Raw genomic sequence first — 130,523 nt, 5'->3', positions numbered from 1 at the left:
TTCCTCGTTAAACGGCAGATGGGAAGAGCGAACAAATGTTACTTGCTCCTCGGAGTCACAGAACGTTCCAGTGACTCATGCTTTGATAATATAGTTCAATGCTCTGCACCAACTGTCTGCAGGGGGATAGAGTGGACTCCACACATGCACACGCATGAATGCACAAACTAAGCACATGCAAACACACGCTGTAGAGACCTACATGGAACTATATGATGCTCCGTCATGTCTTCTTTATTTGACTGCATTGCCCTGCAGGCTCAACCGTCTGGAGCAGAAGTCTCTGTCGATGGTGGACACAAATTCACCGGGATATCTATCATCTGAAAAATGGGAAACATGTCTGAGCAAACTAATGTTTTCATAGGACACATGACCTGAACATCAGTACATACAGTCCATACCAAACACCATAAAATAAGATCAGATTAAAAAGAGAACAAAAAGCTTTTGGTGAGTTTTTAACATTTGTTTTATGCAGAGATTATTTCCCATTACAAATGCAGATGAGCACTTTCTATAAAATTAAAAACCCTAAAATAGATATTGTGTTTAAGGTCCAGAGAAGTATTTTGGTTACTTTATGGCTCAGGGGCAAAAGTATAGAGTAATTTAAGAATAACACGTTACCGTTAACTGTGGCGGTGCTGTCGGACATGCTCTTGGTTTTATTCGTAAAAGGTAAAGTCAGTGCAAGAGCTGACTGGAGCCGCTGTGCAGAGTTGAGAGTAAAGCCTCACTGAATCCATTCATAACGTTAGAATTGGTCTATAATTATATAGATCCAGGGTTCCACTAGTCAATATAGTTGCATCTTTAATATTAACTTTCCGTTTCATAGATTGGTTTGTTTCCCCATCAGAATGAAAAAGTGTGCTTCCTTGGCTACGTTGAATTTCCTTACCATACAATATGGAAAGGTGTGTTCAGACCAAACGCATATTTACATGTTTCATGCAACGAAACGACATAAAGTCAACGGTAAGATGCAAATTTGCAGCGGGCCAGAGAAATTTAAATGGATGATGTGACAGATTTTCATTCTGCATCACGAAAGCTGAACAGTGTTTAGATTTCCCGACTTCCTCGAATGCATCAGAAATAATGGATCAGACCTCCGTTCTTCTCATTTTAAAGTAGTTTTCTTCTCCTCTTGAGGACAGACCTGACAAAGCTTCATGTTGACTTGTTACTCTCTGTATGTGGGTGTAGAACAGTCGTCTCTGAGGCGCCTTCAGCTTGTGCAAAACACTGCCGCACGTCTGCTAACCGGGAGGAAAAAGTATGACAGTTTTATCCCTTCTCTGGCTCCCTGTCCGTTTCAGGATTGATTTTAAAATTTTGTTGATCGTTTTTAAGGTTTTAAAGGGAACGGCTCCTTCTTATCTTGCCGATCTCCTGCATTACTACACACCAGTTAGAGCACTTCAGAGGTCAACCAACCACTTGCTCCTTGAGGTCTCAAAAATAGAGGGGATTGTGTCTTTGCAGTTGCTGCTCCTAAGCTGTGGAACAGCCTTCCTGTCCACATAAAAACTGCCCAGTCAATCAAATCAATCAATCAATCAATCAAATTTTATTTGTATAGCACCAAATCATAACCAGAGTTATCTCGAGACACAAAAAGAGCAGGTCTAGACCCGGTCTCTGTCCCGGTTCAAGACCCATCTTTTCTCCATGGCCATCAACTCTAGTTGAGCTTGACCCTTCCTATTTTATCGAATACCGTCCAGCAATTCTTTCATATTTATTTAGTTTTTCGGTTTTATCACTGCTCTTAATTGTTTTATTCTTCTGTTTTATTCATTGTATTATATTGTCTATGTGTATCCTCTTTGTTGTACAGCACTTTGGTCAACATGAGTTGTTTTTAAAACTGCTCTATAAATAAACTTGACTTGACTTCACTACTAATCTGCATCATAATCAGGGTTGCCAGGTCTGTGTGACAAAAGCAGCCCAATGTCCAATCAAAACCAGCCAAAAACCAGCCCAATACTAGAACTCAAATTGTTCCCCTGTCAAACCACATACACTGCTTTTAAAGTCTAACAGCATTGCTATCATTGCCAAATGCATTATAAAATACACAGATTAATTAAACTCAGACGGTCATAGAGGTGGGTGAGAGGAGGATGCTATCAAAATTGGCATCCATCATGCACAACTCCTGTTACCCCCGGTGATCTTGGTTATACAGTACAATATCTCCAGCCACACGTCCTATCCAGTCTTTGATTCCGTTTTCACTTTACCAGTCCGTTGTGTGTAGTGCTGAATGATCTGGAGTCCGTTTGGTAGGATTTGGGTTTAAATAAATGATTTCAACTAAAATAATACTAAAAGTTAAGGATTTCTATTTATAGACAGCCTATTATTCATGTAATTTGCATGCAAAACAGGTCTACCCAACCAGCAGACAAAAATTTCAACCTGCGGCAACACTTAAAAAGTAGCCCAATTCATCGGGAAAAAACCGCGGACCTGGCAACCCTGATCATAATGTTGTTATATCAGCAAACTTAAGAGCCGTTAATTAAAGTCAATCACAAGAAAACCTGTTTCTTTTTCGGGTTCATCCCGCTGATGTAAGCCAGAGTGCAGCGTCTGTGTGACTCACTGTTTACAGTGAAACTGAGACTCACTCGCTCGTCAGCTGAAATGGAGCGCTGGTAGCTGGTTGTAATCAGAAATCTCCTCTGGCGGATTTAATGAACAAAAAAATTATTTTGCCAACATATCCGGAAGGGCAAATTTTGTTTTTCAACCCACCCAAATGATCTTGCAGTAAATATCTTCTTTGCTTTTGGTCTGAACCCAGCTTTAAGCAGCCTTTTCATGTCCACCAACCCATGTAAAGTGTCCCTGAACGATCACTCCCCCGTAACATACTGACACATTCATGGAAGAGGCCGACGCCTACAGGCTCGTATGGAGTGTTTGTACATTGATGTCAGCCTTAATGCTCGTCCTGCTCTGTGTTCACAGTGAGGGAGACCCAGCTGTCTGTTCTGCTGATAGCATCTCCGCGGCTTCGGCCTCATGGGAAGGCAGATCTCGGGTCGGCATGTGTAGACGCGCAGGACAGGACCTTACATAATAGGTCTCATTATGATACATGATGTTCTGCAGTAGACTCAGCACTCTGGCTGCTATTTATAGCACAGAGGGCGAGATGTAGGGTAGAATTGATGTGCTTTGGACTGCTGTCACAGTCAGAGGGGGGGTCATGGTGACAGAGATGCCAGCTGGGTAGCAGGGTGCTTTGATTCGGTCTCACAAGTTGTAATTTTGCTTTGCACAGTGATGTTTTTATTCTGCATTCAGTTGGTGGTTCCCGTTTGTAGTCTGAATAGTATCGTGCATTAGCATTTTACAGGGCACGCACTAAAGCAAAAGAGGCAGAAGCATCGGCTCTAATGCAATCTCAGAACACAACAGCTATCATCTGACAAGAACTGAGCCTTTAATTAATCTCCATATACAGACATCTGTATTTGAGTGCAGCTTATGATCTGTTCTCTCAATTCCAAGTGTACTTTGCATCTAAAGTTGCTGTTTGGACTGTGAACAACAATGAACGCACAGAGAAGCAAGTCTTGGCCAGGAAATCCCTGATCGCTTACCTGACTACACTCTCAGCAGAAAACTCAGGCTGTAATATAAACTGTTTAAGAAGTGCTGAAGTCATCAGTGCAGGAGTATCAGCACAGACTGTATAAAAAGATGGACGACATGACAGCTCCCTGAAAGTGAAGCCAAACCCTCTCTGTCGCCCCCTGCTGACTGGCTGCAGTATAGGTCATAAAGCCCGCCTCCTCCATGTTAACAGATGGGACATGAGTCAAACTATAAAATCAACGTCAAATACATTTTTCTCAGACATGCTTTCTGTCATTATAGTTAGTTCTTATCGTGCTGATTTATGTCCAAGTGTTCATTTCTCTGACAAGTTAATTTTTAATTAGTTATTTGATGCTGTAAAAACGATGATTGACAGCTCTGTTGACAAATCCAGCTCCTGCAGCCGATCTGTTCCCGAGTAGCAAAGCAGAGGAGAAACGGCGAGAGGAGACGCAACTAAAACAATCACTACAGTCACTGAAGTTGCCACATGTATGAACGTTAGCCTCAGACCGACACAAAGAAGCTGTTCTGCTATAAAATATGCAGACGTGCGAGATCCTTGCTGTTCTTTCGGTAAGTAAAGTGTGTGTTTTGGCGCCGATCTCGACGCAGCTCTGGCTCCAAATGACGTCACCATCGCAAGATGGCGGCGCCTATCACGGGGGCTATTTTGGCTTCAATTTAGTACAATGAGAGCAGATGGAGATGTGTATTAACTGGTGTTAAAACCACAGTGTAATTATCACACTATAATTAATAATCGGATGCCGATCCAGAGATGTTGAAGTCAGCCCACTCAGTGATTTCCTGTATCTGAGATGAAGAAAAGAAAATACAAGCTTGCTTGGTTTGCTTGCTTTTGTATAATTGACATTGACATGACATTTGAGCAGGCAGCAAAGAAAGAACATGCGAGTCTGAGTATCGTATGCCTCACGCAGCATCAATCTCTTGTTTTGCAGTGAGTTGACCGTTTTGTAAGAGTCTGCGTCTTTATTCTTTATTCTGCTGACATACAGGAAAAGAAAAGTGCAGGGCTTCACAGCTATCCAGACATTTCACTTTATTTATGAGTGATTCGCTTTGAATTCTCATTGATTGTGATGCAGTCAGTTGCCAGGGAGGCTGCTCTCACCAGCCCGCAGCGCGTCTGACCCACATGCATAATGACCTCGAGAGCTCTGATGATGATGCCCGTCTGATGCTCTCAGCGGTGACAGGCACGTCTGACGTGAGTCCTCTGTGTGTCATCTGCATGTAAAACACAGCACAACAATACAACAGAGAGGTTTCAATGGACGGTATGTCAAGGGGCAGATGTAGTACCTTCTCTTAATGAGAAACGTCACCACAACAAAACCCTCAGGAATTAGTCATCAGTCACTATTTCAAATCACATTAAAAGAGTAATATTCCCATGTGTGACGGTTATGTCTTCTGACCAAAATATATAAATGTAATGCGTTGGGGAACAAATTAGTGTGCAACAGTTGCACAGCATGATTTACCTATTAAATAACATACTAGAAAATGATGGGATTGTTTTATTATTTTAACAGATACATTTATTACACAGCAACAACATTTTAGTTGAACTTTTATTTGATGATAATTTACTAATTATTTTAGGTGTACATGTTATTGTCATTTGTTAATTGATGTAGTGTGTACCTGCTTGATATGAGGTAATTGAAATGCGTGATTAAAATTTGAAGGCTTTCTATGAGACAATATTAAAAATGTTGGACAGGCACACGTTAGCGTACTCACTTAATATAGTGTTAAATATAAATCCAAATAAACAATATTATTGCACACGGAGAGAAAACAATATTAGTACTTTGGTGCAAAACAATGAACAGAGAATAAAGAATAAAAATTATATAATACAAAATATGCAACAGGTTAAACAGAAGAGCTGCAGCTTACAGAGCATTTTAGCGTCTTTTAGCTCATTGTTTTGGTTTTTATAGAGTGCAACATTAATGTTTTTGTTTACTGTCATTGCTCCAATCAGCTCTGTTAAAGAAAACCGTACTCTATCAGGCTGCCACCAAACAGCACACATACACAGTTAGAGACAAGCAGAGACGTGGACTTGAGACTTGCTGACTTGGACTCGAGTCGGCTGGAGTCACTGTTCAAAAAATAAATGACTTGACTCGACTTGGACTGAATGTTAGCTGTTAAATATAAAATGATATAATTCAAAGTTTCTGTCTAACTATCAAGTATGTACGCAGCGCAAATTGGGAGTCATGATTAGACGACTCAAAAAGCTCCTCGTATGTGATTGTCATGACTGGCTGTCCGTCAAACTCTTCGCTATGGCAACACGCAACATCAAAGCCCCCAAAGAGAAGCCTCATCAGTCGTACTCGTTACTACTCAATACTGTCTCCCATCGTCATGCATCTGTGCCAAGATAATACAGATACAATTCATTGTCATACTTTTTGAACAGGTTATATAAATTGGACAATAATATAATTATTAGACGGGCTGCTAACACCTTGTCTTTTCTGTTTATAAAGACTGGATACTACAGGTAAGAGTGCTGGATCTTGGGTGGAAAAAAAGTGACTTGACTTGCCTAACCTGTGCCTTGACTTGACATGCCTCGCTTAAGACTTGGACCAATTGACTTGAGACTTACTTGGGACCTGAGCAAAGATGACTAGGTCACAACACTAGCGACAAGCAGGCGAACAAAGTGGAGCATTTAGCTGTAGATTTCCCTCAGGAGTTATTTGAGACCATCCCCAGAGCTGAGAGGAGAGTCAATATTGGACTTACGTTCATCAGGTGGCAGAAATGAGTCTTCATAGTAATACTAATGCTGCTCTGTGACTGCTGGATGCGTAATGAAGCATTTGTTTACTACCACATTCACCAGTACAGCTTGATTGGTCAGTGATGAGTTTACAGCTTGCTGCCAAAACAATATGTTGACAAGAATTCCCACATCTATTTGAATAAAATTGAAATATTGGGTAATTAAGATAATAGATGCTGGCTCTGTTAGTTTCAGATACCCTGTTGTTAACCACTGACAGTCACATGAGAAGGCCATGTCGATACTTCAGCTGCCTCTGCCTCTCTAACACAAATGTAAACGACCACATGACCGACACAAACAGCCTGGAGGCAGCGCTAAAACACAAGCGGTATTGGCACACTGGTCAGTCACCTCCCACACACGCCCATATCTGGGTCATTGTTCGATGAACGATCTTTCATGAAACTCAATACAGGCTGACGGGTTTCATTAAATGGTTGTTCATGTAGGCGGGAGGCTGTGTAAAAGGTGTGGGCAATATAAAGGTTATCTAAAGGTGGGCTGGTGAATGAATTGAATCTGTTCCAGGAAGCAGCATGCGAAAAGCTAAGGCTTCCTTACAATTTTGTCTGAGAGGCAGAACAGCGGGGCCGAAGCTGTTATTGAGTAACCTTTATGTCTCCTATGGGTTATTATATGAACATATGCTCTGCAAAGCAAACGGTTATAGAGCGCAGCAGCTCCGCTAATGCAGCTGAAGGTTAAATGTCTGGCCCCTGATTCTCTAGACGGTAGTTGTTGCAGAGTGGAGAATATTATTCACTTATTTTCATGATTTTCCTCACTAGAAAATGAAAACAATGCTCCCAAAACACCCACAACTGAACTAAATCATTTGCCTCCTTAAAAACTGCAGCATTGGTCTAAGTTCAAACAGCTTAAAATGACTATTGTTTGTGTTTAGCAGCAAAGCAAGTAGCATGACATTTATACACTACGGTGAGTCTTAGGCCGTAGATATACTTGTTTTTTAAGCTTGCGTTCGCACAACTGGCTGCGTCATGAACGTAGTTATTCACATACTTGTCTATGCATTATGTGTGTTACTGGAGGATACCTCTAGAGGGCGCACCAGAGAGCTCAGACCGAATGCAACTACCCAATGTGGGGGATGTAAACAACACACATGGCGACACTTGAGGAGGTTACTATGATGTTAATTCTGAGATGAGTGACAGCTTTTCTGTGTGCGGTTGACAGAACACAGTCGGCACCACCCCCACTCCGTTTCTCCAACATATTCCTCTGTGCACGGACGTATGACACATCGTACAGATGTGGATAATTGTGGACTTGATCTATTAGCTTGTCTGTAAAACTTTCTGCCATTGTTGTCCCTGCTGCTGCGTTGACCCTGTCACATGCCCTCTGCCTCTACACTGTCCCTACCGTTCATGTGCATACTGCAGTTTGCATAGACGTAGCGTTGATTTTTGAGGATGTGCACAGCCAACGCTCCAATCTTATGCAGGGCAGCCATTATGCGCTCTCGAGCGCGTAGTTAAAAGCAAGTATATCTCCGGCCTTAGGTCTGGGTTATGCTTCAGATGTGTTGAGGCAACACTTCCTACATTTGGTTCGTCAGATGAACAATCCCTTGGAGTTTGAGGTTGATTGATAGCAGTACAAAGTGACTTTGGCACCTAGATTTGAGGTTTGGCTCCTTCCAGAGTAGCTCATGTTTACAAAAAAGAATATCATTAATTAAATAACTTAACTAAAACCAAAATGCATAGCAGGGGGAAAAAAGGTCTTTCAGACATTCGAACTTTGGAGTTCCACAGGGCTCAGTACTCGGCCCATTACTATTCATGTAATTCATCTTCTCTTCTGGTCATTTTATGCAACTGTACCATAAGTTTCCACTTATATGCTGATGACAGCGAATTATTTAGACCTTTCAAACATTCTCTTTTATATTTCGGTCCTTACTGAACTCCCTTTTTGACATTTAAGTGCTAGGGGATGGAAAGTCTTGCATAGCCAGAACTATCTTTGTGCTTCGTTTTAATCATGTGGGAGCGCTGGAGAAAGGTCTGACTGAGAATATTCTTCATTTAAGGAACAAAAATTGCTGATTTGTGAGTGGTTTCAAGAAATACAAGCTTTTTAGGTGATGCTACACTACGGCTGCAGCTACGATTCTCTTCTGAAAATAGTGTCAGGAGGGAACTTATTTTGGTGTATTTGCACATTTGGAGGCGGGCCCTTTATGCCTGCAAAATAATATTTGCATATTTTCACACCCAAAATGATTATCATGTTAAATTGCTACAAACAGATATTGTACAACAAATGATGTGAACATTTTGCTAGTAGGTTCGTTATAAATATCGTACTTAATCTTAAAGTACTTGGGGTGTTATGTTTATTTATTGTGTCTTAAGGTGGTTTTAAATGAGTTTTTTAATAAATATTCATTGTTTCTATTGATTTGTTTACAGCTTTATTGATTCATTGATGTAATGTGAGCAGAAACTGAGGTTGCATCTTCGCTGACAAATCAAATGTGCTCGTTAATCTTTTCATCGTCCCTTATGTCTTTTACTTGCACTTTTTCAGCCTGTATGATCATCCTGTGCTGGGCAGAAAGATTTCTTACATCTGATGTGGAGATGCTGCTGTGGCTCTCACCCCTGACTTCATTACTATTGATTGCTTCCACTGAGGCAACACAAGACTCTGAGCTCATTTCCACATGTGCTCTCCTCATGCATCTCTCTGGATAACGGCCGAAATGTCTGAAATGTCGATGACACCGTTTTGAATTTCAATGATGGTTTGACGAATTTAGCCTCCAGCATCTTCACCTTCATTTATACACACAGTTATACTAAAGAAAAGGTTATTTAGTCTTTTTGGATCCTTTCAAGACTGTGAATTATTAAGGAAATAATAAATATGAAGGGGAGATTTTGATTTTCTCTTTCTGCCCAGCAATCACTCATCGCCTTTTCTACTGTGAAGTCAGTGAAAGACTCCTCAGAGGGGAATGCTCATTTTAAAATGCCCACAATGTTTTATTATACCTCCTCTCCCACAGTGTCCCGAGGACTTGCAGCCCTATTGGAAACTCACACATCTCATGATTGATGCCTAGTGCCATTTTGGGGCAGTGCATGGCCGTAAAGCAAGTCTGACTCAGTGTGGAGATGGAGTCCTGTTACAGACCTGCAACTAGCTTTTACCTTTTTATCTACTCTATTAAGAGCAACTGTAACTATGATCTGTTGGAGCTGTTGTATGGTATCCTTGCCCTCTGTTTATTTGCCATACCTGCAGTCTTTTCTCAACTAAAACAATACCTTTGATGCCCTACACAGATATTGCACCGTAGAAACTGTAGAAATGCAAACCTAGATGCAAGAATATCGTTTCTGATATTCAGCATAATCCAGAATTTTGCAGTCATTCAATATCAAGCTTCTTCTCTGGTGACACGATTGCTTCCCCTAAACTGTTGCTCAGTTTTTTTCACCTTGCTGCAGATTGTATCGGCCTGCTTGAATGTCTTTTACATGGTAACATTACTTAAATGTATTTCTCTCTTTATTAAGTATTTTTCAGGAAGTGTTATGCCTTTATGATAAAGCAACAGGTGATGATCGATGAGTAAGGGCAGGGGAGATGACTGCAGCAGAAGACCTTGGATGAAAATGTGGCGGCGTTTTGGACCCAGCCAGGGCCAGTGCGTTGCAACCAGGTGAGCTACTGCAAATGTACAGTATACTAATTTACATGTTAGTAAAGGGAAGGTATACAGAGATAGTGAGTCTTTTTTTTATCTGCTGCAATTGAAGAGCAAATCATCCTCATTCCAACTCAGTCACTGCTCCTCATGCTGTAGATACTTTGGAAACTCCGCAGTGATCAATTAATCGAGATTCGGATGCTTATGATCGTCATATTTTGTGTCACTGAAACATGTTACAAAACAGTGTTTTTTGTGCATCGAGGGAATTTAAGAAGAAAGTATCTTACACCCCATGGGCATAAAATGCACAACTCCTAATTCAGACGCTGCGATAAAGTAGATTAAATAGTAGAGAGGGAGAGATTTTAGACACAGCAAAGGTTTCTTATTCCCATGTTGGAAAGTTTCCTTTATGTGAGGTCAGAATCAGCTTTGTTGGCCAGGTATGTACACATACAAGGAATTTGACACCGCTTTAACTTTGCTCTGTATGTACACTGAAACATTAAATATAAAAAAATTAACTAATATGTTCAAGCCTGCAATAATCAAATATTAAACTAGTATCTTCGAGTCTGTGTTCCTAGAGAGTCAAAGAGAAATTGGTCTCAAAATAAACCTCCACCTCCATTCCCTGTCCTCCTGCATCATCCTCATCCTCTCTCTCTATTTGTCCCAATTTCGTTCCTTTATCCTCTGTGTCTTCATCGTCCTCTTTCTCCCGCCCTCTCTCAGCCCCGTGGGGAAGATGTCCCACAGGTTGCTGCACTGCACAGTGACCCGAGCAGACAAGAGGGAGGAGGAGGAAGGTGGGGAGTAGTAAAGAGAGAGAGAGGGATGAGAAAGAGAATACATGGAGTGCAAAAGACCTCAGGGCTTTTTTTTAAGGGGAGGGAGGGTGAGGAGAGGAGGAGAGGGATGTGACGTGAGCGAGCGGGAGTATGGAAACTGATCATTGCAGGCAGAGCAGCGCTGGGTAATTCTCTCTCTCTCGCTCTCTCTCTCTCTCTCTCTCTCTCTCTGCTCTGACCAGACTCCACTGGAGAAAAACAAACCTCCACATACTCACACACTGACATGCGGTGGAGAGAGCTGCTGCTGCTGCTCCTTCGTCGACACACACTCTCACACTCCGGCTAATTACAAACACACTCTCTCGCCTTGCAGCTGACAGAAGGAGACCCGGAGGATTGACACACACACACACACACACACACACACGGCAGGAATGTGACTGAGGATCTCTCATCTGGAAACATCTGCCTGGAGGACTCCTCCCTCGTCTTCTGTTGGACTCCAGCTCTGCAGCAGGTGAGCGGCATGTTGATATCACATCTCATTCATGGTGCTGTGTGTCGCAGTGACCACTACATGCTGCACCCGTGTCCGTGTCATTCATGGCAACAGCTGTGTCTTCAGCTCTAATCTTCCTCTTCTGAACCCCCTCCCTGCACCGCTGGAGGACGGCGAAGGAGATCTGATAACATTTTGTGTAAATGGATTTTTATTTTATAGATGAAAGGATGCCCGAGTTTTTTGTGAGGCTGCACTGCAGAGAGAGAGAGAGAGAGAGGATGATAGCAGAGCAGAGCACAGCAGGAACACACTGCACACATCAGTCCTATATAAGAGATGCTATCACTGTGTTGGAATTCACTGGAGATTTGTCACAAATCAGATTTTCCATCAGCTCCTTTTCTTGCCGTCTGTGTGAAACATTAAATAAAACACTGCAGAGCGTTATTTAGTTCCAGCTCCAGCGGCAGATCAAAGTTTGTGCGAGGGTGGCTGATTCCCACGCACGCAGCGTGTGAGCACAGCAGCACCGGTGGCTGCACATTGTGTCGACTGCCTCCGTCCCCTTTTTCGTGAAGTCTATACAAAAATAATGATTCTGTCTTAATAATTTATGCAGCTTTTGTTTATGTAAGGGTCTTTTCATGTGGCACATGTACTCACGCATGGATGCACACTTACATGCACGCAGAGAGAAACCTTTGTGCCTCACGAAAAAGCACAGAGATGAATATTGTTGTCAGGCACATCTATCCTCCACATGAATGAGCAGGCCACTTGTTGATCCAGGGTTTAGTGCACAGTAATTGGAGCAAATGCTTCCCTGGTGGTGTATCACACTGACACACGTGTACACTAACACACACACACACACACAGATGCCTGACTGACACATACACAAACATCCAATTACATGCAGCCTTCTTATGTACAAACACGATTGAAAGCAAGGTTGTGTAACTCTCAAAGGCAGAGTCGTGAGGTTGTATAAACCAGCGCAGCTCTGATGTGTATTTGAGTTTAACTGCCATCATGCACCAAACTCACGATGAATTTGATGATGTTAATTGTCATAAAACAAGTTAATTGAATTATTAGAACACACATTAATGACTGGCTTTACTGTTGCTATATATTCAGCCTCAGATAAATGCAGAAACACAAACAGCATCTAATTAACCTCCAATGAAACAATACAAATTAGACTCGGTTAAAAAATAATAATTAAGGTCCAGCCAGTGTTGTCATCATAGCAACCAGTCGGGATAATGCGAGGTCGTTTGGAAAGCAGCACCAGCGCATCTTTAAGGCCCAAAATAATTTAGACCCTTTCACATCTCTTTCACTTGTTGCAAACATCACATAATACACTATACACAAATATCCCTTTACATTTGAAAAATCAGGAAGATACAGCTCTGGAAAAAAATAGGTTTGTGTAAAATGAACTTTTGTTTTCTTGTAAACAACATTTCTCCGACTTCCAAATCAAATTTTCTCATTGAGGTCTTTTATTTGCAGAAAATGACGACTGATTAAGAAAACAAAAATAAGTTTTTCAGAGCTCAAATAATGCAAAGAAAACACATTCATGTTGAAAAAACAGAATACTAGTGTCTTAACTCAGGAATAACCTGGTTTTTAATCACAGCGTTCATGCATCTCTGCATGCTCTCCTCCAGTCTGTCACAGTGCTGCTGGGTGACGTTCGGCCGCTCTTGGAGCAGCTCGTCTTTGTTCGATGGCTCTTGACCGTCCATCTCCCTCTTGATCACATTCAGGAGGTTTTCAGTGGTTCACATCCGGATTGGGCTGACCGTGACATGAAGAGAGAGATGCTGATTTAGAGTTGTAATCTCGAAGATCTCAGTGTCGTTCTCTTTGGCGGCACCTTTGGCGATAAACGGTAATTGCGGGAGCACACTTCCCAGATATCCAGACAGTGCTGCATGTGTGACGTCCACGGTTGGCTCCGGTTGTAACTCTTGATTTTCCTGGTTGACGGTCGCTTTCCTTTTCAGACTGTTTGCTTCATCTGAGCGTCGAGTTTGTTTCTTTTTCTTTGGATTTTCACTTCTTGTTGAAGTTGTATCTGTAGTCATCCATCTTTTCTTTGTTTGTTCAGCCATAGTAGATTACTGTTTACTCGCAACACTTGCAGAGAGCGGAAAAACTGCCGCTTAGCTCCGCCTACCCTCTCTGGCAGACCAACCACTGCTGGCTGATGGAAAACGCGTCACTAACTTGGCGCCGCTTGTGAAGTCTGTAATACTGCAAATGCAAAGGCTTTCATCAGTGGGCCATAGGCTCAGTCACCATTGTGTTACCTCTTTCGGTGATAGATAGTGACTTTTAAAATGAATATTAATCAATAAATACATCAGAGAGAAGTTATACAATCAACTGTTTCCCTTGGTACACACAAACACTTTCTTTAATGTGATTTTAGGTCCTCTGTTTGCTTCTGTCTGTAACAATGTCTCGAGTGACGTGCGGTGAGGTTCATGGCTGGTGAGGCACTGACTCCATCAGAATCAGATTTACAAATATATGAACCCAACAACAGAGTAGATTATTCACCATTTGACAGCAAGGGCTGGCTCAATTCGTGGCAGCGGCAGCGAGTAGTGGCACTTCCTGCCTTCCACTCCAGTTGCCGGTGTCTGAGGCAGCTGCCACTGACCTGCCACTGACCTGCCACTTACTCTGCAGCTGCGGAGTAGCATAAACATTTCTGGGCTCACCAGCGCCCCCTACGTTGAGGCAAGAAAACTGCCTGCCTCACCCAGTGCCTCTTCACTGCCGTTGTAAGATCGCTGAGCACACTAAACAGGTTACACACATATATTATATACATCAGCTAAACTATGGAAAGCCAGGGGGGCATATATTAAAAGTGTTTGAAAGTGTTTTATTGGCGACATACAGAGAGACAGTAACACGCTCTCATTGCATGGCAGAGCACAGTTTGTGAGGGATTGCGCAATCCAAGGTGAGGCTCAGCTTGCTGCTGCCTCACTGTGCGTCTCTTCCCCGTATTTGAACGGAAATGTGAAAATTCAGCGATTTTTAATAAAAAACGATCCAAATTGTTTAAGTTAAATGGAAAATCAGTTTATAGTTCAAACCATTTGATAAATATAACCATTTAATTTATCTGTTTATATATATATATTTTATTTATGATGACAGGTGAGGCTCTGCCTCCCCTGCCTCTCCTGACCGCACGTCACTGAATGTCTCAGTTAATTTCAAATAAGAGTAGAATCTGTAATCTGTCTCCGTCCTGCACCACATGACGAACATGAATGTCAGTGCCTGAAATGTCAAGTCCCTGCAACGACACTGGAAACCATCCAGGAACATTTTGTCTGTTGGCGATGAGATGACATCTGCACAGAGGCAGGAAAACATAGTGTCTTGTGGGAAAAATATGCCATTGTGATCTGTTTGTATGGATATATCTACTTTATTTATGACCTTAAACAACACAGAAACAACCAGCCAATTACTCACAAGCATCCACAGCCCTGTGTCCATTCATCCTCATGCCTGGTGTGTCTAACCTGCTTTGTCAGAGATGTGTGCAGCCGTTAATGGGACAGGTGATCTGATGTGTTTTGCAGTGTGAGACGCCCGGCCGTGTGTTGCTGAAGGGGAATGCTCGGCGGACGCGGAGGCGAGGTCTGAACACGATGAGCAGCCAGGACAAATGGGTCACACTGACCCCGGCTGAATTCGCCCTGCTGCAGGAGTACACCCAGTGTGAGTAAAGAAGCACTCTCTGTGTCTGTGATGAGGAGATTATTTGATTTCCGAAGGTGTCTCTTTGTACGTGTGATGATCCTGCACTTCAAGAACAGTAATTTTCCAGGTAACATACAGTACGACACTTGCAGGCAACCATTGAAGCATCTAAGTCAACAAGAGCTGTGAACATTATTGAACTTTTAATATAACTTTTAAATCTTCAGTCTCTGAACAAAACAGAACAAATAAGAAAGGTGTGATTAGTAAGTGGCCTCCTCTAATCTGCTACTCGGGAGCTGAACGCTGCAGGAGCCGGATCTGTCAACAGAGCTGTCAATCATGACGTTACACCCCCTTTTTATAGCATCAATTAACTATCCATCCATCCATTATCTATACTGCTTATCCTGTTCAGGATCGCGGGGGGGGCAGGAGCTGATCCCAGCTGTCACTGGGCGAGAGGCGGGGGTTGCACCCCGGACCGATCGCCAGTCAATCACAGGGCTGACACATAGAGACGTGTCACGCTCACATTCACACCTACGGGCAATTTTAGAGTCACTAATGAACCTAACGAGCATGTCTTTGGACTGTGGGAGGAAGCCGGAGTACCTGGAGAGAACCCACGCATGCACGGGGAGAACATGCAAACTCCACACAGAAAGGCCCACTACGTCTGAACCAGCATTCAAACCAGGAACTGTCTAGCTGTGAGGCAACAGCGCTAAAATAAAATAACACGTGGACATAAATCAGCATGATAAGAACTAACTATGATGACAGAAACCATGTTTGAGAACGTCTATTTTGATTACATAGTTTGACTCATGTCCCATCTGTTAACATGGAGGAGGCGGGCTTTATGAGCTTTACAGCAGCCAGTCAGCAGGGGGCGATAGAGAGGGTTTGGCTTCACTTATAGGGAGCTGAAATCTTTTTATAAAATATATATGGTTGATTATGTTTGCATCTTTGCTAACCCGTCAGCTTATACTGGTTAGCTACGGTTTTAAAGCTGCACTAATCGTTCCATTTAATGACTCAAATAACACGGCTTTATGTGAAAGTGGGCGACAAACCCACAGAGAATTTCAGCAAATTATTTTAGTTTCACAGCCTGTTTACTGAAAGTTTTCACTCTCATGCTCTCAGCAAAAGCAGGAAGCTGTTTTTAATTAAAACGTTTTAATAAATGTTAACATCTAGCTTGCAATTATAGTGGAGCATTTCACTTCTAAAGAGACGGATACTCTTGTTCGTTGGCGGAGTTGGAGTTTAATGCTAGTGTAACCAGAGTGTACCAGCAGATATGTGGCACTTGTCTACAGCTTCATTCAAAAGTGGCCAAGGCCTGTCAGCTACACGTAATCCTCTTGAAATTGAATTAGAAATATATATATATATAGGGTATGCGTATTGTGGCAGGACATCTTTTGCCACTACAGTAAGTACAGCACAAAGGAAAAATCAATCCTTATACAACTGGCAGTCCAGGTGTATATTTATTATAACACCTGACAGTGAGGCATCCAGCCCTGTGTAGTATTCTCTAATCCCCCCTCGACCATCTTTTGTCATTGATCGCTTTGTTTTAGCTCAAATTTAATTAGACATCAAACTATTCTTACCTTATCTCTGACGTGTTCACATTCAAGTGCAGTGTGGTCCCATAGTACCCCTGCTGTCACAGCTAAATTAGTTACGATCTTCTGTCAGCAGGACTTCTTGTTCGTGATCTTCCCACACAAACATGCACTTGTGGCTCAGCGATAGAGTCGATCGTCCCTCAATCGGAAGGTTGGGGGTTCGATCCCTGACTGCTACAGTCACATGTCGAAGTGTCCTTGGGCCAGACGCTGAACCCCGAACCCACAAATTGTTCCTGAGGGCATAGCCATCGGTTACGAATGTGCAAAGATACTGATTGGACAGTTCAGTCATATCTAAACATACTGTAACAAAGCATTTGAATGTTTGAATAATTAGTCTCATATCAAACAAGGAAAAAAATAAATAAATAAAACAAGCTCATTTTTTGACAGATAAAAAGGGTGTAGGCTGAAGCCTGAGCTTATTGTGCCTAATTACTTAAATGAAACAAGACAAAGGAAAAAAGCACACAAAGATAGATTATAATAAAGAAGCACACCATCTTTATCAAAAGTATTTTAACGCAGACATAAAACAAAAACAGAACATTATCGTCGGCCAGTTCCCAGTTTTGGTCAAAAGAATTATAATAACGAAACAATATGATCTAATAGTTTATATCTTTCAAATATATATACCTACATTCTTTTAAGTAATTGTTGCACCAAATTGAGCCCTTTAATTGTCACACATCTGTTTTTCACAGTTGTCCTTGATTGATTGCCATCAGTGTGTGAATGTGAGTGTGAAAGGGTGAATGTGACATGTAGTGTAAAAGTGCTTTGAGTGGTCGGGAGACCAGAGAAGCGCTATGTAAGTACAGTCCATTTACCATTTTCCATTTACCTGCCCATGAACAGGTGGCATTCACCAAGATGAAAAAAACTTTTTAAGGATAAATTAAGGTTTGTGCGGTAAAAGGGGTTTGCCGAATGTAGTTGAAGCACTTGTGGTAGTCAAGAAGTTTAGATTACGAAACTGTTCTTGTATGTATGTATGAGTCAGGGACGCAAAGTGTTCATTATGAAAGAACGTTCATTTTAATTGACTTTTCACCAGCAGATTTATTTTTTCATTTGCAGGATAAAACAGTTTTTCAGGATCAGACATAAAGCTCTTTAAAAAGGCTTCTGTATGAGAGTTTGTGTCGTCCTTGTGCCATTCAGAACAAGTGTTTTGTGACTGTACAGCATTTGTTATTTACCTCGAGTTAGACTTGGTGCAGTTAGCACTGATAGATTCATGACATGATTAGCACAACGAAGACTGCAGGCAGCTGTGAAACTGCTAGCCTCATAGCATCAAAGGTTTTAACACCTCTAACGTAGTCATTCAAGTAAATAAATCATAAGTCTATAAGTGGTTTGATGAGTATTAAGATCACGCATTAATGACTGATTAGCAACAGCCGGGTACAAAGTTCACAAGCTAGCATTGAGGCTGTTAGCTTTAAACATTTGGAGGCTAGCCTGTTTGCTAACGCGCTACAGCAGCAAATAACACAAGTAGTTGATGGAAGGTGCATAATTATTTTTTTATTGTAGATGAATGTTAGCTATCTTCTGCTAAGCTAACATTTAGGCTAAAGTTCACAAGCTAGCATTGAGGCTGTTAGCTTTAAATATTTGGAGGCTAGCCTGTTTGCTACATGCTACAACAGCAAATAAGACAAGTAGTTTGTGGAAGATCTGTTTTTCCTACTATTGTTGAAGGTTAGCTGTCTTGTGCTAAGCTAACATTTAGGCTAAAGTTCACAAGCTAGCATTGAGGCTGTTAGCTTTAAACATTTGGAGGCTAGGCTGTTTGCCAAGGCGCTACAACAACAAATAAAACAAGTAGTTGATGGAAGGTGTTGTTTCCTACTTTTGTTGAAGGTTAGCTGTCTTCTGCTAAGCTAACATTTAGGTTAAACAAATCGTGCTACAAAGTAGCTATGTCCCAAAACGGTGAAGTATCCTTCTCTTCATTTCTGTGTGTCTGTTTTGTCGCTTCCCTCTACTACCAAAAGTGTTGAGAGCTTTGACTTCAGGCAAATTTTCTCTTCATCATCTTGTGTTTTTACTAAAATAGTCATCTGAGTCACATTTCTTCTTTCATACCTTCAGTAATCCTCCTCACACATGAGGACACATTCTCTCTGCTAGCATCAAACCGCCAAGCTAACAATAACATGAGCGTTCCTGCTTCTGCTATAAACTGCACTTTGATTCAACCCTCTGTGGTTAATCTCAAACGTCCTGCATGTTTAATGATAAATACTCTGACATTGTTATCGCCGCCTGCATGTTCATGTTGCTGATGTAGGAATCTGGAGCTGCTGGAGCGTTTAATCTGTTTGGAGCCGTTTTAGCTCTGAATGATTCATCCTCAGCCCAACAAACGGCTCCCCTGCTCAGCACACTGAGCTCTGGATGCCTGCAGTTTATGTTACGCTCCGAGATGTTGACACGTTTCATCATTTGAAATGGTACCAGGGATGGAAAATGTGATGCTACCTGGCAGGCTAACTGCGGGATGTTGTGCACCACCCACATAAAGTTTAAGACAGATATGAAAAGGAGGCTGTTAGGTGCTCACCTTTTTTTTTATCAAGATATATTTTAAGAGCTCATTTAGTTTCCAACATGACATCTTTGCAGCATTTAAACCGCTGCCTCCTTAATGTGCTATTCAGAGCACCAAGTATGAATCTTAATAATTAATGCCTTTCACAGAGGATCTTTGTACCACTGTTTCACTCGCTAATGGCATATCTCCCTTTAATTGGTGCGTGCCTGGTTACAACATTGTTTCTGACTCGGAGGAACTCCCCTGCTCTCTCTCTCTCGTGTTCTGTATTAATAATTTTCTTTATTCGCATTTGAACGGAACAAAGAAAGACACTCAGCTACACTCCGCTTATTTGTATAGCTCCTTTCATTTAAAGTGCTTGACATGGGGAAAAAACAACAGATATGATTATTTAAAATCAATAAACACAATAAAGGGTCTGACATAAATAAATAAAAATCAGTGAAATAAAGTTAAATAAGACAAAATATATATATATAGTATATTTTAATTACAATGATAAAAGCTTTAAAATGACTCGTCTAGAAAGAGAAAGAGGAAATGAACTTGCAGTTCATAAAGGCCTTCTAGAAAACAAGTTTAACGCTAATTCTATTTGAAAAGATAATAATAAAAATAGAAACCTCCCAATCCCACCTCATCCTTATATTTTGTTACATGTGTTACAAGGACTGTCCTTATGAGGCCGAGGACAACGTGTTTGACAGCAGGTAAGGACAGCGGACGAGCCGCGGAGGAGCAGCCCCGCCTGCTCCCCAAACAAAGTATCCAGAGCCGTATAGACAGAGAGTCGCGTCAGTGGAGGTCCAATATGCTCCATGATCCGCCATTGACATCTACATCACCCAGTACTGATCTTCATAGGTCTGCAATGTTGTATAAACATCACCAAACAACATGTGAGTCAGCGTTGATCTCACAGACTGTTTGTACAATGAGATAGTAATCGCCTTCTCTTATCAGTGGTTTTATACAAGCTTAGCAGCCAAAATAACAACTTAAATGTAAAACATAATGTGTCGGTTCGTCTTTGGACATGGATAGTGCAGTGCGAAATTACTATTCCAATTTTCTCTAGTTTCACACATTTATTTGACCTGGAAATTGACCAGAAGCTTTGCTTTATTGTAGCGTTTGTAGCTCACTGTGGATGTAACGTGTTAAACACAGAAAAGCCTCAAAACATCACAGCTTGCATTCCACCTTTTTTAAAAATCTGCAGCGAAATCAGGCACTTTAGGCCGCAGCAATCACAGATATAGCCTGCGAAATCCTCGAGGGAATACATAACGCACACATCAACAACAACAACAACGAGAAAGACACACACAATCTCAAAGATCACAGGACAGAAAAACCTAATTTCACAGGATTGTGTTCGATCAGCAGAGCTGGAATATAATTTTTTATTCAATCATGTTAAAGAAACTTCTTTTGTAAACTCACAAACCCTCCTTCACTTAAACACTTTTATAATTAAATGTTTTATTATTTGAACATGTAAAGATGAAAGGCATCGAAAGGAACAAATTAACTACCATTGAAATAATAAGGGTCTGTTTTCTTTCTGGTATTTTCTTTCCTGTTTTCTTTTTTTGTGGGACAGAAATGTCGATTATATTTGCATAAACTAAATGAGTGCTTTGATGGTGAAGTTTTAGTTCGTGAAAAAGAAAAGTTGGTTGTCCTTGATAGAGAGGGACGGTATGACTGAGTTGTATATGATATTTTGTTTTATATCTAACATATTTAACTCAAGAGGAAGAGATGTAAACATACTGCAGCTGAGCTTGTTTGTTTGATGTGTGAGTTAAATGTGATGTTTGAAACATTTATGGTCTTTACCCGACATTGTAGAGGATCTTCTCTGGAGTGCAGCGTGATGTTAATTCATTGAGCCTTTTGTGTGAAGGAGTGAGGTCAGGTTTCAGATAGACTCTCCTGCTCTGTCTTACAGATGTTACACTTAAGAGCCAGAAAGGTTCTGCTTCTTGTATTGCAAATATTTTCTCGCAGGTGGCTGAGAAGGCGTACATTGAATTAAAGAAGAAAACGTTCAGCGACGCGAGGATTAACAATTAAGCTTGAAATGAAAATTGCGTGGGATGAAAAAAAAGCCGAGCAGCAAAGGAGGACTGAGGAGTGTGTGTGTGTGTGCATGTGTGCGTGCAGGCGTGTGTGCACGCTAGACGGATTTGGATAATCATGTTTCAACGAGCTCCGGGCGTCTCTTTGTGCAGCTGCAGGTTATAAAATACCTCCTTCTCTGAGCTGCAACAATAGGCATCACCTACAGTATCTCTCCCTTCCTTCTCATTAAAGAGCCGTGCACACTTTCATAACATTTTAATAGCTGTGTGGCCCATCAGGCCCTTATGATCGGCCTCACAACAATAAGAGCTCCTCTTTATGTAATGTAGTTGCTTTTGTGCGGAGTGGAGCTGCTTCACTGCGGGAAAATTCTTAAACTTTTCAAGGTGAAGCATTGAACATGGAATTAGTGTAGTCCTCTGATTACCGCAGCAGCACAATGCTTCAATCATCAGCCTGAGAGAGGACAAACATTTGAATTCACTGGTGCCTGCTGAATGTGACAGGCAATCAGCAGAGACGTAATCACGCTGCTCTGTAATGGTTTGTGTAGACGGCGTGCTAATAAAGATGGTCAGTAATGAAGACATGAATTCCAATGTGAGGCTTTTATTTCTGCTCACTGTCGGTAAAATGCATCCTGGGAAAATCAAAGAAATAAAGCCATGTGTGATGGAGGCGTTGGGATGATACAACCAACAAATAAGCTGTTAAGAGGTGCTCAAATGCAAATTAATGGTACTCATATTTTACAGCATCTAGAGAATGGAAACACAAAGTAGGTGTTTACTTATTTACAGAACGAGAGACGTGCTATCTCTGTTTTAATGTTGTCAAACTGTTCCACGTTCTGGGCGCTGGCTCGAGCCTCAATCATCATATTTAATATAATATACTATGTAATATATTGCCCATTGACGCCTTCACTCCCAGCCCTTTTCTGCTCCGCTCACATTCACCATCACTCTACCGCTCTCTCTCTCTTAATTGCTCGAGAACTCGCTCGCTGCACGCTTCCCTACACAAGTATCAACAAGAGGAGAGAAGAGATGCGTTCAAGGTCCAGGTGGAAAACTCAAACTCGATCTTTTAATAGAGGTGCGGGTAAGAAGTTGGCCCGTATTATTGTACATCCTAGGGGAGAATCCTCCAGACCCCCCACAGTGTCTTCAAAACCCACTATATTGTAATAACTTCAGTCTTTACGAAGATATCAAATCAAGGGGCGCTGGTTTAGCTCAGTTGGTCGAGCAGGTGCCCCACATTCAGAGGCTACAGTCCTCGACACACTGGCTGCAGTTATGACTCCCATTCTTTGACCATTTGCTGCATGTCGTCTCCCACTTTCTGCTCCCCAGATGTCCTGTCTCTCTTCACACATTTCTTGTCTCTATCAAATAAAGGCAAAAGCCAAAAAAAAATTCTTAAAAAAAGAAGATATCAAATCTAATAATCAGGTCTCTTCCGGATAACTGTGTTTAAAAATGGCAGAAAAACTGATATACCATTTGCGGTTTGTGGTGCCAAATCCTAAACTCGCATAGTGGAACCAATATGGCCAGAGGCCTTGGTTAAAGCTACCATTTCAATGCTTCAGACGAGGCCAAGTGCATCCACATGTAAGGCTAGAAGATGCATAATCATGCAGAGAAATGTACAACCTTACCTGACCTTCATCACCATCATGCAAACGTGGATGAACACGTTTTACTTGTGAAAAAGTCAGAGTTTAGGCACCAAAATGATGGTTTTATTTAAGAAAAAGGTTGAGGTTTTGGTTTGAAATGGTTCTTCAGTGAAACCATAAAGAAAGGACGTAAAGTCAAGTAAAGTTCAGGATGTAGCTAAAGATTTTCTGTCACAACAAGGACGCATTACAAGCTGCATCAATGCTACTGAGTAGTAGACAACTCCTGTCTCCTAAATGAGTGTGTTTCCTTTCATTTCAACTTTTGGTTTCAGGCTGCACGGTGGTGCAGTGGTTAGCGCTGTCACCTCACAGCTAGAAGGTTCCTGGTTCAAATCCAAGTTCGGGCTGAGTGGGCCTTTCTGTGTGGAGCATGCATGTTCTCACTGTGCATGCGTGGGTTCCCTCTGGCTTCCAAAGACATGCTCGTTAGTTTAATTGATGACTCTGAAATGTAGGTGTTAGTGTGAGCGTGAAAGGTTGTCTGTCTCTGAGTGTCAGCCCTGTGATTGACTGGGGATTAGTCCAGGGTGTACCCCGCCTCTCGCACAATGACAGCTGGGCTCCAGCCCCCCGCTACCCTGAACAGGGTAAGTGCTAAAGATGATGGATGGATGATTTCATGTATAAATGTCCTTTGGTATTATGTTTTGTTTGGTTGGAGGGAGACCTCAGCACTGAAGGTTCTGCACCAACAGAGAGACGAAATACCGGTTACCACATCTTGCAAGAGTGTGACGGAAACAGGTCTCAGAGAAAGCAAATGTTCTCCTCATTTGTCCGTCTGAAGCAGCTACTTGAGAGCTAGGATGTTTGGAAGATATGTGAATTGTGAGAAATAGGTCCAATATTTATGGGAATTTGTTTGAAGGAAAAGACTCAGGACGTGCTGCTAGTCCCCTAAATGTCCAGAGGAGCAATGAAATCCATTTGACATGTCCCACATGGATGAGAGACATGTATCTGTGTATGGAAGGAGTGTGCTGTCCCCTTTCGGGTCTGTCTCCTTTCACTTTTGGTCTCACACAGGACACAAACCCCTGCAATAAAGTCCTGTGTTTATTTGACCCATCAATCCACCCGAACCGCCTCCTCTCATGGACTTTCTCCCTCCTTATACTACATCACCTGACTTCCTCCTACGCTTTATCCCATCATGATCACTTACACCGCTCGGCTTGGCTGCCCTTATTCCAATTTGGGTCGATTCTACTCGCCAATAACTGCTAATGGCCTTCTCAACCCACTTGGAGGTAGATGCCGTGGGTCTGACGTCGTAATATCTTTGCTCCTGATGGAAAATGATTACAGCCATTAAATTAATCGGCTGTTTTTTTTATCTGACAACATGCGGCAATGTTTGTTTTTCATTTTCACAAAGTCTTCAAAAGAACAATAAAGTATTTTCTTTTGGTAGCCACAAGGCTTAAACCCGAACACACCTGCTGATTACCAATCAGTGACCTGCTGTGAAGTTTCATGAACTGCGGTTTTACCTCAGGGTACATGTTGACATAAAGGCAGGTTCAAGTTTAAGCCCTATGCTTGTAGTCTGGTGCTGAACAGCTTTAGAAGGGAAGGAGCCGAAGTGTTAACGCAGCCTGCACAGAGCTCGGAGGAGAGGTCCTGATCTGTAACACTAACTTTAACAAACCATCCTAATGTAATTGAAGATGAGCAGGGACCAGCTTCTTCTCGCAGATGAACCGGGCCCTCCAGTGTGAGAAATTGTTACATCTAATTAACTTCAGTAACATTAGAACCTGCTATCTGTGGTGCAGCTAATTGAGTTAGCGGCACGGCTCATGAAGTCTCCGCAGGATTCAGTAATCACCTCAGCAAATGTGTGATTGAGTTACTTTAGTCCGTAACTGAAGGCTTAAATCAGCTCTTATTTCTTAAAACAAATAAAGTGTGGTCATGTTACTGCGGGCCATTTCAAGACAAATCAAAATGTCTGCTACATTTGTGTTTCACAGCAATCTTCTGGTTTCAGGAAAATGCACAATAGAGAGTTGTTTTGTTTTTGAGCCAGGATTACATTAGCATTATCCCCAGTTTTCAGTCGTTGGCTAGCTAGGCTAACCATGTTCTGTCTTCAGCTCTGTATTTAATGCACAGAAGTTAGATTGATGTCAAATGTCTCACCTCACTCTTAGAAAGGAGGCGAATACGCAAGTACTTCAAAAATACTGAACAATTCCTTTTCTTATGATTTCATTGTCCACACGTTTGCCACAAGATGCTTGTAAGCTAACCTGTGCTGCTAACTGTTGTGTCTTAGTTTACCGGCACTTATTGAAGTGTTACTGAGATGATCTAATCTTCAAACCTCTGAAAGCAAGTTGATATCACTTAAAGTTTGCAAGAATATTTACAGCTCTGGTTCAAAGGTACGCTACTGTTCACAGCCCTGACTTGCACATGGAGGTTCATCGCCCTGCAAACATAACAATCCTGTATCCACGCAACATCTGACCAAGTCAGGGTGTATGACTAGACATGCTGAAAAGTCCAGAAAATTCATATCCATTCATAAGACTGTGGCTTGGTCCAGAACGGTCTTCTTGCCTTGTTATTTTTATCGTTAAAAGAAGCCACATTTGAAGAACACACTTTAATCACAAATCCCGTCCTCACCGTGTTTCCTCAGACTCCACCAAGAAGCTGAAGGATGTGCTGCAGGAGTTCCATGGAGACGGCGTGTTGGCTAAATACAATCCCGAGGAGGTATGTATTGTTTATGCTGTGTTATATAACAGACACTTTATAGTCTAGTAAATTCAGCCATGTGAAGAGCCACTATTGAGCATAATGATAACAATAATAATAATTTCTCTGATCTTCTCTGCAAAACCATAAATTCATGTCATAAATAAGTTGGATGTTAGGCAGAGCTACAGACCGCGTTAAAAGAACTCCTCCACATACTTTTTACACAGTTTGGACTGTTAGTAAGTTAGACTGTATCTCTGTGTTAAAAAAGTCAAGGTTGGATCTGTGTGTAGTGCTGACAGGTGTCCTTTACAGGGTTTCAGTAGTCATTATTTTGTCATAGTTTTTCAGAATAAAAGCCCAGAAAAGGGACTTTAAAGGGTTTCAATAGTTATTATTTTTAATTATTTTTCAAAATAAAAGCCCTGAAAAAGGACATACAGTGTTTCAATAGTTATTTTTTTCATTATTTTTCAAAATAAAACCCCAGAAGAATGTCTTTACAGGGTTTCAATAGTCATTATTTTTCACAATAAAAGCCCAGAAAAAGGACTTTACAGGGTTTCAATAGTCATTATTGTTTCATTATTTTTCAAATTAAAAGCCCTAAAAAAGGACTTCACAGGTTTCAAAAGTTATTTTTTTTAATTATTTTTCAAAATAAAACCCCAGAAGAATGACTTTACAGGGTTTCAATAGTTATTATTTTTCATTATATTTCAAAATAAAAGCCCAGAAAAAAGACTTTAAAGGGTTTCAATAGTCTTTTTTTTTCACAATAAAAGCCCAGAAAAAAGACTTTACAGGGTTTCAATAGTCATTATTTGTTTTCATTATTTTTCACAATAAAAGTCCAGAAAAAAGTGGAGTTCATTTTACCTCAAATTCCCATCAAAGACTCAAGTTATGATTCCCCAGATGTTGTGACAATTAATCCTGTACAAACATGTCTTTCTGGTCGTGTTTTACAGGCACATGTATGAAAAGAACATTTTGCACACTTTGAATGTAATAACCTCGTTAAACATCCGTGACCATGTTGGGTTTCTTTCTTTCTGCAATGCTGCCGGTTTAGAAGCAGGAAATCCTCAGCCAGGTAACTGTTACCTCCTCCTCTCTCTCTCTCTCTCTCTCTCTCTTTCATTTATTGATGGTGTGTGTTTTACTGAGCGTTCACATAAGGTCTCCCTGACAAACTCTAATCTATAAAGCCGTTTTAAAGCAAAGAAATTGAAAAAACTAACTTACAGGGATTTCTAGAGCAAACATGTACAGGTAACGATTTCTCGCTTACGTCTTGAGCTGTATTTGTCAGCACAATTTAGCAAAATCAACTCTCAGATTCAGCCACAAGGACGGACTAAGCTCCAAGACTGAGAGATAGAAAATAGATTCATCGCCTACAGCACAAACAGCACTTTGTGCATCTTCATGACTGCAGAAAGCTGAAATGTGAACTCTGCAACATTTTCAAGATAGTCACAGATTTTCTGCCAAAAGCGAATCACACCAACACGCTCTTCTCATCGTAAAAATCTGTTTTCCCTTGAGGCCTATAAGGCATCGACTGCACCTCACCATGACGAACAACATGCTCTTTTTCTGTCGTCGTTTTTAGGAGATCGACTTTGAGGGCTTCAAGGTCTTCATGCAGACGTTCCTGGAAAGCGAACTCCCCGAGGAGTTCTGTCAACACCTCTTCATGTCGTTTAGCAACAAGGGACCCAAACCCAGCCCGTCATCTTCTGACAAACCCAGAGTGTCTGGTGAGTTCGGAGAGGAAATCTTTACCCTGACAACCTTCAGATTTAAACACAACATGCTGCCTGTTTTGTAGTGACTGAAACCGATGCAGCTTTTGTGCAGACAATTTGACACCGATCCCCTCACAACATTTTTCCAGTGACTTGATCTGAAACTTTGAGAGCTTAACTTTCTTTTCCGAGTAAAATCATCATCATTTACGTTTAAGGCTTCAGGTAATAACGTACTGTACTTCCTGCCAAGTCCAGCCCGGTGGCACAAAAAGTAAATTGTAGTGGAGAAGCTGCCAATTGTCTTGGCAAGGCTTTTGTTTGTTTAGAACATTTACACTAATTTCTCATTCTGCTGTTGTAATGAGGTACAGATATTAAAATGGCAGACCAAACACTTCAGACCTCTGTTGTTTCTGACAGTTTCCCCCCGCAGTGAAACTTGGCTTCATATCTCAGGTGAATAATGTTGATGTTGTTGTTGATGAACAAGATAAGTGATGTTTATGTTCACAAACAGTCTGATTCTTTTGAACGGCTCTTTGGTGCTTTGGAGTAAAACTGTGGCCTTTAACAGACCTGGTATTCTCATGTGTTCTGGGTGATCCGTTGACAAGCTCAGCGGATCACACCCGGCATTAACTAAGCCCCTTGAATGCGTCTTCAGTGAGCACTTGTGATCGGATCTCACTTTCCTGCTCTGTATGTAAATGGAGCCTCATTCACCATATAAGACTTTAAAAAACATTGTATAATACAAAACACTGTGCTGCAGACTCGCAGCACAGAGAGGAGGGGGAAACACACAGAGATCTGTGTCCTCACTGCGCTACATTAATAAACTCTGATAAACTGCAGGTGGATTACTTGATTTGTTTTTTTTTCTTATTACTTTGTATGCCTTTGTTTGAAGAGAGGACAGTGGATAGAGCCGGATACAGGGGAAGAGAGAGTGGGGGGATGACATGCGGCAAAGGGCCGAGGGCAGGAGTTGAACCCGGGGCCGCCGCACTGAGGACCGTAGCCTCCGCACATGGTCACCGATTTAAAAATGTCCATGTGTCTGCACAGATTATTAACTTTATTGTCCTTTGACATAACAAATCAAGCCAGAGCTTCCTTTTCTGTGCGATGCCATCGTTTACAGTCTGACGAGCAACTTAAGGAGCGAGAATTGAGTGGGAGTTGAGGAGACGAGGTCAACAATTGGATCGTTATCTGCGTGCATATGCAGACGTCTGTTTATAGAGATTTATTCATCCATCCATCTATTATCTTACGCTTACGCAGCAGACTAAGTTGACCCAGGCGTCCCTCTCTCCAGCAAAGTTTTCCAGCTCCTCCTGGGAGATTCTGAAGTTTTCCCAGGCCAGACGGATTATATAATCCCTCCGGTGAACTCTGGGTCTACGCCGGGGTCTCCCCCTCGTTTAACGTGCCCAGAAAACCTCCACAGGGAGGCGCCAGGAGGCATCCTAATCAGATGCCCGAACCACCTCAACTGGCTCATTTCGATGCGAGTAGCGGCTCTACTCCGAGCTCCCTCCGGATGTCTGAGCTCCTTGCCCTCTCTCTAAGGCTGAGCCCAGACACCCTGCAGAGGAAACTCATATCGGCTGCTTGTATCGTTCGGGCACGACCCAAAGCTCATGACCACAGGTGAGGGTTGGAAAGGAGAATGACTGGTAAATTGAAAGCTTTGCCTTCAGGCTCAGCTCCCTCTTCACGACAACGGTCCGGTACAAAGCCTGCATTACTGCTGATGCGTACCAATCCGTTTGGCTGTAGGGATGAATAAAAGATATCAGATGCCAGTGGACGATGATACTCGATGAACCAGAACAATTCAGACACCAAAAATCTTGTCCAATGCCCAAAGATTCTGCATAGATAATTCTTTTGATAACAGCATTCAAACTTCCCACCCTCAGAGGAAAATGGCCGGCATGTGGAAATGAGGAAGTTGGCAAAACCTTGATTAGACCCATGAAAACTAAGGGGTGTACGGATATGTTAGCTAACCAGAGAAAGGATTCAATATGACGAGTGTAAAGGACTTTAAATAATGTACTTAAAGATGTAACCTTGAAGATTTCAGTTCTCTTTGGTGACACCTATGGTGATAAACGGTAACTGCGGGAGAACACTTCCTACATAACCAGACGTCCACGGTTGGCTCCGGTTGTAACTGTTGATTTTCCTGGCTGACGGTCGCTTTCCTTTTCAGACTGTTTGCTTCATCTGAGCGTCGAGTTTGTTTCTTTTTTTTTGGATTTTCACTTCTTGTTGAAGTTGTATCTGTAGTCATCCATCTTTTCTTTGTTTGTTCAGCCATAGTAGATTACTGTTTACTCACAACTCTTGCAGAGACCAGAAAAGCAGCCGCTTAGCTCCGCCTACCCTCTCTGGCAGACCAACCACTGCTGGCTGATGGAAAACGCGTCACTAACTGGGCGCTGCTTGTGATTTTATCCACTAAAGTAACCACAGACATCCAGTCTGTAATACTGCAAATGCAAAGGCTTTCATCAGTGGGCCACAGGCTCAGTCACCATTGTGTTACCTCATTCAGCGGTAGAAAGAGACTTAACAGATATTTATTTAAATGAAAATCTTCGAGATGATCACTTTAAACTTCACGGTGCTGTATCAAAATGATCAGGTAGAAACACTGTTGAAACTGATAGACATTACGTCTTACAAGAATATAGAGCAAGTCGTCGATAAGGTTAAAACTGGAGTATTTGTTTCTCTGCGTTTTTAAGAGCCAGACACAGATCGATGCGACTGTATGACTCATGTCAGGCATCCTGACCCAGCAGGTTGTCGGGCTAACATTAGAGGCCGAGTGGAGGATGTTTTGACCTTTCCTCTGCGTCTCCCCGCAGGGCTGAAGCTGATCAAAAGCACCTCGACCCCTCTGAAGACCCCGGCGCTGCCCAGACCTCTGGATACGGTGCAGCTGAAGGACATCGTGTGCTACCTCTCGCTGCTGGAGGGCGGGCGTCCCGAGGACAAGCTCGAGTGTGAGTGTCTCCAAATATCCCTTTTTGTTTCTCTGTACAAAAAGCATCTGAGGTAGAGAGGTGGACAAGAATCACAGGGACCCGAGAATACACGAATACAAAGGCAGCCACCTGAGCCACGAGGAGGCATGTCATCAGATGAGTTAAACCTCGATGTGTGTAAAGGCAGTTTGTCAGGTTAAGGAAGGTCAGAATGAAGCCAGGTGATAAAAACAAAGGCTTAGAGGGGAAACGCTAACACCATTAATCTGTTCCCTGCTGCTTTGTGGAAAAATGCAACATGGAGCCACACTAAGTACCCGATCTTTCAGGTTTTAAACAGCCACTGTGGCCTTCAGCTGTCAAGTTAATCAATTGTAATCTAATCTAAGAGCTGCTTCTTCCCCTCTTCCTGTTTTAAGAGAAAGCCTAAAGACTGAAGCCCCATTTAGACTGGATTTATTTCTCTAGGCTGGACTCGGACTGTAAGATCTTTGGGCCCATTTAAACTCGATTTACTGCTCACAGCAATCGGGGAATGAATCTGGTTTGGGTCCATAGGTCGGCATCGATTGGTCGAGGATTTTACAGATCCAGTCTTTAACATCCCCAACGGCTAACAGACTCTTTGGAGTCGTCCTGATTATATCAGACATGTTTGAGATTTAGGATTACACTCTGGTTGATTATTGTCAGTACTTTTTCTGAGCAAGGCCACCGAAGCCAATCAGAGGCAGCAGGAGAGAAGGAGGAGAAGCTGCTAACAGTGTTTCCAAGTGACGCTAAACATGCACGCCCTCAGGCTGACATTTGCTAGCATCGGACTGCTGACAGAAAACAAACGATTACAATCTCATCTCGAGTTCTCGCTGAAGAAAAGACAGCCAGTGTTGAACACGTCTCAGTATGATTGTCTCATGATCAGCGCTCAGCTTTGTCCTTGCTCCCTGCAGAGCATCACTACTGCAGGTTGTCTGTGTCGGTGTCTGTGTGATGCAACCTGATGTTTAAATCTGTAAGGATGTTAAAACTCCTGTCGTCTGAACCCTGCCTGTGGGAGTTTTTACCTGTGCTGATCAGTGGTTTACATACGCTTTAGAGTGCCAATATTTGCAATATGTTTGCCAGTCACTTGCTGGTCCCATCCAGAGACGTTTTATGTTGGAAGAGCTGCTCGCCTTTTCTGTTTTAATCCGTGTGAAATGTGACTTTTGAGATTGGAGAAGAAAAGAAAAATGATATGATATAATATGAATGATATGAATGAAACTACTCATGTGAAAACAGAAAACAACTATTATGTCCAAAAGACTGTAACAGTTAATTGTATCTCCCAAAGCATGCAACAGAAACACCTCTGTATCACAGAGAGAGATGTTTGGAGCATGAATCGGCTCCAGGTCCGGCACGATTAATGAAGGGACACAAAACCAATCTTTTAAAGAGTCACTGCACACTTAAACATGTTTTTTTTTTGAGCTGTAATCTAAATTAAATTGCTTTACTGTGATGCACGTGTGGTCGACGCATGCGCACTTGCGTTGCCTCGGCTCCGAAAGCTCTGGCTTCAGGCATTAGTGGGGCTGGAACCACCGACTCGAACTGATATGGCTTGCGACCACCACGGTCCTCCACCACACTAAAGTGCTCTTCAAGGGAATCTGGAGGGGAGAAGTCTTCCACCTCAAAAGAGCCCTCTGTGGCACATAATAATAATAATAATAATAATAACTTTATATAGCACCTTTAAAAACAAGAGTGTACAAAGTGCTTTGACAACGAAGCAAAGCAAAGCAGGAAACAAGCAAATCACGAAACCAGCAGATCACAAGAACAAGCAAAGCACAGAACCCGACAGCAGGAGAACCCACACAACATGGCCATGCACGAGACCGAGGGGACAAAGCAGGAAGAAGAAGAAACAGTTAATAGAAATAAAATAACTAAATAAGATAAAAGAGAGGAAGAAGCAGAAAGAGAGATAAAATATATAAAAAACCAGCAAGGGCTATAAAACAATAAAAGACTAAAAATAAAGGCAATACAAGCAATGTAAGAGAAAAAAGCAATAACAGGGCTAAAAACAATTTAAGCACTAAAGGAGATTAAAAGCAATAAAACAATTAAAGGACATAAAAGAACTAAAAGCAATAAAAAGATGAAAAAGAAATAATAAAGTGAAATAAAATTTTGTAAAGAAAGATAAAAGCCAAAAAGAAGACGACATCACATTAAAGCAAGTCTATGAAAGTCTGTAAAAGTGAGTTTTAGGAAGAGATTTTGTGTCTTGTGACTCTGTGTCGCTCTCCACTTGTGTCTCTGGCCAGAGCAGGGGACGTCACTGAGCTGCCGGACACACCCACCCCCCTCTCAGCTCTCCTCTCAGCCCCCCTCTCAGCTCTCCTCTCAGCCCCCTCTCAGCCCCCTCCTACCCCCTCTCAGCCCCCTCTCAGCCCCTTGCCCACTTTGAGCATTTTTCAAAGCTGTGCAGTGGGTGGAGTCATGGTCAGACCTGCGGGTGCAGTCACACTTTAATAATTGTTATTGTCTTGTTGTTCACTTTACTTCTTCATGATGATTGCAGAATGTAGCCCCCCAGGTATTACTCAACCAGAGCGATCATTGCTATCACGCTTCCCTCGTGCTCTGAGAAATCCTGCCTGTGAGGTTAACGTGACATCAGGACATCGATCTGAACGAGCGCAGAACCTTGATAAAACAAACTCATCAGCTTTGGAATAAAGTGTCTTTTTAGTATTTATTTGCCATCCAAAATGTGCTCGGTATCTTTTCTTCTTGTGTGCAACATTGAGTCTTCTTGATGGAGGTTTCTCTTCTATGTTTATTGAAAACACACTCAAACTGTCTCAGGTTATTACTTCCAATTGTGAAACAATACCCTGAAACAAGCTATTTCAGCTTACAGCCGAACTTATCATCCCTCATGTTTTCTGGTTTTTCTACCTCGTGAGTTGGATCTTGTATTTTTAAAGGATTACGATGTTAAATTTAGTCTAACAGCTGTTCGAATCTTCTCTTTCTGATATGATCCCTGCAGAAGCTTGTGTGCCGCGTGGAGCCTCGTGTTCGCAGTGTCTTGACACGTCTTCCCACATCTCTTAATTGCATTTATCACATCATTTATTCACAAGGTTACACAGCTTAATTGGACATCAGACTTTTTTTTTTCTGTGTTGCTGTAATTCTCCTCCGTCTGCTGAATTATTGAGCGGAGCAGCTCTCATTAAACGGAGGGATGACTAAATAATTCAGCTAATGCTGCCTGCGTGTGAGCACATCATGGATTTCACTATAGATGTCTTATTGAGCAGTCTGTCTCCCTGCGTTCACACGGTTGTTATTTTGAGGTGGACGGGTCCCTCTGCTGGTCGCTTTAAGAACTGCTCCGGTTTCTGAAGCATGTTAGAGTCGATCAGGATCATCTCAGAGAAGCTAAGTCTACCAATCCAGTACAGACTCCTGTAGTACATTTTTTTTTATTTTAATCAAGTTATTTTTGTTAAAGAGATAAGGGTTTGGGTTCTTTGGGTTTTTTTGCTTGTTAGTTTCTTTTGTTTCAGGTATTTTAAACGAGTTGAAACAGCACAGAACAAGGCCGAATCTAACCAAGACAATTATTCAAACGTGGTTTTGTTTTTAAACATTTCTATTTTATACTACTAACTATTTAATATCAAGTTAAAATTACATTTCAAGATTTTAAAAAACATTGGAAACCTTGGGGATGTGAAAAAATTATGTATTTTAACATAGAAAATACTGATGAGCACAAAAACAGAGGAAAACTTCAAGGTAATAATCCTGAAGATTTCCACTCACAGTTGCTGTATTACAAACTGGATGTTGGTGCGACATTCCCAGGATAAAAGAAAAGTGCGCTAAGTGATGCACAAATTATTTTTCTGTCCCTGAAAGGAATTCATTCAACATTTACTACAAGCGAACAAACAAAGAACAGATTGATAAGTACAGACTGACACTCCTGCAACAAGTGCACACCCAAAGAAAAGGCGACAAAGACTGTTAAACTGTTAAAAACATAATTTAGAAAGTCACCTGCATTTACAGGCAGCCCCAAAGTGTTGCCAAAGAGAACAACACCTCATCTTTGAGAGTATTTCTTAAAAATCTGTAGGAATTAATCATCTTAAAACGATATTTTACTATCAAGTGATTTTCTTTAAGTTTCGCACATTTGTATCTGAAGCTTGTTTACATCTTAAATTAATGCAAACAGAAACATCAGCCCTAAAAGAGAGTCTAAGACCAGACTGAATATCTAAGCTTGTCTATTGATGACGACAGTACTGCCTAGTATTGGACCGTCTCACCAGCATCTGACACGACTCTGTCACAAGCTTTAATTGCAACGGCTAGAGAGCCGACACTTCACAATTAGGAAACTACTTCTTTTGATGGAACTACTTTGGGACTTATCCAGATTTGTAACATTTTATTTCACTTCAATTCAACACAACTTTATTTATACTGTGGTCTGTTTTTATTGAATATTACTTGTAAGGGAAATTCATTTTGTTTTTTTTAAGTTTAAGAGTTATTTTCTCTCCCTAGGCACCCTCACAGAAACTTTTCTCTGTCTGACACATACGCAGACGTTTACACTAACTCTCATCATCTTTTGCACTTTATTACCTTTATGGGGCCTCTGACTTTGGGTCACCACAATCACCTCCTTCTATCACCTTTAGCCTCCACCCAACACCAGCATCACCTCCCCGTCTCTTTACTCGGAAGCATCGCACCCACTCAGGAAGCTGGCAATTACCTCCTCGTTAGTGGGCTGACGAGCTGCCATGTGACGTCCTTATGATGTCGGCACACACACTCTGCTGCACCTCCACCGTGATCACATGAAGGGCGGATGGTTGGAGCACCTTTAAGTGTGGCTATTGTTAAAGAAATGATGTGCAGCCTGGTCACGTTTTGGTTGTTGTTATGATTCGGCTTTATTCAGACTTTTTGCATCACTGTGATGTAAGAGGAAGAGCCAATCACAGACTGCGGTTACTGGGATTGGGGTTTTGCTTTGTGTTTCCATGCAGTGGAGTACACACTGACATTAACACAGAGGGTGGAGGGAGGGGTGAGTTAGTGCTGCTGCCAACAACTGCTTTTAATGTCACTTCAAAGCTCGGGGAGGGTGGAGAGCTCAGGGTGTTAATGCTGCAGCTTGACATTTTGTTTTTGTCTCCACAGTTATGTTTCGGCTCTATGACACGGATGGAAACGGCTCGCTGGACAGCTCGGTAAATACTTCTCCTCTTTAAAGAGTATCCTCCACTCCAATTCATTGTTTCAAAGTGCAACACTGAACCAGATAGCACGCCCAAATATGGTAACATGTTTCAAATCAATATTAAGTCTTTTGTAGATTAAATAATCATGTTTATTAAGCATATACATTTATCTGTATTGGCTCCTTCTGGACAGCTTAAAAATGCTGCTTCATAATAGTAAATCAATACATATCCATACGTGTCCATCCCTTTGTATAAAACTGAATGGGTGAAGTCTGGCGTTGGTTTGTTTATGAATGAAAGAGCAGCTGTGATCGTGTGTGTATGTATAGAACGTGTGTAGGAGGGAGTCAGGAGGGAGGATGAATTACAGGGTTAAGAGGGAGCGGGCAAGGGTGGAGCGGGCGGAGGGGAGTTCAGTAATATATTCCATTATTAGTATCACAGTATTGGCTGGGCGAGAGAGGAGGAGAGCAATGAACAAAGGAGAGATGTTAATTGTACTTCAGATTATAATAAAATAATAATCAAACTTTATTTATATGGCACGTTTCATACAGGGATAGGAGTTCAAACCTCTCTACAATCAGGTGACGAAACAGGAGAATTAAAACAAGGGCACATAGTGCGTGATTAAAACCAAGTAATCAAGTGAAAGACTAAAAAGAGCCCCACATAGTAAGAAAAATATATACTAGTTACATTAAAAATGGACAAAATGGACACGTTGCGTTACGTTACATATTGATGCTATACAATGATACAACACGATACAATACTGTAGGACATGATACAATATGATACAAAACAATACCACATGAAGCAAAACAACACAATGCAATACGAAACCACACAATATTATATAATACAATAAGATACGATATGATAGGACAGGTAGGACAATAAGACACGATACGATACAACGCGATATGGTAGAACACAATACGATTCGACACAACGTGATACGATAAATACGGTAGGACATGATACAATATGATACAAAAAAATACAATACCACACGATACGATACAATACCACAAGAAGCAAAACAACATGATGCGATACAAAACCACACAATATGATACTACATGATACGATACGACACAACATGATACGATACAATGCGAAACAATACAATACTTCCCAACAGTCGCTCTAAAGACCTTTTTCACCTCGACACCTCCTTTTTAAAAAAAAGGTGGAAGTTTCCCCTGTTGATGGAAGCAAGTGAGAGTGATACCAATTTTTTAATCTGGAGCAGTTGTCCAGGCATGTAACTAAAGGCCGATTAGTATCTTACCTGTATTTTCTAAAATACTTGAAGAAGTTGTTTTGCCCAAAGTTACCCATCTAGGGACGGACATTGCAAATTAGCCAAGGCTATAAATGCTGTAGTGTGTGGCATCGGTTTACTTGCTTCATACTTGTCCCTATACAAATAAACATTAAAATAAAATAAATAAATACCACAAGATACAATACGACACGATATTATACCATAGGATAGGATACAACGCAATACTGTAGGACACGATACGTCACAACATGAAACAACACGATACGAAACCATGCGATACCACACGATACGATACGATAGCACAATTTACAATACAGTATGATACGATACATGTTTATTGTCCCTGTGGGGAAACTTGTCTTCAATTCATACACATTTAGATACCTCCACAGAATTATAAATAGATAATAAAAACCAACAACTAAAGATGTCAGAACAAAGAAATGCATAAAAATATAAACGTAACTAAGTAAAAATGTATGTAAATAGGGCTTTCTGCAAACATAAATCATTATTTGCATTACATGAACATTATACAACATATAGAAAGTAAAGACACAGACGATAAGGTGGCTAAACTGACAACTAAGTACAATCACATTCTGCAGACCAGGTGAACAGGATGTTTAACTGAAATATGTAAAAGACTATAATAAAAAATAATAATAAAAGAAGGTGAAAATGACTTCAAACAATGTTGAATAAACTGTTGTTAAAAATGCTCACGATGCTTGAATCTCTTACGGCCTCAGGAAGGAAGTTTGTTGTGCAAAGTTCAAAAAGGCTGAGCTGCTGATTTTCCTGTTAATGTGACAGTTTGTATTCTCAAAGCCGTCTGCAGAGGAGTAAACAGGCCCTGAAGGACAATAAAACGACCGAGAATTAGTAATGTAGGCCGGTCCCAAATCCTTTACAGCCTTGTAAACAAGTAAAAGAACTCTAAAATCAATCCTGAAAGACACTGGGAGCATATTAAAGCAGTCCACAGTGCATCATAGTGATTCAGTATCACACGCTACATAATAATGTCACCCCCTTCAGTCCCAAAAAAAGCAACCATTGTAATTAAAGCCTCAGCCTCGGAGCTCTTCCCACGCTGCCTTTGTTTTTCTCTGTGCCGGGAGAATGACACTCCAAACCGGCTATTACTCGCTGTTTATCAGTCTATTCACGCCGCAGACATCCAGTGACATCGGCTTGTAAGGCTGCAATACACAGAAAGGTAAACACAGTATTTTTGTGCCTGTAATGACCGTCTGTGGTTTCACTGCAGGAGCTGGAGCACATTATCTCCCAGATGATGCATGTAGCAGAGTACCTGGAATGGGACGTGACTGAGCTGAAACCAGTAAGAAACACATTACAACCAGTTAGCAGAGACCAGTAACAACATGTATTTAAATTTAATATACTGAGAAGCAAACCTTTGGCTTGACAACACACACTAATTCTGTTTTAATACAAGACTGACATTTTTGCATCTTTGTTTCCAATAAAATCAGACCTGAAAACAACAAAGAAAACGTATTATTTATACACGATAACATGTCTTCTTCTTCTTCTACTCCTGCTTCTTCTTCTTCTTCTGCTGCAGCTGCTTCTTTTTCTTCTGCTGCTGCTTTTGCTTACTCTGCTTCTTCTTCTACTGCTGCTGCTGCTTTCTCTTCTTCTTCTTCTGCTGCTGCTTGTGCTACTTCCTCTTTTTCTACTGCTGCTTCTTCTTCTACTTTAGCTTCTTCTGCTTCTTCTGCTGCTGCTACTTCTTCTTCTACTTTAGCTTCCTCTGCTTCTTCTTCTGCTGCTGCTACTTCTTCTGCTGCTGCTACTTCTTCTTCTACTTTAGCTTCTTCTGCTTCTTCTTCTGCTGCTGCTCTTTCTTCTTCTACTTTTGCTTCTTCTGCTTCTTCTTCTGCTGCTGCTATTTCTTCTTCTACTTTAGCTTCTTCTGCTGCTGCTACTTCTTCTTCTACTTTAGCTTCTTCTGCTTCTATTTCTGCTGCTGCTACTTCTTCTTCTACTTTAGCTTCTTCGGCTGCTGCTACTTCTTCTACTTTAGCTTCTCCTGCTTCTTCTTCTGCTGCTGCTACTTCTTCTTCTACTTTAGCTTCTTCGGCTGCTGCTACTTCTTCTACTTTAGCTTCTCCTGCTTCTTCTTCTGCTGCTGCTACTTCTTCTTCTCCTTCTTCTTCTTCTTCTGCTTCTTCTTTTTCTTCTCCATCCCTTTTGACTCCTGTGTTTGTTCACCCCGTAGATCCTGCAGGACATGATGCGGGAGATCGACTACGATCACGACGGCACCGTGTCCCTGGAGGAGTGGATCCAGGGAGGCATGACCACCATCCCGCTGCTGGTCCTGCTGGGCCTGGAGACGGTGAGCCCTCACAGAGACCGACTTACATTAGCTAGTGAAACTGGTTGATTGATCGAACCTGATATGCTTCCACTTTTGTCATGACTTTAGTCAGCATAAAACATTTTTCTGCTTCCAGCTTCTGAAGTGTAAGATTGGGTTCTTTTATTGTCTTTCATGACAGTAAATCAGAGTCTTTGGGTTTTTAACACTTAGTACATGAGACACTTTGGGGAAGTGTGATGAACAGTTTTCACAATTTTCACATTTTTTTAAGAAACAGCAGATAAATCCATCATGATAATAATAATATCGTAAGCTGTCCAAAACACAATGTGCAGCTTAGCCTGATGGGAAATGTTGTTTTGCAGGATATTTGGCCAAATATTGGTTATTTGACTATTTCATTATTAATCCTTTTTATGCCATTAATTAAAAAAAAAAAGAAACTCTTGAGGGCACCGTCACCATCAGTCTCAGTTCATCATTTCTCCACTAGATGGAGCCGTTTGACCAGCTTCAGAAGAAATACAAACCAAACGATAGCTTTTGTGAATGAGTGTTTCCCTGTTTTTACTGCATTGTGAAAGTAAAACTACAGACATAAATAAAAATGCATGTTTAAAAAGAGAAGCTACAAACCTCCCTGACTTAAAATCATAGAAATGACGAGCTGAAGGTTCTTCAAACAAAGTATGAAATGTTTCACTGCATCAGTAGCCTTTCAATCAGTCGATCCTTTGTTATGTTTCTCTCTCTGCAGAATGTAAAAGATGACGGGCAGCATGTGTGGAGATTGAAGCACTTCAACAAGCCGGCCTACTGCAACCTGTGTCTCAACATGCTGATCGGCCTGGGGAAGCAGGGGCTCTGCTGCTCATGTGAGTGACTCACTGACCGTTCAGGGTTGGGCGCATGATTTGTTCACAGGGATAACTGTAGTGTCTTATCAATAAATATTGGGTTCTTATTTTTCACCAAGAGGACCAAATAAAAAGATGTTATTAGTCTTGGATTTAGCCGAGAGTGTCAGTGTTCTGTGATGGTCTGAACGCTGATTTAAAGGTCTTAAAAAACATTTATTCTATGTTACTTTTTTTACTCTGCAAGCATCAAACCTGCTTGTGTTCCAGCTTTAGTGGAAATGTTCCTTTTTCCTTCGTGCACACGGCTCCAAACCCTCACAGAGGCAGTTTTTCTCACACAATATGAGCAACAGTCACGTTCAGTAAACTCTGTCACACACACATTACTCTGTCCCTGGTGTGTAGATCTTATAACTGTATGGAAAGATGTACGTTTTTACATTTTATAAATTTCTTTTTTTTCTCCAGTCTGCAAGTACACCGTCCATGAGCGCTGCGTGGCTCGCGCTCCGCCGTCGTGCATCAAAACCTATGTCAAGTCCAAGAAAAACACGGAGGTGCGTCCAATTGGAGTGTTTACCAGTCAGCACGCTTGGATCAGCGATGCTGCACGGAGCTTAGGGCGAGCGCTCCTCTTCTTCTAGTGGAATTAAAACAACTCAATCTGCTGCTAAGCATTGCTAATCACCAGTATATGTCTGTTTTAAAGGCACAGACAGAACCATTTCTTTTGTATCTCTCTGTCTTTCTTGTCTTCTTTCCTCCCTGCTTGCTTTAATTGTTGTGTCACTTGTGTTGTTGTAAATAAATGTTGTTTTTCCTCTTCTCACTTCTTCCCCTCTCTCCGTATGCCATCTCTCCCTCTCTCTGCAGGTAATGCATCATTTCTGGGTGGAGGGGAACTGTCCCACCAAGTGTGACAAGTGTCACAAAACCGTTAAGTGTTACCAGGGCCTGACTGGGCTCCACTGTGTGTGGTGTCAAATCACGGTAAGACACCACCCGAGGAGCAGCAGCCACCTCCTCGTTAGAGTCCCACTGCGTTTTGTACTTTGGGTTTTGTCTTAGCACCTCTGAAACCTTCCACCAATTTACACCCAGAAAACACTTATTTGTGGATGTGAGTTAACAGAAGATAAAACAAAAGAAAAGGACACATGTTAAGTGAATACATCCTAAAGAATATACCTGAACATGTGACTTAAACATGCTCTATTACCGGCACAAGTTTGACATAAATAACAGCTGCCACTTTACCTCCAGCTCCATAACAAGTGTGCCTCGCACGTGAAACCTGAGTGTGACTGCGGCCCCCTGAAGGATCACATCCTGCCGCCGAACTCGATCTGCCCCATCATTCTGGTAAGACCCCGCCGGTCAGAGAGCCTGACCTTGATTGACTCTGTTTTCTGAGGATGCAATCATCAGTCTGTGTGCTCCCACCGAGCTCTGAGACGGCGAAGATTTATTTGTTTGGTGGTTATTTTCGAAATGGTTCAAGTCTATTTCAGAGGAAAACACAGGGCCGAAAATTGCTCATTAAGTATCTCTCAATCATTATCCACTTTGTGTAATCATTCTGACATCTGTAATAAAAGTTTCCTGGTATTGCATGGAGTCATTTTGTTTTTTACAACAGACATGGGCCGATAAAAAACCCTGTTACAAGCAGGGCCAAATAGAGTGTACAGATAGTGAGGTCCTACGTCCTGACCCTCAGCACAGGATGTAGGAAGTCTGGCATGTTTGAAGGTTATTCTGAATTGTTATATTTTATGTACTTTGTTAAAGCAAGTCACATATATTTATATGCAGATTTTATTTAAACAGAGCTGTTCTTTTACCTTCTTATAAACTAAACTATAAAATAAGTGTGTCTGAGCTTGGTCTCTATTTTCCTTATAATTTGCACCAGTTTTAAATAACAATCCTGTGAAGTTAAGCAATGTTTTTTGATGGCTTAAATTCTGTTTCCAAGAGTTACACTGCCTGGAATAAAACATTTTTAAAGATATTTTATTTATTTATTTATTCATTACATTTTGTTGCGCTGTATGCATACAAATATGAAAAGGTTGTCACCTCTTGGCTGTTAATGGTAGCTGCACCTGGGGTGAAACAACGAATACAATACATGCAACAGTATAAACAATAAGACAAGTGCAAGCACTAAAAAAAACCCTGAATAATACTGTTAACATTCGTGGGGAGATTTTAAAACAATTCAAATGAGCACAAGATGTCTTTTGTTGTGTTTGTTTTTCATGCTCTTGGTGCAAAACAAATTCCACTCGGGGCAGTAAAGGCAGAAATATCTGTTGTAAAATAACCACAGCGTCCTTTAAATTCGTCTAAAAAATAATTTAGTTACAATCATCAAATTTTAGAGCTTAGTTTACAAATCCTCTCACGTCCTGTTTGACCTTTGACCTCCAGGAAAGGCAGACGACGCTGAGGAAAGACTCCCGGTCCAGCCAGACGAGCCGGGGGAAGATGCAGAGAGCGAACTCGGTCACAGTGGACGGACAGGGACTGCAGGTGAGTCTACCTCGCTTTAGGTTTCTCCTGTAGAGGCTGACACAGAATGCAACACTGATGTTACAGAGCAGCCAAACTAGAACTTTTACTCTGCTACCTTTACCTGAAGATACTTCACATAATAACATTTATGAAACAAAATCTAATTCATAACAAATACATGTATTTATATTTCCTGTTAAGATAAGATTTGACTTTATTGATCCCATGTGCGAAATTAAAAAGCTACCAAGCATTTTAGCAACAGCTATAGTAAACTAATGTTTGCACAATAAAACATTAATGATTATTGCACAATAATATAATATAAATAAGTTTGAAAAAGTAGTTTGTACTTTTACTTTTGGTACTTTTAATGCCATTACTTTTGTATTTTAAGGTTAAGATTTTAAAGAAGATTTAACACAACGTGGTATTGCTGCTTCTCCTTAAGTCAGGGGTCTCCGACAGGTAGCTCGCCAAGTCCGACGTCAATAAATGCACCTTGAAAGCCTCTTCCCACTTCAGTTCAATCAAATACACAGTCCCACCCCCTCCAAAACAAATTAATAGGATAGGCTGATCAGCTGTCGATAAAAAACAGTGACGCTCCTGGCAAGGTTGTCAACGTCTGAACCTAACCAATCACAGCAATGCTGCAGCAACCGCCATTGACAGGTCGGGTCAGTTATGCTGTACGCTAGCTGACCTAAAGTGAGGAGTTCGGTGCTGTTAGCCTGTTTAGACAGATTTATGAAGGTCATTGAAGGCGGCCGTGCCAAGAAAAGGCAGAAAACATACTGTTTCCACGGAGAGTCGGAAAGCGAGTTTTTATTCACGAGTGAAGGACGAGTGTGTGTGCCTCTCACCAACGTGTCAGTCGACAAAGAATCAACATGAGGCGCCACCAGCAGTTACAGCGATGTGATGCTAGTAGCTCTTAGCCACTCTTAGCTCTCACATGAAAAAAGGTTGCCTCTTCAAGTATCCGTTTGTCCAATCTGAGGAGTCTTGGTGCAGAAAGAGGGGTTAAAAACATAAAGCTGAGCCGGACTGGAGTTTGTTGGAGGCCTTGTGTCTGCATTCTGCACCAGCAGCCAAAGATATCATTTTAGGAGCGTGTCCGTGCATCAGACCTTTTTTTTAAATTTGTGAATATCCTGTTTTTAAATGAGCCTCTGCAGTTAGTTCTGGGACACATGATGGGGCTCTGCAGGCCCTGCTGGTAATCACACAGTTCAGCCGGGTCCTCTCTAATATCTGTCAGCCGATGGAAACCTGCCGCTGTCTGTGGCGACTGCTCGTCTGCGCGAGGCTGCGAGAGAAATATGATGAATCATATCCCAGGCACATCCATCTCTGCCTCTCGCCGGCTAACCAGCATAATAATCAAGATTATTATTTATAATTACAGGAAGTAATGGATCACTCCGGACTGGACAGGGAGCTCGTTAATTCACCCTTGGCCTGCTGGGATAGCAGACAGGGGGAGTTAAGCGCTTCATCTGTGTCAGGGAGAGCACGGGGCGAGTAGCTGCACCGAGAGGGCCGCTGGATTAGAGCCTGTTTACGTGGAGCTTTGTGAGCTGTGCAGGCTCTGTGTGTCCACAGTTTGAATACTGTTCAGAGAAACCGGACATTTCTTTTTTTCCAATATCACACGAAACAAATAATTATAAGGACTGAACTGTAAGTCATGGTTGAGAGCATTGATGGGCTAAGTGATTTAACATTTGTTTTACCGGGCTAAGTATCAGTGGCTGTCTGCTGACCAAAACTAAAATAATTTGCCACCACAACAAAAAAAACGTATAATCTGCCACATTTTGAGTAATAAATGGAGCATTAACAGAATATTTTTTATTTTCTTATTGTGAAACATTTAGCTCGCAATGTTTTTATTGTCAACAAATCCCATTAAAAGACTAAAAACAGATTGTTAAAAGTGGCGCTGGTTTAGCTCGGCGATTAAATCTCCCTCTCCCGGCCGCAGACTCCCACCCTCGGCCCCCTGCCTCTTGTCATCCCCACTCTCTCCTCCCCTGTTTCTGACACTATCCTCTGTCCTCTCTCTCTGAATAAAGTCATAAAAAAGTAGTAATTAAAAAAATACGGATTGTAAATAAGAAGTGGATGTAGCCTCTAGGTTTGAAAAGTAGAGCCAGGCCACAAGTGTTCTTTCTAATGGCCAGCAGGGGGCGACTCCACTGGTTGCATAAAGAGGACGATATTGAATCAGCTGATATTGACCTGACGGATTTATTGTCTCAGTTTGCATGAGGATTATTTTCCAAAACGTGGTCTCATTTAGCATAAAAAGTACTGAAGATGTCAACAGTGTGCTGAAAAACACCTTGCTGCTAAATGCTAACTGCTAACTGCTGGCTCAGAACACAAACAAATGGTTGATGTAACCATGGCTACGTCAACTTCTATTTTACTATGAAACGACCGTGCGCTGTCCTTTTGATTCAGACGTATCTTGTTCTCTGTGGCACAAAAACACAGATGTCATTGTTGTCGACAAGAGCGCGGCCGTAGCGGCTTATGCTGAAGCTCACACACACTTTCCTGCTGCTGTAGTTTTCAAACGTGTGTGTGTGTGTTTTAATCCACCAATGAACTTGTCCTAAAAGCTACAGTTAGAAAATTACTCAGCCGCATTAAAAGTTAGTATTTGTGGCCTGTTGTTACAGATCGTAGGATGCGTGGGCTCACATATGAACATATGGACTAACTCGGTGTTGATTTTGGTCTTTATGAGATTTATAAACTGCTAGAAAAATAAACAGCCCTGACCTTTAAATATACTCCATCAGCTTCAAAGGTTCAACCTAAAGGGAACATTTACGTGATTTATTTTCCTTAATTTAGCCTTAAAATACCCTTTATGTGACTTTATCACTGCTCTCCTTTATAATTAGATATTATAATTAACACAAGATTAAATCTGGGCTCAGGTAAAGAATAGGTGAGCCCCTACTCTTTGCTTTAGCCAGGCACCACTTGTGCGTCTCTGCCACAAAACTGTCAAATGAAAACTATGAAATGCATCAGATGACTGGCATGGCTGTGAAGTGCTGTACACACTCGATAAAGCGTCTGAGGGATAGGGCTTGAAAGTGAATTCCTGTGAAGCATCCTGCAGTCTCCAAACACCGACGGTTTGTTTTGACATCTCCCATTCAGATCACAACAATAGAGGGCACTCATCCTCTGCTGGTGTTTGTCAATCCGAAGAGCGGGGGGAAGCAGGGCGAGAGGTAAGTACACAATCTGTCTCAACATGCTACAAGAGGCCTCTGAAGCCCCCGATCCGCCGCTCCTCAGCCCGCAGAGGGGCAGAGAGCGGCGCGGCCTCTGGCTGCAAAGTGCTGCAGGCTTACTTAGTCAAATAAAAACACAATAACATTAACCTAAAGCACTGTCAGATCACACACACACAGCCCTCACACACTCCCCTCTCCTCACTGTCACGGCCCGGGCTCGTCCCCCTTCTTTAACCCAGGGCTAATTGGGTTATTACTGAAACATATTCATTCGCTCCTTATTACGCCGGCCCTCATCTGTTTAAATTATGAGATCAAAATATGACTTCAGCTAGTTGATATAATGAAATTGAAATTAAAATGAATTAGTCTTTCTAATGGTTTCTCCTCAGGGGGACTTTGGGGCATGTCCCACCCCGCTGCCCAGTCCACTGCAGCGTCACGCTCTGATTGGACGCTGGGCTGCGTCATCACTAACTCCACTTCTTTAAAGGCCTAATCTGTGATATTTTCTTTGTTTTCTGATGCAGTGTTTCTACACATTTCACTCCTGTAGGATCTACAGAAAGTTCCAGTATCTTCTGAACCCGAGACAAGTGTACAACCTGGCCAAGAACGGACCCATGCCGGGGTATGTACCGTCCTGTGGTCAAATAGGGAAACATTAAATAGTAGGATGGGTTTCTGCGGGCTGTCATCATTCCTCCTGTTCATACTGGGTTTAAAGGGGAGTTCTGGTATTTTCAAACCTGGGCCCTATTCTTTCAAATCACTTCAGCTGGCAGCCTTTAGAGGAGCTGTTGCAATGTAATCCCTCAAAAATCCCCCAAAATTAAATTGTCTGAAAGAAATAATGAAAAGATCGTTGCAGGAATAAACATTTGATGCTTTTTTTTAATGTTGCCCTCTTCAAAGCCGCCAGACTCCACTGACAAAAACAGTAATTCTGCTGTAGCAGAACACAGGACTCACTGGTCTACCGCTGCCTCGGATAGTTAGTTATTTAGTTTCTGTAATCCAAAACTTTTGTGCCAATGAACCATTTAGACCCCAAACATGTAGAAAAAAGGGGCCCACTATGAGGAATCAGCAGTCGAACAAATCAGTAAATATCTCACAAAGTTAGTTTTTTAGTGTAAAATTATCTTGTGTTTCTATAACTTCACATCAGCTCAGCAGAGGTGGCAAAAGAACACACAGTGTATTCTTAAGTAGGATACTACTACTACTACTACAGATACTTGTGTAAAAAAAGAAGTACTGATTCAACTCCTTTACTCAAGTCAAAGTAAGAAAGTAAAAAGTTTTTCTCTGAACGACATTCTACCGACCACTTCTGTGCACAACTAACTAAACCTCACAATAATAATAATAATGATAAAAATAATTCAAAGACGATTAAACTTAAACATTCTAGCTTAAAATAAAATAAAACTATACACTGCCAATTATGAACATTAACTTTGTTCTAGAGTTGTAACAACACCAGAAATGTGAACTTCAGACAAACACGACACCTCTTTTGATAACTGGGATACACACGAGGATAGTTTTCTTCGTTTGTTATCACTGGACACTTTCTGGTTTTGCCGCAAGCCAAATTTCAGACAGGACTATAAAGACTGAACCGAACTGAGGTCCCAAATGAGCACCTGGATAATTCTTTACAGCTTTGAAATCAGTCTTGATGTTAACTAAAACTAAAGTAGCGAGCCTGTTTTGAAGAGTCGAAAGTAAAGATCTTTGTGTTCAAATGTAGGGAGTTAAAGTAAAAGGTTGTCAGAAAAAATAAATACTCAAGTAAAGTACAGATAGCTGAAAAATCTACTGAAGTATTTGTACTTCGTTATTCAGTGAGCTAACACAAAGAGGAAGGTATCTCTTAACGCTCACTATGACCAGGACAAAGTTTAAACATGTAAGTTAAAAAGACTTAAAAAATGTGAATCTGTCCGTTAAGTTTGTCCGAAACATTTTTGTTTCCTGTTTGAGTTATAAAAAAAAAAATTAACAGATATAAATAAATTTCTGCTTCTTTACAAATAGCTTAGAAAAGTGCCTGTAGAGAACAAAACGGATATAAAAAGGCACATGTTTCTGAATGCAGCACTTAATTTGTCTTACAGATATTATTATATATATATTATAATAATATAAATATAATTAATCTGTATTATTGCATTTTCTATGTTTTTTTAAAACAAATGTGAGAGTAAGAAAATGCACTGCAAAAAAGAACATTTCTACATAGATGCAACATTTTAATGTGATTATCTTAATGCAGAAAATTGTCCTTCTTACATTAAGTTGCATTTTAAACCATTTCAGACACATTTAAAACCTTCATTATGATGTTAACTGTTGTGAGCATCAAAAAGAAAGAGAAACAAAGACAGAGAAATAAATCCTCCAGGGTTGGTTAATGATCTTGTGTTGACAAACAGGCTGTTGCTGCTCACGTATAATAACCTGCATCACATGCAGGAGAGGCCCGTAGCATTAGAGCCTTCACTCACTTCCCTCTCAAATGAGGTGAGTCCTCACATAACCAATCCTGCAGACGCCAGCATCATGCTGTAGCCTCAGATGAACACCGGCTTCATATGCATAAGCCTGTATGTGAAGGGAGAGCCGGGACACAGATAGAGAGGGGTGAAACTGTCGCCATACCACATGTGATCACGCATACAGACGAGGAGCTCACTGTAGGAGCGGCCAGCGTCTGGTTTCTTACGGTTCACTGCTGTGATTAAGAAAATGAATGGATCATTTACATGCACGAGGCGTTGAAACATACAGGAATCGCCGCCGTGCTGCCTCCATGTTTGGCTTTGATTAGATCTGAAAACAGAATCTTTGTGGCTTATAAAAAATAAATACACAGCGGCACACGCAGGGTACAAAAACCTCCACGAGGCTTCGGCTGTCACAGATTGTGCCGACGCAGCTCCAAGTTTTCAGAGCTGACCTCGCGTCCACTGTTTTGTTTTTCTTCCTATTTGCGTCCCCGCACGTGGCCTCAAACATCACCTGCGTCTGTCTGGAGCTTCTCCCCAGAGCTGACAACTTTCCAGATGACCTCCCCTCTCCGTAAACCTTGTTAGTATTTTGTCAAGTGCACACGCGGCCGCGCACATTAGCGAGCTGACCGGTCACCGTCGGACACTGCAGGCCGAGGCAGCCGCACGCACTGCTGTCAATTAGCTGCCTCTCTAATGCAATTACAGCAAATTAAGTGTTTGTTTCTTGGTATTTAAACATCCCCAAAGTTGCCTTTCATGTTGGCGGCCGTCTGTTTTGCGTCTAATAGGGTTTGCGGTCCCAGTTGGAGAGTAATTGAGCGAATCATTTACCCGCCATACGAGGCTGGGAGGCTGGCTCATTCAGTTAGAGCGCTGTTATTGTGAAGGAACGGAAGAAGTTGGACTGAACATTGCCTGTCATGATCCAATTAGCTCTCCAACAGGCCGGCTAGCTCTGCTGATGAATAATTGTCAGTGCGACATGTGTTATTTTGTGGGATTAGAGCGGGTTTGCAGTGAAGCAGTGAGTTGTGGTGATGGGGCTCAAAAATCTGCTCATGATCTGCACACAGACTGTTCTGTGAACACGCAACACTAGGAGAACTGTTACGTCTTAATCAACCTTCTTCTCTATGTGCACCTGAAAAAAATAAGTTTTCTAATCGTCTTTTAGAGAAGAAAGAAAAGAAAGAGCTTACTCTGTCAAAAAATAAAATACCCATGGCATGACTCAAGTATAATCCCTGGAAAAGGAGGCAGTAACACTGCAGAGGGAGGGTAATGTGAAGTAATATGAAAGTCGAGATGAAATGAAAAATGTCATTTTAATCCTTTTAGATCTCATCCCTGGTAATATTGTGCATCTATTTGACAATATAGGCCAAAAAAATACAGAAAATCAATTTCTTCGTATTCTTATATCAAAATCTGATCATTTTTTCTTCCAGTAAAATTAAATTTCATGCGTGCTTACGTAAGTTAGCACCAAACAATTTCAACCAATCAATCTGCCACATTTAGCCGCAGAGCACCAAGAACGCTCGGTCAGTTAGCTAGCTACTGCGCTGTGGAGAACGTCGGTCTACGCCCACTTCTCAACGATCAAATCAAATCTCTCTAATGATATGTCCCGCCTGCACGTCCTGTTTCACTCGGAAATACGTCACGATACGGAAGATAGATACTCTCGAAATGCCGTTTCAGCTTGACTTTTTTATCACTTCAACGGAAAACAAAATAATGAGCTACAGGTTGAATGAAAATAGAATCTATTGATCTAATTTTATAAAATTAGTTCTAATCTTAACCTTTTAAATAACTCACACACGATATATATGTCTGTTTTATGTTTAAATGCAAAGTACCTTAAAGCTGCACGTACACTTTTGCCCAATCCACAGCTGTAGAATCGTCTGCATATTGTGAGTTAATTTCAACATCATTGAAAACAATTGAACATGAAAATATTCATTATTTGCTGGGTGACAACTTGTAAATAAGCCCAAAACATTTATAAGAAGATAACTTATCTTTGATGTGCCCAGTTTGTCAAACACACGTGCTTTGTCACGGCTCTTTGAAATCTCATACAGATTTTAGAAAAGAGAAGAAAATTCATCAGCCGACTTCAGAGCAAAAGTAGCGAGTAACGAGAACATTCATAGAAATGTAGTGGAGTCAAAAGTACCATATTTGTCATTGAAATGTAGTAAAGTAAAAGTCACAAGTTTCCCCAAAAATATAATCAATCAAATTTACTTAAGTATTGATTATAGTAACATTTAAAGTAAAAAAATAACACTGTTTTATGGCGGTAATGTGCAGAGCGAACTGTGTTTGTTTGCAGGCTGAACTTCTTCAGAGACGTTCCTGATTTCCGAGTCCTGGCCTGCGGAGGAGACGGCACTGTGGGCTGGATCCTGGACTTCATAGGTGCAGAATAAATTCATACGTTTCATCATATTGAAATCATTCAGAACTTTCACATTTTGTCCCTTTGCTGTTTCCATAGAATCGATTATTATGCGATTATTGTGCTTTGGTATATCCGCTCGTACTGCTCTGTTTCTGAACTTCAACATTTCATTTCTTTTTTTGGCGAAAATTGATTTTTTTTTTATTGGTTTTCAAAACCATCACTCTTGTTTTTCAGCCTGAAATAGTGAAGTTGTCTTTATGGTTTGTATGTAAACACTTTAATTACATCCCAGTCTGTATTCAGGGCTCGTGAAATGGGATGATTACACGAGTTTGAAAACAACATCCAAGTCATCATTTGAGAAAATAAAAAATCACCTGTCGTAAAGACGTGTTTGTCGTGCTGGCTCTCAAAAATTGCCTCAATTTTTTATCAATCAAAACAAAGAGAGGTAATAACAGTCAGGTAAAATGTGTCTCTCCAAATAGACTGTACAACTCGACGTCCATATTGACTTGAAGCGTCACAAATATGGCTGCAGAATGGGTTTGATGTTTTCTCTGCGGTGAGTTTTGTCCTCTTGTTTGGCCCTGTTTCACGTCGTGTTGTGATTTTTGTCCTGCTGCTCCAGATAAAGCCAACCTGGACAGGAACCCCCCCGTGTGTATACTTCCTCTGGGCACGGGCAACGACCTGGCAAGATGTCTGCGATGGGGAGGAGGTACTGACAGGAAGCAGATACATGGCAGTGAAATGCATCGCCTCAATTCACCTTAAGACACACATTAAGATATGACTGTACTCCAGCCCAGCTTTACTATCACGTGTATTATTAACAAGGTTATAAGGAAGGTCAGGAAGTAAAAGTAAACCACGGAAATAAGGCTGATTTTTAATATTGTCATTAACGATAAATGTCAATATTTGAATTATTATCATAAAATAGTAAAAATGCCCATCTCACGTTCCCAGAGTCCAAGGTGACATTTCAGTTGTCTTGTTTGTTTTAAGTAAACACAAAGAAATTCAATTTTAAATCAAATAAAACTGAGAAAACCAGCAATTAAAGATTTTATTCAAAATTTGACGTCAATAATCAACCATCGAAGTAGTTGGCATTTAAATATTGGTGAACGGTAATTGACTGACTGACTGACTTAAGTCATTCTCTTGGTGGACACCATAGACTGTATAAAAAGATGGACGACATGACAGCTCCCTGAAAGTGAAGCCAAACCCTCTCTATCGCCCCCTGCTGACTGGCTGCAGTATAGCTCATAAAGCCCGCCTCCTCCATGTTAACAGATGAGACATGAGTCAAACTATAAAATCAAAATACACGTCAAATACATTTTTCTCAAACATGGTTTCTGTCATTATAGTTAGTTCTTATCGTGCTGATTTACATCCAAGTGTTCATTTTTCTGACAAGTTAATTTTTAATTAGTTATTTGATGCTGTAAAAAGAGGGTGTGACCTCATGATTGACAGCTCTGTTGACAAATCAGCTCCTGCAGCGTTCTGTTCCCGAGTAGCAGAGTAGAGGAGGAACGGCGAGAGGAGACGTAACTAAAACAATCACTACAGTCATTGAACTTTCCATATCTGTGAACGTCTCCTTCAGACCGACTCAAGTAGCTGTTCCGCTGTTCAACACGCAGACGTGTTGGATCTTTGTCGTTGTGTGTGTTCTGGCTCCAAATTACGTCACCATCGCAAGATGTAAGCGCCCGTCACAGGGGGTATTTTGGCTTCAATTATGGACAATGACAGTAAATGGAGACGTGTCGTGTTTTTTATATTCACATTTGTATGCAACCATTTTCAGAAGCCATTTTTATTTCACCTCCCCCTTTTTTTCTTCCATTTTTTCATCTTTTATGAACACACCTGGAAAACTCTCCTGTAAAACAAACATTTTACATATTTTTTATGATTTTAGCGTGTTTTTAAGACACAGGACAAAATCTTTGATGGATCAAAAAAGTACATGAGAACTTCCTCTTAACACAAAGTAAATGACACTAAAAAAACAATATAATCCCTTTTCAGCAGCTGTGGTTTGGTAAGAGGCACCATATACACTCCAACAGGGTTAACCTACTGATACTGATATTTACCAGCAAGCCCACGTCAGCCCGACCACTTATTTTACCGTAAAGCACTTAAAAGCCTGGCCTGTTCTGTATCCATTATAACACAAGTGTTATGTTGTGTCTTCTTGAGGCTATGAGGGCGAGAGCCTCCTGAAGATCATGCGGGACATCGAAAACAGCTCGGAGGTGCTGCTGGATCGCTGGAAGATCGACGTCACACCCACCGACAAGGACGAGCGAGGGGACCCGGTGCCTTACAGCATCGTGAACAACTACTTCTCCATCGGGGTGGTGAGTCCGACTTCTGTCTGTATTCATGGGACAAACGGTGGGTCAATTACAAAAGAGTGTAAACTGTTAATAATTAGAGTTTTGGAGAAGTGTGATCCTTACATCTGTCAACCTGACAACATATACTCAGGTTTGCTGATGACATTTTGATGTAAAAATAACAGCCAGATTTCTTTGAATATATAAAGAATGCCATAAACTCTTTATGGACCCGAAGAAAAAGTCTTTGAGTGCATGAACATGGTTGCGGTTTAGTGTAGCTGTGAAGCGATTTATAGAAAATGTCATGTTGCCTTTGTAAAACCAATCAGACCATCTCTCTTTACGAGTGTCAGACACCCAAATAGAAACTCTTAAACTGTTAAATATCGATTTAAAACAAAAACCAGTGCACTGTAGCTTACTCCAGTTATAAGCTATGATTATACAGTTTGCAGTTATATGAATAACTTCTTTTAATTAGCAACTTTCTTGCGCAGATGCAGCCTAAAGGGATTTACAAAACAGGGATCAGAAACAATGTGAGGACAATAATGAAAACAAACAATACCAATTTTTAAAAAAAATTGTAATTGTTATAATAATATAATAAATTATAAACAACAACGGGGTGCTGGTTTAGCTCAGCAGTTTAATCGTGTGTCTTATATACAGAGTCTGCAGTCCTCAATGCAGCAGCCCCGGGTTCGACTCCCACCCTCGGCCCTTTGCTGCATGTCATCCCCCATTATTTTTGCCCCTGTTTCCGGCACTATCCACTGTCCTCTCACTAAAGGCATATAAGGCCCAAAAATGTATTTTAAAAAATTATGGATAACTGAAAAAACGATGAAGTTAATACCAAAAATAAAAATGTTAATTAAACAAGCTCAAATTAAAATGTAAGTCCAACAGCCCTGGACATAAATACAGGCAGTAGTCACTATTATCTATTAACAATATTATAACTCTTTTTTTGCTGCACAGAACCATCTGTGTTATTATGATTCACTTGTTTAAATAGTATTTAATTTTTTGAAGAAGAACGTATTTTCTCTGCCAATGCTCAGATAAAGAGAACAATAAGAAGATAAGGGACAAGATATAATAAGTGTAAACTTTATCCTGCTCCTTTTCAAACATGTACTGTTTCCTTTATGTTGAATATGATCGTCCATATTGTTGTTTAATATGCAAATTAATCTCTGAATATTAATCTTCTCCCCCCGTTGGTGCTGCACCTCTGTTTGCAAATCCAATTGGTATTTTTGGCTGACCGCCGGGGTCAGCCCTACACATGGTCTATACGGCTCTGGATACTTTGTTCGGGGAGTAGGCGGGGCTGCTCCTCCGCTGTTCCTCCGCTGTCCTCACCTACGTCCGCAGCACGCACCTGCTTTTAAACACGTTGTCACGGCCTCATAAGGACAGTCCTTGTAACACATTCCCTCAAAAGCGCACATTGACCTGCTGCGGTCAGCCACATACTAGGTTTTGACCTCGTCTTGTTGATATGTGTTTGGAGTCGCACTTGATTATAGATTTTATCCCAAAGTACCTTTAAACTGTTGTAGAATTTTTTTTTGTCAGATTTACAAAGATAGCCAGATAAGAACCACGATAAGCGCTCTGAACCATGAACACAGCACATTTAGAAGCAATTCTTGCCTGTAACAGCATTGTTTCAGTAATGGCACACTTGTGAACCGCTGCTGGAAGGAACATTTGGCACATTTTCAAACCTTCTACAACAGAGTTAAGTTGCAAACGTCTCAGTTGCAAAAAAGCAGATGTGCCAGTAAACAGCTTAAACCTCACACACACTGAAACAGAACAAAGACACAAACTGCAGACAGACTGAAATTAAGTTCCCCTAGTCGGTAATTCTAAAAAACAGTACATTTTACCTGCAGTAACAGCATAATCAGTCAATTTATTTGTTTTGATCACATTGTGGTTAGGCCTTTATTGAGCTGTGATCAGGCCTGAACCATCTCTGATTGATAAACAGGCCTTGTTGTGTATCTGCGCGGTGTTACGCAGCCATCAGCACCCCCCTCTGTCCATCTCCACCATAATGACACTGATTTCACGTAGCTCATGTTAGCCATTACTGATAAATGTCAGGGGGAAATATGGTAATTGACATTTGCAGGTGGTAGAGGAGGGAGGCTCTGGATGTTGTGAGGTTCGTACAGACTGTGGCAGGGACCTAAGTGATGCATGGCCTCACAAATGTTAGTTGAATAACACCTCCAGCCTGGGCCCCTAATGACCATGTTAGAGGATATTAGAGGACAGGTCTTGTTAACATTGTGATAGAGGAGAACAATGGCTGTCATCTGCAGGGCTGAACATATGGTGATGTGTTCCAGGGGAAGTGGTTACAGTGTTAAATAGATCTCTGAACATACATCCTAATGTTAAAGTGCATTCATTTCCCAGATGAATGTCAAACTTTGGTTCAAACTTTATTTTCAGTGTGGGCCAGAACTTATTTTGGACAGCATATTATAGTCAATCTTATTTAGTATAGATAAAAAATAAAAAATGAATGTGTGCCAAAATTAGTCGTAAAAAAGGCTGTTTAGAGAAAAGGAGTTAGAGCTCAGAAAACTCAAGATTCAGCTCAAAATATTAAGAAAGATTAAATTTCCAAAAAGGAGACTTTGTAGATCCGTTATATGGGGTGTAATGGATTATAATGCCTTGAATTTTTAAGCACTTTTCATTTCATAACTCTTGACTGTTTTTATACATCCCTTGCTTTCTTTCTGCTAAAGCTTAAATTCACAAGATTCACACGGCAGCCACTTTGCTGTTACGCCGAGGTTGAGCAGATTAATACTGTGATAATGTTGTACTGCTGCATTACAGGTTTGCAAATTGTATAAACTTACTAATTACTTCTCTATTGATTAGCAACTAGAAAACATAGATAGTTAAAATCCAGAGCCATCAAGCTGCATTTCACAATACAACAACAACAGAGAGGTCCAGACAGCTAACGTTAGCATTCAACCAATTCCTAGCTAACATTACCGTAATCTAGCTAACAGCACTGTTAGCTTGCTAAAATGACTGTTAGCTTGCTAAAATGACTGTTATCTAGCTGACAATACTATTAGCTTGCTAGCTAAAACTGTTGGCTAGCTAAAATTTTTGTCGGCTAAGTAGCCTGATATTGCACTTAGCATGGAATTTACACTTTTCCCATCCCTGTGACACTATCAAACGGTAGGCCTACCGTTAGCTAGGTGCTCATTGAATGCTAACAAAAGCTGCTGTCTTAACGGTAGCTAATAGGTTATAAATAATATGTAGTTTACAAGTGAAATATGGCCTGATATCCACTGATATTTCTCTATCACTCTAGTAAGTGATAAATATGAAGTATTTTGTGTGATTCCCTATGTTTATGATTTGCAAACTTGGAGCACGTATGGCAGCATTTAGCTTCCCATCCAATGTGTAGCCAAAGAGAAAAATGGCAGACTTCTAAGTATGGGGAATACCCTAAAAGAAACAGTAAGTTATTGTGCTTTAAGGGGACAGGTTGATACTTTGTTGTCAAACTCTGTGAGAACACAAAATGAAACATCTTTGGCATGGCTGGCTCATAAAGTCATTATAACAGCAATTGTCTTTGCTCTGTTAGCGGGATTAGCACCCAGCAGGCGTGATGATGACAAATGAAGTTGTTTGTGGGGGATTAAGAGGACTTTGAGCTCTCTATGGATTGGAGTGTGATATAATATTTTGTGACACATTTTGCATCAGATTTTTTGCTTTCCATCGACTAAAAAAAAAAGAATTACAATAAAGATTATGAGACAAGTCGAGCTAATAATTACCTCAGAGATTATGCAGATGAAGAGCAGATTGTTTCTGTAATGACACTGTCGAAATCAAAAGATCAGCAGTAGCAGACACCACGGACACAGAGCATTACCGCTAACTGCATAGAGAAGTTATAGTCCTTTATATTTGTATCTTTCAGATTTTTTTGTATCTTTCAGGCTTTAAAGAACTTCAACAACGAACTGAACTGTTAAACTTCATTTCAATTCAAGAACCCAGGTGAATCTTCCAAAAAAAGATTATTTTTTTTGGCAAATTCCTCCCACCTAACCTTCTGCCACAGCCCTGTAGGATTGAGAATTAATGTTGCCATCCCTTTGGGAGGATGTGGAAGTGACGTGAAGTGTAATGATCTCAATCAGGGCCAGGGGTGAGAGACAGAACTAATCACTGAGCGCGCTCCGCTACCATAATGCAGTCAGTCGCCCTAATGACCCTGGCGCTCCTGTCAAAGCCATTATTCTCCCCCGTAGTGAAAGGCACATCAAACCGCTGGGGCCCACTCATAATTGGACTAAACTTTGAGCTATGAGAGGACATTACACATGTCCTGTATTAATTTGGGTGCCAGAGTTTTACATTGGTAATTATTTGAGGGCAGCTAGGGGGAGAGAGAGAGTGACGACGTCCCGCTGCAACGAGGGGGTCGAAGCTGGAAGATGAGAACGTGTCCAACATGTGATGATGCTGCAACTCTTTTTTAAGGTTTTATGGTTATATTGTCACACACACAATAAGGCTCCAGTCAAGACTGAAGTTTAAATTTAGTTTTGAACATTTATAATTTAGGTATTTTCTCAATCGTATCACTTTCCTTTCCAGAACATGAAGTTGGCTCAGATGTCGGGGAAATGTAAAGTGTAAATATTTCCTGAGCAACAACTTTTCGTCCAGTTTAGAGTTCAATGTTGACTCTTAAAACAGCACTTGAGTACATTATCGCATAATTGTCCAATGCAGGTGGATTATTCTCAAGAATAAAATTAAAGATGTCATTTTACTGCTATTTTTTTAGTACCAAATTAACATAATAGTGGACCGTAATTGACCCAAAGCAGCAACCTCTCATACTGCAATTTGAAATTCTTCAGACCGGCCTGATTGGAAAAGTTTGGTTCTTTATTGAGAAGTACCTATCAGGGAACAGTCCTTGGGCTGTGTTATAACCTTGAAGTTGAGGGCTCTGGAGCTACTCAGAAAACAAAGAAAATAATTTCAGAGTCATGGTGGGTCAACAACAGTCTTGAAAATGTTATATATAAGCTGTGTCCCGATCCACGGGCTGCAGCCTTCGAAGGAGGCGGTCCACAGAGGATGCTCCATTCACAGCCTGCACAGCCGACCGTTCAAGCCGAACTGAAATGAGACGGTCTGGTCTACTCTTGCGTCACCAAACGCTGCTCCTGTCGCCTAGCAACAGGTAGCTAGCGGGCTAACTAGCTAGCATAACAAACGTAATTTATTTCAAGGGCCCTTTCGTTTTCTTAAACATGTGTAACGCTAGCTATTCGATTGAGTTGATCTTAAAGCAAATTCCTCGGCCATTTAAAAGTCCACCATTTCATTTGAATTAGCGCACAATGCATCTCGGGATATGATGGGTCGGGGAAACGGAGGACACATTTGTCGGGCGCATCTGAAGGAGCCTTTCAAATGGGACAGCCTTCGACACACTTCTGTGACACAGTCGGCCTTCAAATACAGTCTTCGAAAGCTGCGGCCGCTGGATTGGGACACAGCTATGGTGAAAAAGCCAGGGTTGCCAGGGTTGCCAGGGTTGCCAGGTTTGCGGTTCTCCAGCGGAATTGGGATACTTTTGAAGTGTTGCGGACCCTGTGTGAGGCCCTTCAGAGGCGCGAGGCCCTGTGTGGTTGCACACTACGCACAGTCCATGCGACGGTTCTGGGTGTAAAATATGTTCAGTCTGATTCCCAACCTGGGAACCCACTACTTTGAATAGGGAGTCACAAATTGGAAAATATGTTGTCATTTTATTATTTTTTGTTTGACATTTTCAAAATACTTCAAACTTGTGAAGCTTTAAAGGTCCTTCAAATGAAACAGCCTAAAAGTCAGAACCTTCTACCAGCCATAATATGAAAGATTCTTAAAATATTGATGTATTCTATATTTGTATGATATTTTTGCAATAGTAAAGAGCAATTTAAAGCGATATATTCATGTCAGGCCCCTTTAAACAACAAGCGCTGCATCGACACGCTGCATCTCTGCAGAACGACAAAGTGCTTCATCCTCTCCTGGCTGCTTGAAATCACAGTTTACTGTTGCAAAAGCCGCAGCTGCACTTGTACAGATCTCAGATAATAGACCTCAAACCAAAGGGGAGACAACCTCTGCTGCTTCTGCTCTCTTGTTTGCAGCTATTGTCCTGTTTGTAAGAAAATCAAGTTACACTCTCTCAGATACATCCATCATCTCGCCTCTCTGACTCGCGTTGGAAGCGTGAGGTGAGTCTGCGGGGATCGTGAGGAATCCTTTTGGTCTTCTGCTTACAGCGTCTTGAAGAGACATCAAGAGAAGCTCCATTGATTTTTCTCTTTTGGCTTTCTCCTAAATTTTTGTACAGAGAGCTAGCAGGGGGTCCTCCCTGTACGTGCAGTTTCAGTAGTGCCACTCAAACGGAGCGGGTCAAAACAGATTGCTTCAGTAGAAAGTGGGGGAAGAGGAACAAACCCGAAAAGTTTACAGCAACTTAGTCTCACTCTTCTCTGCGATGTGTTCAGAGCCGGACGAGTTTGCTGAGTTCGTCAGAGTTTGGTCTGTTTTTTTTTTCCCACAAAGGCCCTGCCAGCGTTTTCCTGCTGACTCCGACTTAGAAGTGTAAATTAAAGGAAATTTCAGCGCTGTTAATCTGTGTAGTTCATTACTAGAGACTTTGCAATCTGTTGACGAGGTCCTCTGCATACTTCATGACATCACTGACTTTTTTCACGTTAATTATTTATTCATATTGGACACCTTGTTCAAAAGGTGTTTATATGGTAATTCAGGAGTTTCTTTTCTCCGGCAGAAGTTTGGTTTTCTGCGTGTTTAATCAAAGAAAAAAGGCCAGTCTGAAGTTTTAATTAGAAATGTATTCAAACTGGATATTTTGTGAACTTAAAGCTGAATCCAATTATCTGTGAAACGTGTAAATAGTAGTTACAATGCTGTTTATCAGCTGTGTGACGTAACCTTTTTCTGATGGGCTATTGCATTAATTATTTAGCCTCAAAAAATGTGATTTATCTCGGCTCATGAAGGAAAACTTAAAGCCGCCGGGGTCAGCCCGAGTGTGTGTGACTGACTGACTGACTGACGTTACTTTCACAGCCGTAGAGAGAGAGAGAGCTGCGACTCGCAATGGCGGATCATGGAGCATATTGGACCTCCACTGACGCGACTCTCTGTCTATACGGCTCTGGATACTTTGCTCGGGGAGTAGGCGGGGCTGCTCCTCTGCTGCTCCTCACCTATGTCCGTAGCGCGCACCTGCTTTCAAACACGCTGTCATCGGCCTCATGAGGACAGTCCTTGTAACACATTGCCCTCAAAAGCACCCATTGACCTGATGCGGTCAGCCTCATACTAGGTTTTGACAAAGTCTTGTTTTCATGACAGGTGCCAATATGATTTCTCTTCCCTCCTGTTCACACAAGCATTTACCAGATTTTAGCTTTTTGTTGGACTTGCTCGACTTGGAAGGACGAGGTGATGACCAGTTTGATGACCTTTAAACCGACTATTCTACACTGTCCTTGCTCTGTAGTCACTGTTTGCCATATTGTGTTCAAGCACACACCGACTTTGTGCAGTGCTTTTACTGATTTGGCAGTGGTGAAGTAACAAAAGTCAGACAATTGGTGCTACTATAAACTGAAAGTGTCAGGACCACAGCAGAGTTGCAACACAGAGAAGACAATGTTATAATAGAGATATAAAATATACTGTGAGGAGAGTAAAAACAGTTGGATCTACCTTCAAGGATTAAAGTAAGCGCTCTATATTCTCTAGATTCTCATATTAATTGGTGACACTGGCGCAAAAAGGTGTCTTAGTTGGTGGGTAAATTAAGCATTATAAAATACACAGATTGATTCAACTCAGACGATCATAGAGGTGCGTGAGCGGAAGATGTTTTCAGACTGACATCCATCATGGACAACTCTTCTCACCCCCTGCATGAGACTGTGAGCTACACTCGTAATACACCTATAATACTAAAAGGAAAGGATTCCTATTCATAGATAGCCTATTATTCATGTAATTTGCAAAATAGGTCCACCCAGCCAACGGACAAAAATTTCCACCCTCAGCAACACTTCAAAAGTAGCCCAATGCCGCGGGAAAAACGCAGACCTGGCAACACTGCTGCTAACTTATAGTTAGGAATTTTTAGAAAAGAGCGCCCCCTGCTGACTGGCTGCAGTATAGGTCATAAAGCCCGCCTCCTCCATGTTAACAGATGGGACATGAGTCAAACTATAAAATCAAAATACATTTTTCTCAAACATGGTTTCAGTCATTACAGTCAGTTCTTATCATGCTGATTTATGTCCAAGTGTTCATTTTTCTGACAAGTTTACTTTTAATTAGTTATTTGATGCTATAAAAAGGGGTTTGACCTCATGATTGACAGCTCTTGACAAATCGGGCCCCTGCAGCGTTCTGTTCCCGAGTAGCAGAGTAGAGGAGGAACGGCGAGAGGAGACGTAACTAACACTAACACTATAATCATTGAAGTTTCAATAAGCGTGAATATCTGCTTCAGACTGAGCCCACCTGAGGGCTCCAACACGTTTTGTCCGGAAGTTAAATGTGTGTTTTGGGAAGCAGAAATAGAGGTAGAAATGTGTTCTCCATCTCTTTTAATAATTAGCTTTCTGTCTGTTGGCAAAACACATTGTATAGGTTTACTCTGAATATACCCTATTGTATGTATTCACGCATACAGACGAGATAATAGTCGTACCAGATGTACTGAGTAGTGAGATGGTGTTGATATACCGCTGTCGGTCACACCATGAACATATGTTACATGTAGTGTATCGCGCTAACTCCAACGAGGCTGCACTTGTTGCCCCAGGTCGCTGAGAGGGGAGGGGGGAGTCAGAGAGGGTGAGAGGAAGGTCGAGTGACATATAGATGAATAGAGAGAGAGAGAGGGGGGAGGTTGAGGACGGGAGAGAGAAAACAACTTGGTAGCCGGGGTGTCGGCAGCATCCTGTAGGTTACTGCGAGCTGTGATTACTCACAATGTGTGTTTAATTAATTAGCCTGTGTGGAGACGGCGTGCTGTTCATCAGGGCTTCTGTCAATACGTCTCCATCCCGGCTCAACCCCGCTGCCACCTCCTGCGCGCTGCTGCTTTCACCTTATAGAAGCATACACAAGGGACATGCAGGTGTAACCGCGCTGTAAGAGAAGTTGGGAAAGTTATTTAATGAGGAGGAGGTTGGCTTGGATATGTAGGCTGGTTCAGGTGTAATCATCCATTAAAGCAGCTGTGAGGGACTGTGAGTCTTTCCTCTTCGGTGGCTGCTTTCATTGATACAGGAGAACGTCAGGTGAAATAGGACGGTACATCAGAATCAGGGTCAGAGTAAAACCGCTACATGTGATGTCACAAAACGACCTAAAAGAAGTGTTGGCTTTTCCATAATGGTTAAAGACTTGGATACCACTACTGCTCAGACTTGCTTCCAATTTTGCCCAGTGGCCACTCACGGTATTGCAGCCAAAGAAATTCCCACTGCGGCCCAGAAAATAATCTTTTCCCAGTAGACCATAAAGCAGTGAGGTAGTAGGGCCCCTTAAAACGGCCTTTATGATCCATTAATATAGAAGGAAGTCAGGTGACACATCACATCAGGAGTTACTAATGCAGGGGTTACCCTGCAGACCAGCGAACGTCACTAAGGCAAGTTTCAAACTGCATAACTTAATGACGTCATCAATGCGTGTTGACACAAATGATGATCCCCGTATGGACTATTGTTATGACCTGGTTTATGCTACAGATTCCAATTTTGCCCAGTGGCCACTCGTGGTATTGCAGCTGAAAAATTTGCACTGCAGCCCAAAGGGGACAAAAGACTGTGTGTAAAATTGTTGACAGGGCATCTCAAACCGCGAACAAGTTTGTCTAAGACTTTTGATCCATGGAGGTTTTATATTTTTTAAACCTTTCTTGAGTCAAGAAAATAATTTAAAATCGTGCCGTCTTTACATTGTATGTGAGGAGGAGATGCATTTCCAAATTAAACCCGAAGGCTGCAGCTTTAATAGTTTATATTTAAGAACAATTTAAAAAGGCACATTTTCTGCAGCTGCATGTGGTTGGTCTGTTTTCAAAGGGTGACCCACCTGTTCTTTATTGTTACCCTGGCAAAGAGGGTCATAAGGTTGATGATGATTACGCACCTTCTGTCCTCCTGGAAGGTGCATTAGCCGCAGTGTGAAGCACTCTAACAGATGAGATGATAACTGATAACAGGCTATTTAATGTTCTGACAAGAGCCACATTATGAGGAAGTAAAGGCAATATGTGCATGTAAAAAAAGTGCGCATGGAGCTTTACATACTAGCATCTTCAAATGTTCGCTGAAACCAGGAAGTGCAGAAGCTAAAGCAAAGATTTGATTGTCTGTTTCAGGACGCCTCCATCGCACATCGTTTCCACGTCATGAGGGAGAAGCATCCTGAGAAGTTTAACAGCAGGTAAGTTTGTTTGCTTTTCGTGTCAGTGTGGGATTAGATATAACCCAGTGACTCACAACAGCTCCATTCTCACAGTCCATAAAACCATAAAGTGTTGCCTTAGCAGGTACAACTAATCCAGCCTCATTCAGGCTGCTGCTACTTTACATAACAGCCTGGTTGATAGAACAGCTGTAGTGCAACGGTCACATGCAGTGTGCTGTCCTGTTTGTTCTTGTTAGTAAAGTGTGGTTTCAATTCAAAATCATTTCATTTTTATCTTAAGGAGTGAAATAATATCTATAAAAGTCCTCATGTAAAAGTCTATATCTCCCTCAATCTACTGCAAAAAATGATGCTTATGGGGATTTAAAACTTAAACTTTGACTTCAAAAGAGACAAATAATTATCTTTATCTTTCGGCAGCGTCTGATCACTTGATCCAACAAGTTTATTCTAATGGATGTGCAGGTTTGGGATGAAATATGCAGCTTTAAACACAGAATATGAAGCTGATATGACTTATTTTAGTAAGTTCTCATGCTTTTTGACGTTACTTAAAAAGAGCAAAGTGATCCCTTTAGATTCTTACTTTTTTCGCCTTCATGGCTGCAGTTGGTGCGAGATTTTTGTCCAGATAAACACCACCTTTTTTGAACAATTTTAAACAGATTACAGCTGTATTAGTCAAAGCGATATTTAGAGTCCAAGAATGGCGCAAATGTCTTCTCATTTTATTTTTTATATCAGTTTAATTGATCTTTTTTATTTGAAGTTTTAAGTATGCAGGACCAAAACAATGTATTCCCTCCCAAAACTTACTAATACAACACTTGTAAAATAAACAAGAAAGCAATACAAATAAAAATAAATAAATATCAACACAAGATTTTCATTGAGACACAGTATCCATTATACCTAGACGTGCCTACAGTGAAGCCTGTTTAAAGGTTACAGGAAGATGCTAGAGGTAATGTTTCCATGTATTTGATACAAACATGATCCTTACAAATACATCTTCTCTGTTTTTCAAGACATAAGAGCACATAGTGAAACATTCCTTAGATGCATTTTGATATAGAAACTTCCAGATCAAAACAGCACGAGCTTTGTCAGTTCATTTTTTGTAACTTTTATTGAACTTCAGGTCAGAGACAGGTCTATGGATCTTGTGGGATTGGTATCCAGGATTTTAGTCACTGTTTCAGGTAGCTCAAACCAAACTATTTTTTTTTTGCACAGCCAAGTGCAGTGCAACATTGTGCCCTCAGTAATACCACACCTTTATGACCCATTATGAGCAAACCTACAGTGCGTGTGTAGATCCTCTGTGTCGCCTTCACAACAACAGGCAGTGCATCTTCTCTGCCGCTCAGCGTGACGAATGACCCGGCCTCATATTTAGCGTTTGTGATGATGTCGAGGAGATGCGTTCACCTTTGCAGATGAACAAATGTGGCATCTATGTTTCCATCAATATTTAACGTCTCCGATACGTCTCCACTAGCGCCAGGGAGTAATTGCAGGCCTAATTGAATTTAGCTTGGCTAGTTTGACATCAGGGATCAGTCAGACTGATGACACACAGCCTGCTAATAATCCCATTTGTACTCATTATCATATTTTACCCCGGCCTTAGTACAACATTTAGCCAGCCTTCCTTCTGCTGGTTGCTGCCAGAATGTGCAGCCACACGGGTGACGGGAGTTTCAAAATAAGACCGGCTCTGTAGTTTAACGGTTATCAGTGGTTACGAGTTAAAATGAAGTCATCAAATCTGATGAAAAGGTGGGGTTAAAAGGTCATGTCCTTAGTGTTGGTAAGCATGTCTCCTGTTTCTCTACATGCAGGACTCTCAAGCTGCATCTCTGTTGTTTTACTCCTTTTTAAGCCTCTTGTGAAAAATGATTGAGATATTTTAAGAAAATTATTCTGTCTGTTATTTGAATCCAATTAATAATTCAGCAGGGGGAATGGGTTTAGGATCTCTCTATTACACACTATCCTTGCCGGTTCAATAATGCATGATTATAGTTTTTCAAGGTAGCACAGATTTTGTTGGATTTGTCCAAAGGGCTCGTGTCCATTGGAAGTATATTGCGACTTATCACAGAGTCATTTTCCTGCAGCTCCAGGCTCTTTCTCAGGAACTTCAGTGACAGTGGAAGCAAAGTGTCTGCAGGGCGAGGGAATTTATTTCACTCTTATCAAGTCTGCAATAAGTACGATTTTGTCTAGAATGAGTGAAATTATTAATGAACAGCTGAAGTGTTTTTGATGAGTTTTTAACAAGCTTTAATCAGCCTGAGACCCACTTACACGAACACAGTGGAGCCTGTCAGTTCAATAAGAGGAGATAATAACAGTGTGAGGCCTCTTATTGTATGAGGAACATGCAGAGGCTTAAAACATGAATATTATTAGAGCAACACTCAGACAATAAAATTAATAATAAAAACTCCTTTGCAAACATTTTTGTCCAGTACATTTTGTCCACCTGCAAAATATCTTCGAAGTGCAATAAGGTGCAATAACTGTTGTGTTTTTACTTCTTGTTTTACTCTTTTTACTAAGCATTGATTATATATATATATCGACGCTGCTAACTGGGTTGCTCCAACAAAGTTTCGTTGTATAACATGCAATGGCAATAATAATCTATCTAATCGTAAATCAAGTAAACAACATACCACAAGTACCTTAGAAACAAGCGTTTAAATACAAGTGAAAATTACACACAGCAGATGCAGCATCTTCACAGTTATATTAAAGCAGTGAGACGAACCAAACCGTGGTTGTAATTTTGTTTGGTCCTTCTCCAGATGTGGAATGGGAAGTGTTTCTGCAACACATATTTTATGTTATCATATATTTTGCAACGTATGTTTAAATACCACATATTTCAAGTGCTTTGAGGACTTTTTTGGCGTTTTTTTCCCCCCTTTATTTATAAGATAGCTAAAGAGAGAGACAGGAAATGTAGGGAGTCGAGAGTGGGGGATGTCATGGGGCGCCTGCTCTACCAGCTCAGCTTACCCAGCGCCCCATGGATTAAAAAAAAAATGTGTTTATATATTTTCAAAAAGGGACCATGTACAATATTAAACATAAATGTTACCATTCGATGCATCGTACCAGAGTTAGCTTAAAGCTTCATCCGCAGTTACTTGGCAGGTCACAATTAAAACATCACATAGGTACTGCACTACAACACAAACGTTCCACACGCACACACACACACACACACACACACACGCACACACACACACACACACACACACACACACACACACACACACACGCACACACACACACACACACACACACACACACACACAAGAGCAGGGATTTAAGATCAGTGGTTGGTTGAGTAGGTTTGAACAGATTTTTCAGTTTGACTTAAAAGATTCAAGATATTTGTTGTCACTCCGGTTATACAAGTACAACTGTGTGAAATTCTTTAGCCGGGGGGGCTCCATTTAGAGAGGGGTACGTATTAAACATAAAAGACATAAAATATAATAAAATAAAATAACAAAATAGGGAAGTGGTACTAAAAATCAAATAAGAAAATTTGAGGAAAAAAGAAAGCTGCAGAAAGAGCTGCCGCTCTTAACATCATCAGGCAGGGCGTCCACTGAGTCGTGGCCTTCACAGAAAAAGCTCAGAGGCAGCGCAAAGACAGGGTACAGAGCTACTTACTTAGTATTGCTTAAGTTTTAGGGTAATAGTGCAAAGGGAAAAGACAATGTTCAATATTTAGGGTCATTGTATATCAATAAGGAGCAATTGATCCAAAACCATAAAAAGTTTATACAACAATATCGACATTTCTTACTCAAAATAATTATATTTTTTAATATGTTTTTCTTACATGACTCTTTTTTTCTGGATAAAATCTTCTATATCTCAGGTTCCTCATATATATATTTAAAGTAAAACTATGTTATTATTTCTTTCAAAACTACAACATCTCTTTATGACAATGTTCAGTATGTAAACAAAAACAAAAATGTTTTTTATATTCCTGGAAAAACAGCCAGAGCACTGCTGACAGAAAAATAAAACAATATACTTTATTTTTAGACGTCAGCCACGTTAGAAATGCTTATTGTAATGTTTTATTGATCTAAAGTAGCCTTGTGTTCACCTCTTTGTTCTTCCTCCTGAAGTTTCAAAGTCAAAGATGAACAAACACGAGACGCTTCAGTTTAACTGGGATAAAGAAAAATGTCACATTTAGAATGATCCTGTTTTAATGTGACAGCTGTAATGTCTCCTCACTTCCTATATGAAGCAGATCTATACATTCAGTCACCACTGTGACCTTAAAGAAGCTGAATATTTAATCAGCTTTAATTACAAACTAAATAACATCATGTAGCTCTTCTTCATGATGTTGTTGATGAAACGCGGGGTCATACGCTCTCTCTCCCTCCCTTCATTCCTCTCCTTCTATCCATCTTCTGTATTTGCACCTTGGGGTGATTACCCGGGTGAAGGTGTGAAGATTTGACACTCGGCAGATAGATTCATTTACTGCCACTGCCGGACCTGGAGGTGATAATGAGGTTGAGGATTAAAAGCAGACAATCAGTCGGCCTGTGACGAAGGCCGCGCCACCTCCTCCCCCATCGCCACTCCTCCTCGACCGCCTCGTTAAAATACACTACTCCCCTTTTTCTCCTCCTGTTTTTTTGCTGATCTCTCATGTAATTAAAGGCTAATCTCTGACTCTGAGGGGAAGAGACAGAGAGAGAGAGAAACAAGGAAAGAGAGGCAGAGAAAGAAGGTTAATAACCAACAACTTTGTGCTGTTATACCGTTTCATAGTTACATACAGTTTCTTTTTATTGGCTTGATCTGTGATCTTCAGATTGTGAGCGATTTAACCTTGCATCTGTAATTATTTTGGGACAGGTTACGTTTAATCTGCCGTGTAATGTGTATCAGATATGATGACACATTTTTAAGACAAAGTCACCAACAAAAGACATAATTTCTGTCCTTGCTCTTTGTTATTCTTTCTCGCCTGTCAACCACCCTCACTTCCATGCTGTTACTTTGCACCTCGTTACATGTTGAACACACTTGTTCATGCATTGGTACTAGACCCAAATCATGAGGTGTGGAGTTGTCCAGTATCCAATCAGATGTATTTATACAGCCTGTTTTGCTGCACAGTGAATTTAAAGTATGGATAGTAATTCGTCCTTATACAAGATGACCATTTTCCCAGACAGGATTTATGTCCTTAATAAGGAATAATCTTTTTTCTTTTGGAGGCCATGTTTAAAATCTGATTCACACCGAGCTTAAACTTGTATGGGCGTGCAAATATTATTTACCCATCTTTCATTCGATTTACAAATGAAACTAAGTTTTGAATTTCGCTGAATATTTGTGCACAAAAAACTAAATTTATATGGAAGCCTTAAGCGGACATGCAGCCATACATTTTATATACTCTGAGTAGTTTCTGGTCATTTTCTCGAGATCTCCACTTATTTATCTCAAGATAACAACGCTGCACCACAGTAATGTCAGATGATCATAACTCATATCCCCAGAGCTGCAAAAGCATAAAACAAACACAGAATCAGATCACAGTGACCAGCCTGTTATTTATTTTAAATGATCCCGTTATCACGAGAATATCAGCTTCTTAAAGAGTTAATAAAATGTATGGATGCATGTCCGCTTTGTTCTGCATTTGTACATTTGTGTGCACAAACTTTGTCACGCTGCTGGATCTCTCAAGTGCAAAACTAGTGTCTTAGTACAAATCTTCATGCACACATTTATGGATCGTCCGTCTGGATCGTCCGTCTCGCCAGCTTCAGGCGAAGAGAGAGCGAGTCCCGTATGGACGTACCCCGCCTGGTCAACTCTCCGCCAAGGCGAAACAAATCGACCAACATACTGAAATTTGTGTTACTCCATACAATCCTCGAGTTACCATTTAGATGCATTTTTTTTATCAACATGTTTAGAAGCCTCCTAACAGATTCCTGCTCCCCACAGTAATATGAAAACATGAGATATGAGAGTGAGAACTTCTGATTTTGGACCTTTAAGCTGCTCTGGCTTCACCTACCATGTTTGTTTATTCTGTGGCATCAATCATGGCTCCTTGATGTTCCCATGATATTTGCTCTGCATACACAGATCTATTTTTGGTCCGAGACATCTAACACCGTCACGGCGCTCCTCCCGAGCCGCTGTGCCCCCGCGCGCCCACAGGCCCTCGCTGTGCTGTGTAACCATCCCGAGTTAACCTTTCCTGAAGGCACAGGGAAGCCCAGGCATGGAGCTCTCTTTAGCATAATGAGTGTGTTCATCAAAGCGCTGCCGAGTGCTGGATGGAGCGCCCGACTCACCAACACACACACATCAACACACACATGCTAATGGGTGTGTATGCATGTAGGTGTGTGTGAGCTTCCTGCTGAGCTGGGAACAGGGCCACAGGTGATGGCACTCTAAATTACACATGTACACACACTCATGTACACACACACGCGCACACACACACATGCATGGTGGACCTCAGTAGTGGACCTCATTTGAGGATGAAATCGTTTTTGTGACCAAAGTGTCATCTATAATTAATGACCACTTGTGTGTAATTTAGAGAGATCTCACCTGTGGCCCTGTTCCCAGCTCAGTGGGAACACACACACACACACACACACACACACACACAGAACACAAACACATAAACTCAAGTGAACTTACACACACACCAGACTCAGCACATACAGCAGCAGGGCGGAGCAATAGGGAATAAAAGGATTAATTAACAAGGTTACCCCGATGATTATGAACTTAAGACCGAGTCCAACTGAAATTAAACGTTTGTTTTTACTTTTAAATTAAAACTAGTAACCAAAAGGAAAACCTACCGTACTATTTACCTGCACATCCTCTTGCCTATAAATAAACTGTAATGGGGCAAAAATAACTGGAATAGCAGACATACTTACAAGCGTATAGGTTTAGTTACAGAAGAGGATGTGACATAATAAAGTCAGGAATTAAAGTAAAAGTAAAAATTCAATTTTTTTTTTACCCCCAAAAAACATACAGGGGAGCTGAAAGAATGATCTCCATTCCTTAGTTGTGTCTACAGACTGTATAAAAAGATGACCGACGTGACAGCTCCCTAAAAGTGAAGCCAAACCCTCTCTGTCGCCCCCTGCTGACTGGCTGCAGTATAGCTCATAAAGCCCGCCTCCTCCATGTTAACAGATGGGACATGAGTCAAACTATAAAATCAAAATACATGTCAAATACATTTTTCATACATTACAATACATTATAGTTAGTTCTTATCATGCTGATTTATGTCCAAGTGTTAATTTTTCTGTCAAGTTTATTTTTAATTAGTTATTTGATGCTTTCAAAAAGGGGTGTGACATAATGATTGACAGCTCTGTTGACAAATCAGGCTTTTGTAGCATTCTGTTCCCGAGTAGCAGAGTAGAGGAGGAACGGTGAGAGGAGACGTAACTAACACCAACGGTTAAATACACCGACGTACAGGATCTTTGACATTTTTTTCAGTTACTTAAATGTGCAAGGGGCGGGATGTTGCTGCTGTGGCTCCAACCACCGATTCCTACTGCGCAGATTCTGGCTCCAAATAACTATATAAGTCTATTTTGGCTTCAAATAAGTACAATGAGAGTAGATGGAGACTTGTCGTCCATCTTTATATACAGTCATTGTTACAGACCTGTCAGGCTCTGTATGACCCCAACAAGCTACACCATGAATATAGCTTGCATGTCACCTGAGAGGCAAAATCCAGGGTAAAAGTAGGCTCACACATAAGCAAGGATTTTGCTGTGAGCAAGCCCAAACTAACAACTCAAACAGGTTGTAGTTAAATAAGTTTGTGACCTTGTTTTTGACAAGTTTCTAGATAATTTCTTGTGGAAAAAAGTGGATAAAGGGCCCACTGCTAATATTAGTTTGCAATTAGCTAATAAGGTAGTAAACGCACATTAGCACATTAAGAATCAACACAACTGAAATAATGTTATTTTCCTTATTTGCAACACACTGCTGCTAACACCACTGTCCCTTGTACCTTCAAGCTAACAGTGCAGTTTTGTTTACATTGCGTTCCTCTGCATGCTCAGCGGTCAATCAAAAACACAGTCAAGCCCACGCACCAAGAGGCTTTGAGGCTAGAGTTGTATCTCTAATGCATACCCAAAATCATCCTCATTAAAATATACTAACAATACATATGAAAATCAGGTTGATCAGAGAAGCATGTCAGTGATTGACTGTTTGTTGTTCATCCTCTTAAAGGAGATTAAAAAACTTTAAGAAGGAAAATCTTCAAAGTAAATGGAGAATGAAAGCGGACTGAGTTGCACTCTCATTGTAGAAAGTAACTACATCTAACCGACTTCTCCTGCAGATGTGTGACTGGAGGTGACAGACCTCAGATAAACACTCTGCTAACACACCTCCAGCCCTGTAAACAATATGAAATCATTAATTAGCAGTTTTGATTTGTGTGGTTCACGTCAGGTCTCTAACAGGTTCCCAAATTAATGATTGCAGGATCACAGATGAGAGTCTGTGTTACATTTAACTTCTGTTTTTGTTATTGTAGTTTTAATTGTCCAACAGCCTCAGCCCTTTCACAACAGGCAGGGTGAAACACTTTTTCAAGAGGAAGTCATTCCAACACAGCACCCCTGCAATTAACACTTAAGTTTAATAAACCTCTTGAGAACAGAGGTTCTGTTTGTTGTGCAATTTGACTTTCTCCGAACTTTTGGGGATTTTTAGGACCTAAAAAGTAAAAAAAAAATTATCTATCTAAAAGCCTTGTACACTTTCATTTTGCATCCCAACAGTAATACAGTCCAAATGTTTTACTATCTTATCCATTCGGCTGTATGTTGATTTAGCGGAGATGGCCGCCATCTTGTTTTTACACTTACTAATTAGGGCCTGTGTCCACTATCTGCGTTTTTACGCTGGCAGCGCTTCTCACCGGCGCTTACTGTTGCTAGGTCACGAAAGTCGTCTCGTCAATGGAAAGGAATCGTGTCCTGGCATTAGCAGCCTGAAAATTATACCCCTCGAAAAAACGAGTCTGAGTGCATGAGATTAACCGCCATTGTTGTTGACAAATTTGATATCAGAAGTCCCACCCCTTCTTGATTTTGATTGGTGATGGGGAAGTGACATTCACAACAGGGCGGTATCCCAAAGTTTAAAGGGGGGTAATATGCTAATTTCAAGCTTCATATTTCACTCTGTGATACCTGTGGAGTAGCTTAGCATAATTTAAAGTAAATAAAACCTCCTCTGCCTTAAATAACTCGGTCAGCTCTGTTCCTTTAAGAAACCCCACCCCTAGAAGCCCGCTTTCTTCTGATTGGCCAGCTCTCTGAAGCCTGCTGAGGCTGCACTTTGTGATGTCACAAATTGCAGCATGTAGAAAAAACTGTGTGAAACCTGGCGTTCACAGCAGGCTGCAGACTGAGCTGAGAAGCCTGTGGATTACAGATTTAGATAGATAGATCATCTTTATTTAAACAGGGAAGACCAACTGAGACATATACAACTTTAAAACAGGTTACATAATAAAAGTGTAAAAACCCATGCTAACCAAACAAGTTATACCATAAAGGTGTAAAAATAAACATTGAATAGATCTGAAACTCCACCAACATTTAGTCTGAACATCCAACATTATAAACTTACATTTGTCTTAAAATGTGAAACAGCATAGTACCCCCTCTTTAACGACATTGGTTTTGGATGGAAGCGCAAAAAACACCATAAGTGGACACAGACCAGCAACCTGAGTAAGGTAGAGCATAAAGTAATGGATACTTTAAGGTTGTACTTTACTCTTTTTAATTACTTTCTAATTATTATTTAAATATATAAGCTGCCTCTGCAAAAACACACGAGGCTTTTAAACAGTGTAAAAAGACAATGTCCGATTGTCACACTTCAGTTGGACACTCAAAGCAGTGGAACTCTCCAGCTGCAGCAACACAGTGAACATTAGGGTTAGCATTAGTTTATGGTAAGGTGGGCGTGGTTTGTTAATGTGGTTCAACATTATTTACTGAAAGAAGAAAACTGTGGTCAGCTTGGTTTGATCTACATGTTAAATAATTCATGGCTCAACTTCAGCTCTGTTTGCAAAATAAAAAATATATTTTAAAAAATCAGGTCCACCTCCGTGTCATTTAACTAGAATCATAGTGTTGGTTAAAAAAAATACACCCTGTGCAGTGCAGTGCAACAGACAGAAATACATTTTTCAAACCGCCCGCTGAACCTCTGAAGGCAACACGAAGCATCTCGGCTCATTTCTCAAACTGCCAGTGCGAGTGGGAGCGCTCCAGGCGGTGTCATGTTAAACAAAACAGTGCATTGATGCAATGCACAAAGAGTTGGTTATGTCAATGCGATATATATCACCTCTGATCAAGAAGAAATTAGTGTGAAAATAAGGTCGTAGATCATTGTGGGTGAGATTAAGTGTCAGAGGGGAAGAAAATCAATGGCTGTGCGGCTTTCGTTCAGTGTGGCCGGTGGAACGAGCATGTGGAGGTGCTGAGGCCTCAGGACAGCGACGCTACACTGAAGCTTATCGTGTTTGACATCCTTTAATGTGCTGACCAAACAGCGCAGGCATGATGAGCATGGGTTTATTGTACGGATTCAGGCTGTTTTTCTTCGTCTCTTTCTTATTCATTGTTTTTCGCCAGGCCTTTGTGATTTTCTGTTCTTGACCGCACCGTTTGTTTGTGTTCTCTTCTTTCAGTTTTGTTTTTATGATTTGTTTGTGCAAATAAACGACACCTCTGCGGCTCTGGAAACCTGAGCCGCTGTTTTCTTTTGGTGTACCAGCTGTGACTGTGTACTACAGCTGAACTCATGTGCACACCGCTAAAGTTATCATTGCAGTACACTTTGCATTGATACACTGCAGGTAAAATCACACAGAGGCCTAAACGGAGAAACAAAAAACCTGCTACATTCGTACAGTTCGCTGCTTTTCTCCTGAAACACAAATCTCTAAAGCAGGAAATAAAATGAATGAACTTCAAAGATACACTACTGCTTAAAGTAGGCCAACAGTTAAAGAAACTGGCACTTTAAGTTCACTTTTATTGCACTTGCTATAAAGTAAGGTCCTCCTAATCCACCTTAAAAGTATCATCTTACTCTAATGGACTCCCTATTAATCGTGGGACACACTGAAGACGCATCTTGCAGTCAGTCTGTCAGAGGAGTCGGTGTTTAGCATCGGTCTGCAGATAACAAACGACAATCCGATCCGGCCAATCAGATGCTCCTAATTACCTAATGAACAGGGACATGAGGTGATTTGTTGCCATGGTGCGCTTGTTAGGTTAAGTGGTGGGAATCGACGGGATGGTCCGATGTGTCTCTCACTGTATCTGTTCTTACTGTGAGCTTTAGTTTCATGCATTTGGCTGCAGATGTCCCAAGAGCAGTTTGAGTTCTGCTGCACGGTAAAACCCCAAAAATCACTGTTTAGGATGAATCCTTGTTTATTCTAATCCTAACTTTGATTAAAATCAGTGGGTGTGAAGTAGATATTTCTTCAGCTAAACTAATAAGTGTCCACAGCAGCTGAGAGACTAGAATTCCTGTATGTGGGACTTCTCAACCGTCCAAAAGTTCTCATAAGATTTAGCACTGCACCCCCATATCAGACTCACAATGGACGGTTTTAGAACTTTAAACTGACCTGGCAGAACCAGAACCAGTCGTCCTTTTGATTCCACACATTATTTTTCATTGGCACCTACCATCCATCTATCCATTTTCCTCCGCTTACCTGGGGACCGGTCGCCGTGGCAGCAGGCTAAGCAAGGTGACCCAGACCCTCTTCCAGCAATGTTTTCCAGCTCCTCTTCAGGTATCCCTAGGTGTTCCCAGGCCAGAAGGGATATATATTCCCTCCAGCGGGCTCTGGGTCTGCCTCAGGGTCTCCTCCAAGTTGGATTTGCCGGGAAAATCTCCAGAGGGAGTTGCCTAGGAAGCATCCTAATCAGATGCCCGAACCACCTCACCTGGCTCCTTTATTTTGAAGGAGTATATTTTGGGCTTTTATTAATGGAGAAGACAGTGGATGGTGTTGGTAGCGTTGGAAACAGGGGAATCAAGGACTATAGCGTCTGTACATGGGCTGCAATTTAACCACTGAGCCAAACCAACGCCCACAACTGGCTCCTTTTCGATACGAAGGAGTAGCTGCTCTGATCTCCGGATGTCCGAGCCCCTTACTCTATCTCTAAAGCTTAGCCCAGCCACCCTTCGGAAACTCATTTCGGCCACTTGAATCCACAACCTCATTCTTTCAGTTGGCGCCTACATTACCTACCATAAAATATAACCACCTGAGCTGAAGTTTTATTAGCCTAGCAGCAGCTAATGTAGCTCTGTGCCTGTAGCAGAGATCAGGAGCAGGCTACAGAGGTCCCCTTAGTCTTTTCTAACTCCAAAGCCCTACTTTTTAAAAAATGTTCGATATAATCTTCAGAACCAAGTGACGCCAATTTTTAATCAGACGTTAGCATTAGCAACATCGTGCAGCAGCCTACTTGCCAATTGTTGACATGTGGGAGGAGGGTGTCTGTGTTTAGGACAGCTAAGTTTGTCCACCAAACAAATACTTGTTCTTTAAGTTACTTTCCTGTAGTTTCTCTGCTCTTCTTTACATGAAGCTAAGTCAGGTTGAATCATTTTATACAGATGCATCTACACCTCACAGTTTGTGGCACCTTGAGAGAATCCATCTGCCCATGTGTTTCCTTTAACTTTGTACACAGTCCTGTCTACTCTTAAACTTGTGCTGTGCTACTAAACTTAACTAAAACACAGCTGCAGATGCTAAAGTCTGTCAAATGCACCAAAACATTATGTAACCAGCTTCACCAAAGCGTCAACAAAGGGTTAAAGCATTGAAGCCAGTGCGTGTCTTCATCCTCTCCGTGAATCATTAACCATCAGTTTTGAATATGCTTTCCAAAGTAGCCACCTTCATTTGCTTGTTTGCAAAAGTGCCCAGGCCTGTGTTTGTGTGTTCTCTCTGAGCTCACAGACGGATGATGGTGATGATGAGGAAGAAGACTCTCTGTAACGTGCAGGGATGTGTTGTTGTGGAAAACCCTCCTGCCTCCTCCCACCCCCCTCTGCTCCCATCCCTCCTCTATTGACCATGTTGCACATTATAAATCAACTGTGAGTTGGGCTACCTTGCAAGTACCCTAATGAAAGCTCATTTATAAAGTGGCTAAATGGTCCTGACAAAAGTCCTAATGAGGAAATCAATAATTCAGTGATTGTTACTCTTCTTACACTAATACGTCCCTCTTGTAGCGCTTTGACTCCAGCTAAGAGAAGCCATCCTTTATTGTGTTCAGTTCTGCGTGTCAGCACTGTTGTAGGTTTTTTTTTCCCGTCCTTGAAGCTTCGAGATAAATTGTTTGTTGTCGTCGGTTGTTTCTTGAAAAGATGAAAAGCCTTTTTGCGAGCTGTAGGAAGCCGTGACGCTGCTGCGATGCAGTGACGTTGTTTCCCCTGATGCACGTACAACTCTTTCTCCCTCCTCAATTTTAAATGTAAACTTTTCACTCTCCTTAGTCTTTGCTCTTTTACTCTTTGCCTGTGTGCTCTACATTAATAAGATTCCTTTTACCAATGTCCATATGTCCTGGTCTAAGAAACAAGGTGAAGTTTGCCTAAATCTAAAGTGCATTTTTCAATTAACCTCCAAACTTACTCTGCTGAGATTTTAATAATAGTGTATTTAGCTTTTAAGCTAAGTTTAGCATTTTTGGCACTTTTTGATTCCTTCTCATTTGTACATTGACACGCCGACTGCAGGGATACCACCTGTGACTTGATTCTTTCACACAGGATGGAGGTTTCTCTTACGTCGGTCCACCCTGTCGCATCAGATCCAAGTCTTACTAAATTTGTAGCGACACTTGTATGTCCACTTAATGTTAAACCTCATGTATTTACCACTCACGCCTGGATCCCACAGGATCTGTGTCCGGCACGTTCCGTCTGTGCTGCGGTTCTGGTCCGTCACACGGTGCGAGCCCTCACCCACAGGAACACGCTGGCCCAAGCAGCTGGATCAGCAAGATTGCGGGAGAACTACGTTATCACACGAGAATTGCGAAATCACGCGATAACATCAACGTTAAACAGAGCAACACAAAAACAACAGTTCAGTTTGCACCTCCGAGGTTGATTATCTGCTCATGTGGAGATCATTCCGGGATTTTTGTGCTATGGCTGAGTACACTACTTAATTAAAAGTGTCCTTTTTTTCAAGATTTCAGTGTGTTGTTGTGAAAACGGAAAAGAGTCTGTACCGCTCTGAACATGGTGTTTTATTTTGAAAGGACCGGATGCTGTTAGCCCTTGTCAAAGTCGCTCACATCCTCACACTTCTGCCCAGTTTTCCTGCTTCCAAAACATCAACTTTCGAAGACAAAATGTTCGCTGGCTGCCTAACATATTCCATCCACTGTGAGGTGCCATTGTAATGAGATAATCAATGTTATTCACTTGACCTCTCAGGAGTCATAATGTTATGGCTGATCGGTGTATTTCCTGTCCTGTGCTCCCCTATGTTTGTAAGTTAAATCAGCTCGTTATACGTTATTTTGTCTTCAGTGTCACATGACTTCTTTCTGTTCTTTAGGTCTGTTTGCACTGTAAGACATCTGTTTGCATGATTTGCTAAAGATTAAAAAGGTCGACTCTACACACATAAAAGATATAAAAAATGGGAAGCGACGAATAATCAATACTTCCAAACAAAAAAATGACATTGTATGAGTGTCGCATGAGGGAATATAATGTACCATAGCAGTATGTGGACAGATGGTGACTCACCCCTGCGAGGTCATTGATCATCAGCCTTAGCGATGGGAGTGTGTGCTGCAGGAGGCCCGGGGAGCAGCACCCCAGTCCTCTGTTAATTGCAGGGGCAGGTAGATTACCCTCTCACGCCCCTCACTGGGTCTTAATGTTGGGCATGAGAACCCACCGCTCACCCTATGTGCTCCCTCGGATGCCTCCTTAACCGGCTTTAGATTCATCATCGTGCTTCAATATGTGATTAATGAGCCACATTATGCATTCTTTCAGAGATTAATGACTGTGTGATTTTGGTCAGCGGTAAACATTAGAGGTATATTTCCTGTGGAGTTTAGAAGATCCTCTTTAAAGCATGAATCAGACACCTTGAAAGACTAGTCTTCTGTTTCTTTTCCTTTTCATAAGCTCAGTATATAGGGGACTAGAGACGGAGAAGAAGAGATGCTACGGCTTCAGATTTTGATGTGGAGAAAACACTTTCCTCTTTTCTTGGTCCCTTTGCAGTTCCTGTTGTCTTGTCTCTTTCAGAACAAAGAATAAGCTGTGGTACTTTGAGTTCGGCACTTCGGAGACCTTCTCGGCCACGTGTAAGAAGCTCCACGACTTTCTGGAGGTGGAGGTAAAACACACCACACATTTTCAATTCTTTAAACCCTTCAGAAAAAATGTTCTTGTCTTTTCTTTTGTATCTTTATGGGAATCCCAAGCTGTGACACATTTCTGTAACCTTATGAAAAATGCACATTAATGCAGATACAATAAGTAAGAATTATGATGCCTCTAAAAAACATCCTGGTCGACCCTCGTTCTATAAATAGCACACATTTGTAGTAGTTTCAAATCCATCCAGACAACGTGTTGATGTGTGAAGGCTATCCGTGCACCTCCCCACCCGCTTCTCACTGAACCTCAGTTCAACACAGGTAATTAGCCCTACACGACCCTGCTGTGTGTGATATTGAGTGATAATGAAGATGGCGTCTATACAGTTCATCTTCCCCCTTCTCAGAGCTATCCACACAGTGCAGAGGTCTTTGTTAATTAGTGCTGGTTAAGTACCTACAGTACTGGAGGGGGGCAGTCAATACAGGTATGAAATCCTTTATTTAAGGTACTAAACTCTGAGAGTATTATTAGTCGTATTCAAGGGGGCTCTTTCAGCTTCATCAGAAAACCAGGTACAGGATCAGACCGACAGTCCTTTCCCTCTGTTTCTGTCTCCCTTCTCAAAGTGTGATGGCGTCACTCTGGACCTGAGCAGCATCTCCTTGGAAGGCATTGCTATCCTCAACATTCCCAGCATGCACGGCGGCTCCAACCTTTGGGGGGAGAGCAAAAAGAGGAGGGGCAACCGCAAAGGAGGGAAAAAGAGCCAAGACAAGAGGACACCGGTGCTCGACCCCAAGGAGCTCACGTTTGCAGTCCAAGGTAGCGTCGGCAACCTCGGGACGTTTATGACTGATTTACAGTTGTTTGTTTGCATAAATTAATCTGGTTAGCTCGACTTTTAGAGCATATATCCGACCTAAAAACACAGTTTGAAATAAGCCATTAAGAGATGTGATTTGGTTTCAAAGCCAGGTCTGTGTTTACAGCATACAACATTGTTAATTAGTTAGCCAGAGTTTGATTCTTTTTCACTGCTCACTGTGCTTACAGGTAGGGATGCACAATATTGGATTTTTTGCCGATATCTGATATGCCGATATTTTACAACTCATTTAGCCGATTACCGATACCGATATTTTTTTCCCGCACACCTAATTGCAGAGATCATCATCTCTTCTGTATTGGAATTAGCGTACAGTATAATGGTGATACTCTTATCACATTTGTTACAACGGTCGGGGTGACGGGTCTTGAGATGGTTAATCAAGTTTGTGGTGTTGAACGACTTTGCCTTGGCTCCTGCTCGCATCACCGAAGCTGAGCAGTCATTGCAAATAGCAGTTTTGCTTTGTGTTTCGGACACTTTGAAAAACTTCCACACCACGGACATTTTGGCTTCTAACTCTCTCGTGCTGCAGGTAGACACGTGTGACGTCATCACGCTGCACCGCGCAGGTCTTCTTCGTGCCGGGGACATTGCGCCGAGATCGGGCATTAAATCAAGTATGCAGCAGCCCATTATTTTATCGGTTAATTATATCAGCAGATATCGGCGTGTTTGCTGATATCCGATAGCTCATTTTTAAGCCAATATCGGCCGATACCGATAACGTGCCGACAATATCGTGCATCCCTGAATTTAATGAAACAATCTCTATATTCATCTAAATCTTGGTTGAGGGATCGAGTTGCTGGTGAAAGAGACGGACCGGATGATTAAGAATAACCGATCTACTGAGGGGAATTGGGAAATGAGCTGTTGTGATCAAAACCATTTATCTGCACTAGACTGTAAATATTTTATTCTGCTGTAAAGTTTTGTTTTTTAATATAGGGCTCTCTGGGGATTGACTCACTTTTGGTGCGAGCCTCAAGTGGCCATTCAAGGAACTGCATTTCACAGCTAGAAGCATGGGAATGGGAATGTTGGTCACTAATGGCCCCTATTTGATGGATTGTCACGATATTTTAGGGCCCTAGAAGATTAATCCTGATGACTTTGGTGATTTCTTGCAGCCATACTTTTTGTTCCAAATCATATCCAAAGTTATGTCAAGATACAAAATTAGCAGGTCTGAACTGTACTCTTTTTTTAGATTATTTAGAGAGAGACCCAACATGAATCCACCACGAGCAGCACTTAGCAGCTTGCTGATCATTATATGCTGAACATCACTTTGTTAACTGCTGCTAGCATTGCTGGAGACTCTTGTTGTAGCCTCAGAACCTCTTGAAGATGTGTTTTTATAAAGTTGGGACACGAAACGCATGGTGAGGAAATTGGTGAGTCATCCTCAGCACCTTCAGCGCCCTGCGTATACTTCAGATCATGGTTGGTGAGCACTATTGGACAATATTACTGTACCTTAAATAGGTTTGACAGTGTAGGTGTCCTTGCTCCCATCAGGTAGATCACAGACTAAACTTTGGGCCAAACTTTTTCCCAAGTGCATGAATATTTCACCGATGACAAGGTGAATCACAGCTAGCAGGTTTTGTTTGCAGGGTAGAGGTACAATCATGTCAGTGTTTGGGACTGTCACTGGTGTATTAATGGTCTGTGCAGGCTCCAGTGGACAGGCTCAGTTAATAGGAGCAGACTGAGGGGGGTGTTGGGCATACCCCTGAATCCATTTACGTCAAAAGGAAGCCCGTCAATGGGAATATATGAATGAACGAGCAGAATGAGTCACCTGCTCTGTGGTAACAGGTGAAATGGTGTGAGCGCCTTGAAGGACTTTAGGGGAAGAAGATTTTACCTGCAAAACCACCGACATTCCCACCTGCCTCTGCATTACTGGGTGTGAAGTTTAATCAGTAAATGTAAGCGTGCTAACATGTTGAACTAAGATGAACACATGAACCCTTCTATCTGCTTCAGTCAGCGTTTAAGCATTGTCATTGTGAGTACGTTAGCATGCCGAAGAGAACAGCTAATACATGCTAGCACAGCTGTAAAATAGTTTTGTCGTTTGTCACTGTGGGCATGCTAGCGTGATGATGTTAGCATTTAGCCCAAAACACAACTCATAGTAAATTTTTCTGTAATCGGCATCACAAGTCGACTCTTTAACCACAAGGAACATGTATTAAAGGGATAGTTCAGATTTTTAGACACCAAGTCGTATGAAATACTTGCTAGTATAGTGTGGTGGATTCAAAGCTATTAGCTTACGTTGATTCTGACTGATTCGCTTCATCGCTTAAGTAAACATGTCGGATTATGAAAGTGATGAGGAAGATTTATTTTTTTACAATGGATCCAACGGGATATCAATATGAACCTGAATATACTGATGCTGATTGTTGTCAGATGGAGATAGAATTGGCGGAAAGAGAGAGAAACTGTGCCACACAGAAGATGGGCCCACTACCCCACACATACACGTTAGTATTATCATCATCAATGTCTCTCTTACCTGGGGTGCGGGCACAGCCATGCTCTTCAAAACTTGTAGGGACATCTTCTTTGGGGAGTTTTTTTTAACCTCATCGCCTTGGTCTTTATGTTCAAACCGACTGCAACAAGCAAAAGTTCTCCAAGGGCTCGATCTATGTCAGGAAAATGATGAAATACGTGCGGCGGAATATTTGTACAGCAAGGAAAATCACCAATTTGCATCATTGTGATATATATGTTCCTCTGTGGCAACAAACAAGTTACTAATTCCGGCGTTTTCGAAACAGCTGATCGAACGCGTCACCTGAGAAACCGACCTGCCGCAGCCGTAGTAATACTGGATTTGTCAGGAGAGAAAATAGTGCCAAAAAAAGGCTCAGTATATGGAATCCTAGGACGATGATTTTGTGTTGAAAATGGATCACTATCGACCGCGTGTTGTTTTTGTAGGTCAAAACTTTTTGGCTTTCATGACCCTGGCATCTCGCCGGAACTACTTATTCTATGTTCAGAACCGTCCAGAACTCCGACCACGGGACTCGGTGAGTGAGCTAATAGCTTTGCATCCACTACGCTACTAGCAAATATATATAATATCTATATAAAGGGGAAAATCTACATGCATCTATTACCATGACCTCTAGATCAGTTTGTTTTTCTGTCTGGGATGTAGCTGATGTTACAATCAGTGGCAGGCTTGAAACATCACGATTAAGGGAGGATTTCCAGACCAGGCTGCCAGTGATCCCTTATGAGACATCACCAGTCGAAACATGGCCGTCAATGGAGCTTTATTCCTTTTTTTTCCTGATCTGGATTTCAGTAGCAGTTTTATAGTCAAAGACAATGAAAGTACAGCTTGTTAAAATCAGCTAACGTCTTTGGAAAACCAAACCAACAATAACTTCCTTAATGTTCTGATGTTACGGTGAGATAAAGGTACAGTTTGGCACAGCGGAGGGCAGACTGTGAGGCAGATAGTTGATCAATTTAAAGCCCAACCTTGCTCCGATGAACACTCCATTAATCCCTGAATAAAAATCAATCAGTTTGGTGTTTGTGGTTCTAAAAAAAAAGGCACAGTCTGAACCTGGGAAGGCACTTAGTGTGAGAGGGGAGGCCCCCTCGCCTGTGTGTGTTCATGCCCATTTGTGTCTGTTTATTGATGTGTGTGTGGAGGCGTTCACCTGTATGTGTGTGGGGTTGAATGGATGCCCTTGTGGAAGGTGCCCTCAAGGTGAGCAGCCTAACTTGTCAGATCAAGAGAACGACGTATTTAAAGGTAAACACAGGAGTGCATTAGCCCAGAGGGGGCACCGCCGAGCACGACGCACCGATCAAACTGCTCACAGGGATTATTCTGTGTGTGTGTGTGTGTGTGTGTGTGTGTGTGTGTGTGTGTGTGTGGTTGTGTTTGTGCGTGTGGATGGGTGGGTGGGTTGAGGGAGGGAGGGAGGCTGGGGGATAAAAAAACTCTGACCTTTCGAAAGCTGTTAAATCGTCCCGCTGGTGACGCCAGGAGACAAGCCCCTCAGGTGGAAGGGAATGGCTGCAGAGTGAATTATTTACAGTGGGACTGAGGTTTTTGCTGGGGAGGGAGGGGGTGCAGAGGGACGGGGGGGGGGCGTGTGCGTAGGTGGAGGGTGCTGATGCTTGGGACTGATGCCCCGTGACAAGCCCCATGAAGCTTTCATTGGAGGATCGGCCTCCGCCTCCTCCTCCCGCCATCCCTCTTTAGTTTAACTTTCAGCTGATCGGCTCCTCGTCCTGCTCCTGTCGCTCTTTTACTCCTCCGCTCTCAGCCTGTTGATCCACATGTGTCAGAGTGCAGCCGCCGGCCTCGACAGGAAGACGTGTGACAGTGACAAAGACACAACTCCCCCCCCCTCGAGTATGTTGTGTGTTTAGTCACATACTGCCTTCATCACTTTTGTGAGGGACATAGTGTTGATTATATGCTGTTTTTTATTTTGGCCACATGTTGCTTCTCTTGCTTGTTAATAATTCAGCCTCCTTGGTGTGCAAACAGTTTCTCTCTGGTGGGTTTTTCTTTATTTGGCAGAGTCCACTTTTGATTATTCCCAGACATTTCATTCGCTCCTTTTAATCTAAGAAATAACAGTTTGTTTAAAGTCAAATTGGAATTCACCAATGAATTAAAGTAGATTGAGTCTGACTTTCAGTCACTGAGACTTTTATTGTTTTCATGTGGCTGCAATTTATTACATTTAAATATATATATATAAAATTCACACATAGACGTATCATGTCAGGTTTTGTTTGGAACAATAGATTGGGCATAAAAAGTGCTGATTGCATCCAGTTGCATTAAAGTGAAGCCAATGTTGAAGTGCCTTAAACCTGCATTGTCTCTTATTGCCAGCAGGGGGCATCTCCACTATTTCCAAAAAAAGCTTGTAGTATGAAATCCTATGACTACGGAAGCCCTTAGTGGACATGCATCCATATGTTTTATTATTTAATCTGTTTTCCCGTGATAAGTTATTTCCGGTTGCTTTCTAAAGATCTCGACTTATTTATCGCGTTATCACGAGATAATGACACGGCACCACCGTAACGTCACATAATCATAACTCGTAACCCCCGAGCTTAACTTACCTCCTTAGTGTGGGCAATGGCAGCAATGGCATGTCCTGGTCTGTCATATCACAGTGATCATTAATCCATTATAATGGGAAAACCAGTTTGTTTTCCCGAGATAACAAGACAAATAAGATCTCGAGAAAACGACCAGAAATGACTCACGGGAAAACAGAGTAAACAAAATGTATATCCATACATTTTGTTTACTCTGTTTTCCCGTGAGTCCGCTTAGGGCTTCCGTATTACGACAAAATGAGTCTACTTCTCTCTTATATTATTACCCCGGATGTATTTATTGTCTCAATCACCAATTTTAAGTCTTCTTGAATACAACATGATGATGTTAATTCAATAAATTATGGTCCAATAGACCCATTATAGATGATAAAGCAGGGGATGCTTTAGGGCGTGGCTACCTGTGATTGACAGGTTATGCTCATCGTTCGGTCATACAAAAGACACTTTGAGGAGTTGGCTAGGGTTTTTTTCATTTTGACAAGACGGAGCAGCTTTGTTTGTATAGCACATTTCATACTTTCATACTGAGGCGATTCAAAGTGTTTTACAGACTAATAAAACTCAGTAAAAGACACAGACTTACAAGAGCAGAAAAAGGAGAAAAATAATTCATTAAAAGAGCAAAAGTGCACACAGGGGGTCCATCGTTAACAAATAATTAAAATTGAGTTTAAAATAACTTAAGAGAGTAGAGTAGGCAGTGTAAAAAAGAGTGTTTTAGCTTTGACTTAGAGGTGGTCAGAGTCGTTGCTAGTCTAACATCATCCAGGAGATTATTCCAGGTCTCTGCTGCATGATAACAAAACGCTGCTTCACCGTGTTTGAGTCCCAGATGTCCTCCAGGTCCAAATGGTTCACAAGCATATCAGATATGTATTTTCGTGCTGAGAGCCTTATTTAAATTCAGTGTTTCTTTTTTATATCAAAGTAAATGATTTATAAAAGTAGCTACCTGTCTACCTAAGCTAGCTCAGGCGTTAGCTGACAATCATAGCATTTTGTCACCATTTGCTCCTCTCCAGCTCTGACTTCTTAGCTAAGCTAACCATTTAGCTCTTCTTCCATGCTAGGACAAATATGGGAGTGGCATCAATCTCATCAACATCTCAGCAAGAAAAACAGAAAGGCTAATAAACAGTCCTTTAAATTAGCTTTAGAACTGTGTTTGTTTTAATTAGAAATGTCTTCACATATTGTTGTTTTCTCAGTAAATAGGATTAAGATTTGTTGGTAAGATTCTCCAGGTTGTCTTGAAAATCCTTATTTCACCCAAAACAAGCAGGTCAAGGATGTTTTGTTTTCGTTAAAGTGCTTTAACAGACTCCCTCTGACCTTGTTACATCAGGCAAAGAGGCTCTTTGGTCTAACAGACAGTTAGCACTCTTGAGTGTCCTGAATCTTTGTAGCTCGGGGCAACGAGGAATCCCTATCGCTATGGTGTGGCTGTCCATCATACGTGTCAGCCCCGGCCTGTGTGAGCCGGTTGCATTAACGTGAGAAGTCAGAATGGGGAGGGGCAGGCTTAAAGTCCGGTGTCAGGAGGTCAACCTGCTGGGCATGTACACACACTCATCCTCTCCAACCCTGGAAACACTGCACTCACATCCCTGCACCCAGATGGGGTCAGACGCATGTCCATCACCACGTCGACAGCTGGACACCACAGCTCGGCAGCAGCAACAACACCTCAGGACAGCGGCAACATTACCTGCGACACTCCTTCAGGAAACCAACACGGCTCAGATAAACATGACAGCGATGGAGCAGCAGCAGTGACAGCGAGCTAACTCTCTCGCACGCGCCGAGCGCCTAAAAATGGGTCTTAGTTTCAATTAGTGTCTGCGAGCTCCCAGCAGCGAGGCAGCAGCTTCTTAATTTGTGGAGGGACGAGTCGATGGAGAGTCGGAGGCAGAGCGGGCCGCTGAAACAGATGGGCCCTGCGTGACACTGGGCTTCCAGCAGGGGCAAAATCAATGCTCATAACTGCAAAACAGAAGAGAAATTAATAATTATATTATCACAAGATTGCTTTGCATTGCCGGTGCAATCTAATTAATAGCTGTTATGTTTGTCGCCTGTTGTTCTCGGTGCCCTTTTTCTTTTTTTTAAACTGTGAATGTTTAGAAGGAGAGGAAGGCAAAGTCTGAAGTGAGGAAGATCACCTCTTTCATTCATCCTCAGTGTCTTCTTTCCTTCCTCACTTTCTTGTTGCATTTCCTTCATCTCTCATTCATCCTCTCACCTCCAGTGGTGAACGTGTTTTGGTTTTAAGATAACAAAATTAGACGCAACAATGAACATTTAGCAGTGTAAAACATCACTTTAAAGCTCCTGATATCTACCTTTAATTCACATTATTCATGCGTCTGACATGCACACAGTCACAAACCTTTCAAATATTAACTCACAGAACTAGAAATGGTCCGCTCGTGTCTATGTAGTTTTTCATTTATGAATGTAAATTCTAAAATGCTTCATATTTATAGACTCTGTACAAACTAAGCTAAAGGTTTATGTAAGTCTAACAACCGAAATAATAAATGAAAGTGTTGGAATTTTGCTATAAACTAATAGAAATACATAAATTGGACATGTTGTTTCATCTGATTTTGCTAATTAAGTACAAAACATATTGAGCCAAAACAATTATGAATGTAGGAACACTAACATCTACATTTCCGCTCATTGTCCTTGAATATGGACAACCTAAAGTTTGTGTAAGTTACCTCTCGCTATTGTGGTTTTTATTTTAATCAATGATTGTGTGATCGGGTCACCTTTAATCAGCATAACATACAACCGCTAATTCCCAGGTTGGCCTACATGGCTTCCACTTGAAGTATGTTTAAAGGTATGTTGTTGTGTGTTTCAGACCTGTCTGACCAGCTGCTGGAGGTGGTGGGTCTGGAGGGAGCGATGGAGATGGGTCAGATCTACACCGGCCTGAAGAGCGCTGGAAGACGCCTGGCACAGTGCTCCTCTGTGACCATCAGGTCAGAGTTCAACCGGACCAAGAAATCACTTTTGATTTGTTATGTTTGTTATAATGTTTGCTAGATTTGTTGGCAATATATGATAAAGTCAACAAACCACCAGCAACCATATTTTGACCTAGAGGTCTGCAGAATGTGGGTGTTATAGTATTAAACATTTCTCACTTCCTGTCAGTTAAACATTAAGTTACCTGGTGCAACATTATTATTATTTTTAACTTCAACATGTTTTCTTTACGGACAGAACCAGTAAATCCCTTCCGATGCAGATTGATGGGGAACCCTGGATGCAGACCCCCTGCACTGTAAGTATTAAATGTATCCACTGTGTCATTGTGCATCACACACACCTGGCTCAAAACAAAGGGGGCAAAAAGGTCCAATCAGATACAGAAACATCCATCCATCCATTATCTATCCGGCTTATCCTGTTCAGGGTCGTCAGGATCTTTATACAACTTTCTGACAAGTCTTAGATCAGCATGTTTGAGACTGTTTAACAGAAGAAACCAAATTTCATCTCTGTAGCACCTCTGAACATGACATTTAAAGACCAGCTCCTGTCATGTTTAAAGACACATAAAATACTCTGCTTGAAATAATAAATTGTGTCTGATATGTTTAATTACCTTCCTCCCAAAGCATCTCCTCCTTCTCCCTCATTAAAAATTCCTGAATCTGCATAGGCCCCGCCCACTATGCAAATATCCAACCGCCCCCTCCGTCGTTAAAACGAAACACGTCTCTGCCGTCGTTTAGTGGCAACTTGTTGAAACTTAGCTAGCTTGAAATGTAGTTATTAGTAGTAGTAACGTTAACGTTAGCAGTCAGTAGTGAGTTTGCAAAAATTACGATGACTGTTACAGCTGGCTCGCGCATCGCCAAAGTGGTCGCCATAGGTGACACATAATGATATGCATAGCGTCACCCCGTCCATTAACGGGATTGGCTCCTTAGGTTTGTGACGTCTCAAACCTGCCAATATGAAAACGTGTTGTTCAGCCTGTCCTTGGTACACTGCAGTTTAAAAGCAGACAGTTCCATACGATCCTAAAACATTTGAGGTTTGCGATGGCTGTAAAACTTGATCTTATCTTACTTGTTTATTTTGGACAGCGCACAATAATCGGCACTAGACAAAACACATTCAAAAGCAGAATGCTGCTTTAAATTATTTTATAATAGGACAATGAATGTAAACATGCACAGGTCTTTGAGGGCTGGTTTCAAAATAAAAGACAGAACTGTAGAGCAGTTTCCTGCATTTCTCCCTCAGATCATAACTTTGTATTACACTATTTATGATGACAAATACTTCATGTTTCAAGTCTTCTCATAATTTGCTTACCGTCTACCTCTCAAACATGCTCTCCGTCGAGTGTTTTCCCTCCGTCCATGATTTTTCAAAATGAAACTCCTCCGTTTGCGTTGATTACGGTTGTGTTTAGCTTTAATTACAACACCACTGCAGATGAAGTGCTGCTGAGATTTACATATGGATCGCTCAGGCAAAGCTAAGAAACACAGCGCGTGACAAAACAAGTGGCCTGCAAGTGCTCTTGTGTCTGCTGGCACAAGTCCACGCAGCAAAGTTAGGATCTGACAATACATAATTGTGCTGCAATGATTACCAAGACGAGTATTCAAACTGTACGTCAGGGCTGAATTTCAAATCAGTCGACCCGTTAAATGCTTATAAAAACATCACAGTTGTTGCGATGTTAACCCACTAATTATTAACAACAACAACTATGCAAATGAACCTGAGTTCCTCTGCATGCATAACATATTTAACACCATCAATCCATTTGCATTTTGAAGCGACATATGACACGTATCACTGTCGCTTTGATAATTAGGTCTGAAATAACTGCTGCAAACTGACATTTTTCAACATTATTCTGGTGAAATGTTTGTTATTAATTCATAAATATAGTGTTTGGTTGTTTATCATAGCTAAAGAGTCCATTTCATACATACTTTTCTAATTGTTTTTAATTTTTTAAAGCAATATTGTTCTGTATCTGGGGCTCTTGATGTGTATAAATGCTTAATGTTGCGTCTTTAAAACAGCTTGGTTATCCAAATGCATTTCAAGTATTCCTTTAGATCCTCCTTCCTAAAAAGGTTATAATCAGAAACATTAAGATCACTCAGGTCTAATGATAGCAGAAAGGCTACAAAAGCTGGTAATTGCTCCTGAGTCAGAGCGGTAGTACAATAAATGGCAGCTTTCCTTTGAAGTGAACGTGGCCCCTTTAATGCAGATGGTAGCATTTCCTCTCCCCATTACAGCGCTCGCACTCTTAAGTGCAGCAGTATAATGAACTATGTGCTTAATATGCCAACCCTTGATGGTTGATATTTGTTGTTCAATTGATCTACAATCTCAACCTTCAACAGAAATGGCATCATTGTTGGGAAACAGGAGATTGTCAGATATTATACACCATAAACCCCATTCTTTACTAAGATGCAGCATAATGTGTGTAACCAGTTGTTATCAGAGGAATTAACCCGGGAAAGTTTTCAACATTAAGGGGCCGTCAAAAGAACACTCATAAGCTAACTCGTGACAAAAAACCATATGGACCAATCTGGAAGATTTCTTTTATTGTTGATGATTTGTTGAATTGCATTCTGTGAATGGATAGCCGAATAAAATAAAACTATGGTAAGAAACTTCTTTATTTCAGGGCAAATTTTAGTAATTAAACTATGGTAAGAAACTTCTTTGTTTAAGGGACAAATTGTATTAATTAATATGGACATAAGAATTATACTTCAAATGCTTCTGACTCAATAGAACCTGTTAAGAACCCCTCTGATTCTTTATAGATCCACTGACACCAACATTTCTCAGTAGAAGAACATGCAAAGTGTCACCAAACACAACAATGGTGCAGTTTTATTAGCCTGGCTTCACCAGCCCAATGTTCAAATGTGAAGTGGTGCGAAGAGGCGTTATCAACGGACACGGACTCCAATCCAAGCAGCAAAACTTGTGACCATAGCGGTAGCATGCTAGGCTAGGTAGCTTGCTCAAACATCCTATTCATACGGCTTCTAGTTCAATAAAATAAACAGATGTTTGGCATGATTGGGTTTAGTAACAAACACCATTTGTACTTTATGTGAACTACGGTTGAGTACATTAAATACTGACAAAATTCAGAGCGGCAGCCATCTTGGTTGTTAACGAAAAAAGGCCTAAACAACGCTCAAGCCTGCTCCTTCTAAATAATCTCTATTTAAAAGATATATCAGCATATGAATGGAGAATCTGTAGGTGAGGGACAAGATTTATGATGTAATGGTGGTTTCTGTTTGTAGTTGGAGTTATATTGTCCGTTCATGTTTGAGCGGGCTTTGGTTGTATGCACGAAAAAAACACCGTGTGGAAAGCTAATGGGAAAAGCTAAAGGCTAACAGCATTGGCCATTAAGCAATCCCTGAACCTATCGACGAATATTTTGCCCTTATTAACCTCCTTAAACAGATATCTCCATGTAAGTGCAGATAACAATCCATTGTTATTGAAGACGTCTCTTCACTTAAAGTCAGTTCTTAAACCCCAACTTGATAGTGGGACATTAAAGAAAGTGCAGACAAAAAGTCTTGCCGTAGATTTCCATTAGCGTTGCACCAGAATCCTCGAAAAATCGTCAGTGACTGGGTTCACAGATTGCATAAGATAATCAGCCCATCCTGAATCAGGCTGGGTGGATATCTGTCTGAACATGAGGGGGACCTGACCCACATGAAATCTTACGTCTTTGCTTCTTTTTTCGAACTCCAGATCGAGATCGTCCACAAGAACCAGGCCCCCATGTTGATGGGACCACAACAGGGCCGGAGCTTCTTCTCCTCCATCGTCCGACGAACACGCACCGAGAGCAAAGACTGATCCGTCACGGTTTAAGACCTTTCAGTCCTCACAAGCAGCTGAAGAGCAGCGGTCACAAGTTGATCATCACTCGGCCTGTGATAAAGGGGGTTCTTGATGCCTGTTTGATAGCCCAGCGTACAGTAGCAAGCTGTAGGTTCAGTAAGCATCACCTGCAGCATGGAGACGTCCATCAGAAGGCCGCGATCAATCCAGAATGAGGTGTGTTTAGAACTGACGCTTCAGTGTCTCGTGTAGTTTAGCTCCAAAAATACTGAAGCTATTTCGGGTGGTCCGGTTTTATAAAAGTCTGTTTTTATTTCTGCTGTTGTGATCTGTGCCATGTGGAAAAAAACCCACAGATGAATGTGTTTTGTGATAAGATGTATTTATTTATTTATTCATATTCTGCTGCTATTGATGTTTTTTAACAGTTTTTTGCATTTGCATACCCCTGATGCATGATGGACAGTGAACGAGGACGCTGCTGTTGGAGCTGACATATCTGGAGTTTTGCAGCTGATCTTTCCCGAGTGTTTAGTAAGAAGTGAAGTTTCTTTGCTCAGCATTTCTTCAGCGCTTCACTCATGAATGGCTTCAAGTTGTAAAAAGACAGAGAATCACTTTTGCTTTCTTTAAACGGTTCCTGCGAGTCATCCTGCAATGTCATGTTTTGATCTGATGTGCGCTGCTCAGTCAGTGAAAAAGATTAGGAATGATTATTGATCCTCATAAAAAATGCATGACGCTCTTTGTTCGACGTCGCACCAGAGATTTCCAGACAGTTTTACCAATTGTGTGCACACTTTGTGTTGCATGAGTGACCAGGATCTGTTTTGACACTTGTGGAAATTGATCGTTTTTGAATTTAGATCTAGAGTGCTGCTCGGTTTAAGCATATCATTACTTTATCTATAAGGTGGCTGCATTTTTATTGGCTCCTATGTGTATTTGAAGGTACTCAGGTACGTTTAAAGTGTAAAAACAATGAAACGGCAACAGAAAAGAGTCTAGTGTTCATTCATGTTACTCTTATGACTGTATAGTTGCATATTCACAAGAAGCAGTTTGACCTCCTCTGGTCATTGATTTGCTCTGATGTCTACTGTTGAGTGTTTACAGTCCGCTGTGCATACAAGCGTACATTAACCAATTAAGTCTAAATACAAAATGACTATTGACATCTAGCTTGATTTAAAGAATCAGTGCTGAAAATCAATCTGTTCCTATAATTAAAGTTTTCAGAGGCATTTTAAAGCCGCTCACATGTGCACATCTGGTCTTTAATACTTTTGAAGATTCACTTTAAACTACTTGTTTTATAGATATCACAGATTAATAACTATTTTATTGGTGGTAATTGTTGTAATTCGGTACATTTCTGCATTTAAAGAGTATTGCATCCCACCAAATATTATAGAGAGGTAACAGAGGTTTTATGACCGACATACAAGCGGGACACACACCTTACAAATGTGCTGTTTTTTGCGCTCCTGCTCGTTTCAGAAAATAATTTTCAGGCTTGACTGTTCGGTCTTAAAAAGTGCCATACCCCAGCAGAGACTGAGGTCTAATGAGTCTCCATCTCTTTGCTTTGTACTTTGCAGCATTTGTACAGTGAGGTTGTATTTTTGTACACAGTATTATTTATTTTTCCGCTTTTTGCTTCACTGTAGGACTCACACCATGTTTTTCTGCCTAAAACAAACTATGCCTGCCGATGTTAACTGAGAAAGTGACAATAAAAGCTTTTGTTGTTTGACATTACTTTCTGGTTTTCTTTGTACATTGACCTTTCACCCCCTAGTTCTAGGGCCTCACTGAAAACCTCTACCTGCAAGTGCAGCCACTAGGGCTGAACAATTTTGAAAAAATATGTAATTGCGATTATTTTTGACTTATATTGCAATTTCGATATGATTTGCAACATTAAAGGGAATGATAATTTTTACTAAACTATTCTCATTTCCATTGAAAAACATTAAAATGCTTATGGTGTGATTTTTGTGGGGATACCAAACAAAGATATTTGATACTTTAACAAATATTGCGCCTTCTGTGATCTGAAAATTGCAATAGGTCATATTGCGATTTAGAAAAAAATTTGATTAATTGTTCAGCCCTACCTGTAAGTGACGGCTACCTTGCTTAACTTCTGGCTCTCGCATGCCTGAGAGTTTCTACTGCAGCACTGCTGTCTTCATTGATATCTCCTTTTTACAACGGATATTAATAGAAAAACATCTAATTTAATGTTTAAGCGAAGTTTGTTGTAAGTTGTTTTTAATTATACCAAGCTAAGGTTAATGTTGCTCTCTCTGATTTCACACGTTAGCCTTGCAGACTTTACTTATAGCTTTGTTATAAGAAGCACACAAATGATCAGATCTGTGTTTTTTCACTATGGTGGCAGCAATACGCCTCCACACAACACAATACTGATTACTAAACAAAAATTGAAGTGGGTTGATTTCAAGACCCTTACTGTAGGACGAAAGTCAACTTTCCAGGAATGGCGGTAAAAAAAGAAAAGAGTCTTTCTATCCTTTTTTCTGGAGTGGCACTTTGTTTGTCACTGTGTGTCTCCATGTCAGATGGGTGGACACCTGCACTTGAACTGCGTTTCTTTGGTCCTCAGGGGGGTTCAGCAGGAGTGACACAGTACTTCACTTCACATCCACTTCACCTGCCTGGTAATGGAACCCTGCCTGGATCCAAGATGGCACCAGCGTGACCACTGCTGACTTCCGATATGTCCGTCTTTCAGTCAAGTCTTTAATGCAATGGTAAAGTTCCCTTTCAGAAGGTTTATCCTAGATCTGTCCGGTATCACTGCAAGGAAATCTATGCCGATTGGTGTCCTGTAGGAGCACGCTTACAGTCAGACTTGCTTTCCTTCTTTACTGCCCTTAGGGTACTTTCAGCTACTACTCCCATCAAAATGTTATGGACATAAACATTATTTCTATATTTTCTATTTTTTTTAAATGACAAGTTGCTAAAATTTTAGTAAAGAGATAATGAGCAGGTCCTCATTTGGCTTGGAAATTGTAAAAAATACCATCATCATATCTGAGCTTTCGATTAAGGACTACTCAATCTTTGCTTCTTGGGATGTTGTCGTTTCTTTACCTGCAGAACACTGAAGATGTTGAAGTCCAAGATCAAAAAAAAAAAATTAAACAAAGTATAATTTCTCAAACATTTCTTATTTAATAAAAAAAATGCAAGGTGTAAGACAGTTGTACATTTAACATGCCATGTCCTTACAACATCTGTTCAAACAAGGAAAACTGTAAATAACTGATTAGATAATTAAATGGGGAAAAAAACAACAAAAGAGCTACAGAGAAGAACAAGACAAAGAACAGGAGACACAGAAGGACAACCTTAAGTAAGTGAAGTTCAAAATGTGCATTAAGTCAGTAATAAAGGTAAAAAGTCTAACACGTTGAGTCTGATACAGTTTTAACTGCCATTTAGGGAACAATTGCAAAAACTGCTGTCATGCTAGCCTACAACCTGCGTTAGCTTAACCCTCTTTCCAAGTTAGCTAATACGCTAGCATGACTTTCTAGGCCTATTGATATAGCTACATTTCTGTTGTTGAGTTCACATGTTCAATTTTTATTTAAAATTCTAGTACCAGTATGTTTCTATTATAATTTCTATGAAAGATTAGATTTAAACTTTATCCATACATTGTGAGAAACCAAGTTCCTTTGCTAGCAACATATTGTGGTTGTACCCAGCTTCCTTTTGTGTATTTAGCTGCATGAAAACATCTCTTTTAAAACTTTTCCCACTACACCAGTGTCAGGTTGGGATTGGACATGTGTGTTGGGAACATAGAGGTTGGGAAGCAGTGTTTAGGTTTTAATTTTTTTTTTTGGAAGCTGCCCTCTGTTTTGCTTGCAACCTGCGTTAGCTAGCTTCTAAGCTAGCCTGACTCTCCAAAAGCTATTGATGCAGCTAAACTGCTGTTCTTCAGTTCATGATTTTCCATTTATAATTTTAGTACCAACATTTCTATTATAGTTTGATGAAAGATAACAATTTAAACTTTATCCATACATTGTGAGAATAATATTAATACCCTAACTAACAACAGATTTCTGCTGCCTTTAGTGTGATTTAGCGGCAACAAAACAGCAGTTTTTAAACTTTTCCCACAACACAGCTTCAGGTTGGAACAACATTTATTGGCCATGTGTGTTAGAAAGCAAGCAGTGTTTAGATTTTTTGTTTTTGGGTGGGGGTGGGGGGCTGTCCCCTGTTTTGCCCGGTGACCTGTGCTTCACTTCCAGGTCAGTGCCTTCCGCGGGTCTTCGGCACTCCCAACAATGTATCCCTTACAGGAGCTGGGAGAGCTGGCGCTTCATCAGGTCCCTCTGGAGGCTCTTCAAAACACAGTTACCGTGGACACAAACTTGACCGGGAGAGGAGTGAGGAGTGGGTTTGTGTGTGTACAGACTGTGTGCGAGGAGGAGGAGGAGAGAGGGTGAGACAGGACTGGAGAGGGGAGGGGGTGTGCAGGTGCAGGCTGGATGTGTGTTTAGGTATAACTTTAAAAGCATGAGAAATTACGCTGAAGTTTCGTTGCCTCCAAAATAAGTCCAAACTTTACAAAAGGCGCATGACACTTCAATGTTACCATTGACTTCTCTGCTTCTTACCGCCTGCAGCCGTGCATGATTGACTGCCAGCAATCTGATCCGGTGAAAGACATTGACAACCAATAGGAAGCGGAGTGCGGCTTGTTTCCATGGGAGGCCCCGGGAGGCGATGCCAAGCCGCTAGAAAGCAACACAGAGAGCGGGGAGAAGCGCAGGCAGCAGCCGGGACTGTGGAGATCCTGCAGCCGCCTCTGTGGCACTCTACAAGCGGAAGAAAGAGTGCTCGCTAGGTAACTGCATGTTAGTTTTCAGTACTTCGTCTTCATCGTAAATCTGTACTATGGTGTAAAAACATGTCGCTGCGCCCTCAAGCTCAGCGCGCTGCTCGATTACGCACGAGATTTGCAGATTGTCAACTTAACTTTACAGCATCGCCGGAGGTGTTGTCGGTAATTTTGGTCTCTTAAGAGTAGCACGAGGCTTCTGAACTGTGCTTAAATGAATGAAACTCTTCTCATTCATGTTCTGTTTTCTATATACTCGCATTTTTTTTTGAAGGGTGACCGGACAGGAAGAAGACTCTGGGGACTTTGCAGATTCAGCGGCGCATAATGGATGGATTTCACGACCAGCAAGTGCCTTACTGTAACTCCAAAGTGAGTTATCCCTGACTAGGAAACTTGGAGGCAAATCAGAAATCAGAAGCAGCTCTTTCACATCATCTTTTATTGTTGTAAATGTCTGTTCTTTTCTCTAACACTTTCTATTTCTTCTGATCTCATCTCTCTCCCTCCCTGCTGCTGCCAAGACTCATTCCTCCCTCAGGGACCATTTAAGTTTCATTTAATCATCAAAGATAAACAGCTAAACAAGGTGCCTACTGTTATACACAGTGATATTGGTTATGCACCATGATACAACTTGTTAATTATATCTGAAGCGCAGGTTCCTTTGCCTTTTAGAAGTGTGTGAGGCATCAATGAGTGGCTCATTCAGGCTCTTTCAGTTGCACTTGAGCTGCAGCCAACAATAGAATCACTGCTCCAGCGAGGGAAAAAAATTGATTTGTGTCTCTTTTTTTTTTTCTTGCAGAAGCCGCAAGACAAGACAACGAGTTGCCAGAGGAAAGCACATGACAGAAAGAGAAAATTCATTAAGTCCGACCTGGCTTTGGACACTGAAGGTAGGCAGAGGGCAGAGGGAGAAGTTAATTTCACGGCTCCTAAACATTTAGCAAAATTCAATTGGTTTGTGGCCACCTGCGCTGCTAACTAGAGAATCTCAATTACAACACAGCGGCCTGTGATGATTCTCACAAGCCTCTGTCAGTGGTCAGACACACAAATTGACTTGTTATTAGCTGCACCGAGCTCCAGCGGCTCCGACGGGCATATCACCCCGCCGTAATGAACTCAGTTGTTTCTGATGCTTCTCCTGAGCTTTGCCTGTGTTTTTTAACTGCTTTAAAGCCTCTGCTCTCTGCCTCTGTTCCTGTCTTTCAGAGCTCTTCCAGGACCTCAGTCAGCTGCAGGAGACTTGGCTCGCAGAAGGTGAGTGTTTTAAATCTCGAGCAAAAGAGAAAAAAAGGAGGAGAGATGGGTAAAAAATGGTTGTGAGGGGGGAGAAAAAAGCAGCCTGGAGTTACTTGCCTAGCGTCGCAGTCCAATTAAAAGCCTGTGTGGAAGAGGCACCTTGTGTGTCATGCATACATTAGAGACTGTGAGCGAGGGGTCTTGAGGGAGACCGAGGAGGCTCTACCCAGAGAGTGTCATCACAAATTACCAGGAGAAGGCTCTCCGACGCTCACTGTCTCTTCTGCTTTTGGCAGGAGCTAACACGCTGCACGCCAGCCACCGCCGCCACCTCCACCTCCACCAGAGCTCTGCTACCAGCTCTCTCTCTCTCTCATCTGCTCCCTCTCTTCTCTCTCTCTCTCTCTCCCTCCCTTTGCTTCCTCTCAGCACACCTCTCTATCTTCTCCAGCTGCACCATCACCTTGTCTTCTTCAATTTCACTTCTTGGCGGCCCCAAAAAAAAAAGAATGGATCTATAATTTTTTTTTAAATCGTAGTCTTCCAAAACAGATTCAGTCTCTTAAATCGACTTTTTAAAAAAAATCCAGAATCCATTTCTTTCCTTTTTTATATATTTTTGTCTCTAATGGCAAGACTTGCTCACTGTGGTCTAACTGAGACGTGATGCTTCAGGATTTAAGCGCGAGTGTCCTCTTTCCAGCGTGTCTGCAGCACCGAAGTTTCGGTTAGTGGTGAATATTGCTCTTCTTTCTTTGACTTTGCTGTATTTTAACTTGCATGTGCATGGGACATTGCGTGTCTTAGCTTGGCTATTGTATTTGAATTAGAAATCAACTTGCTTTGAATATAGCATATAATCTGAAAGTTTAAATCTGACTTATCTCAGCTTTAGAGTGGAAGGTAAAACATTGTCAGAGTTATTGGAAGTAGTTTTTTATTTGCTCTGTGAAATTCTGTAAACTTGTACAGTGTTAAAGCAAACAATTGCCTGAAAGTATTGATTAAAAGTAGTTTTTAATTGTATATACGGTCAAGCTGATCAGTAAAATATAATGCAAGTATTTTATCTGAAAGTAGACCAAAGCATTTGAGACTCTGTGTGACAGCAGCAGCACGAGAGTGCTCTTGGCTTTACTGCACAATATTGGTGTGTGAATACGGTAACATTATAATAAAAAATGTTTTATAATGTAAAAAATTTGAGTTCATTAAAAAAAGGAAAAAATGTGACGCTTAGAAAAATATGTTTTAATGTGAGAAATTACTTTTGGGGTTATTTTTAGTCCTTTAATTGAAATTAGGATAATTAGAAATGATGAGAGCAGATCGACTTCTACTTTAAAAAGCACACGTTTTTTCTATTTTACTGTTTTATTTCTGTAAAACAATTAAATTAAAAATTGTTAATTACAAAATTTATATTTGTATTTTAGCATTGCAGCTTTAAAAAACCCACCTGCGCAAAAAAATCTCTATTGTAACGTACCACAGAGTGCTCCGGTTGTAAAGCCATAACTCTCGTTATAAAGTAGGACTCTCAGGTGCGCTGTGTAATTGAATCAACTTTTCTAAAATAAGGATTGAGTCGTAAAACATCCCCAGGAAAAGTGTCTTTGGCTCACACAGGTGAATAAGACGTTCAATCATTTATGGGCTCCATTTATTCTTTAACACGTTTGAAAATGCTCGCAGTGCAAATCCAAACCTTTAAAAAATGAAAAGTATGCTTTGAAACAGATATCGGAGGAGTTGAGTCGACTCCGAGCAGCAGTTAGATTATGAGGTGGCGCGGCGCGCACCGCAGGGCGTGTAAAAGAATAAGACACGATTTAAATATTTCAGTATCCAAAGTGAGAAAAGAGACGGCGGCGGATGATAAGAGGTATTACTGTTAAGGATTACAGTTCTGCCTGTCATGGATCAATGTGATGATGTACGCTTCGAGATTGTAGATTTAATGAATGACTTCCTGTCCATTAAGATGAAAAGGAATACCTCCCCATTTCTAAGATTTATTAGTTCAGGTAATTGGAACAAGAGGACGAATTATTAGAGACAGACTGAATTTCCGACTCAGAGAACGAGAGGTTGAGGGGGTTCGTCAGCGGGCGGGTGTGTGTTTGACACCCACAAACCTGTTCTGCTCTCCACCTCAACCCAGGACGTGTTTGAGTGTCTTTTTTTTTTTTGCCAGAAAAAATAGTCCCACTCTGAAAAGATGCCTCACTTTTTTTGTTTAGTTTGTTCAACGATTTCTCTTCAGAATTCTGATACTGACAGAAAAATTTGTCTTAGAAATCAGCACATTCAGTGTTTTTTGTTTGTTTGTTTATATTGTTTAGAATAGTCTCTCCTGTTTAGGCCTCGTGTTTACAGCCTTTACAACTTCTCCCGTTTTATCCGCACTTCTTTTTTCCCCTTCTATTCTTCTTCCTTTCTCTCTCTCTTTTTTTTGTTTGTTTTGTGAATGGCGGCAGATTTCCAGCTCTGCCGTTCTCCCCAGGAGTTTGTTGCAGGGATCAGCTGGCTCATTCACAGACTGAGGCCGGTGACTCATCCATCCTGTACTTCCTTTTGGACACAGACACACTGCTGCTTCCTTTTTTCTATTTTTTTTTTATTTCCATCCTTCTTCTCTTTGTCCCTTTCCAAGTTTGTTTCTCTGAAGTTGCTGCAAAATTGTTTCTTGTTACCCTAGATGTTCCCGTTGTGTGGCACATTTTAAAGATGTGGTTTTGACTTCTGAAGGGAAAAGGAAAAAAATAACTAGAATGCACGTGTAAGGACTTTTTTATGTCTGTTTTTCAGTTAACGTCTTGTTAAAATTACACGTAATGGCCCTTTAAGAGGGGGCAACAAAGAAGTGTAATACAGCAACTTGTTTTCCAGATCAACAGTCAGGCTGAAATACTAAATTATATTTAAAACAGCTGCATACAGGAGAGTGCTGATAGCTTAAACTACAGCATAATGCAGCGTGAACTCGTTTCTACCTCTTTGTTTGCTGTTCTTTTCACCCGCTTGACATTGTTGGAAAATATGCCGCAATTTCTCCTCTTCATCCGTTGATTGTTTACTCTCCTCAATTCACACCTCCTGCAAGCAAAAAAAAAGCCTCCCTGATCATACCAAGAGTGACAAAAATGGAAAATCAGTGATATTTCTTGAAGATCTCTAGACGTGTCGAGACATGTTACTGATTCTGTGATAATGAGGATCCACCTCATTGTGCGTATAAATAGACGTGCTAATGACACATTTAAATCTCCTTTTGCCGGAGAGAGTCGGAGAGTCGAACTTGAGGGACGTGGAGAGCTGTCACCGGGAGTAAATACGTGTGATATAAATATGTACATGCTTAATTGGAGTCGGCGCGGGGCAGGCTTCATTATTTTAGCATTAGCCTGAGTGCAGGGGCGTTTGAGGCGCAGGTGAAGCGTTGAAAGGTTTGGAACAGACCGAACTCGGTAGGTACAGGTGGATTCAACAGTAGGGAAGAAGCCAATTAGATACAGTTAACAATGGGTGTTTGGCTGCTGGCAAGGAGGCAGAACCGAGGCCGGCGAGCAGTAAATGGACAAGGCGACCTCAGGAAGTAGAGTCAGGAGGTAGACTGTCACCTAAAGCAAAGTATTATATCCCTCACAGGCTGGAGTGTGTTAGAAAACATGCTTCAGGGCACAACTTCTGTAGTAAATCATGGAAAATATACAGCGCAAACTGTTTCATAGTTATGTTGTGCATTGATTTGCTCAGCTCTGTTATTTAGCTGCATTTCCTGTTTGCTCACAAGTATTTTTTCTCTACAGTCGATCCATAACAGGATGATTTTTTTAGAAAAACAAGTGATAAAATGTGAATTTGATGAGGTTTTTTTCAATTTCTTAGTCTTAATTAGTTTAGAAAAAAAATGACCTGCCAAGCGACTGCGGATTAAAATTAGCTTTAAGCTAACTCTGGTACAATGCATCGAGAGGTAACATTTATGTTAAATATTGTACACGGTCCCTTTTAAATAAATAGATAATTTTAAAAGCAGATTGTTGCATTAGAATAAAAAACATTTTGTTACATTTTTACAACAGAGACTACGTTCCTGAGGTGCTCAGAACATTTTAAATTTGATCTTTAATTCCTTTAAAAATCTTGTGTCTCGTGTAGTAGGGTTGAAAGCGCAAGAAAAGCTTCTAACTGACCTTCAGCTATGTGTTATTTTGCCAAACAAAATCAGATTTTTTTGTAGTTTGGACTTTAAAAAAAAGAAAATTAAACCTTAAATGTATTTTTTTCATTAGGTATAGAATTTAATAGAAGACAAAAATGACTTCACAAAGGGAACGTTTTTCAGCATGACCCTGGCGCTGCTTAATGCGCATTTAAAAAAGGCATCAAAGTCCTCCATGCCCCGATTTTTCCGTTAAACATCTTTTTCAGCAGCTTTCTTTAACAGACAGCCGAGGCAAACACTGCCGGGATAGGCCGAGCTAATATCCCAGGAGACTGTTTGCCAGAGGAGACTATCGGACTGCTGGGATCTGTGATCAATGCTGCGTTGTCCATCAACATCAGAAACAATCATTCCCCTTTCTTCTTCTCTGTTTGTGTCTGTAGCTCAAGTTCCCGACAATGACGAGCAGTTCGTTCCAGACTTCCAGACTGAAAACTGTAAGTAAGAGACCTCTTTGCTCTTTTTACTGTTTGTGTCTCTGTTTGTGCGTGCTGTTAATGCTCCTGTTTGGGTCTGTGTCAACATCTGCGGTGTGATTTTTTTCACTCACTGGTGTGTTTGCGCTCGGGGGAGCGTGCATGTGGCGGTGTGTGTTTTTCCGTGTCTCTAAGTAGCCTCACCTTTGCTCGCACAAGTGCTCTCTGGAGAGCTGCAGCAGTCTTGCGGTTCTGCAGACAGGTGCATGAGTGTGGGGGGGTATCTCTCGCTATCTCTCTCTCTATCTGTCTCTATATCCGTCTCTCCCTTCCCTCTGTTCCCCTTGTACCTCTCACCACCACTGAGATATTATTGCACTGTAATTTATTTGCATAAACATCAAAATATTGTGGCAGATTCTTTCAGGGGCGTTGAAGTGATATTTTTATACCAGGTGGGCCAAACTGCTGTCAAATGATGGCTGTTTTGAATTTGTTTTAATAAAATCTTTAAAAAATGCTCCTAGGTGACCTCGCCTCCAGGTTCTCTTTGCGCAAACCATCCAGTGTGGTTAGATTTTCTAAATCCGGCAGAGTAATATTAGTAAATACCACATTTATCCCTTTCAGTTGAAGGCTTGTTGGCCTTCTGGTTCACTCCCCAATCTTCAGGGGGGATGTTGCACCATAAAAGAAGCATGATATCTCTATTTATTCCTGCAGGAGAATAATCAGTTTCTAAGAATACGACTTTAGAGTTTGATAAACATTTCCATCACCTCACTGGAGCAGATTTTACTCTCCAACTCGCAGCAACAAGGACGAAGTAGTTAGTCGTATTTCACCTGGTTTGTGCACGCTGGTTGCACACGGTGACTGGTGACTTGGCACGGTCCACTTCTGGAGGAAGTAGTGCCAAGGTGGAGACAGAAATGGAGTGAGTGGAGCGCAGTGGGAACCTGAGCGAGCACATGTCTTTCAGATGAGCCAAAACGCCCATGAAACTGTGAGAAAAAGGCAAAAAAAAAAAACAAGTCTTCCCTACGTCCTCAACGCCCTTTAACCTGGAAGCAAAGTGGGACGGAACAAAGAAGAGAGGATTCTTAACTTGAACAAGGAGAAAAGGTCGTATTTGATATTTGCATCAGTAACTTTTTAGTTTGACTGTAGGTTGTAAAATTTTAGTAGTCAAAGAAAACAAGAAAACATGAAGTCTGAAATTAAGTCAGCTTACAGACCTTTTAACGGCCTATCTTTGAGGATGCTCCTGTTGGTTGTGTAGATTTAAAACCCGAAGAGGGTCTATGTTTTGGCTCTTTCTTTCCATTGCGTCATTTCTTTTACACCTTGAAATGGCAAAACTGAGGAGCTCAAAGGGACAAGGGATTTACACGTTCCTTTTGTCGTTAAATCTGGTATTTGTGATAAATGTGTTTGTATTTATCATCTTTTGCGACGATCGCTCCACAGACTTTATAAAAACAAGCTTAGAGTGAGTAAACCTGAGCTCTGAGGATCTAAAAACAATCTTTCTTTCCAGTTTTTCTCATATGTTTTATGTTGTTTTAAACACACCTCAACAGTGAACTAACTCCCACACTCCTGGGTGTCAATTAGCTTACCCTAAAATCCAACATGGAGGAGCGTCGTGGTGTACAGTAGAGAACCAGAGGTCACAGAGACTGTCCCGTTGTCCTTCAGAGGTAGCCAGGGTGGGTGGCCGCGGTGGCAGGAGACTGCTGACCATCTGAATTGTCCTGTTGGCAAACCTGCAGCAGACTGGAGAGGCACTGACAGATGGCGGGAGGGTGAGGGCACCGTGGTTGGGCGCTCGAGCAGGCATCCCAGCCGGCAGCTCTCCCATATGGGTTTCACCGAGCCGAGAGGTGGAGGGGCGACGGTGAGAGAGAGAGACAGGGACGTAGATGGGAAGAGATGTAGATAGAAGTTGTACCTGAAGAGGCGAGTGTGAGGAAAGAAGGACAGTGAGTAGAGGGGAAGTAACTGATATCGTACAGGAAATTTTATTTGTGCAAAGGAGCTGACAGTTTATTATATCCTCTCAACTGTCAACACATCCCATGAAACGACCAAAAGTGGAAGCAAACTGATCGTACTAGCTTTTATAAGAACAATCGGTGTATCCAAAGACTGACGTTGCACTGGTGTTCCTTTGTTACCATACAACACACACACACTGTAGTTCATTCTTTTAGGTCAATCCCAAATTCCCACAGCTGAAAGTAGTTCCCATACAATGCGTCATTTACTCCTATTTAAGTTATATTAACTTTAAACTACAGCGCCAGGCTGTTTTTATGTTGCCTCCTTAAAAGCAATATATTTGAAATCCAATTTAAGAGATTAACCATACGTCTTAAAACGATTATATAACTTTATTGACAGTTTCACAGTTAAATTATGAAGATTTATATAAATATATAACAGTAGCCCTTTCTTGATAAATAATTAGATAGCGCTTTGATGTCAAGTTTCATGTTATATGAGAACAATTTAGCTCCAGTCTTCTAATAAGCTACGTTTTAACATTAAATAATTGTCGTATAAATTTAATAAACATTTAATTGTTTAATTAAATCTGCTTCAAATTTATTTCAGCTTAATGTCAAAATAACTAATAATAACCGTCAATCCTTAAAAATGCCCCTGGTAGTAGTGTAGTTAGCATTAGCCAATGTGTTGTCAGCCTAATTGCTTGCTAGCTAGTTTATTTGCGCTAGCTAGTCGGCAGAATTGGCACAAGAAAGAAGTCGTGTAGCAACAATCGCTGGGTATTTTTTATGTAGTAAAATATATATTTATTTAGATTAATTGGTAAATCTGATTTATAGTAGATTATATATCTTCAGATATACAGAAACATTGCGTACCGAAAAAAAGGACAGTGCTAAATGTACGTTAGCTCTGATTCCCCTTTTTTGTCTACTTTTACTCCATTTTTCCTTTTTATTGTCACCTAAATGGATTTTCACGCTGGTTCTTTTACATTCACCTCAGCTAAATTAACAGCAACAGTTAAGTAACAGTATTTTAAAATGTTTTGGTATCAGGTTTAATGAGAATAAAAGGTGGAATCAGAACAAAATCAAAGGAGAGGAGGGAGAAAAAGTGTTACTTTATATTTTCATGGCCTCGGATTTATCACCTCTCGGGAAGCCATGGCAGTTTCCCTCAATGTCGACTTCGCACTCTCCATCCATGCAGCACAGAAGCAGCATGTGAGCGGCCTCGGAGCGAAAGTGTCCTCGGGCTGAAGGAGGAGAAGGAGAATTTTTCTTTGTCTCCAACTCCAACACAGATGCTTACCATTAGCATAACTTAGCAGGGAACGAGAGGAGTAGAGGAGGTGTAAAATGAGGCCACACGTTACCGGCAGATCTCAGCCTCCATCATTTAACAGCAAAGGCGAGCACCTACAGTAGGTGAAAATGGAATGGAGGGTTTTTCGCTGTTGCCAAAAGACCTGTATTTTTTTATGAATGGACTGGAGAAATATCTGCCAAACGTAGGCTCCTGGTTCTGCCAAAACACACTATTTGTACCTGAGAAAACACAACGGTTGGGGCCAAGAGTTCTTTGATAGTGTACTTAAAGCATTGGCAGCAAAAGGTGGTAAAAAAAATGAATTATTAGACGCAAGTTTTGTTGAAAAAATGTAAAATGATTAGAGTATATCCTTCCTTTTATGCATGGCTCACCTGAAACAAACAAAGACAAGAATTGGCACAAAAATGGCAGATAAAATTAAATAGTTTGCACCAAGTTTTGTTGGAAAATGTAAGGTAAAATAGATAAATATTTCCTCACATGCACGACAAACCTGACGCATATAAAGAATGTACGTTCATTCCATTTAAAGCCAATAAATCTTGTCAGTAAGTACCCCAAAGACCGAAGAAATTGAATATTCGACTTAATGGCTCAGGAAAAAAAAACAAAAAAACATTTGCATTCAAAATAGACCCAGTAATTGTTCTAACTGCTTCTTCTTTTAAACACCCCACCATCTCAGGTAATCAATATGTAGATAATGAGAGCAATCAAGCAGTGATGGGCATGACATTCTGGACTAAAAAGGAAGTCTCTTTTTCAGTCAGGGGCAATGCTCTCGCTATTGATTTGTGTACCTTGGCACCCCGCTGACGAAATCTATTGTGACATTTTCATTTCTAATTTAAGGCTCTGCGCTGCTGCACACATGAAGCCATTGTTAGCAGCTGATGTGACGCTTGTAGCTAAACATTTTTATAGCCATTACTCGTACATTTTGCATGGTAATTTAATAACCTAGAATGTTATATTGATTCAGTGTTGACGGAGGAAAAGAAGCGTGAGATGAGCTGCAAACCAGAAGTCATTGGGTGGTTAACTCTTGTGCTAGACTGAGGAAAAGACGAACATGCATGTTTATTGTAGCAGCTAATTAAAGTGACACAGTCTGTGATCAGGACAGGCTAAACTAAGGTATTGTTTTGACTCCGTAAGCCCTTAACGAGGCTCTGCAATGCCGGCGTCGTCAAAGGTCTCCCCTCAGGAAGTGTCTCTTTGACCTCCGATCGATGACCCGGAAAGGTCAGGCCCCCAGCGAGGGCTGCGAACAACCCCTGAGCTTTGTCACGCCGGGCCCGTGTGGCCCGTCCCCCAGGGGCTCTGCTGTGCGTCAGATGGGGTGTTGGCAGATCGACCCCTGCTCGTACGGCAGCTGTCAGTCAGCCGTGAGAAAAGTCCCCAAAACATCCTCCTCTCTCAGCCCCTCGCAGCCTCAGAGACCTTCTGAGGCAAAGATAAATACTCCCAAACCACAGATTTGGGTCTTCTGGGTCATCAAATGTCTAAATGTTTGTACTCCAGCAGGAACCGGAGTTGATAGATTTCCTTTCTCCATTCATCATTTCCTTGTTTTTAACTTGAGATGTTCAGATACCAATTTCTTCCTCCCAGTACAGATTCAGACGCCTTGGCTTTGAGTATTTACAGAAATGTCTACACATTTTTAAAAACACTGTTTTTTCACCTGCAAATGCTCTTTTGTTTCCAATTTTCTCTTTTAATTTTCTTTCCTAAAGATAAAAAACATGTTTAAAATGAGTGATTGGAGGAACAGTGATTGTAGACATTTTGCTAGCTTTGACCAAAGCTACACTCTCTGCTAGCGCCGCGTTGTTGTTGTTTATTTATTAAAAAAAATCAGTTCTTCTTTGCAGCTCCAAAATCGTAGTACAAGGTAACCGTCTGGGAGAAGAAGGAACAAGTTGATTTGTAGGGGAGCTAATTAATTATGAAATCAGAACGAGAATTTATGGGTTTACTTGCTGAAACTGATGCAGCATTTTGGAGGCAATTTGACGCGGGTATCGAACACGTTTTTACTGATAACACAGCTGCAGAGAGACGGGAAATATTGATTTGATTTGAATTTATTTATTGAATTAGGACAGTGCACATTAATCAACCTATCAGCAACACGCTTCAAAGTCAATATGCTGGAATTAGCACGATAGCTAAATTTCATCCGTAGTCCGAAGGCAGGTACCTAAAAAAACTTTACAATTACAGGACACCTCACAAGACGGTCCACAGGACAGATCACAGACATGCTCACAAACAACTTTACATACAGAATGGACACATGTGTTACATGACAAATAACACAGCCACATACAACAAGTATTGGGAGAAGAGAGTGGGGGGATGACGTGTGAAAGGGACGAAGGCGAGGACTGTCACCTCTGTATATGAGGCACCTGCTCTACCCACTGAGCTAAACCAGCGCCCCAAACTACTTTTATTTTCTCCGCCTGAAACTTCATGTCAGAATAATCACCCTAACCACGACTCGGCCCGCTCTCATATCTGACAGAGAGATGCTGGTCGGCCTCACCGCTGCTTTGTGTGCCGTCGCGGTGAGACAGCGATCGGCGGAGCAACCCGAGCCCGACTTCATTCTGACTGACTGCGTCTTCGTCAGCAGCGCAGCCAATTGGATTAGCGTTGATCATGACTGGAGATGATGGGATGTTAATCAGGACTGATCAGGCACTTAACAGCCTCTCAGATGCACCGGCCTCATTGTGGGGCCATAGGTAGAGAGCACATAACCCCCCCCCTCCCCCCGCCTCTCCTTTCTTCAGATCAATGAGGTTTGTTGTTGTCGTCTGGAACGTATTGACAGCCAGCTGAAAGCAGATTTATAAGAGCATCGCCGCACACACGGCTTTATGACTGTCATATTTCACTAACAGTCCCTGTCAGGTGGAAGCAGGACAAATGAGATTTAAAGTGAGTTGTTTGAGGAAGCGACGGCCTGAGATGTCAGATCTGTTGGTGGACGAATGCTCAGTCTTTTATGGCCTGTTACGCATTCATACAGGTACATGTTTCCGTATCTGTACTGCAGTAGTAAGCTGGTGCATGTGGTCCATACTGCAGTGCACAGACAGCAGGGTTAGACAGCTTTGTCTTATGTTAAATGCTGACGGGAAAATCCTCCACTACATGTGCATAAAGTCAGGGTGAAAATCAGCCCTGTATTCTTGCCTAAATATGATAATTTATAGTGGTTTATTTCATGTTTTTCATGGATAATTTGAAGGAGATAACAGAACTCATGGCAGAGCTTCAACCTGATAAGCAGCTGCTAATTCTAAAGGAAATAATCTGATATTTAATCAGATTTTTCTTTTTCTTTTTTATCAGATTTAGTGAAGTGATAATACAAATACTGTTTCAGGTGTTTATTCACCCTTTCACTCTGCTGTAAAACTCTAAAACAAAAATAACTCATCAGCACCTTCTTTGCAGAAGCTCATTCGCACCCGCTCTCAAAAGGCACTTTTTTTTCATACTGGTAGCGAGTTGCTATTTGCTGCAGAGGTTGTAAATTATCATTCTGTGTCTTATTTTTCTCCGTCTCTCTCTCTCTCTCTTTCTTGGTGTAGTGGCTTTCCACGGACTGCAGCTGAAGATCAAGAGGGAGCTGCACAGCCCGTGTTCAGAGCTGAGCTCCAACTGTAGTCAGGAGCGGCCCTTCAAGCTCCAGTATGGAGAGAAGTGTCTGTACAACGTCAGGTGGGCACCGCGAGACACTGAATTAACAAGTGAAATGTGCGTCCCGATGAATTCAAAGATCCTCAACTGAGTGTTTATATATTTAAAGGACGTTTTTATTTGGTTTCAATTGTTAATCTACCTTTAATTTCTATTTTACCGTTAACAGAACCAGATACTGCTTGCATCTCTATTTAGTAAAGCCAAAGCACCTTTATATTTTAGGTAATTTAGATTGTGTCATTCTACCTGTGTGTGAATATAATGACCTTGAATGCAGAGAGCCATCTTGAACCAGTATCATAAGTGGTGAATCATGTGTGATTCACTTCCTGACCAGGTGACTCAGACACATATAGGGGACAAAAACAGTCCAACATTTGGCAGGGCTTCACTTTTACATCCTGATCTCCGCTGTGTACAACAAGAGGAGGTGTGAGGTTCCCTTTATATATCCATTCAAACATGTCAGCGTGCGTCTGAGCTAATATTTAAATTATAACGCGAGACTGTAAAATGAATGTGCAGCAGCAAAGGAGGTTTGTTACAATACAGAGCCTTCAGGACTTTTACACCAAACCCCATTAAAAAAAACACAAATTTAACTTTTAAAAGGTCCCATTAGATTAAAATAACTTTGTACAAATGAGTCGTAATCTTTATTTTCTTTTAATTTCTGACAATCTGCTCAATAGTTTAGGAAAGTAACGAAGCGTCAGGTAATGTAACAAAATAATTTTCTCAATAAACAATAAAAGAGACGATATTTTAAGAAAAATACCTCAATATTTTTAACCTCAGATCTAGCTTTATTCTTGTGTTAGTTTTCCTTTGACAAAGAAAAAAACATCAACAGAATCCGATGCACAAGTGTTTTTATGAAGCCAAATTCCAACACAAAGTGTATGATCAATTCTGTGACTGTAAAATCATCATCCTGAACGCTCACGTAAAGGAAACCAAACCCCAAACACGGCAGTGCTGTAATCATATTTGACTTCTGTTTGCCACAGTGCCTACGAGCAGAAGCAGCCTGCAGGAATGAAGCCCTCCAGCCCAGTGACGCCCCCCTGTAGCACCCCCGTGTCCCCCCTCCATCATGCCTCACCCACGGCGGCCCCGACTCCCAAACCAGACAGGACCTACGCCCACATACCGTCCTCGCAGCCGCTCCCTGACAACACCTACTCTATGGACCACAGGTACTGCAGCCCGCAGCCTTTTACATTTACATCACATTTACATGTGGGGCTCTTAGCTAGAGCTGATTATAATAAGGTCACACAGAAGAGATTTAGTTACAGGAGAAGAATCTAGTCGGCACACGCAGAGCGCTAATCTGAAACACCTGCCTTAATGTACGGACAAGAAATATCTAAGTGGCAGAATTCATCATCCAAGAGCATTTATTTCCAACCTGTTTGGCCCCTTTCTAATTAAATCCAATCATATGACACATCATCAACTGTTACACCAACTTTATTTAAGTGTTTTACTAGATTATCCATGAAGTTTTGGGGCAGTTGGTAGAGCAGGCGCCACATGTAAGAGCCAACAGTCCTCGATGCACTGATCGCAGGCTCGACTACCGGTCTGCCGATCATTTGATGCGTATCATCCCCCACTCTCTCCTCCCCACACTTCCTGTCTCCCTTCAGCTGTCCTATCAAAACCAAAAAAATTATCTTTCACCCTCTCTATGTCTGATCTTTTTGAATAGTGTAAAAAGCTTGAGGTGGTAAAATTATCCTGTACTTTACAAGATTAAAAAATATTTAATATAAATCTAAATGGGTCAATAACGGTGTGTAACATCAAAAACTGAGAGTGTTTTTGCACTCCTGTCCTGTGAGGTTGGGTATCACTGTCTTAAAGGAGCCACATCTTTTGAAAGGATATTTTTGGGTGTTTATTGTTCACAGTGAAAAAGTGAAAACTGCATGATTCCGCATTTTTCCAGAAAGACATTTTTAAAAAAGGTTGCATCTGAAACGGGCCGTGCAGAACAGCTGCAGGTTTCTACAGAGAACCTCGCTTTGGCTGAAATCGACCAATCGTCGTTCACCGTCATTCACCTCAGGCTGCCTTCTTGCACGAGCTTGTAGTCCTGGGGACTCTGGCTCGTACACAACAGGCTGAATTACCGATCCGAGAGCCGCCATGTTTGGAGTGACAGTGGAGTGCGGCCGCTCCAGATACTGTCAGCCAATCGTGACTAAGGTCTGACCTTTGAATGGCAATACGCTTGTTTCAGGAGGAAGGAGAGGATCCAAAAAATAATTAAATTAAAATATGTTTAAAACAAAACTTTACCAACGTGATTAAAAAAAACACATTAGAATAATAGAAAATTGATTGCATACCTAAAATATGTCGACTTTAAAGTGTCAACAAGCTGCTGTAACTTTCCTATTTGAATAACTAAGAGTTAGTAGCAGTAAATTATTTTCAAAGGATGCTTTTCTTTCACTTTTGCTCAGTATGACCTAAAAAAAATCTGCACTAAAAGATGTTATACTCGCCATTTATGTCTCCCAAGCAGCTCTGTTGGGCTTCATTCATTCTTTACGGAAAGCTATTAAGTCAGCCTTTGTGCTAATATTATAATGTTGCATGTTCTAATGAATTAATGTTGTATGTATTTTTGTCTGTCATCACTCTCTTCTGTAATTATGGGTCACAGTTTCTCCTCATTTTGTGTGATCCTCCTCAGATTTCGTCGTCAGCTCTCAGAGCCGTGCCACTCCTTCCCCTCCCCGCCGACGATGGCTCGGGACGGCCGGCCCATCTACCACCGGCAGATGTCGGAGCCCAACATCCCCTTCCCTCCTCAAGGCTTCAAGCAGGAGTATCCCGACCCCCTGTTTGAGCATCCGGCCATGATGGGGGCCCCGCTGTCCCACGGGTACCCCGCCACCATGATGATCAAACAGGAGCCCAGAGATTTCACCTACGACTCAGGTGAGAGGCTTAAAAAGTCCTTTTATGTGTGTGTGTTGGAGCTCTGCTATCATTGCAGGAATGGGAGAAGACACGAGAGGAGGGGTTGGCGTTTATTGAGTTTGCCCATTATTAGGGCAGGGGATCTGGTTGGGCCGGGTGTCTGCGCCCGGTCGCCATTTCCTGTGGAGCTCTAATAGAAAAGAGTGGGTGGGAGAGGGAGAGGGAGGGGGAGTAATGCCTGGTCACAATCCAAAAATCTGCCCTCCCACGCTTGCCCGCTTCCTTTAGTTAGACAGCAAAGACAGCTAATCATCAGCCTGCGGCCTCAGCGGAGCCCGAGGCTGCATCAGGACATGAATGAACATACGCCGGACTGGCGGTTCATTCACAAGGCGGACTGAGAGGACCCAGGAGAGGGCGAGCTGCAGGAGAGGCTGTGTGACCAGTCAGGGAGAAAAGCAGCCTCCTCCCAGGGCGATGGGGTCGAGAAAAACACAACCAGCCTCTTTCCCGTCTTTATTTTTCTCACAGCAGCCCGGTTAGGAGCTGCAGCTTCTCTCAGGGAGAAACCAAGAAACTGTGATTTTTGGTGTTTTTGTCACTTTTCAGTAGCGGATCGCTTTGCCACAGATGTGTTTGCGTTTCACAACCGTGTGGTCTCTAAACACCAATTAACAACACAGGATTATTTCAGGGATAAAACACAAGATTTAAATACATTTTAATTATTGACAAAGAGTTTCTGTAGCTGTCAGGTTGGAGCCGATTTGTAGAGAAATATCTCAAGATTAAGTCTGCAACTGACACTTATCTTTTAGGCGTATGTTTTTGTTTATGTTTTCCTCTTGTTTCAGGCTCTCTTTGCTTTTATATTTATGTCCTGATGTCTGATTTTAAGCACCTAGTAAGCTCCTAAAAGCCTACGTTTAAAAAGTTGCCATATAAATGACTTACCTACCTATTTTCCTGATGAGTTAATCTATCATTTTACTTATTTTTTAAAAGGAAAGTATCATGAAATATAAAATCATCAAAGGTTCCCATAGTCGAAAAGTTAAGCTCTTAGTGAATTAATTGACATAAAACAGCAAATTCTCCCATTTAAGAAACTTAGAATTACGTTTTTTCTGTCGTTTTAAATTTTCCATCAGTAGATTAAGAAGTTTCAACCCTTCTCAGGATGCAAGATATACATTTGACTGACCTACAATAAGTACGTACGTATGTACAAACGTGAAGAAGTGAAATAAAGTTGATTTATTAGCTTATTCTCATACAAGTAACCAGGAGAACGTACTACAAAGGTACAAAAGCACAATGAAGATTATAAATAAATAGTAAAAGAAGGTATATTTATAGTCTCGCGTCCACTCGTGTCCTGTCCTGTACTGTACGTGGATGATGGAGCATCACAGTGGATTTATTAGCAGTGCAGCATGTTGACTGGAGCAGGCCTGTTGGGACGGATGGGAGGGGAACTGGTAATTTCATTAGCAGCAATTTCCTCCACAAGCCCATTACTTTGATGAAGTTCAGAGAAATGTTTATGGGCCTAAATGAAGGGCCTCAGTCTGTTTATCGAACATTCACTTTGTAACCTGTTTGTGTTGTGGGAGGCTCTGACATACGCAGCAAACGGCCGGGTCAATGTGGACTGTAAATACAGGATACTGCACAAGAGTCATTTTTAGAGAATGATGTGATTAGACGTTTATTTAAATGGTTTTATTTCAACTCATAAGTACAAAATCTTTTTAATTATTAATGCATTAAATAAGTTGATATTTTCTGTGAAGAAATGACACAGAACCATGATGTTTTCAGCAAAAGATCAGTGAAACCAGGACAAGAAAAAGAAAAGAAAAGTTTTGTATACAGTAACAAGTGACACCGAAAAACATAAGCTTTATCAGAGCTGTGTTAAGAAGAAGAAACATGAACATCTAGACAACTGTAATCATTTAACTGTATTAAATCTTGGTTAGACGAAATATGTGACGTCACCTTTTTTCCTGATAAGCCCCGCCCACTTCAAACTAGTTACATAAGCTTAAAGAGCAGCTCCAGTCATGTTTTAAGACGTATAAAATGCTCTGCTTGAAATAATAAATTGTGTCTGATATGTTTAATTACCTTGTAAAAATCCTCCCAAAGCATCTCCTCCTTCTCCCTCATTAAAAATTCCTAAATCTGCATAGGCCCCGCCCACTATGGACATTTCCAACCGCCCCCCTCCGTCGTTAAAACAAAACACGTCTCTGCTGTCGTTTGGTGGCAACTTGTTGAAACTTAGCTAGCTTGAAATGGAGTAATTAGCAGCAGTAACGTTAACGTTAGCAGTCAGTAGTGAGTTTGCAAAAATGACAATGACGGTTACAGCTGGCTCGAGCATGGTTGCTTTGGTTACACATAATGATCTGCATAGCGTCACCCCGTCCATTAACGGGATTGGCTCCTTAGGTTTGTGACGTCTCAAACCTGCCAATCTGAAAACATGTTGTTCTGCCTGTCCTTGGTACACTGCAGTTTAAAAGCAGACAGGCCCAGCCATGGAGATGACTTAAGAATGATCATCTTTCCGTTTAAAAATAGTCCGTTACACTCACAGTGAGAGCTGCGTCCATAGCAACACTTACCTTTAAGGTTAGCCTTCTTAAAATGAGCTAAGCTAGCTGTTATTACTCACATTAGATGGAAACATTCCCTCTGATCATGGAGTAGGCCACGCAGGAATCAGAGCAGCACCTGATTGATGTTTTCTGTCTCGTCACTGTCAGAGTCTGTTGACATTTTATTTTCCATTCACCGTCATTAAACACCGCCGTATCCCGTACTGTGTTCTGTTTAATACTTTACTTCATGTGCCGTCTTCAGTTTTGTAGATCTCTCCGTCGTAGCCTTCAGTTTTTGCGTCTTTTAACCGTTGTTGCTCTCTCTCCGCTGTTTTGTGTCTTTTCCTTTTTTCCCCTCTGTAATCCGGCCGACGTCAAATTTAACCGGACTTCTTTTGGCGGATTGATATGATTACAGTTAGTCCTCCGGATTCTGTGATTAGAGCCACAACCCTAGCGATGATCTGTTCGTCATAGCAACGGCCTGCTATCGAGAAATAGCAGACCTTAGAATGGTGTCATTAACCAATCAGAATCAAGTATTTAACACAGCCGTTGATTGAGAATCATCACTTTTAAATTAGAAAACAACATTAAGCCATTAGCTAACACGCTTCAGTTACACGTTATCCAGTGGCAAAGTGAAGGAAACCAACACCTTCAGGTCCGCGTAGTTCTGATCCGAAACAGTGTGTAAAAGCTCTCTTATTATGACGAAACTTACATCATGTCAGTCTGTGTTTTCACACCAGCGCTGTGTTTTATTCTGTAGTAAATCTTCCTCTGAGTGGAGACGCTCGCAGCGAGTATTAGCAGTGTGATATAGTGGAGCTCGCCTGTGGCTGGGAGCCATCGCGGGGCCGACGCTGGAGGGCATATTCTTTAATCAGAGCCAGTGGTGCATTGAGTGAACAGGCTTTGACTGCTCTCAGATAACTGAGATAGTGTTCTTAATGCTGCCTTCGGGCCCTTTAACACCCACTCTCCCGTTCTCTCCTGGCTTTCAGCAGAAGTGCCTAGCTGCCATTCTGTCTACTTACGGCAAGACGGCTATCTGGCTCACGCTAACAGGACCGAAGGTACGGACGATGCGACCGAATGTTGTGATGAAGCATGATTGGCCTCTTTAAAGAATATCATATCAAACACTCCTTTTTAATCTTATCTCACAGGTTGTATGTTTGACAAAGTGGTGAGGCATTTCTACGATGACACCTGCGTCGTGCCTGAAAAGGTTGAAGGTGAGTCCTCCTCAAGTGCAGCCGATACTTTTAAATACGACACAGAAAGCTACTCCATGTGCAGTCATGTTGAAGCAGCGTACACTAATGGGGCTTTATGTGTCCTGCAGGTGACATCAAGCAGGAGACGGGGCTCTACAGGGAGGGCCCGTCGTACCAGCGCAGAGGATCGCTGCAGCTCTGGCAGTTCCTGGTCGCTCTGCTGGACGACCCGTCAAACTCGCACTTCATCGCCTGGACCGGCCGCGGCATGGAGTTCAAGCTCATCGAGCCCGAGGAGGTGAGACACAGAGATTTACTCATGTTAACAATTACTTGAATTTGTATAAAAGTAGGTAAGAAATAGAGGATGCTTTATATTCAAAAAACACGCAAAAAACTGCATTAAAGAAAGATTATCCACTATATTCATCTTATTTCCCTCAACACTTTCAGCCCCGACTTAGGAGACTTTTCTGTATGTGATAATAAAAACATCCAGGCTAAACTAGGTAAAAGTCAAAGGTCAACGTTTGAAGTAGTTTAAATAATGTTCTCTTAAAGTGGTCAAGCCTGGCCTTGGTTTGCTCTAACAGTTTCTTTAATATATTTTCTATTCACCCACATCTATCCAGCTGACCCTTCAGACCTCTGCTAAATACTTCACAGGACATATCCCTAAAAATACCACCATGTTGACGGTTGGCCCTTTTGAAATGGAAACAGAGGCCGCGTCTGTGTGCGCCCACATCACACACAGTGTGGCTCAGTCACTGTTAGAGGGTGGGGTGGGGGGGTTGGGGAAGGAGGATGCAGCCCGCACGTAGCCCAGCAGAGAGTAGAGCCTCAGGGCAGCTGCAGCTAACAGGGGGGCCCATTCATGCCATCAGGTGACCAAACGCACTCGCTTTGGGACGCCACGGACGAACGTTAGCTAGCAGCTTCTGTGTTTTCACCGGGCAGGTGGAGCGTGTCAGCGAGCACAGACAGCAGATCCATACATGTGTTTTGGGGGGTGGGTGTTTTGTCGAGCTCGTCTAATATGTGATTCTTCTGTTTCTGTGCATCGCCGCTTCTTATGCTTCTGTTTTTGTGTCCTGCCCCGGGACTAATGATGCTAACTGTGGCAGATTTACGTCCTCTCTATTCCACTGTTGATCATAAACATGCTCTGCCCTTATCACATAAATAAATAAATAAATAGATTTTGTAAACCAAAACAATATGGCGGCTGATGTAGCAACATTTTTGGCCGGAATTAATAAACCTTTACTACGCTCATTTGCACCAATCTGACTATGCAAAGGTTGCCATTCCTTGTCAATCATTTATAGTACGAACCAGCGTCTGCTCGCCTGTGACGCTCTGCTACATGTGCTGCAGACAGTGCTGAGAGGATTGTTAACAATGGAGTCAGAGCCTGCTCTGCTTGATATACTTACCCTTCCTAAATTGCCACCAATACATCTGTGATAAACCCCAGTGTTCATTTTGAACGAAAAATGTTCGTCAACAATCTTTGTTCAGTGACGAAGACGAGACGTTGACGAGCTGAAAATAGATCGTTAGTATGTTTTGTTTTTCGTTTACAGGACGAGACGGGACTAAAATGTTTGTGGTGGACTGTCGGACATTTAAAAAGCATATTTTCCCCCACTGTGCGTCTAATCTGTCTGTCAAAATAAAAGCAATTAATTCCTGTAACTGAGTAACTCGGTTGGACATAACGGGTATCACGAAGGTGGTCATGAACTCTGTGTCACCCAGGCTTTCTGCTTCAGGCTCTGTGCATGCTCACAGAAAAAGGAGCGATCATCAGCTGTCTGCTTCAGTCAGACGGTTTGAATGATGAAAAGTAATCTTGCTGTGTCCTCATCGTTCCTTTACTGTTTGGGTGATCTGCTGATATTTAAAGTGTTAATTTGACCTGAAAAAGGACGAAAATGTGACTAAAACTAAGAAGCTTTTTCGTCTGAAGACTGAATCTAAAATAACTGCCGAATATAAAACTGATAGTCCCATATCGGCTTACACTTTCGGCCGACCTGTATATCGGCCTTTTCTTGTTAAGGGGTCCTACAAAAACAGAGAGATGAACAAAGGGACAGAAAGGGAAGCGAGGTAGAGAAGGAAACCGAGTGAAAGCCTCGGAGGAGAGTCTGAGGAGAGCACGGTGGGGCTGTGGGTTTGCACTGCGAGGCCGGGTGGTGGGTGGTCTGGTAGACAGGTGCTGTAACATCTGCTGCCTCCTCCGCTGGGTGTGTGACAAGCTCCTAATGAACACATCGCTGCTCAGGTCTGCCCGGGCTGGACGCACTCTAATTACTGTTATTAGCAAAATATGGATTCATAAGTTTGTTTAACATTTCAGCGTTGTTGTCAGGAAATCGGGTCGCCCGTGCGTGTTTGTGTTTGATACGTCTGCCTTTTGGCATCCTGCTCTCTGTTTATGTTTACTGACTGTGTTGTTTGTCTGTGTGGCGCAAAGGTGGCCCGTCGGTGGGGGATACAGAAGAATCGACCGGCGATGAATTACGACAAGCTCAGCCGATCGTTGCGCTACTACTACGAGAAGGGAATCATGCAAAAGGTAAGAAAGAATTTTAGTAAAGTTTGGAGCTGGTGTGCACAATTATAGGCTGATTGATGCCACCATGTGCTAATAGAGGCCCCACGATATAAGGAGGTAGAGCTCAAACATGGTGAACCTGATGAAGATCAAGGCAACAAAAGCGCGTTTGTGTAATAAAAAACGGTCTGACTCTAAGGTCTTCTGTGTTTCGTGGATGATTGGAGATAAAGGAAGATGTCTTGGTGTCTTTAGTCAGACAACCTGCAGCAGCAGAACACAACTTGTGTGTGGCGTCTGGGCTCCGACCTCATCACTCATCATATTTATTTTACATGCAGAAATTTGAGGAGTGATGAGATGATATCTTAAACCGTCCTAGTCGGAGCCTGCAGGTGGATGCTGGGGCGGTGGTGGGGCTGAAAGTATGAGCGCTGTGCTGGTGCAGAGCAGCGCAGGCAACGACAGAGCAGAGGGAGAGAGCGGGAATGTTGCAGCTTAAATAGACGGAGGAAGTGTTTGTCAGGTGATTGTGGAGAGTGACGTATGTCAAGATGAAATCAGTGCAGCTCGAGTTGCCTGCCTGAACGAGCTCGCAGGCGTCGCTCGATTTAATACACATGAAATCAAACTGTTTTATAAGACAGAACATGATCCTTCTGTCAGACGTCAATCAAACTGCGACTTTAAAATGTCGCTGCCTGTAAAACTTAAAGATACTACAAAATGTTTTTCCATTAAAGTAATAGTTGTTTTTTTTAAGGACGTGAAAGTGTTTCACCCACATCCGCAATCAGTTTACATTTGTTTCTGCTTCAAACAGCCGTCCTCACTCAAGTGAAATTTAACTGAAGAAAGACAAAAACTATCTGCCCACTTACCGTAAAATCTGGAATATAAGTCGCACCTGAATATAAGACGCAGTCTGTTTTGGGGGTTATCCCAGAGGGGAAAAGGTTTTCTATAGCTATTCATTAATAAAAACTTGTATACAATTTGTTTCAACACTATTTCAAATTATTTTAATTCAAAACACACAAATTACAGCCTACTATTTGTTTTCACCATGTTGAGTTTGCAGTCCTGCTAGCTACCGGCGCTGTCGCTAGCGGTAGCTTGCAGCCTACGATAGCGTTGATTGTTGTGAGGGTGGCGGCTGCAATGACGATCATGACGGTGCATGTCCGTGACGAAGCGTTAGCAATAATCAAGTTTGACGTTGTAGCGGCTCGGACCCGGAAACAATTTAATGCAGAGATGTGACGTCCCCACTTAATAACCGGATAGCACCATCGTTTAGATAAAATACTGTAACACAATAAAACACCTCTCTCTGCATTTTATACTTGCATATTGGTCACACCGGTATAAAGGATGCAGCTCACTTTTTAGATTTAAAAAAAGTATTAAAAGTACGTCTTATAGAATTTTATCATCCGGTTGATGAGGATGTTTTGAGGGGTTTTTTGATGTCTTCACAGCTCACATTTGTCTGCATCTCACTGTGTTGTGCAAAGTAAGATCATTCCCGCCACAAGTTCTCACCCCTCTCTGCCTCGTCCCGTCCGTCTCCGTGCAGGTTGCCGGCGAGAGATACGTCTACAAGTTCGTGTGCGACCCCGAGGCCTTGTTCTCCATGGCGTTCCCCGACAATCAGCGGCCGGTGCTGAAGACGGACATGGAGCGGCAGATCAACGAGGAGGACACGGTGCCGCTGTCGCACTTTGACGAAAACATGGCCTACGTACAGGAGGGGCCGTACTGCCAGCCGCACCCCTACAGCGAGGGCTATGTTTATTAACATCCGCCCCACACACACACACACACCTCCACTCTCCCCTCCCCCTCCTCCTCCTCCGTCCATACACCTGAGACTGTCATGTCCTCTAATTCACAGTCGCTCCGGGAATAAGACTGAACACACACACTCAGCGGAGCTTCCCCTCTCTCTCTCTGTCTCTCTCTCACACACACACACACGTCTTTTTCCTTTTTTTGCTCTTGTCTTTCTGACGTTGACGCCGCACAGCAGGATGGAGAGTGCACTTTATGGACAGGACCCGCGCGGTGTGAACCTGCCAGGGGCTAGCTAGCTATGTGGTTGGCTTTTTACAGCTGTTTGTGTTTGTACATTAGTGTGGGAATCATTCTGTTTTTTTACCCTCATGTTTTTGAGCATGTAGCGCCCTGCTGAGACAGGACTCAACTACCTGGACTTCCTCGTCTGCTGGAAGGATGACCCTTTTTGTCCTTTAAGCCGTCCTGTACTTTGACGCTCATTTAAGTGCATACTGGCGACGTATTGTACGATACTTTCATGGTGATGATTATAGACTTAAAAAAGTAATGTGATAATAAAAGAGACATTTAGCCGCCTCACCACCAGTTTGAGCACAGCACCTCTTTGTCTGTCGACGCCCACCGTCCAATCAGAACTGTAGACCTCATCATGTAGGTGTAACCACGTCACTGGATCGAAAAGGTTGCGGGTTGTAAAGATGGAACGCGGATGAAAACACTTCCTGTGAACGGCCAGGATGATCCATGAAGCTCCAGGCCGCTGTAAGATAACTCATAACTCACTGTAAACAGTTTTATTCTTTTTATTCTGAAACACATGAAAGCAGCAGCCATTTTTTTTCTTCTTCAGGTGTTCAATTACAGGTGAAGTGTATGTACAGTTAAAGTCAATCAACAGGATATTATTTGCATCCCCTGATAAAAAAAACTTTTATTGGCTTAAACAATAAAAAAGATGAAAAATTGAGACAGAAATTAAGATTTTGTTTGTTCCTGTTTTGTTCCAGGTGAACATGAGGTGTATATTTATGCTTTACCACTGATAGGTTGCTTTTTGGTTAAAAAAATAAAATAAAATTTAAAAAAAGATAAGAAATATTTAGAGTTTTATAATGTGATAAAAATCATTCATGGTAAAAACGAAATAGTGTTTCATTGTATAATCAGGTAAATGCACATTTTGTTGCTGCTTCAAATTGTACGTGTTTTTATAGCCTCAAGAAGAAGAAGAAAAAATGAAGTGCAGCGGTTAAAGCTTGATATTCTGGATTTTTATTTGTTTTTATTTTGTTTTTATGTTTAAAAGTTTTTGTTCAATTTGAGCGTTTAAAAAAATAATCTGGTCCGTCTGTTTCCTCGAGGTTCACATGTGTGGGACGGGATTGGCAATAGCGAGAAATTCTGTAATAAAACAGTTCTGAAAAACGACCTCATCACCACTTTTCACATGTTTTACGAACTTGCATAAAAGTTTTGTTGTTAAGAAGTGCAGTGTTTGTTCTCTCGGCAGGGTTTTTTGTTGATTTTTTTGTTGATTTTCACTCTCAAACTCAAAGTTTTCAGTCATAAATTTACATCCTGGAAGTGAAAAACACAACCCAAGCAGATCTGTGTGTCTGTGCGTGAACACTAATAGATTATGGTCTCTTGTCAATTTCCAGGTTGGAGAGAAAACCCCCAACCACAAAGCATTTAACCAAAGTGACACCTGAGGAAAAATCAATGGCTAATTTAAGACCCCACTTTTTCATGCAGGTGAATTGTTTCTGTCCTTTTGTTTCCAGACTGGCAGTAATGAAAAAAAAAACCACAAGCAGGAACACTCCCTTAAAGTTATTATTTCCTTCTGTAAAGTGTCACTACTGCTAAAAATCAATGACTAATTTAAGGAAGCATTGTTTAATTGGTTCCACTGATGGGAAAAATGAAAACGGATGTGTAAGTAATGAAAAAACACCACTTGCCTTAATTTGTCAGAGCAGGTTACAAGCCAAACCCATTACAGTCCCCACGCGGAGGGCTTTTATTGATCGTCTGTAGTGCAGGGAATTGCCCTTAACTTTAAACACCTGATTGCTTCCCTGAGGATATTTAACAACATCTAATCTGACATGTACGAAGCTGAAAACAGCAGTAAGGCTTTTAATGTGATGAATGACACTTGGAATTTACGGGTGTTCCCTTTTTAAAATGGCGATAATCTGTGATATAAAACAGTGTTTTGTGCACACATATTACTCACAGTGTGTTATAGAGAGCTGCCTAGAGATTGAATTATAACTCTATCAGCACTTTATGCTCAAGGAAGTCTTTGCGTATTGTACATTAAATTTAAAAACCTCTTCTACTGTTAAAAACGTCATATTGCTCTGATGTAAGTATAAACTTATGAAGCTTCCTTTGGAGGAAACCGTCATCCAACTCGACGTCCTCAAACGTTATTAAGGGATGATTTGTTCGTCTGAACAGGACCAGTTGAAACTTAAATATGGCGGATATTTCACAGGCGTCTTTACCGTATTTATTATATTAAAAGAGTCTTTTAGTGGCTGCTCGTTTAGCTCAGCTGTTAAGCTTGCGTCGCATAGACGGAGGCCTCAGTCCTCAATGAGGCGGCCCCAGGATCGACCCCCACCCTCTGCCCTTTGCCGCGTGTCATGCCTACTCTCTCCTTCCTTGTTTCCGACACTATCCTTTGTCCTGTGTTTTCAATAAAGGCATAAAAGGGCTAATAAATAGTTGCTATTTCTCCAACAGATCTGTATTCCTGACAGTGTACAGACAGCCATGCAGCTTCTTGAAATGAATGATAATCTGATCTCACTTGTAACTTAAAAAACATGTAAAAAAAGAGACAAATAATTGGAGTATTTTACAGACTTTCTGGTGGTCGAACATTTACTCAGAAATTCTACTTCAGTACAGTATTTAGTCGCTGAATTATTTCCTACTTTACGCTTTAATACTCGCAATATTTATACCATACACATATCGTTCTTGTGTCAGCCCTGGCGATCGGTCCAGGGTGTAACCCCGCCTCTCGCCCAATGACAGCTGGGATAGGCTCCAGCCCTCTCACAGGACCCTGAACAGGATAAGCGGTACAGATAATGGACGGATAAATATTGTTCTTTGAACTCTACTACGTTTATGTAATCACTTCTGCAGCTCGTTACTCTGCAGGTTAAGAAGGTGCATATTGAAAACATTGCAGTGTTACAAACAACCTACCGTGGTTTAATATGGATAAAGTTAGCTCCACCAGGTGAGGCTACAGTGATAACATGCTGCTCCATTGTCCAACAGTTTTTTATCTGCATAATGCAACGTTTACTCTTAAACTTTGTTTATTTTGTGGTTCTTCTGAACCTTACCTGAAGTAAAAACTAAAGGCAGGATTTCCAGTTATAGTGGGATTGTTTTGGGCACCGTTTTGGCTCAGTGGTTGAATCGTGTCCCATGTACAGGGGCTGCAGTCCTCGGGTTCAACGTCTGCCCTTACCACTTTCCCGCCTGTCAGCCCCTCTCTCTTGTCCCTTGTTTCTGACGCTAGCCACTGCCCTCTCTCTCTCTCAATAAAGGCCAAAAAAAAACACTTACAAAAAGAAAAGTGGGACTGTTTTAAGCATGTGAATATTTATCTTCCCCTGCCGACCAGTCTCTAGTAAGATCTTGTTTGGGGCTACGTTCAAGGACTTCACTGTCTCAAAGTCTCGGTCACAATCACGTCAAAGACTGCGGTTTGACTTTTGCAGTTCAGATGAACTTCATGGTTACTGACGGGACACAAATGACTGCGGTTTTATTCAAACTCTCATCATTGAAATCTCATGCAAATGCCTCGGTGCTTTAAATATGCGGTGAGCTCCTCATGTGAGCGCTGAGCTGCTGCTGCCGGGGCTCTGCAGAGTTTACACCTGTTCTTGTGGCAGAGAGTCTTAAGGTCAGGGTTGATGTCGTCAGAGGCGGGACGTAACAAGTACAGTTTAAAGAGAAGTTTTCTGACTTTTACTCTCAACATTTTAACAGATATCCCTTCTTTTCCTCCATCACTCATCAACAGACTCCTTTCTTTAGATTAAATGCATTTAAGGGGACGAACATCCTTCCTGACGCCTTCCTAACATGCTGACTGATTTTCAACCTGACTGAATTCGACAATAACCACTTGAGGAAAGAATGTGTGTTCTTTTGCCACCTCTGTTTGTCTTACACCTTTTTGAAGACGTGTCAGCGAGGCTGATAAGCAGCTTGTAAATCCTGTTATCTGGCCCCCGTTCAGAGGATCAGGGCCTCAGCTCTCAACATACTCACCACTTATGCACATATGCTTTACATCCTGTGCCACCGGCCAAGCCCTCCCCTCCTCCGCTGCACTACCGGCTAATATTCTGACTATCTGAGCTGTGATCGCGGTCCTCCCCCACTGTAACAAACAGATGGCTGCTCGATCTTGAGTCATCACAAACCCATTACCAGAGTGACTCGTCCTCAGCCCGGCCGCCTGATTCGTGCCCGATGGCCCTCGCTCGTGTTTGCTCAGGCTCTTAAGTCTTCGTCGCGCTCGGTGACACGCTGCGTTTGCTCAGGTTAAATGGCTTGTGTTGCCCGTGGAGTCCCCCCGATTGGCTGTGACACGGCGGTGTTTGACCAGCGAAATGACACCCCCCTGTTTGGCTGTTTGAAACAAGTTGGCTTTTAATACAGTGTGTTTACACACCAAAAAGCCCTGAGTGTGTTTCTATCTGTGTTGCCAGGGTCTATCAGAGGCCAGAGCAGTGAGCATAAATCATTCAGGGGTAATTCAGAGGAACAACAGAGGCTCTAAAAGGAAAAAGCAGGGAAATTATAAAGCCTCTATAATGGAGGAAACTATTACAGCTGCTGAGGCAGTTTAAGGCTACCGTATAAATGGTTTTATTATCCAGGAGGAACTATTTTCACCAGCAAACCAGCGCCAAATTCTCCCAAAAAAACACACTGTAAACGCTATTTTCTGTACTCCTCAACCCAATCCTGAGGTGTAATCAAAAACTTCCCAAAACATCATTTTGAAAAGTTACAAATCTTTATCTTTTTGTTTTTCATTTCTTTTCTTATCTAGAGCACACTACAATGTGCTGCAGGACACACACACACACACACACACACACCGGGTCGTAATTGTTTTCAGCAGTCGTGCGTGTGGATCAAAGGTCGTGCAGAAGCTGCTGACTGCTGAAACGAGCCACGTCGGGCTCTAATTTAACCGACCTGCTTGGTTTTCCAGCCAGTTTTAGGCAACGCCACCAGTCCTTCACTCATTATATGTTCTATCCTCTTGTTGAAAATCTTCCTGCAGATGAAACACAAAAGCCGCCCCCACACACACACTCCCCCCCCCAACAAACAAAAGCCTGTGACAGTAATAAATAGCCCGGGTGATGCAGGTTTAGAAAGCTGTGAAATTGGATATTGAGATGCTCTCCGGAGCTGCGGGTCGGGAGTAGTTTCAGACTAGACTGTGGGAATCGTCTAATCCGATCACGGGGAATGTAAGACGGGCTAATCGCCTGACGGGGCCCGAGCTCTCGTGCCCGCGGGGGTAACGGTGGCGGGGAATTGATGACGTGCTCGAGTGTTTGGTTTCACAAACACTTTAATGTCTTTGGCTTGTCAAAATGTTGCTGCATTAGATAAACAGGATGTCCCGTGCACGAAAGGGGAAAGAACGTGTTTGAATGAGCAGCTTTTCTCAATAAAAACCCATTTGAGCTGTCGGAGACATCAGCAGAGGGATGTTGTTGCTTGAAATAAAATAGTTTTTATCCCCTTACTTCACAAAAAAACCTAAAGAAAACTAACAGCCTGAACATGTTGCAAACTTCCTACAAACACATCTCTGCAGAAAAACCTCATGCAACTGAATCTTACCACATATATAATGCAGAAAAAAACAACTAACATTTAAGTGAAGTAGCAGCGTGTGATCTTCTCATTTCTGTGACTTTATTCTTCATTTTGTCTGTGCAAACATCTCTGATGAGAGCGTGATGAAACCTGATGAAAGCTGTTTGCTTTAACGTCGGCGTCTTAATAAACAGACTGAAAAATCTCACCTTAATGAAAGACTGGAGATTGGCTACTGACAGCGCTCACTGCTGATGTCATGCAGGCTTTCTCTCTGTGTGTCACAGCATTTTATTACGTGTCCTTATAAAGTTTAATGAGCATTTAAAGCACTCAAAACAAAAATACCAACAGGTTTGGAAAATGTATATTCATACAAGCTGTGATAAGGAGCTGTGTTCAGTATCAGAGACGTTTATTGTATTTGAAACCTCGATCTAAGGATCAGATACAGGATGGTATACTGTTTTTTAAAGATGATCTTTTGGCCTTTGCCTTTTTTGTACAGGACACAGGATAGAGTAGGAAATGAGGGACGAGAGAGAGGGGCCGAGTCGAGCCTGGTGCCGTCGTGTCGAGGGCTGTGCCTCTAAACAAGGCGCATGCTCTTTAACCGCTGAGCGCTCCGGGTACACTTTTAAACATTAAACAACGTTTGCACAACTTCTGACAAAATCCAGACAGGTGTTTTCCTGCTCAAAGGCTGAAAAAAATCTCGTAACTGCATCACAGATATAGCTACAGCTATCTGAGCTGCATTTATATCATGGGATACTTACATGTTTAAAGCTGAAATCCCGAAGATCTCAGTTTCGTTGTCTTTGGCGGCACCTATGGCGATAAACGGTAATTGAGGGAGCACACTTCCAGACAGTGCTGCATGTGTGACGTCCACGGTTGGCTCCGGTTGTAACTCTTGATTTTCCTCGCTGACGGTCGCTTTCCTTTTCAGACTGTTTGCTTCATCTGAGCGTCGAGTTTGTTTCTTTTTCTTTGGATTTTCACTTATTTTTGAAGTTGTATCTGTAGTCATCCATCTTTTCTTTGTTTGTTCAGCCATTGTAGATTACTGTTTACTCACAACACTTGCAGAGAGCGGAACAGCAGCGGCTTAGCTCTCTAGCTCTTTAGCTCAGCGACTCTACCCTCTCTGGCAGACCGACCACTGCTGGCTGATGGAAAACACGTCACTAACTGGGCGCCGCTTGTGATTTTTTCCGTGAATGTCACCACAGACACGCAGTCTGTCATACTGTAAATGCAAAGGCTTTCATCAGTGGGCCATAGGCTCAGTCCCCATTGTGTTACCTCATTCAGCGATAGATAGAGACTTAACAGACATTTATTTAAATGAAAATCTTCACTTTAATAAGAGCCATAACATGTGGTGAGATGAGCTGCTGCTCTTTCAGTCCACTTGACTTCTAACATTTGTTCAGAGCAGGAGAAACTCAGCCTTTAAATCAGGAATGAATTACCAATGAACATTATTGATGAATGAATAAATGGTTACAAAGAGGTTAAGTAGTCGGGGAGGTTCGATAAACAGTTTTTATGTGGTGATGGAGGAACTCGTGCACATGAACACAGTGTAGAATCAGGTATTTCATTAAAGCCAGTATGTGTTTGTTTAACTGCAAGTGTCAGTGTCCCCTTGATGAGCTGTTTGCTCTTTCAGAGGCTTTAAGAAGACAAACGTCGGCCTTTTTCACTTTTTTTGGGACCTTCCAGGTGTTTAACACAACATCAGTGAGTCAGGTCTAAAAATAGCACAATTGGCAACTTCCTCTTAAACTCCCAAACCGTCGGAGCCCTGACCCCGTCTCTCTCTCACTCCCGCCCAGCGACACCCGTCTCCTCACCTTCCACAATGTCGTTTGATCTTTGCGTCGCTGTCACCGCCGCGGATCAGCCTCACGACAGACCTTGTAGCCACAGCCACCCAGTGAGGTGGCCGACCATCTGTCACCGGGGCCCAGGGACCTTGGGCGGCAAAGGGCCCAACAAACCCCCCCCTCCCCCATTTCTACCCCACCCTCACCCCCTCCCAGGGCCCATTAGCTCTCCCTAATGCAGCCACCGAGAGGGTCCCTAACAGGCACAAAATGGACTGCTACTTATCCTCCTTAATTCCCAAATGAGTTCTCTTTAGCGGATACATAATTCATTTCTTCAAGTCACTACCGGGCGCCTTCCACCCGTTTAGCAAACACACATGTTGGGTTTTTATTCATCTCTGCGACACTTTCAGGTGTGTAAATCTGAGCGCTGTAAACTTACCCGGAGATTAATCTCGTGTGGGAAGAAAAAAAACAGATGAGCGAGGATTTCAGAGTCATGCAATGTGATTTAAATAGCCTGGAAAGAGCCTGGAAAAGTACACTAATGTAGTCAGATGAAGATAGATATTACAGGGGGTAAAATTAGACCACCTCACATTCATAATACCTAATGCCCTTTAAATAGGCTTAAGAGGAGGACTAGAAATAGGCTCGGATAATTAATTATTTTCCCTACATTTCTTCTTCTTCTCCTCCTTGCTTTCTTTTCCACGGGCGTATTAATTCTTTCTCTGCAAATATGTGGCAGCAATGTCAAATCTACTAAATAATGCACTTGTTACGATACACCTTAATTCTGTGGAATTCACGGGGAGTTCACCGGAGAACACAGGCAGTCGAGGTTTTGTGGTTTCTTTGCAGAGTTGAACCACAGAGACTGATGTGAGGAAAGACGGAGAAAAGACGTATAAATAAAAAGTGTACGCAGACAGTGAACAGGACTGTTTGTGAGTTTGTACGATAGATTCTTCTTCTTGCTTTCGTTTGCACGGTCATGTTTATTCTTCTCTGCAAATATGCAGCAGCAATGTCAAATGTTCTTATGATGCATCTTTAATTTCTTGGCTCTCACAGGGTGTTCACCGGGATGTTCTTTTTTCCCTGCACAAGTTGAAGCACAAAGACTGATGAGCAGGAAGTTGGGCAAAGGAAGACAAAGTAAAATGTGTGCTACAAACTATAAGAGTCTTTTTTAAAACATTAAAAACAAAGTGAACGAGGATAAAGGGATAT

The 130,523-nt window shown here is 41.6% G+C and overlaps 2 protein-coding genes across 3 annotated transcripts; both read left to right on the top strand.

The window, feature by feature from the left end:
• The first annotated feature begins 11,394 nt into the window (after nucleotides 1–11,394).
• Nucleotides 11,395–94,287, top strand: dgkb (diacylglycerol kinase, beta). The gene is made up of 25 exons (XM_069655572.1): nucleotides 11,395–11,471; nucleotides 15,083–15,221; nucleotides 25,859–25,935; nucleotides 26,996–27,016; nucleotides 27,539–27,686; nucleotides 30,563–30,700; nucleotides 35,918–35,967; nucleotides 38,529–38,603; nucleotides 39,507–39,626; nucleotides 40,369–40,486; nucleotides 40,940–41,028; nucleotides 41,345–41,461; nucleotides 41,735–41,833; nucleotides 42,908–43,009; nucleotides 46,178–46,251; nucleotides 46,814–46,888; nucleotides 51,127–51,212; nucleotides 51,830–51,919; nucleotides 53,425–53,585; nucleotides 64,081–64,145; nucleotides 79,572–79,662; nucleotides 80,276–80,471; nucleotides 88,547–88,667; nucleotides 88,912–88,972; nucleotides 92,467–94,287. Exons 2-25 carry the CDS (start codon nucleotides 15,152–15,154, stop codon nucleotides 92,572–92,574), a joined length of 2,352 nt encoding a protein of 783 aa, XP_069511673.1. The 5' UTR covers nucleotides 11,395–11,471; nucleotides 15,083–15,151; the 3' UTR covers nucleotides 92,575–94,287.
• A 3,989-nt stretch (nucleotides 94,288–98,276) lies between these two features.
• Nucleotides 98,277–122,994, top strand: etv1 (ETS variant transcription factor 1). Of its 2 annotated transcripts, XM_069656029.1 has the most exons (12): nucleotides 98,277–98,352; nucleotides 98,672–98,719; nucleotides 99,416–99,428; nucleotides 103,316–103,369; nucleotides 110,308–110,437; nucleotides 111,430–111,618; nucleotides 113,130–113,377; nucleotides 116,979–117,050; nucleotides 117,144–117,212; nucleotides 117,323–117,492; nucleotides 119,680–119,781; nucleotides 121,340–122,994. In XM_069656029.1, exons 1-12 carry the CDS (start codon nucleotides 98,302–98,304, stop codon nucleotides 121,559–121,561), a joined length of 1,368 nt encoding a protein of 455 aa, XP_069512130.1. In that variant the 5' UTR covers nucleotides 98,277–98,301; the 3' UTR covers nucleotides 121,562–122,994. The 2 variants fall into 2 exon arrangements, with proteins under 2 accessions (XP_069512130.1, XP_069512129.1); XM_069656028.1 differs by lacking the exons at nucleotides 98,277–98,352; nucleotides 98,672–98,719; nucleotides 99,416–99,428; nucleotides 103,316–103,369; nucleotides 111,430–111,618 and having other exon boundaries at nucleotides 110,419–110,437.
• Nucleotides 122,995–130,523: the final 7,529 nt, after the last annotated feature.

This window comes from Semicossyphus pulcher, unplaced genomic scaffold, assembly GCF_022749685.1.
Source record: "Semicossyphus pulcher isolate SPU_LCO1_2020_fin unplaced genomic scaffold, fSemPul1.0.p SCAF_9, whole genome shotgun sequence".
Lineage (NCBI taxonomy): Eukaryota > Metazoa > Chordata > Actinopteri > Labriformes > Labridae > Semicossyphus > Semicossyphus pulcher.
The sequence above is the reverse complement of the archived record's forward strand: the minus strand, read 5'-3'. Positions and strand labels throughout refer to the sequence as shown.

Bases quoted from the DNA above. Each gene is read 5' to 3' on its own strand.
- dgkb (XM_069655572.1), top strand. From the start codon at position 15,152: ATGAGCAGCCAGGACAAATGGGTCACACTGACCCCGGCTGAATTCGCC. The intron at 51,920-53,424 runs GTACTGACAGGA...TGTCTTCTTGAG, and splicing joins ATGTCTGCGATGGGGAGGAG to GCTATGAGGGCGAGAGCCTC. The intron at 88,668-88,911 runs GTCAGAGTTCAA...CTTTACGGACAG, and splicing joins TGCTCCTCTGTGACCATCAG to AACCAGTAAATCCCTTCCGA.
- etv1 (XM_069656029.1), top strand. From the start codon at position 98,302: ATGACAGAAAGAGAAAATTCATTAAGTCCGACCTGGCTTTGGACACTG. The intron at 98,353-98,671 runs GTAGGCAGAGGG...CCTGTCTTTCAG, and splicing joins CCTGGCTTTGGACACTGAAG to AGCTCTTCCAGGACCTCAGT. The intron at 113,378-116,978 runs GTGAGAGGCTTA...CCTGGCTTTCAG, and splicing joins AGATTTCACCTACGACTCAG to CAGAAGTGCCTAGCTGCCAT.